A 134,497-nucleotide genomic window follows, 5' to 3' on the forward strand; every position below is an offset into this window, starting at 1 on the left:
ACATCGGAAGCCGGCCGCCATCTTACGTAGGGTACAACTTCACCCCCCCCCGTCCCATTCGCTTTCAATGGAGTGGTGTTGGTGGTGGGTGGCGGCACGAGGTTGTCAATGGGCGTTGTGGCATCGCCGACGCCATCACCGTGCGGGTTGCAAACGAAACCACCCCCCTCCCCATCCCCATCATGCCCCGACCGCCGCCAACTCCTTAACCAACATGGACCCGCTGCTCGGGTGTGGGGAGTGCGGCCGGCCACGTTTTGCCAATGGAGTCGCTGCCCCCCCCCCGGACCCCCCCGCCCCCCCCCCCGGACACCCCCGCCCCCCCCGGACCCCCCAGCCCCCGTTAAACATGCGGTGACGTCACGGCCGTAGGTCTCACGGTCAAGTTCGTGATATTTGAAATACGAATAATTGCGATTTGGAACGCGCCGTGCAATGCTTGCGGCAGATTGAATATCAAGTTCAAGTTCATTTATTAGGTAGAGCCCTGTGAGCCATTCGGCTCTTGAATCGGGTGCAACCGCAAAAAAACAAAACCATGAACAAGAAAACATCTTAAAGTGACTATGTGACTGAGTGCAAACAGAAAATCCAAGAAAAGACAGCAAAATATTGCAGATAAAACACCGTGCACCAACGCTGTGTGCAAAAATCCCAGTGGGATGCAAGTCAAACAACAACAACCACAAGACAACTTAGATTAAGGCCATCAGTCTAACTCTGTACTACAACAAACAAACATGGCCAAACCAAAAAACTTTCAAAATCACCAAAATAAAGCAATGAAAGCAATGAAATAGTGATCATAGGAACTGTGACGGAATTTTCACAATCAACAACATAAACAACATGTACTACCAAAACCCTGCAGCCATAGCTGGCTGCATGAGCCACTCCACAACAGCAGGAGCATCAGTCGGAGTATCATATCATAGCATATACGTTTGACACTGGCAATGTTATTTTATGCAATGCACTGAACTGAAACGTTAACGTACAAAGCATTACTTGCTGTACTTTGAGGACCCCCTATTTGCAAGTATTGGCTACTGAATTCCAAAATTGCGATTTGGAACGCACGTGCAATGCTTACGGCAGATTGCATCTTGGCAAACACGTTTGACAACTGCAATGTTATTTTATGCAATGCACTGAACAACTTAAAAGTGAACATACAAGGATTTACTTGCTGTACTTTGCGAACCCATGATTTGCAAGTATTGGCCACTGAACTCCATAATTGTTCAAGCCCATGCCCAAATGGACCATCTGCAAGCCTCTCTTTGTCAATCCACTGCTGGAGGTTGTGGGAGTTATGTGACCATACTTCAAGATGTTCAGAAAGAAGTACAAGGTTTGTTTTTCTACACAGCCCTTTGCTTTCCACTATGTAGCCCGGCAATAGCCTTTCACACCTATTACATTATGAATATGAATAATACTGGGCTTGTTTTCACAGGAAACCCTCACAGATTCTCAAGAAATAAAATCAAGGTCGTACCACTTTTTTGCAGTAGGGGCCAATGTTGCTACGTGTAATCCCAATTCCGTCACAGTTTTTATGATCACTGTTTCATTGCTTTCATGGCTTTATTTTGGTGATTTCGAAAAGTGTATTGGTTTAGCCATGTTTGTTTGTTGTAGTACAGAGTTAGACTGATGGCCTTAATCTAAGTTGTCTTGTGGTTGTTGTTGGTTGTTTGACTTGCATCCAACGGGGATTTTTGCACACAGCGTTGGTGTACAGTGTTTTTTCTGCAATATTTTGCTGTCTTTTCTTGGATTTTCTGTTTGCACTCAGTCACATATTCACTTTAAGATGTTTTTGTTCATGTTTTTGTTTTTTGTTTCTTGCGGTTGCACCCGATTCAAGAGCCGAATGGCTCACAGGGCTATACCTAATAAATGAACTTGAACTTGAATTGAGTAATTTGCAGGTAGTGGTTCAGCATTAAAAGGTTGGCTAATACGAGTTACATTAATAGTATGGATAGGGGGGTTTCGGCTATTGGAGGAAATCAGAGAACCCAGAGAAGTCCATGCAGAACAGGGGAAGTACATTCAAAGTCCACATCGTAAAGGTGCCACGGTCGGAAATGAAACCAACTTCTGGCTGTGAGGCACAAATGTTCCCACTTTTCATCATAATCATGTGTGTCGATATGTGTTTACAATGTACCATGTTATACATGTATTCTTGGTTCTTTCGGTAAAGTCACGTAGAAGGGAAATAATAAAATAAAATTTCTTGCTGTGGATTTCACACCTGATGACGATTGCTTGTGTTGCAGTCGAAACGTCGTGAGAATTTTTATTATTTTATATTTATATTATTTTATTATTTCCCTTATACGTGACTTTACCGAAAGAACCAAGAATATGAATCCCTGCAGTCACGAAAGCTTTAAATCAAAATGTTATACACGCTTTAATAATTTGTGTTTAATATTGTTGTGTTCTGCCGATGACAAAATGACCTGGAATGTGCCCAACATTGACGAGTGCTTTGATGGGCAACCATCATGCATAATACAAACAGGCACGATAAGGCATTACACCAAAAACCAGGGACCATCACTTCCAGGCGTCGTTTCTCTGTGGCAGCCCTCCCCCGTCTGGAACGCGATCTTATTCCACAATGGCAGCATCCAATCTACACCTCCTACTTTGAGACACTTTAAAAACCCCCCTCCTCCTCCCCCCCCCGCTTCTCTCGCCCCGGCTTTCCAACGATAACGAGCTTGGCGCCGTGCCTTAAGAGTCACGGCCATTTATGTCTTGACATATTGGACCGTACGTGTAACATTGCATTATTATTATTGGGGGCAGCAAAGGGGCAGTGCAGTAAATCCAGTTTCGTACCTGGCCCACCTTAACCAAACCACACGGGCCAGCGTTAAATAGGGACAAATCAACTCCACGACCCATACGGTATGGGGAAGCCCTCTTCCAAGCAGTGGATTGAAAAATTGGCTGTGCATGTGTAACGACATAACACATTCCTGCGGAGGGAGCTGGTAGGAACGTTGGGTTGCTCGGTCAATGGCCAGGGTCAACGGCGGCGTGGTGTATTCCGCAAATATGCCCGACTGTGAGGGCGGGCACAAGCCGGCGTGAGTAGGTTAAACGTTGAGTTTTAAAAGGGCACCCACGGGGTGACCAGCCTCTCCCCACCCACCCCCACCCCTCCTACCACCCACCCAGCCCCCCTCCCCACCCAGCCTCTCCCCCTCCCCACCTAGCCCCTCCCCACCCTCCCCACCCAGCCCTACCCCACCCTCCCCACCCAGCCCCTCCCTGCACGACGGACGGACGGACGCAATAATCCCCTGTGGGCTGGTGTAACCAGGAGGTTCCTACCAGTAAATGGGCCGTCCTATGGCGACAGTGGGTGTACTATACACAAGGGCTCACTAGAGGGCAGGTTCCGGATGTCACAGAGGTCGGGTCAGGACATGACAGTCTGAGTGAACCCGCGAGAGCACGTGACCGGACCAGGGGGCACGGGTGTCCTCAGAAGGGGGTGAGCGGGCCACGTGTTGTGTACCCAGATTCTTCGCGAAGGATCGAGAAGGGGGCGTGACCAGGGGCGGAGCCTGGTGACGTCACATGAGATATAAGGGGGTTCACCCAGACTGGCATGTCACAATATAAACAATATAAGCTGAGCCCCGAGAGGGAGCGTGGAAGTTCAACCCGGGAAGAAGTCGTCTTCTCCGATCTTCGCTCTGGCAGATCTGGTTCAGCCATATAGGGAATCCGTTCACGTGGTTAGGAACGGTGGCCACCGCCTTACGTAGTTAACCTGTAATGTACATAATCGCTCGGAATGTAAATACAGATAGTCCCCGAGTTACGATGGTCCGACTTGCGATATTTCGATCTTACGATGGCGATACGGCAAAATTGTAAAATATTTTAAATTTCGCGCAGTTCAATTAGGTAGGCTAAGACTTGACCTTGTTTTTTTACTTTACATTTTACTGTGCAATACAGTATTGTAATTCATAAATACATACAATATAGTTTATACAGTACGGTACTATAAATTGCTCTGTTTTGCTAAATTATCACCATTCTTTAAGACTCCTGAGTAGGCTAGTCCATCTTCGACTTACGATGGGGTCGTCGTAACGCATCTCCATCGTAAACAGAGGACTACCTGTAGTAGTTAACCTTGAAACGTTGAATAGTGTTGGTTGTGTTAGAGAATAAAACGTGTTGTCCCTCAGTCTTGGTGTGTGCCTGATTAGAACACACTGCACATGTACTCGTGTTCTCTCACTCGCTTTAGTTATGAAACGCACCCTTGCAAGATACCTGTCATCTCGATGGGTTCTCACCTCGTGAATTAAAGTCTGTTAGTATTATTATCCACTGCTGGATGAAAGGCCCCCCAATGCCATCGCCACCCCCCTTGATCCTGCGATGTCACATCCCCTTTCACTGCTGCACATCAACCGGTCTCATCCGGGCATCTGTGCCACCAACCCTCTGGGTAAGCAAGCATCATAATAAACTCGGTGCAGCTGTTAATGTATACGATCAAGACCTTAATATTCTCCTCTGATGCCTCTTCTCTACAAAGTGCCTTCAATAACACCTTGCCTTAAAATATACCTGTTGTGGTGGTCCCATGACTTACGGTGCTAAAATTACCGCACTGACAAATGCCACCTATGGTGTCCTGATGATAAGTGAGCTGCTGAAGTTAGTCACAAGGGACCACAGCTGCTCAACGTACAACGGCAGTGACAGGGTGTAAGGCTACATTGGGACGCCAGTGATGTCTAATTGGTCTTATCACTTCCTATTCAAGGCAGGTGCAACTATTATATAGGTGTTACAATTTTCTCGGCCATTAAATGGGTTGAAATGATCAATGCATTAGCAGTAATCTTCTGTCTGTAATTAGTGGGTCACGATAACTCTCGTAGAGATTATCCAACGTAATTATATATTTTTTGCATAAAGTTATGTTGCTATTAATGTTATAACCTTTTAGAATAACAGCCAAATTGTTCTAAGGGTCACCCAAAACTCGGTAATAAAATACCAGTGCTAAAAGTATTAACCTTGTTGGCCATTATGTGACATTGCAAAGTTATAGCATTACGTGTGAAGTCATCTCAATGCAATTATTGCAAATTAAATACTGAGCGAATTTTGGAAATCATTCCAGAAACCATGCATATGTACGATTTTTCTTCCTTGTTTTGCTATTGTGGTTCATGTAGCATCCATTCGAGGCTGCAGGGGTGATATGGACGCATCACGTACAACATATACGAATAACACAACATACGATTTTCATGCAATTTGATGCATGAATAATTAGCCTAAGATTGGCTATGAATAGATGCATCGTTACCAAAGGAAACTAAAGCTATACCAGCTCTAAATACTAAATCACATATGTAGTAGATGCCATCTCCACCACCAAACTATATCAATGTCTCACCAGCATAAAACAGCAATGAGGACAAATATATTGCGATTTAGTTGACACATAATAGATATTAAATATGAGACTATTGGCAAAATCATCTGACACACTATTACACTCGTAAACATTTTAATGGCACCAACGTTGTATGAGAAAACTAAGCATGCACAGTACATTATGATGAGTGAAAGTGGTCTTAAAACCTAAGACAATCAATATAAAATGCTGACTGGATGATGGCACAAAGAGAACCAAGATTTATTTGTCTCTGTTGAGACAATGCTAATAGGGAGCTCCTGTTAAGATTGCCATGGACTTCAAGGTGGTGTTGTGTGATGACCAAACTCACCCAACCACATTTGCCTTCCTCGTGCTGATGGCGAGCACATCACACTCGGGATTAATGTATCTCTGAATATGTTCTGGGTCGTTGCACAGATTAAAGTCGGCTTGTGACTAGAAGCCACAGCCAAAGTGAGAGGAGCTTTTGGATGCGGTGCGCTGGATGCAGAAATATTTTCTGGGTCACCTACCCCGACTGACCCAACTGAAGTTAAGCCCTGATTCAACTCCCCATGGATATAATATGTATACACATACATACACATAGGGACACCAACATTCATTAACACACTTTTTAATAACTCCTTTTACAACCACCACGCGATGTAAATTATGATATTCAGTCTCATCTTTATCACGTTATTATTTCGAACAAAAGCATTTCTGTATGGCCGGCCCTTAACACAGAATGGGCACATGAAAGCCGTTGTTTTTATTGCCTCTCCACATTGGAGAGCTATATAGCACAACGTGATAATACAAACAGGACCGTAGCAGTGTTCTTACCTCCTACACAGCACATATTATGATAGTGTACATGTGTTCTATTACAGCACTACAAACCAAATACACAGTGTGCTCACTCATACTCTCAGGTTTCCACTTACAATTCCTGTTCATCTCCCAACAATGCATTACTAAATCTACCATCAAAAACACGACATCAGATTCAAATGTAAATGAGGGCAAGGCATGTCATTCGATAAAGCTACTTTTACAAGATACTTTCTTAAAGTGGAGATAATTATTGTGCATTTGTAAAAGTTGCATGAGGTTTTTGAAATTTCATTTTTATGACAAATGATGTGGACTTGTAATACCATGAGAATCAAGGAGCCGTGCACCTTCAAGTACCTCACACCAGCGCCACAGACCAGGACATATCATCGTCACGTGCCTGACTCGTTGCAGAACACGAGCCGATGAAGAGTCATATTCTTAGGTTTTTTCGGTAAAGTCACGTAGGTAAAAAATTAAAATTAATAAAAGTAAAATAAAAAATAAAATAAAAATCACGTTTCAGAGGCAACACAAGCTTCCGTCTTCAGGTGGAACCGTCACAGCACGATAGCTGTATCAAGTGAGAGCTGAAGAGTCGTGGCTTATGATCGCATCACCCAGAATGCACCCGATCTCGTCAGACCTCGGGAGCTAAGCAGGTGTTGAACCTGGATGGTGCATGGATGGGTAGTCCACCATGCATGCCACGTTGCTATAGGTTGTTTCGGGCTACGTGCCGGGCAGCAGATGACGGTGCAGCAAATTCAAATGCCTGTGCTGGACTGAGCTCCCACATTTGTGCTGCCTACTACTTTCACCAAGCCTTAATGACCAGCACAATTAAGTATGGTCGATTAACTACTACAAACCACGCGGCATGGGAAAGCTCCTGTCCAACAGTGGATTTACAATGTCTGTACGTTGACATTAAGAGTTCTGAAACTCCTATAACCAGTAATCATTATTGAAATATATGTCAGAACCCGAGAATAGACCACAGAATGACTTAAATAAGCTTCTCTCACCCATCACAAAATAATATTCCTTCATGCTCTGTAAAGGGTGGTTTGTCACATGCCAACCGATATTCATTAATCGTCGCCAATGGTTGTAGTAGTCAGTCTATTGAAGAGTATATCCACATACTGACAAAGTAAAATAAGTTCGAGCCATTCTCAATCAACCAATGGTTGAAGGTCTCCCCCCCTCACAATGTTGGTCATAGGTGTTTTGTTTACTGTACTTCACCACGCTTGTCAGAACAGGCTGGTGAAGGATGGGGAGGGTATAACCGGTTCTGATATCACTTGATACAGTTGGTCATGGCCGGAAATCGAAATGGGTCACAGAGTTCAAAGTCGAGTACGTTAATCACTGCAAATGTGTCAAAGCATGATTGACACTAGTTACATCTTCCTATGGCACAAATGAAACATACAATATGCTAGTCCGTGAAAATGTATAAATTAATCACGCACATTTAGAACCTGGTTCTCAAAAATAGGTTGGCAAACGCAGAGCTGCGGCGAATGCTGGTACGAAACCACTGTCCTTAAAAACACAAACTTGTAAATCAAGTATGCCTTGTGGAGGAGGAATTTGTGCGTTCACATCGGCCAAGTTCCCCAGTTTTACATGGACGCACCCTACAGGAAGTGGCACTGTGAAGGCCCACGGCTAACACGAGTTTTGTGGATCTTTTTTTTTTCTAAGGGTAAATCTGCTCCAGCGTTCAACAATTACCATTTACAATTACCACTCACAGTACCATATTTTGCATGTTCGTCAAGCTATACCTTGCAGTGGCTGTTTGTACGTAATAATGGCTTGCAAACTTCCCAAATCATACGTGAACTAACCCAACAGGAATACAATAACAACAATACTTTATTCACCCAGACATGCCCGATTTGAGTTTCAAGACTGATCTTGAAGGTTTGGCCAACATCTTAGTTCAAGGGTCTTTTTTGTACATATGAGAATCAACCTGAATGTCTAAAAAACACACACATGTGTTCTCTGTTACATACAATATTTAGTGGGCACGTTACGATTTGCCTCTCTCACGAGTGAATGAACTGTCACAATTTAAGAATAAATGATTTGTTATCACTGTGGTAATAATCAGACTCTCGTGCTTGCAGGGGTAACGTGAAGTGACCACATACGAAATAGAAAATACTGTGATTGATTTATCGTGCACACGATTCTATCACTAGTTTAATCATGTTTCCATCGATGAATCGATGCGTGAGATGTAGAAACTGGTGTTCAGCGTTAATGACATGTAGGCACAAGAACGTAAAGCACGTACTCAGAGAGTATAGTACTTATAAAATGTAAAAAGAACACACCCATTGCGACTTGCTATTAATCATAACCGTATGTTTTGAGTAAGTTTTACCTTCAAGATGATGCAGCACATAAATGGGTATGATGCTTGAGTCCATGAAAAACTCAACTGTCATTGGTGTGCATTGTAACAATGTGCTTTGAAAGAACCCGACTTTTTTTACATATTTAGAACATTATACGAAGCCACTTGAGCTATGAACTTTTAAATTGAGGTCGAACAATTGTTTGGAATTGCTTATTGTGTCTAGTTCATTGTCCTTCCACCGCACATTCGATTCGCATGGTTGACTACGTACGGTGGGAGAAAATTTCAACATACATACATACCTCGTTAATCTATTGCTATTTACAAGACCCACTTCACAACAGTCATTAATAAAACTCTGTGGCTGAACAAAACATCTAAGGATATCTTTTCTTACCTGTTAATTCTATATAGAACAAATGCATATCCAGAATATTGTCTTAAAATTCCATTCAAATGCATATATTTTAACACGTAGGTTTTCCCCAACCAATAGGATTCGTGCACGATCTTATTTTTTGGGGGGTTTGGCCAATTATACAGAATATAAGCACGAAGTAAACATAAATTGTTTAAAACATACTCCAAATGATATTCCTATATTTTCATTTTTTCCTGTTTTGATATATTTTTTATCCTGAATTCGACCTGTAAAATCAATCATTTGCCTTAATTTTTTGATGACTATATTAATATAACCCGTATGTATGGCCCCGAGTATTATTGGTGCGTACAGTACGCATCCACAGTAATGCATCCACTGAAATAATTACGTTTGCTATTTTAAAAATGGCCAGACGATATCAAGTATCCACAAACACGATGTATGCTCACTCAATTCAATGTTTGAGCTAATACAGTAGTATACTGCAGACCAGCAATATGTAATCACTTACCATTCATTTCTACTCACAAAATTATTCTGGTGACGAATACGTATTTGCTATTGATGTGACAGGTTTAAAGGAAGATGCAACAAAACAAACTGCTATAATCTCATAGCTACACACCAAATCTGTGTAGATCATCAGCCAATCTCACATGACTGAAGCTATGTGAATGAGAATGCATGTTAAGTAACCTGCAGTAATATCTAATGATATCCAATGATATCACTGAAATGTACTACCAAAACCTTTACTATGGATGGCACTGCAGTGAATAGAACTCATAAAAAATTACATCTTGTACATTAATTTTTAAAGTACAATTCACCTTCTTAACTGCTAATGAATGTGCATTAAATAGTTAACGTCTGGATTTAAAATACTGTTGTATTCTAAATGAATTCATGTAACCAAGGTCTTGCATGTACTTGCATGAATCATGTGTCTCAACAGGTCTACGTTTCACCTCCCTGCTAAATAAAGGCAACTACAATTCACGAATCTTCTAACCTCACATTGGACAGCACGACACACCTAGCTTAAGTATGTTCATGTATAATGCCTACATTTGGCTGCAAGACTTCTTATTCAACTTACCCATCAGCTGAAATAGATCATTGGCGCATTTAAACGCTTGCACACGTGACTCATTTGTTTGGCTGCATCGGGTGGGTGGTGGTGGGGGGGGTCTGAACGATACAAATAAAGTCAAATCATTGTGGCTCCACCCACATATCAATTCCAAATCATTGTATTGTATCTACACGATAATAGATATTTATTGTATTGGCGGCGTTTTCCTTTAAACCATCTCGACATGGTTAAACCTAAAAGTTTTGCTGCAGACGGGTTAAGCCGTCCCATGAAAAAACAATACGATGCAGTTTAAAAATCCCTCACAGCAGCGGCAGTGAGACCCTTCATGTGTAATTCAAGGTGTTGGATGTATCAACGCAGTCCTCTATATTTAAAACAAAAAATGCGGTGACAGATAGATCACACTGCCGGATAGAACGACGCCTGTCCGAAACTGTTAAAATGCACCGCGCTTTGGCAGTTTCCCCCATTGTTCGTAATGGAAACAGCTGCCCCGTTTTCACACAACAAAAAAAATGCATGCAAATAAACTATCACCAAGATGCGAGTCTGGTAAAAGATACAGTGTTTCAAAATAATTTCTGATCAAAAGAATGATACTTATAATTCCAATGCACAGAACACGAAAAAAATAGCAGAATAAATGTTTTAAAATGCAAGTTCATTACCGGTAATTACACAACCGCTTCAGAACAAAACAAACCTCCAGCATTCGTAAACTTTGCTATGAGCAATCGCCATCATATCATCACGATACCATTGTGACGATGCTCACTTGGAGTCACGATTGCACGCGTGATGTATTCAAAACAATCACCGCGTTTCAAGTAGTGTGCTTCAAGTGAGAAAACTTACAATAAGGTGAATTGAAAAATACCGTACAGCATTATACGTAACATCGCGACAGGTAATGCAAATACACCCAAACTTTGCCCATCGCAGGGGTTACGTTCTGGAAAATCGCCGCAATCAGCAAATCCACAATCCGCAAACTCAAAGGCATGTGGGAAAAATATGGTTTGGTTCAGACTTTGTAATGACACCCACCACCCCTCCTTTTGTTCTGTTACTCTACATTAATCCCAACGTGAAACATGAAGCATTCTTTATGTAAAATATTATTCATATTTTCTATAGTGTTCAATATAACTTGTACAGTAAATGAATAGAATAACAATTACCATAAACGTATACGTAAAAACCTGATCACACTGCCTCACTGGATCCTGGGAACACGTGAACTGCAACCCGCAATCGGTTGCATGGGAGAACAAGATGGCATTGTATTCAGTTAAGAGTACTTGTTTACAATGTATCCAGGAAACTCGTGGCCAACCGTGAATGGCCAAGCCACAGGGACGCAATTGGCGAACTATACCTCAATAAATTAGGGGCGAATGGTCAAATCCATGATGACAAAACCCGGGATGGGCAAAAAAATTGCCAGATGCATTGTGTTTATATGATCAATCTTGGATTTAACACCTCCCTAATCCTGAGTGTTATTCAAGACAGTACAATAAAATGTGCATAACATCAATGCATTGATATATTCACATCTCTTTGTAAAAGGTTTGTGTACCAATGGGATGACTTCACGTTGAAGCAAACAAGCAATGGAACGTTCGACAAGGGCTGGGCTACTTGCATTTGAAGGCAGCGCCTACTGTGGCATGGTGGCATTTGGTGACGTGTATCTTCTCTACGTTTTAGACAAAAGAAACATGGCGGTTGGGCAGGACACGTCGATAGAACAGACGAAGACCGGTGGGCGAAAATAACTACGGAGCACCAGCCAAAGGAAGGAACGCACCCATGAGGACATCCACCGTGGAGATGGAGCGACGCGTCAGGCACGTGTGAAGGTGCCGAGTGGATTGTTGTATCGCGGGACCGTGAGGGGAAGACGACGACTTGGGGAGGCCTTCATCCAGCAGTGGACTGATCACGGTTTATGAGGACAATGATCAGCTCGACACTTGACCCCTGCCCACAACGTTGTGTCTCCGCTGGTGCCTCGTGGGCAGAGGAGGCCAAGTGTGTAGCCGTGAGGGACTCCTGGTCGCAGCAGGTTGGCAGCTGCTGTCAAGAGCTAGGATTGGGATAAGCTAGGGGGGCGGCAAACCAAAACAACAACAAGAGGCTTTTTTTGTTTCGAATTCGGTAAAAAAACAATATTTCAAGAGCCACAACGCACGCGAATACGAGATGGTGGTCCTTAATAAATAACGTCACGCAAACAGTCCTTAAAGAACCGCATGCGGCTCCGGAGCCGGAGGTTGCCAAGCCCTGCCCATGGTAAACTGAACTCGCGTGGTGAAATGGACTTCAATGGTCAGGGGGTCGGCAACCAAAATAACACGAGACATTTTTTTCGAATTCAAGAGCCGCACTGTAGTCGTTAAAGAGCTGCATTTATACTCTTTGGTTCTTTCGGTAAAGTCACGTAGAAGGGAAACAATAAAATAATAAAAATATAAAACAATAACATTCTCACGACGTTTCGACTGCAACACAAGCAATCATCATCAGGTGTGAAAAACACAGCAAGAAAATTTGATGATTGCTTGTGTTGCAGTCGAAACGTCGTGGGAATTATATTGTTTTATATTTCTATAATTTTATTGTTTCCCTTCTACGTGACTTTACCGAAAGAACCAAGAATATAAACCACACTCTGTTGAACTCTAGAACGCTCTTCCTTCTGATATTAGGAAACCACTGGAGCTTTGCTACTTTTAAATCTAAATTGAAAATGTATTTATTTAGAACTCCTATTTGTGTTAAATTTGTTGTCCTTCACCGATACCTCCGATAAAGACGGTTGGCTACGAATGGTGCAAAAGAAATTCAACATAAATACATACACACTGCTGCTGTCCATCAGCAGTCCTGCTGCTGCTGCTGCTCCTGCTCCTGTGTTGTCCTTCTGACGCGACTGGAGGCGAGGAGCTCTCTGACCTCACGAATGACCAGGGGCAGCAGGCAGACGATGGTGAGCAGCGTCTGTGTGGATGGTGCAAGGGCAGAAACATTGAGAAAACACAAAAAGCAAAACGCTGCCATCAAAACTTAACGCCGCTTTTTCCTCCGTCTCCAACTGTATCCCGACTGAGCTATCGGCCAAATGTTACGAGACACAGTGTCCATTCGTGTTAGGAAACGGTCCATAGAATCGAATCAAATCATTTGTACGGTTGGTTTTCACGCCATTCCCATTGCACAAAGCCATCACGAAGGCTCTGTGTTTCACAGACAAGTGTAGTATGGAGAGGTTCACAGTAATTGGCGATGCTGCGATGTGGGTTTTCCCAATTAGGTAATTTTCAAACGTGTAACCGCACATGGCCTACTTTTGTCTAATGACATCACAGAATCTTTTATGGTCACTGAGGCAAACAGCAACGTATTTTTTGGTAAACGAACCCACAATATTAACCAGAGTCATCACTAGGCTCAAAGTGCAAACCTCTGCTGCAAGCGGCAAAAGTCATCAAAAGAAGAGGACATGACAGAGTTGAGGTCATGTCAGGTGACCCCTGATCCACAGTTTCCCACTGTTCTGCCACATGACAGTAATGTTTGTCGTATGACAGTCAAACCACGATGATGGAGCGATGAAATCAGCTGATGTACAGGTGTTAGATGAATGGTTACATCGCATGTCCGTAAAAGATGGCAACGGTTTGGGGTGTCCTTCATCCAGCAGTGGAATCGTCATAGCCGGTTATGATATTGAATCCAAGGACTTACTTTTTACAATACACGAAATTACTTTGTTTAATTCTGTTTTGTTTCAATAAATCATATTTATAACTGTTTTCAAATTATTTAACACATTTCTTTTTTAGAACAAGATATGAGGTAAAAAACCATTTATATTTGTGATTCAAGCCATATATAATGCATATATATTCAATATGCATAGGTAGTCTCATTTATAACTGCTATGGGCCACTGAGACACAGTGTATCTTTATAAGGGTGTAAGCTAACAAGGCAACAGTGGATTTTTGATGGACTGCTAACATCTGGCTCGATGAGTTTTAGGCATCTCTACTGAATCATAAAAAACCCGATGTGAGTTTAGCTTGCATGCTAATTGCAATTCAAATGAATTATATTAGTATGTTATTGTGCTGTTTAAATTATTACTGAAATATATATCCAAGGAAAATTACTGTGATTGCCATATGTTCATCTAATGGTATGCGTGTGAAGTACCGGTGAAGACGCTGGACACCCAGGTTGAGGCACACGTATATTTATTTTCAGCTTATCGGTACAGGACAACACTAGAGGGGGTAGCGGCCCCCTCACCCGGATAACTGGGGATACCCCCTAGCTAATCTCACCTATCCCCAAGTCCTCCTCTAACGAGCTAGGGGAGGCTAACTGGCCCGACACTGGTGAGTCGGGCTACGGTCTCCGGAGTCCCAGGGTCTAACCCTGGTTCACGGAACCACGCCTCTGGCTCGCTCCTCTGCAGCCCTGACAAGGGCGGCGTCGAGGGGAGTCCAGGGCTCTAGCTAGAGGATCTTCACTCTTCCTCCTTCGTTCCCAGACTGAGCCCCGAGCTCTCTTTGTCCTCCCCCTTTATACCCCCCAACAGGATCACAACCCCCCAGGCTGCCTGATGCGGACGTCGCTGCGGGCACCCCCCCCGTGTACTCCCGTAACTCCGCCCACTGTGTTTGTTACCCATTGGATCGTATGCACTTACAGCCCTCCCGTAACAGCCCTACATCACCCCCCCCATTACAGCTCGCAGCCGTCCCGGCTGCAACAATTCCAAATAAAGGAACAATTACCCCTCGACCCCGTGTGTGCCTCATTTTTTTTCAACAAAATGCAAATAGAAGAACAACAACAAGAACAACAACCATACCCCCGAAGGGAATGTCCGACGCACCCCCCCCCCGCATAAATACGAAATCCGTAAGCACGTATGTACAACTAGCCAGGAACTCCCCCATCACACACAGCACACCCACGACACACAACGCACCCACAACACACACACCGCGCCCACACAACACAACACACTCAGTGTGCAAGGAGCACACCACCGACGCAGCATACAGTAACCATGACACGTGAAGGAAAATAAATTTTTTTCTTTTTCTTCCTGCTGTATATTATAAGAGTCTGCGCATTTTAGCGCGCGTCCTTGCCGCAGGCCCGTCACACGGGGCAACCCCGGACGGCGGACCATCCGGTGGCGGCTGTCCCATGCGAGGTGAGGTCGCGATTGAAGTCGCGCGACTGTCGGCATCACCTGTGGGGGTTCCAGGGCGTGAGCCCGTCATTCCCGGTGCACCTGTGGGTGGGACAGCCGGCAACACATCAGGCGAGAGCAGCGACGGACCCTCCGAGTCGGTCGACCCCCCACATGCTTGGCCTCGCGTGCGTGGCGTGGGCCCCCGCACCGCAACAAACGGCTTCAGCCTAGAGGGGTGTACAAACCACCGGCGCCTCCCCCATTGGATTCGAACGCACTGAGGCCTCAAAACCTCAATAACCTCGACGGGGCCCCGCCACGGGCGTACGAGTTTAGAGGAGGTCGCGAGTGGTACCTGGGGACAGTGCAGCCATGCCCTGTCCCCCGGCTTCCACTGCAGCACGTGCGCGCGAGCCAGTCTGAGGCGCTCGTTCGCCTTCTGACGCCTGTCAGAATTTAGCCTCGCCGCATCCCGCGCCTCAGTCAGTTTGTCAAGGTTAAATTTAACGTGATCGTCCAATTTAGATTTGCCCAGCGGCACGGGGATCTGCAACTGTGCCCGAACAGGTGGGTCGGGTTCGCGGCCATACATAAGAAAGAAAGGTGAAAACCCCGTCGCAGCATGGGGAGCCAATCTGTATGCCGCTAGAACCCCTTGAATTTGTAAGTCCCAATCAGCCTGTGAGTCCGAAACTTGCTGCGACAACATAGACGTGATGGTGCGATGCAGACGCTCGACCATCCCGTCCGTTTGCGGGTGATAGGGGGAGGTTCGAATTTTTTTCGTTCCCAGGAGATCACAGACTTGTTTTAGGAGTTTCCCCGAAAAATTTCTACCCTGGTCGGTCAACAACCGCTCCGGGGCACCTTTGTCCATGACATAACCTTGGACAAAGGCGTCGACGATGGCTGCTGCCGACTGATTCGCCAGGGGCCAGGCCATAGGCCAGCGCGTAAAATATTCGACCCCAGTAAGCAAATATTTATTTCCCCTGGAGGTGGCGGGGAATGGCCCCAGAATATCCAGTGCGACCAGTTCATTTATTCTGGAGACCTGGATGGATTGTAAGGGCGGGTTCGACTCCCGTGCCGGTGGTTTGCGCTGCGCACACTGAGGGCATGCCGCCAACAGATCAGCGACATCCCTTGTCATACCCGGCCAAAAAAAATTCAGCTGAAGCAAGGCGAGTGTTTTCTGGGTACCTAGGTGGAGGAGGCGCTCATGAGCAGCCCACACCACCTTACCTCGTAGGCCAGAAGGGACCACCAGCCGGTGACGCTGGGATTTCCCGTCCCAATGCATAAGCAAGCCCGCATGGGTTTCCCATGCGTCGGCATGACCCGTCACACGCCCCCTCTCCCCGGCGCGACGACGCAACGCGAGGAGGGAGGCATCCTCCAACTGGAGGCGCCCCCATTCATCAACGGGCAATCCAAGCAGGGAATCTCTCCCCTGTTCGGCGATATCAATGGGGACTACCGTTTCATCGTCGGCGGCCGCCGCCAGGACCGGAACCATCACGTCCCCCACTGGCTTGCAACGCCCCGACCCCAGGAGACATGCGCATTCGGAGGCGGTTGGCATCCGTGACAGAGCGTCAGCGTTGGTGTGGCGAACGCCCTTACGATAAGTGGTTTCAAAACTGAAATCCTGGAGGACCTCCAGCCATCGGGACAATTGTCCCGATGGCTGTTGAACCTTCAGGGCGTACTGCAGTGCCGCATGATCTGTGCGGACGGTGAAATGCCGACCGTACAGATATGGGCGATACTGTTGGATGAAATAGACAATTGCCAACAGTTCCCTACGGGTGACACAATATCTTTGCTCCGTTGGAGACAACACCCGACTGCCGTACGCGACCACCCGTTCCACGCCGTCAACCACCTGGGAAAGCAGTTTTAGGTTTAGAATCATCGTCCAGAGGAAGCTGCCAGAATCCCGAAAGTAAATCTAGTGTGGAGAAGAATCGCGCTCCCGCCAAAGCGTCCAGCGATTCGTCCATCCGTGGGAGCGGGTATGCGTCGGCAACCGAAATTTTATTAAGGCGCCGAAAATCCACGCAAAACCGCAACGAGCCGTCCTGCTTTTTAACCAGGACGATCGGCGCTCCCCACGGGCTGGTGGAGGGAGAAATGATGTCGGCGGCTAACATGTCATCAACAGCCGATTTGACATGGTCCTTTTCGGCGGGACTTAACCGAAACGGATTTTGGCGAATTGGCGCGCTGTCACCCGTGTCAATATGGTGACGCAGCAGGTGAGTGCAACCCAAATCATATTTATCACGACTGAAAACGTCGGAAAATTCCCTCAGTAGCGTTCTAAGCTGTTGGCGCTCTGAATTTGTCAGGTCCGTCGATCCCGCACAAAGCGCGTCGATCCACCCTTCATCGCTGTCCGAATGTGGGAGCATCCGGGAAGCAGTGCCAACGTGGTTCGCGACAGGTTCCTCGCAGGGCACTGGCGTCGCGTGAGCGAGCACCGTCCCTTGAGGAACCACCACCGTCTGCGATCCCACATTTAGGACCGCGATGAAAGGGTCCCCGTCCCCTCTTACGACGGTCTGGGCCGGAATCAAATGAGGCCCATTAACCCCGGCCCTAGACGGTCCCAGCAAAACACCCTGATCCCCTATGCCCTTAGCGAAGGGCTTACGAAGTTTGAGAGGCACTAGCATTTGAGCTCCCGGCGGCACACGAACAGTTTCAACGACGAACGCCGGTACCGTCGCGAACGCCGACCGAGCCGCCGCAGGGGATGGCAGGAACGCCATGCGCCGCCCCGATGGAAGCTCAATGCATCCTTGGTCGATCAAAATACGAATGGGCATTTTACCTAAGAAATCCGTCCCCAGCAGGCACGGAACCGCCAGCGAGGAGGAAACGAAAATCGGCCCCGACAATTTGATGTCCCCAATAGAAATTTGCGCTCGAATCTGTCCCATGATGCCGAGAGAGCCCCCGTTAGCGGCATAGAATGGGACGTTAACCGGCAGTAAAGGCCGGCTTTGTACGGGCAGAATATTGTAAATTAATTCCGAAATGATTGTCGCCGATGCCCCCGTATCGACCAAGATGCGTACTTCTACCCCGTCAATGTGTCCGACTACGGCCGACGACCCTGACGACGCGGCTACCACGCGATGGGCCAACACGGACCACTGTTTGGGCTCGATTTGAGTCCCCGCAGTGATCCGCGTTGGCCCCACGCAACGCGACATCGGCCCCCCGTTTGTTGTGGTGCGAGAGCGTGCAACGGGTAGGTGCTTTGGCCAAACATGTGTGGTGCCGCGACTCGCCGGGTCATGTTGCTGGAGCTTGGGAGGAGGAGGCCCGGCGTCCCGTCGAGCCGTCGTCCCGCGCTGTCGAGGAGAGCGGCACCCCGAGGCGACGTGGCCCCGGACGCCGCAGTTGAAACACCGCGGGAGCCCCGGTGGAGACGACGGGCGGTTGAAACGGCTTGACCCGTCCCGGGCCGACCGTACTTCTTGCGCCTGTTGCCGTCGATGGTCGACGGCGAAGAGCTCCTCCGTCGGAAGGGTGGCTGCAGCCACCGCACGCCCTGCCGATGCCCTGCTGGCTTTCCGCCGCAGGGACAGAAGGTTGGCGTGAAGGAGGCGCGCCGCCTGAAGAGAGGTCATCTCGGCGTCCTCCTGTGCGACGACAGCGATGTCCAGGTCGTCTGCCAGGAGGAGTATTTTCTCCGTGACCATCGCGTCCACGCCATCGTCGTCCATACGGGGAAAAGCCGTCTTAGCCAGCGCTAGGAGGCTCGTCCTGTATGCCAGGGGCGACTCCTTCTCACCCCGCTTGCGCTCGTAGAACCGCTCTCTGCATTCCGCTGAAGGTCCATAGACCCCGGCCAGCAGCTGTAGTGCTTTCGGCAGAGTAGACCGCTTCTCTTTCGGCGCCGATGTGAGGGCGGCGAGCGCGTCTGCGTCGAGGAGCGCCGGCAGCGCGCAGAGGGCTTCATCGTCGGACCACCTTGCCATTTCTTGGTGGGCGATGAAGCGTCGCTGGAAGCCGCCCCAGTCGCCCTCTGCACCAACAAATTCTTTCAGCGGAGGCAGCCGTTGTTGTAGCGCAGCGTTCGCCTTGGACGTCTGTAGGCTGCTATCCCCGGGACTCGGCTGTGCGTCGGCGCGAATGGCAGATGGAATCGCCTGTCGCGGATGTGATGACGCTCCCTCCGCTGGAGATGACGCAGCTGTCCCAGCGAGAGCGGTGTCGGACCCAAGGTTGAGCCCGGCCACGCCCTCCGCAGCTGCCGTGACGATGGCGGGAAATTCAAAGTTTGAGTTTTCAGAAATGGCGGGAAGGCGCTCAGGTTGACGACTCCCCTCGCCCCGTGGTGGACCACCAGCCCCCAGCCGCGTGATGTTTTCCAGCGTGGCGGCAGCGGCGTACAGTAGCTCCGCCAGTCTCTCGTGAGCCAGCCGTAGCGCGTCTGGCTGCGGCCCCTCTTCATGCCGATGCCCCGGTAGGAAGGCGTCGGCCCCCGGCTGCGCCATGTCTTGGTGAGCCGCCTCGGGCTCAACGACTTCAGCAGTGTCCTCCTCCGGTACTCTGGCTCGAGCTGTCTGACGTGTTTCCATGTCCGTAGTACTTCTGACACCAGATGAAGTACCGGTGAAGACGCTGGACACCCAGGTTGAGGCACACGTATATTTATTTTCAGCTTATCGGTACAGGACAACACTAGAGGGGGTAGCGGCCCCCTCACCCGGATAACTGGGGATACCCCCTAGCTAATCTCACCTATCCCCAAGTCCTCCTCTAACGAGCTAGGGGAGGCTAACTGGCCCGACACTGGTGAGTCGGGCTACGGTCTCCGGAGTCCCAGGGTCTAACCCTGGTTCACGGAACCACGCCTCTGGCTCGCTCCTCTGCAGCCCTGACAAGGGCGGCGTCGAGGGGAGTCCAGGGCTCTAGCTAGAGGATCTTCACTCTTCCTCCTTCGTTCCCAGACTGAGCCCCGAGCTCTCTTTGTCCTCCCCCTTTATACCCCCCAACAGGATCACAACCCCCCAGGCTGCCTGATGCGGACGTCGCTGCGGGCACCCCCCCCGTGTACTCCCGTAACTCCGCCCACTGTGTTTGTTACCCATTGGATCGTATGCACTTACAGCCCTCCCGTAACAGCCCTACACGTGTAATAATTGTTTAATTTGTATGAATGCAAACTTCACGTGGTTCTTTATTTTAGTCTAATGTTCATAATGAAGGAGACGGTACAAATGAGATGGAAATAGACAGAACAACGAAACAATACAGAGTGTAGAGACTATTCAAACAAAACAGGACCAGATAGCGGAGACGACAGAGACTGTACATATTCTTGGTGCTTTCGGTAAAGTCACGTAGAAGAGAAATAATAAAATAAATAAATTTAACATTTAATTCTCACGACGTTTCGGCCACAACGCGAGCAGTCATTAGGATGCTGTCTTTCCGACAGCTCTGTTCTTCACCTGAGGATGGCTGCTTGCGTTGTGGCCGAAACGTCGTGAAAATTGTATGATGTTTTATTTTATTTACTTTATTCTTTCCCTTCTACGTGACTTTACCGAAAGAACCAAGAATATGAATCCCTGCAGTCCCGAAAGCTTTAAGTCGAAAAAAGACTGTACAGACGATACAAATCAGCGGTGTAGCTATCGAGTGCGCGGGCAGTGTCATTCCACAATCGACAGCAAGACCACGGGGCTGGAGGTGCCCAAGCGCTGGGCTACGAAGAAGGGGGCGAGTGGGAATTGGACAGGGGGACACAGCTTAGCCCATGCAAACCTCGCTACGCCACTGGAACAAAATAAATCAGTACAATAAGACAAACACTGAAGTGATCTTTTAATTGAATCGTGACTATGACGTGACACTTCATGAAATCACAGAGGTGGCGGCGAATCGAGGCATTCAAAATTATCCAGCATACAGCGCAGTGCTGAGACACGGCAAACTCCCTTGCTACCACTGCTCTGTAATTGCTAACACCTCACTGGCATGCAGACAGGCGTGTTACTCGTTTTGCACAAAATGAGCCTCTACAGGATTCGCCAAGCCGACTTGGGTTCAAGAGGTATTAGGAGCTATGAAGGGAGTTTCATAGGGCGCCACGGTGGCGAGATGTGAACTACCTCCACTGGTATACAGGAGGATGTGGGTTCGATCCCGACCCTGATGCCTGTATACTTGAAGTTTGCATGTTCTCCCCGTAGTGGTGTGGATTTTTATCCGAGCCCTCCGGCTTTCCCCTTCATATTTAGAAACATGCGATTGGAATATTTGGCTGCTATACATTTCAACATAGTAGGCCACTTCATTGGGCTATCATTTGTGGCCAGGTCGCTTCTGAAAATTAGCTATATAGCTCAATGGGCCTGACCAGATAAAATAAAAAATAGTTTAGATAGAAGACAGTGTTTACTGCAGCAGGAGCAGGTGGGTAGGGTAAGGACGTGTGCGATCAGAGAGACATTTTGGGTGTTGCTCTGCATGTTGTTTCAAAACTTACCATCAAAATGAAGAGATAAAACACCCATCCCCAGCCAAGTTTGTTTTTTATGACGGCCACCAAAAACTGAAATAGATAGAAGTAAAGAATAAAATAATAAATATGGTACAAAATGATCGTATGCAATGCAACACTCACTTTGATTAGCCGAGCATTTTGAACTACACACATTCGCCTATGAATGTAACAGAATTCATAGCAATGGGAGATTGGTTAACACACCACACTATTTAGCCAATGACCCCGAGATTGATTCCTGGCCGACGACTAACATCAGTGACAAGTGAAAACTGGGCGTCCCCTTCACCAACCCGCACTGAAGTATCGTCCTCACAGAGGATGATAAGATATACTGTACATATATATAACGACTTTCAGTTTATGTAAATTAATTTCAGTGATTCACTTGACAGTGGCATTTGGTGCTACGGGGGAGTATTCTAGCAGTAATGCACCTGGACTGACGTGGACACCAATGCATACGATTGGACAATCCTCTTCTTGGTTCTTTCGGTAAAGTCACGTAGAATGGAAATAATAAAATAATAAAAATAAAACATTATAAAATAATTCTCACGACGTTTCGGCCACAACGCAAGTATCCGTCCTCAGGTGAAGAACAGGTCTGTCGAGGAGACAGAGTCTGAATGACAAGCCCCAGGCTTGGAGCGACAATTTAAGCTGGGATGGAGGGGCGAAGAGCACCTTGACAAAATAATTTGCATATCAAGAGGAATTTAGCATATTTATGGGAAATGCAGATATGCGATTAGTACTACTTGTGAAATGCGTAGGAGGTGGGCGGGGGGTTTCAAAGTCATATTATGCCCGTGCATTGTGCAGGATTAGCAGCATCAAAGGGAGGGGGTAGGGGTAGCATTAATAAAGGGAAGCAATGTTAATAGTATAGCTTCGCCGTTGCTTGCGCTTGCCTCGCCTCCCGTTAGCTCTCCCCGCCCCCCGTCGCTCCGTGCGTGCTGAGGCTGCGGTGTCTGGCTCGGCTTGGCTTGGTGTGCAGACGTGGATGAGCGCTCGGGGGGGGCTCCCCGCCCGTGCAGATATGCGATTAGTACTACTTAGTACTACTTGTGAAATGCGTAGGAGGTTTGTGAATCCACTGCTGGATGAGGGGCTTCCCACACCGTGCAGGTCGTGGTGGCTATTTGACCCAAACCTCACCACGCTGGTCAGTGTGGTTCAATGAAATTGGGCAGGGAGCAGCATACACAGATTGCACTGCACTGCCCTCTGCTGCCCACAACATAACCCTGCAGTAGCCTATTGCAGTAGTCACCCACGCAAACACTATTTCGGCTTAAATCTGCTTAGCTTCCACAATCTGAACAGATCGGCCACTTTCCTGGTGATATGGTCATATGCAAGGGGAACCAATATGAATAGGTGAAAATGTTGTCCTTCCCCCGCATCTCTGATTAGCACAGCTGGCTGCGCACGGTGCGAAAGAAGTTCAACATACACCAACATCTTCTTGGTTCTTTCGGTAAAGTCACGTAGAAGGGAAATAATAAAATAATAAAAATTAAACATAATAATACACACACATATATATACTGGGTTGATTGGGCGACGTCTGGACTTGAAAAGGAGAGAAGGCGGTGTTCTATACCTGCCCCGCGGAGGCTCCCAGGCTGCCCGTTCCATCAACAATCCCCGTCACAGTGGCCAGAGCCTCCTGGTTTCCCTGAACGGGCCCCTGTCGGCCCAGGTCTGCCGAAACGGCCGAGCTGATCAGATTTGCTGGCCCTCCCACGAAAAATCCTGCGTGAGTCAACAGACACAACTGAACAATCAATACGGTTGCGACCTCTCATTTTGAACAATCACCAAACAAAAATAACTTGATTCCATGTATACGTAATCATAATAATAAAGATAACAATGGCATGCAAGTATGCCAGAGAACTGCATTACGTATCAAGATGCGCTTAATGGAGGGTCCTGCATTTAAATGTTTGGCCAATTCAATTGCTGGCTGTTTTGTGTGCAGAAGGGTTAGTGGAAAAACACGGCGTGTATTCAGGCTGAACATTCAAATTCAGAGCGCAACTAAGCTGCTCATTGCTCCAATTTTTTTTTTAAATACCTCTTAATGGCAGGTCTGGAGTGTTTCTTTTGTTTATAAATGTGTCCATACCATAAGAATGGGGAATTTTTACCTCGAACTTAGGGATGGTCAAAGATAAACTGACTGCTTGTTTGAGCAGTAGGTATTGTGATTTAAATAAAGACAAACATAGTATTTCTTTGCAGGAGAAACTAACATTAACAATTGGCAGCATTGAAGGTTAAACATAATGGATTTGGAAAAGATGTTTGCACGTAAAATGTCTGACCTGTAACGCCCATTAATAAGCCATTCACCGATTTATTGTTCGGAGAATCTGGGGAAAAAAAATAGCATAAACAATGTCATCGGCTCAAATTGTGGACAGGCGTGTACACTTGAAAACCCAAGTTTAATCACGTACAGCTGTCAGGATTAGCCTGGGTCAAGCGCTCACATTTGTATCCGACCAGCGAGCCCGTGGCGAGGACGAGCATGAGGGTGATGATGGGAGCTCGCTTGCCCAAACGGTCAGAAACCAATCCCCCCGCCGCTCCACCTGCAGCACAGGAGGCAACAACGTGGGTTATTAAAGCACAATCAACTCTTGCTTATCCGTGGGCGGATTGTATGGGTCACTGATTAACCAAACTCATCTGCACCCGTTACGTGCAGGCTGGTCACAAGCGAGTTCTCACTTGATGACTCTGCTCACGTGACTGTAAACATGTCGGCATGGAAATCGATTACTTTAAGAAGTAATAAAAACAAGATGACACAATCCATATCTTTTAGGTTTACTGTGTGCTATTGCACCGAGTGTACACATTCCTGCGGAGGGAGCTGGTAGGAACGTTGGGTTGCTCGGTCAATGGCCAGGATCAACGGCGGTGTGGTGTATTCCGCAAATATGCCCGACTGTGAGGGCGGGCACAAGCCGGCGTGAGTAGGTTAAACGTTGAGTTTTATAAGGGCACCACGGGGTGACCAGCCCCTCCCAACCCAGCGCCACCCCTCCCACCCCCCACCCAGCCCCACCCTCCCCACCCAGCCCCTCCCCACCCTCCCCACCCAGCCCCTCCCCACCCTCCCCACCCAGCCCCTCCCTCCCCTCTCCACCCAGCCCCACCCCTCCCATTTTTGGATGCACGACGGACGGACACAGTAATTTATTGCATATATATGCAGTGACTATTCATGTCAACGTAATTCTTTTTTCACGGAATATACAGTCAAACCTCTATCTTATGTTCTTCAGAGGACAGGAGAAATTTAAGTTAATGCTGAGAAAGAGTCAGACCAACAACGAAGGCTATTTCCTGCCATAAAAATCGGGTACTTGATGCTGTTTCAGACAGGCTGCATCTCTCACTCAATGCAACTCCAGATCCACATACACAAATACAGCAAGTATACAACAGATGACAAACAAATTCTGACTTAATTAAACATAACAGGTGATGGAATAAACTACATCTATCCCCCCCCCCTTAGTTACTCGTTAACAATACAGTTTGGCTGTACATTTTGTCGTCACCAATTTACGACGACGGGGTTTCACGGAACGCAATGTGACGTCGTAAAAGTGGGGACCGCCTGTACTAGATTTTAAAGTGTTAAGAACGGAATAAAGTAAATTCAGCCTTTTTCAAAAAACGGCTGCCCATAAGGGAGCAGCCAAAGAGCCACATGCCAAAGAGCGGCATGCGGCTCTTTGCCTGCAAGACCACAACAAGGATAAAGATGGTGAATAAAAGACCATGCTGATGATCAGCAGAGTTTAAGCTTAGAAAACAGGGGCGGGAAACTTTTTTTCTGCCAAGGGCCATTTGGATATTTATAACATCATTTGCGGGCCATACAAAATTATCAACTTAAAAATTAGCCTGCTATATTTGGTCAAACATTTAATTAACTCACCCCTAATGTGATGGCTGCAACTGCTTCTCTTTGGTGAGGCGTGTGATATTAGCTGGTATTGATGATGTTGCTACTCGCAACTGCTTTTCCAGGTTTGCTCCTAGATTTATTGAATTTCGAGTCCCGCCTGCGGTTTCCTTGGCAGGGCCACACCAAATGATTTTGCGGGCCTTATACGACCCGCGGGCCGGACGTTCCCCACCACTGTTATAAAGCCTTAGCAACCATTCATTCATGTTCTCTCTCATTCTCTCTCTCAATACAAACCGACGGGTGTTCTTTTGACCGACCGGCATGCAGCATGTGGCGAATGCTCTGCGACGCTCACCGATTATTCCTCCCACGTCGTACCAGATGGACATCCGGTCTGCGTCCGCCTCGCTCCAGCCGAAATGTCCCGACAAGTAGAAGGGAAGCCAGAAGAAGAAGGAGTAGTTCACCAGCTTGAGGCAGGCATATGCCAGAGAGTACTGCGTACAAAAACAAACATCCCCCGTATAACCTTAACAGACTGTTGGGGCAAGCGCTGTTAGCGATCACCGATGAAGGCCGGCACGACACATGAAGGGGTGGAGTGGCCAGCCCCATCCCAGCCGCCTTTGTCTCCCTCGTGGCAATATTTACACATCGCACCAGGTACTCATTTGAGGCCGAGTCGATCTAGGGAAGGCTTAGGACCGGTTCAGATAATCGCCGCTGGTGCTGGCCGTGAGCGTGAAAGGAACTCAGGTCGCCGAGCGTGTAGTGCCACGTGCGAACCACTGCACCACCGCACATGGAGGCACATGCACAAAAATGTGGAAAAGACCACTCAGCCTTTGTGGATTATGCCAAAAACCACCAGCGGTTCCTGAAGAAGCGAATTGTGGTCTTTTTGTCTTAAGTCACGATCAAAATGAATTTGAGAAAATGGGCTCTGGTGTAATGGTAAGCATATGGGACTCGCAATCCAGAGGTCGCAGGTCGGATCTCCCGGCGCGGCAGTTAAAACAATGGACCACTTTCTTAAATCCACCCCCGCGCCTCCGTTTACCCAGCGTCATAAATAGGTACACCGCAGTTAGTTGAATGGCAGGTCGCATACAGTGGGGTAAAGTACAGGGACTCGCACTTCCTTCAGAAAATCTGGCCAGCGAGGAAGAGCAGCACAACACCCTGTAGAGGGGCACGATAAAAATGCCTTAATTTGAGGCTCTTCCGCCAGCAGTGACGTGAGCAAGCGATTTCCCGGCTGAACCTTCACCTTCTACAATAATGAACACCTACGGGAAATCTCTTAACAAAAATGTTCGCTGCGGTTGGCAGTGACTCACTCACCAACGCCACACCAGGCAGACACACAGCCTGGAAGAAGCCCAATGCCGGAGCTGGGCTCACGGGGTCACCAAGCAGCGTAGTCTGCTCAACGGCCTCGGCACAGTTCACCGATTCGCCGGCTCCATCCTCGGCACAATCCGGTGCAGGTAATCCTGTGTGGTAGAGGCATGTGCACAGGTCATCTGGATCTTACTGGGAGGGAAACTAGACACTTGCTCTGGTGCTGGAGAGGAGTGTCGTAGAAGTGTGGTTGGCATGGACCCTGGTGCAAGAAATAAAATTCCCCTGTGTTCTTTCATTGTCCCCTCACACGGAGCTTAATTTCATCTGGACCTGTCCAGGTGAGCGATGACCCGTAAATATATTTACACATCCGGCACACCACATCGAGTATACATATCACTCTGGCTCTGATTACGAGACACACTCCACCCGCAGTCCACTCATGTCCTAAAAATTATTTGGTGATAAAATTAAGCTCTGCCCTCTCACGGTCACGTCTCCACATGCCAATCTCACATTCCACATGTGCGCACGTCCCTAACAAGGTAGACCGAGGAGTCTTGGTGTCACATGACCGGTTCACAAAACATACACCCACCAATCAAGTCACGTCTATGCCCCTCACCTCCACCAACCCTCACACCGATTGGTGTGATGAAGCATGGTGAAACAGCCTCCACGACTGAGGCAGAGTGAAGAGGCCTTCATCCTGCAGTGGATGGCAATCGGGGTGATAATGCTCGGTTCACTTTACGCATGCGCAAACACGTGGGGAGTCTGGGTCGCTACTTACCGACCTCCAGCGGAGAGCTGACCAGCCCAAAGAAGACGACAATTCCAGAGGCAAACAGGCAACACGCAGTGACCAGGAATGCATACTGCACGCAGGAACAAGCGGGAGACTCGCTCAGTATACAAACTCTGTGTGTGAACGCTCGGCGCGTGTAACAGTTTACTCGCACAGAGATATTTAACGAATTGTCAAAATGTTTCTAATTCGACTGTATTTTCTCCAGTTTGCATTCTCGTTCATTCTGTTCAGTTAGCTTCATGTCCCTAAATGTGATGTACATGTAAAAGTAGTCCGTTTGTCAATCCGCTATTGCATTAGGGCCTCCCCGTGCCCAGCACAGGTCCACACAGGTTCGTGAAGGTGGTAAGCGTAGACCTGACAGCTTGAAGTGCAGTACAAGAGCAGATTTTGCTGCAATGGCATCTGCTGTATCACCACAGCAGTCTACAACACCTGCTTTGGGTGTGTGTATATCGGTTGTCCATCCAAGCACTATCAAGGCTCAACCCTGCCTAGCTTCTGAGATCTGATGAGATCAAAGGCGAATACAATATATGCAGATAATTTTCTTTGTAAAATACATTCTTCAGTGCATGATTTGATTCATTTTGGTTGCAAGATTAACACAATAATTCCTAATAACGCATTCATATACAGGTAGTCCCTGACTTACGATGGTCCGACTTACGATATTTCGATCTTACGATGGCGATAGCGATGACAAAACTGTAAAATATTTTACATTTCGAGCGGCAGGCAAACGCAGCAGCGTACGAGGTACGATACTATACCTTGGGACGCTGCCGGGATGTACTGTACGCATATAGTTTATACAGTACGGTACTGTAAATTGCTCTGTTTTGCTAAATTATCACCATTCTTTAAGACTCCTGGGTAGGCTAGGCCATTTTCGACTTACGATATTTTCGACTTACGATGGGGTCGTCGTAACGCATCTCCATCGTAAGTCGGGCACTACCTGTATTTATTTTCAAAGTAACCACAGTGCTACACACAGAGTCAATCAATGTGCACGCTGAATTAATCCGCTTGTGTCATCACGTGCGCCCGACATGTTTCCCGTGCACACATTTCTTTCTGCAATCGAATTCTCTCACAACAGGGAGGCTTCCCTTAATGGAATGGCAGGCCAGCATGATTTGTATCCCCATCGCACCCACTCACCTCATAGCCAAACCGGAGCACGCCAGAGACGAGCAGAGCTCCTAGGATGTTCCCCACAGAAGCACAGGCGCTCCACAGCCCAAACACTAGCCCACGACTGTTGGAGAACACACCACATGTACACACTGAATGTAAAGCAATATCTCGATTTAAAGCTTTCGTGACTGCAGGGATTCATCTTCTTGGTTCTTTCGGTAAAGTCACGTAGAAGAGAAATAATAAAATAATAAAAATAAAACATAATAAAATCATTCTCACGGCGTTTCGGCCACAACGCAAGCAGCCGTCCTCAGGTGAAGAACAGGTCTGTCAGAAAGACAGCGTCTGACGCTGTCTTAATAATAAAATAGTTTTTATTTATTTTATTTTATTATTTCTCTTCTACGTGACTTTACCGAAAGAACCAAGAAGATAAAGCAATATCGTTATTAATATTACTGGAATCTGTTGATATTTGAAAGTTGCAGGCTCAGTGCACCAGGCTGCGGCGTCATGCTCGTTAGAATTGAGAACCTGGTTTAATCGCACGCGGCTGAAGCCTAGATTCAGCCCCAGGAAACACAGAAATCCAGGGTCGACACTCACACACCTGATATTAGCCCCCTCTTGTATGTATGTGTATGTATGTTAAACTTCTTTCGCACCATACGTAGCCAACCATGCTAATCGGAGGTGCGGGGGAAGGACAACAAAATAAACACAAAAAGGAGTTCTAAAGAAATTAGTTTTCAATCTAGATTTAAAAGTTGCTTCCTAATATTGGAAGAAAGAGTGGTCCAAACGGCAGTAGAAGCACATCCTGAACGAACTGGCCACTTATCTTCACCTGTCTTTGCCAAACCAGTTGCCCATGATGGCCACAACACAAGGCCATCCCGTGGACTGCAGCAAGCCATTGATGGCCCACATCACAGCATAGAACGGCATGCTGTAGAAACCCAGCCACTCAGTCACAGAGCCGAACACCAGGACCTGCATCACACACAGCGAGGAGACAGCAGAGCAAAGCCTCCCTACACTGGCTGAAGTACCGAATAGTCCGATTGTAGTTTGATCAATGACAAACATTCACACAAGAACCAAGTAGCGCTTATATTTTGGATACAGTCAACTCTCTGTCATCTGTGGGATGTACATTATTATAATATATATTTAGTGTCCTATCCAAGGTGACTTGAAAGAGGTCCGGCAAAGGTCAACCTAAATTGTAATGTAGTACAGCACAGGTAATGATTATCTCTGCAGACTACTAGAGTTGTGAAGGTTTTCTTACCACAATAGCAGAAGAGCACATGCCTAGAGTCAGCACCAGGCGCAGGTTAAACCTGTCCCCAAGGTAGCCACTGATGTACAATCCCTGTGTACGACACAAAGTGTATTATTACTATGGGTGTAACGATTTATCATTTGATTAATATACACTTTTTTTTTACACTTTTGGTAAAAGTCATAAGTAATTCCACACCCCCATATAGCCAACAGACTGTTTTGCCAAGTCCTGTTAGTAAGCAAGTGTTAAATTTTGATTTAAAGCTTTCGTGACTGCAGTGATTCATATTCTTGGTTCTTTCAGTAAAGTCACGTAGAAGGGAAATAATAAAATAATAAAAATATAAAACAATAAAATTCTCACGACGTTTCGACTGCAACACAAGCAATCGTCATCAGGTATGATTGCTTGTGTATTGTATTATTTCCCTTCTACGTGACTGTACCGAAAGAACCAAGAATATAAGCAAGTGTTGTTAGTGCTTTTCGTGTTTTGTTGCTATTTGCGTTTAGTTTGTTGTCCTTCCCCTGCACCTCCGATTAGCACGGTTGGCTACGTATGGTGCGAAGGAAGTTCAACATACATACATACATATGGAGACCAGTATGGTGTACAAGGGGGGTGTGGTGTGGTTAGCACCATACCCAGCTTTATTTGTATCCCCTGGGGAGGCCCAGAGACCACTCGCCATGGATGTTAGCCAGGTCGCCAGGCTCGCAGCGCAGTGCAGTAGCCACTGCACCAACGCTCCGTGCTCAGGATGGAGACACCAATACACACTGCTCTACCATTCGGGGAGGCTGGAGTGCAATTTCCTCAAAATTGATATGTACCACAGCGTACGAGAAGAGGAAGATGGTGTCCAGCGCTCCCAGGAAGAGCGATGCATTGTTTTCGTCGGGAAAGAGCTGATGAGCTGACCACACCTGTTGGAAGAAATCAATGTTAATAACCGTATAATTGTATTACAAGGAAGAGCAAATGATCTAGCCAAGTGATGCCGTTACAGTATGCGCGACTAACATTGTATACGCGTAAAGCCCTGCCAGAGATTGACAATGAGCAGAACTTAATGGAAAGTTACATTGGTTGTGCTATAGAGAAACTGGTCTCCGCTTTAGGCATTTGGAATAGCCTTGGTGATATAACGTTATATCCTAAACTTAACTCTTTTCATGATTTGTAGTTTGCAATAAAACCAGAATGCCAGTGTAGCGGCTCTGATTGGTTTTGATGACTTCTATTTTTATTAGGCCATGGTTTGAGAGGGCTTAGAAGACTGCGGTAGTTTCGACCGAATCAAATCTTACATTAGTCTACAAAAAACGAGAATAATGGCAATTTATGTCAACGTGTTTATTCTAGGATCTGATTGGTGACATGTCTGCGGTCAATGGTAAAAAAACATTTCTCCAATTCAACTTGCCCATGTGGTTAGTTGGCGTATAAAATATCCATTATTTTGGTTTCCTGTTAACTTCGTGAACAGTTTCATACATAGTAGAGTTGTTTTTTTTTGGGGGGGGGGCTAATGGGTCTGTAATTATTAAAATATATTTTCCTCCCTTTTTGAATGGAAGAACGATTAAAATATAATTTGATGATTGACAAAATATATTTATATGTAAATATTCAGAAAACTATGACTTTTGGAAAACCAACTTGACAACATAAAGCAACATACTACCGGTGTAAAAATGTTTTATCAGTGAATATTACCTGCTATGCCACGTGGATCACAAACGTGGACATTGACAAAGAAAATTTCACAAAAATGGAAAAGGGCACAAAGAAGCATAGAGAGAGAATAGGCAATAAATGAAAATCAGAGACATTGCTTTGTCTATTCAGGAAAGTAGATAAGGCTGGGCAGGACACATCGCTGGTAAGGATGACAACCGATGGACAAGACTTTGTGACGTGAAAATTAGTTTCTTGCAGGAGTGAGATGGATTGTGGCATTCCATGACCGTGACCAATTACACCAGCGTGGGGAGGCCTTCATCTAGCAGTGGACAGACATGGCCGATGATGATCATAGGAATGTGGACTTCCACCACTGGTACAGGGCTATAATGTGGCACTGAGTGAAGACTGTCTGTGTAATCTCACCTCTGGTGGGTATAGGGTCCCCGTTGATTCGTTGGTGGGTGTACCCGTCCACTGGACCGACAGGCTGACTTTAACATTGCTAAATGTTTTTCGCGTCACGTGGAAAAATGCATAGCTGAAAGACAAGGGGAGACAATATATGACATGCACAAAGACAGGCAGACATTATAGCAATTTTTTTTTTAAACACACTTGGTTGGCCCCTTACCAAGTAGTATTCTTTTCAAGGGAGATATTACATAGCCCAGCTCAGGCAAGCTGCTATCAAGCTTGGAGTGATCGGGGAGTCTGTTTGTATGGCACCCAAGCTTTATAATTCCCTACCATTTGGCGTTAGGAATTCACAGTCATTGGAGAATTAGAAATCCCAGAGGAAGACCCATCTATTTAAAAAAAAACTCCTCTCTCCAGTTCTCTATCATGTCACAAGATGGTATTCCTTTCCCTGGTGACTTATCACTTATTTTCCTCATTTAAATGCACGGTGGTCTGAGATACATTGTTCAAGTGCACCTTATGATCAGTGGCGGCTCCTGCAAAATCTCTCAGGGGGGGCAAATGTCTGGATGATTGATAAGGATAAGGTCCACCCATGCAATGGATAAATTAACAGCTTAAGCATGTAAAGGCAACTTCACTTCTTTAATATTAATGAAAAATAAAGTGACTCTTACAATACATCTTGCGTGTTTCTATCTCACTATTATTACAATCCACTCAGTTTCTTTTATTAAAGATTCCACTAGGTGGCGACAAATAATATTGTTGACTGAAACGTGCTTACGTATGATGACGTAAGCACGTTAGTGCGAGCCCTCCCGGAAGCCATAGAGAATGCATTGCAGCGCCCGCCGTTCGAAAAAAAACATCTTTGAATGTAAGTCTATGAGACCACTCGGGGCGATTCCCAGCCAGAGTGAAATCGCCCAAAAAGAGGCGGTACTCCACAGAACGTGACATGACGCTGATTGGACTATATCCAGAGGCACAGTAACGGCTGAGATTGGTGGTGCGTCGCCCAATCGCCCTAATGAAGAAACCGCCCCTGCTTATGATACTAAAATATTATTCTTAAAGACAAAAATTTCACAAAACTTTCACAATTAAAACCACTGACTACTTGTGTATAAGTGTCATTTCAGAAAGTAAACTTCCATGAATTCAGTACTTCTATATTAAAAATGACATGATCTTTTAATCCATGTATGTTTTAACATGTGTCACTTTCAAGCATGCAAAAATAGATGTCCTTATCAAGCCAATTCATTTTCTCCTATTGCTGACAAATGTTGTCGATAATGGTGATGAGGCCAAGGTTGCTGAAGACACTAAACACGATGATGCCGATTCTTCTGCTGCTCATTGTTGATGATGATGCCGATTCTACTTTAAATGCTGGTGCAAATAATAATTAAATTGCTGCTAAGGTTAGCATTGATTATGATGAAATTATGGTAGGCAGTGTGTACAGTTTGAATAGGTTTGAATGTGTCCCCTCCTATGTATGGGGTTTTCACCTGCTGCTCCAGTGTTCCCACTCATAAAATACTAAATTGACCAAACATCACAATACATCCTGTCCTGAAAAACAACCTTGACATTAATAATGACTTCCTGATTAAAGGTCACTTTCATTAAGCATGAATTGATTAACCTTTTCATTACATATTATTCTTAAGTTCACAATATATGCATTGAATTATGCACTCAACAGCTGATGATTTATGATCAATGCAAATTCTATTACATTGTTATTTTAATGTATACAGCACGTAATTTTCAACAGTGTTTGATCCTGTATTCAAATCAGTTGGGGTTAGTATAATAACGATCTGTATTCCATAACTGTGGAGGAGACATTGGCACTTATGTTGATGGGCTCTTCTACATTCATACGGTATATCAAGCCTCTCTTGAGTATAATGACCCCACAGATTACTATTATCAGATGGCTGATGTTGGATTCAAGCCAATGAACTCTGGACTCTGAGAGGGTGAGAAAGCCACCAAACCACCCGGTTGATACAATCAAAAGTTAGGAAATCTATTGCATATGCATGGATTATGTAACACTTTAATATAGGCATTTCTTCCAAAGTAATTTATTTGCAGTATGGAAGCTGACGAGCAGCCGTCTGGCAAGCCACAATGCACTTGCATATCTACAAATACTAGTCCTTATTTGACCTGGTATGTGTGTGCAAGTTTTGGGCAACCCTTTGATCAATTTGCCCTTTTCCAATAGGGCAAGTCCCGAATGGTAACATGACTCTAGACTACAGTTTGGTTCGTATTTAATCGCCCACCCCCCTTGTTAAGGATGCACAGACACGCATAATGTATAAACGCTTTCAACCTTGGTTAAAAAGTAATAAAATTAGATTTTGGAACACAATCGACATACCAGTAAACATTGATTCAGCTGCAAAAGTGGACATTGACCAAAAGTGTACACTACACGTGATATGGACGTGCATTTTATATCGCAAGAGCACCAAGATAAGAAACACAAATGAAACACACTGCAAGAAGACTGCTGGCAATATCCACAACATTAATAACACATGGGACACATAAAATAACAGAATCTTAACATTTGGAGAACGTTTCTAAGAACACAGTTGGATCACATGACCTAGAAGAAGTACAAGGCTGAATATAAGTTTGATGGAGCAACAGAACTGCATTCTGTTAACAAATATGTGCGACGATCATAGCAGTTACACAACTTCAACTTGTCATCACCACTGGTTACAAGAGACGTAACATTTAAAAGAGAGCAATTAACAATGGGAAATATCACGTAATATTGGGCGTAGGTGGCCCGCAATACTGCTTTAAACCAACCAATGAATGTAATTGCACAGCAACAAGTACGGACTGCACAGTCTGGGCTGAATGCACCATCGACCACAGCGATACCTAAAGAAGGTGAGTAGGAAGACACAAAAGTGGTGATGGGTCCAGCCCCGTCTGGGGGCCTCAGGTGTCATTATTGCTCTTTGTGTCAAGGGAACTTCGAGTCAGCTTCCCTGCAGACAAACACAATCAATCATGCATGCACACACACACACACAAACAACAAAACTGATCAATCAGCATGAGCAAGGAGCCCGCTACTATGCTACCAAGTGTCCAAGCGTTCAGCCAGTAGTAAAACATTGGGAAAGCTCTCATGTCAAGAGCCGCATTACTCACAGAGATATACCTAATAAATGAAACTTGAAATACATAGGCTTTTCTGACCAATATTATCCATAAGGTTGTTTGGGTCAGATCGCATAAATATAAATGTGTCGAAAATCCACCACCACCCGACACAGCCAATTAATAAGGATTGTCACGTAAACGAAACACGTCAATTAGTTACTGGCTCAGCATGTCGTTGTGTTGTAGAGTAAACCCACACTATTTACAACTCGAGTACATATTGCCGGAAATTACACCTAGCCTCATCAGGCGACAGCCAGCATTGTGGAGAAATCCTCCTTTTTCGGTCTTAAATAGTGTCGGTTATCCAAGAAAACCTCATCGAGTCTCAAGCCTTTTTTCAGGAGGATCCTACACTGAGATGTTAGGCAAATTGCATTAATGTTTGGCACGTAAACTTGGGTGGACAACCCAAGCACATTAAGGGTTAAACCCCAGAGATCCAGAAATAAGGGTTCAAATAATACATTTTCTGTGCTGTCATCTCCCGAGGACCCTGCAGCCCAGTGGGTTTTGGCATTTTACAAATCCGAGATGCACCAACCCTCGTCTCCAATGTGCTGTTTCAGTTTTTCAGTTTCATTTATTTGGTATAGCCCTGTGAGCCATTCGACTCTTGAATCGGGTGCAACTGCAACAAACAAAAATCAAAAACATGAACAAGAAAACATCTTAAAGTGACTATGCGCAAATAGAAAAATCCAGGAAAAAACTGAAAAGTCTTCCAGAAAAAAATCACCGTCCACCAACGCTGTGCTAAAATCCCAGTGGGATGCAAGTCAAACAACAACAACAACCACAAGACAACTTAGATTAAAGCCATCATTCTAACTCCGTACTACAACAAACATGGCCAAACCAAAAAACTTTCGAAATCACCAAAATAAAGCCATAAACAATAAACGACATAAACAACATGTACCACCAAACCCTGTAGCCATAGCTGGCTGCATGAAAGAAGGCACACACAAACACAAAACCTGATTCGGTGGCAAGATAAGGGATGTCATCTAGCCAACACAATTCAACTTCGCCTACTCATTCGACCCGATTCTACCAGCTGCTGTCATGCAAACACACGTCCTCCAAGATATGCTGTTTACCGTGATATCACACCACCAAGTCATTTCCCCTTTTTACTCCATCAACATGTCCAGCATGTGGCTTGGCTTCCGGGAATTGACGAAATCGCAGGGTCCTTCTGCGTTGATTTGGTCAGAGTTAGGAGTGATAGTCAAGTACTGTGATTGAAAGGGGTTAATATTTTCCATTCCTCAATGTGATAATTTCCTGTACAGAAGCCCTGAGCCAGTGATGGATAAAACCATTTTTTTCCTGGATTTTTCTGTTGCGCGTAGTCAATTTAAGATGTTCTTTGTTCATGTTTTTGTTTGTTGCGGTTGCACCCGAGTCAAGAGCCGCATGGCTCACAGGGTTATACCGAATAAGTAACATTATAAAAAAAACTTTTTTCAAAGCTCAGGTTTCTGTAAAACGTGAACGAAATTAAATTTCTAAAATAAATAAAAAGAAAAAAAGAAAATATTATTATTAACATGCCATAACCACATCGTGGTAATTCGGTATGTAAGTATCAAAATTAATATTTTAAAAAACGTTTTAAAAATATTTTTCTTTTCTTTTTTTATGATAGAATATGGTATTGTCATCAGTAAGTCATAAGCATACCAAGTTTGCAGTCGATACCACATTGGGAAGTGGGTTAAAATTGAGTTACAAGACAACAACAGAGTGAGTTAATAGAAAGCGTGTAATGAATTAAACTTAAAAACTAACAAATTCTGCCCACTTCACAGAGTGATACTCAGTCTATCGACCTCAAAAGCATGATGGTAACAGCAGTAATGAAGCTTTATCATTCCGTTATTGTACGTTTCATTTATTTGTGGTTTTGCAGCACTGCCAATGTAGTATAATACAAATATATTTAGTTTGTCATGGGGGTTATTTTGACCATACTTCACCTCGCTGGTTATTGTGGGTCAATCAAGGGCTGCGAAATGACTCCGATATTTCGCGACATCAGTGATATAAACGATATACAGAAATAATCACGTATATTTTACGAATCAGAGGCATTGTCAACAGTAGTAAACCATATGATATCGTCTTAATTGGATTCTATAACACTGTACCGTAAACACGGCTATATATTTGCTGCCTTAAGCCACGAAATTATCCCACACACACAGCTGGCGAAACCGTAACGCAACTTTCAATTAGAAACTCGTCGTCAAATCGATAGGCACGTACCTTCGTCAATGTTTATCTCCTTGCCAAGACGCCTCACGCGATCATTCATCGCCGTTCATCTCCCTTCTTCCCCCTTCGTAGGAAACGCATCAAAGTGCCGCATTTTTCATTTTTATTTTCACCACAAAACGCGAGAATTGACGACGAACGCTGATTTTTGTTTCGTTTAACAACAAAACCCTCACCGCCGAGCAGGTTTTCTAAAAGGCTGTTTAATAATTAACCTGTAAACACACAAACACACTCTCTCGTCTTCACGAGGGAGAAGCGGAGGCTTCTATAATCGCGATCGTGTGTGGCGGCGGGGGGGGGAGAGTAATGAAGCCAACGACGCCATCTTGCGTAGGGGGAGGTAACGGCGGCCATTGGCCATCGCATGTAGGAGGCACCTACCCAAGATGGCGGCCAACATATTGTTATTACTGTAATTCTAGATTTTAAGCTTTCGTGACTGCAAGGATTCATACTCTTAGGTTTTTTTGGTAAAGTCACGTAGGTAAAAATAAATAATAAAAGTGACGGTCCCACCTGATGACGGAGACTTGTGTTGCCTCCGAAACGTCGTGATTTATTATTTTAGTTCAATTATTATTTCTATTATTTTATTTTTAGCTGCGTGGCTTTACCGAAAAAAACTAAGAGTATATTGTTATTAATTTTGGTTCATTCGGTAAAGTCACGTAGAAGGGAAATAATAAAATAATAAAAATATAAAACTATAAAAATTCTCACGACGTTTCGACTGCAACACAAGCAATCATCATCAGGTGTGAAATCCACAACAAGAAAATTTGAAAAAAACGTCGTGAGAATTTTATTGTTTTATATTTTTATTATTTCCCTTCTACGTTACTTTACCGAATGAACCAAGAGTATCAATCTCTGCAGTCACGAAAGCTTTAAATCAAAATTCAACATATTGTTGTTTATTTATTTAAAGTTAGCCGCAACAACAAATTCCAAACTCACAGTTGTCAAGCCCCGTTAATAGTTAGTTTAACACGTGGGCTTTCGCGACCAATATCAGCCATGATACAGGTTTGTTTTGGGTTAGATCACCTAAATATATACATGTGTCAATTCGTAAGGGTTGTCACGGAAGTTGCTACCTTATTCATAGCTGTCGACCCATACGGGTTGTTTACCCCGTATTATTGTACACGGAAATTGAGTTTTCAGGTCCAACTCAGGGGATCTGGATCCAACCCACGAAACCTCCCTGCGCACCATGCGACGATAGTTTAGCATTAAAAAAGATGGGGGAGCCCTTGTACGTTGACCAGCACTCTGGGTGGTAGTAACTTGGCACTGCAGCCAGTGCCGTGTAGTTAAAATTGCAATTGCCAGGTGGTGGTGGGTACCGCCCGGGGCATGTTTGCTGATCGTGGTGGGGTGGTACGTCAAGAGCACGACGCTCGCCAATGGTGGGCCACGAATTCGTGGCCACCTCCCATCCACCCACCCACACACACGTGCGGTGCCTTTGTCAACACAGCAAGCGGAGTTCGCCAATGGGTGGGCCACAAATTCGTGGCCACCTCCCACACACACCCACACGGACGGTGTTTTTGTCATCAAGAGCAACAGGCGGCACTGGCCAATGGGTGGGCCACGAATTCGTGGCCCACCTCCCACCCACACCCACATGGGCGGTGTCTTTGTCATCAAGAGCAACAGGCGGCACTGGCCAATGGGTGGGCCACGAATTCGTGGCCACCTCCCACTACACCACCCACACGGACCGGTATTTTTGTCATCAAGAGCAAGGGGCGGCCCTCCGCCAATGGGTGGGCCACAAATTCGTGGCTACCTCCCACCCACATCCACATGGGCGGTGCCTTTGTCATCAAGAGCAAGGGGCGGCGCTCCGCCAATGGTAAGCCACGAATTCGTGGCCACCTCCCACCCACACACATGGACGGTGCCTTTGTCATCAAGAGCAACAGGCGGCGCTCCGCCAATGGGTGGGCCACGAATTCGTGGCCACCTCCCACACACACCCACATGGGCGGTACCTTTGTCATCAATAGCAACAGGCGGCACTGGCCAATGGGTGGGCCACGAATTCGTGACCACCTCCCAGCCACACACACCCACCACACACCCCACTCACCCAAACCACTAACCCACACGGCCACACGGACGGTGTTTTTGTCATCAACGTCCGATGCTGACGTTTGGGTGAAGTGACCTCACGTTTGCCACTTGGAAGACCCTCCCCCCCCAGTCTTCATCTCTGCCATACGAAGGAGGCCCTCTTTCCTGGGTATGGTAACGGTGGTTTGTCCGTGTGTGTGTTACCATGTTACTCGCTAACAGAGCTTGTCCCGACAGTCTGTCAAGGCTATGCTTGGGGGATCTTTGGCTTTGTTACCATGCTTGTTATCCTATGAGAGGAGCGGTAATGTAGCGGTAAGTGCGCCGCGCAAAAAACTCCGCGACCCGAGTTCGATCGGTCAACGCCGGTGACGATTCATTATCTTGAACAAGGTCCTGGGGCCTCAAAACGATACGGTAATGATTGTATATCACTGTGTCATTGCTTTCATGGCTTTATTTTGGTGATTTCGAAAAGTTTTTTGGTTTGGCCATGTTTGTTGTAGTACGGAGTAAGGCTGATGGCCTTAATCTAAGTTGTCTTGTGGTTGTTGTTGTTTGACTTGCATCCCACTGGGATTTTTGCACACAGCGTTGGTGTACAGTGCTTTTTCTGCAATATTTTGCTGTCTTTTCTTGGATTTTCTGTTTACACAGTCACATAGTCACTTTAAGATGTTTTCTTGTTCATGTTTTTTTTGTTGCGGTTGCACCCGATTCAAGAGCCGAATGGCTCAGGGCTATACATAATGAATGAACTTGAACTTGATGTGTGTTAGTAGTACAAGTGTGTTGAGAGTTGCCATAGTTTATTATTCGAAGGCTGTCGGTACAGTATGTAATCACAGCACTGAATATCACAGCACTAGTTTCAGTTTTTAGTTCGTTATCACTTTATCATTACTGTACTGCCAGAGGAGGGAATGTTCCAGAAAGCACTTCCACCGCGGAGACGGAGCGACCAAATCATCTCGAGTGCAGGCGCTCAGGTGGATTGTCAGATCGTAGGATCGTGAGATGAGGGCGACGGCTTTGGGGGAGGCCTTCATCCAGCAGTGGAGAGAGGTCAGGGCCGATAATGACTGTTAGTGGCACTGCAGGCCATTTGAATGTCGTGCGTACACAACTCCGTTTGTTTGACCATACTTCAACTTGCTGGTCAGTGCGGGTTGATAAAGATATGGAGCTTTTACGTGGAGCCATCGAAGGCCAGCACAACAATGTATTTTACTGCCCTGCCCTCTGCTGGCAACGTTGTCCCACAGTAGACTACAGCACCGGTTTCATGTTCGGTGTTCTACCCATCCACAAGTATTATCCAGGCTCAAACTTGCCGAGATTCCGAGATCTTCCAGATTTTGTAGGTGGCTCATTTGTTGGGTGGCTTTTATTGCTTCTTTAGTCAATCGTGTCCTGGGTACAAGAAGCTGATATATTTTTGAATTACATCGGTGTTTTTTTCATTGTGTTTTCCATATTTGATGTTTGGATCTTCTGTCATCGGCAGTAATAAACTGGTCATTACACCTAAGATTTCCAAAAACACATTTCCTCCAAAAGTGTCGCATGCTTGCGTCGGATTAGCGAACACCGTAATTTCTAGACAAAAAATATCCACGATATAAAACATATCAATCAGAATCGACCTACTGCGTGATATTGCTTCTCTTGGGGAAGATTACCGGACTATTTAATGACCCGAGTCAAAATAACGGTACCAATCGAATCCCCGAACCTCCCAAAGCATAGACACATACTGTATTTAAACACATAAAATGAGAGGAAAAGAGTGAACACTGGAATGAACAATTTCCTCCTCCATATACATAACATGTGCCATATAAATGACGTGCTCGGGCAGGGACACACCCTATACGCCTGCCAAAGGAGCAGTCTTGAACACCGCGATGAGGGGGAGAGAAACATTGTGTTCTTTTAATGTGGGGGAAGTACAGTAATTTACTTTGAGAAATGTGATAATTGTACAAACAATTTTAAACTGGATTTCTCTTCATGGCATGTCTTTGGCTCAACACAGTGAAGATGAAACGTTGATCCAATGTTGCACGGTTACGAGGAGGCTCCCTTCTATCTCAACTTTGCGCTTTATTTTTAAATGCCGGGCTTCAGCAATTATTTGAAAAAAAAAACCGAGTGACCTGGGAACCCAATGACCCGTCTGCCGTCTCTCGCAGGGAGTTGCTTTCACTGTTGCGGCGCCGCCACCATGCGAGATTGGACGTCCATCCCACGAAAGAATTGGCGCGGTGGTGGTGGCGCTTGGCCACGCCTGCTGGGCGAACCGTCGCCCGCGCCTGCCCCCGGCGGCCCCATCGCCCGGGTCGCCACGCGGCCGGGCAGCGTGACGTTGAGGCGCGCCGAGGCGTGCCAGTGCTTCCGGCTCATCCACGTGCATGCCGGAGGGAGGTCCTCCTACCTCAAGGACACCGTCGCCTCCGTGTCCGCCATGGTACACAGCGTCGGCTCGGGCCTCCAGCGGCAGATTCTCAGCTCGCGTCGGGAATCGCGGCGCGCTGCGGAAACGGAAGAAGAAGAAGAGGAGGAGGTGAGGACGGCATTGACAATGGTGGGCCGATCGTCAGCCTCCCGCGAGAATGCGACCACGTCAGTGGAGGCGGCCGCGGTGGTGGAGGTTGGCCGTGTCTACCATGCGAGCGTCACTTCGTCTGGCGGAGACGTGGGCCAGGCCAGGCCCGGCGCGACACCGACGAATCCTCTCCCAACGAGCGAGATGCCCAGCGGGAAACTGGACCCGGTTGAGCCTGCGGCCCCAACCAGTGGGCCTGAGGGCCGCCGAGTTGCGGCGGATGACGTAACTGTGAGCACGGGATCCGGTCTCTTCCACATTAGCTATTTCACCACAAATTTTGGCGAGACTTACCAGTACCTGGCGAGGCACGTCAACGATTACTTCTGGGGAGACGGGCGGGTGCCAGCGGCGTCCCCACCGGCAGTGCCGGTGCCAGCGACAGGGGGCTCGGTTTCCCAGCAGGTGGTGAGGTCCCACTTCAGAACCGGGGAGTTCAGCCGATACAGGTTTGTGTGTGTGCGAGTGTAATGCAGTGCTTGCCCTATAAGGCTATACAGGGCATATTTGTCTTTTTTTGTGTGTGTGTGATTTCATTGGGTGGAGCAGTAGTCTAGAGGTCAGCACACTGCACTACGAACTCTGCGATTCTGGGCCTCCTCTAGGGTGATGCAGCCTCAAATGATTACCTGGTGTGATGTGTAAACATTAGCACTTGTGCCGTTCCGGCCTGAATATGTGCTCGCTGATGAGCACTTCAACAATCTGCGGCGTGACTATCGATGGATCTTTGTGAATTAACGTCTATGACCAAATCACTACGAATGCGGCCAGTGTCATATCGGATAAGCTATGGGGGAGTTGAGATTGGTCCTCGCAAACAACACTCACAAACGCATTTTTTGAGAGATAAAAAGGCGACTTATTTGGATTAATGAGAAGTTCCGTAAAATGTCTTGTGCAGCTGTTATTGGACAACATGGGGTCATGCTGCTGTGAAATTACTGAATGGATTCTGGGGAACCTAAAAGAGACTGCGCCCAAGAGGATGGCCATCATGGAGATGGAGCGATGACATAAGTGCAGCAGGGAGATGGATTGTTGTATTGCAGGACCATGATGGATGGCGAGTGTGGGGAGGCCTTCATCCTGCAGTTATTATAAAGTGGTTGACTATGAAAATGTTTGTTTTTACACGCTTTCATTTAACTCACTCTGTCTGTTGTTGTCGTTGTTGTATCCTCAAATCTTGTAACTCAATTTTAACCCACTTCCCAATGTGGTATTGACTGCAAACTTGTTATACTTATGTCATACTGATGACAATACGATCATAAAAAAGAAAAAACATATTTTTAAACATTCTTTTTTGTATGTTATGTTTCGGCTTGGGTCTAATTGTCCACGGTCAACTGATGTTAGCTGTAATTGGCCACGGTCCCTTACGTTATGGCAAGCTTCGGGGCCACTTTTTGGAGTCGTGGCGTTCTCCCATTACTAGTACATTTTACAAAAGCGTGTTTAAAAAAAAGTTGTTTTAAATATTACTTTTCATAATTACATACCGCATTACAACGATGTGGTTATTGCATGTTACTAAAGAATATTTTATTGTTTTCTTTTTATTTTTTTTAGAAATTTAATTTCGTTCACATTTTACAGAAACCTGAGCTCAGAAAAGGGTTCCGGCACCGCAACGGCACAGGTCGCCGCAGCAACTCCGACCTCTGACCCCAGCGTGAGTTAAAATCCAGAGCAGGCCGTCCTGCCACCTTCATCAGCATCCAGAGCACCCGAGGGGGCCAGGAAAGGCCTCACAAACCTCCTCACCTACCCCTTACAGTCTGTGGTCACCTCAGCCAGTGACCTTGCTCGCAAGGTGAAGCTTGCATAGGGCACTGGTTCATCTCATGTACTTTTTGTGGCTGAGTGTCAGTTTTGGGATCCATTTCTGGTCTGTCAAGAGTTGACTGATCCCTTCGTTTCTCTACTATTGAGGAAAATGTTCATTTCCAATCAATTCATCCTGCATATAACCGATCTCATCAGATCAAAGAAGCTAAGCAAGTGAGAAACCTGCAAGATTGCTTGAACGGGCATGTTGAAATGTGGTAAAACGACCCACACGGAATGGGGAGCCTCTCGTCCATTTGTGAATTGAGAAAGGTGGCTCCACATGTGGTGATTATGCATTGGGCATGTGACTGTAACATACAATAATGTGTACAAAGATGGCCCATAAATAATAATGTCAGTGTATAATACACCGCACAGTATTCACTCATCCTCAAAGAAAGAGAACAACTCGGAGGCTCGAGGAACCACAGACAAGCGGGAAGGCAGCACCAACAATTTGCTCTGCGATCCTCTTTCTATTAAAGGTGTAATCGGCCAATAAATGAATGTTCACAAATAGGAGGAAACTGGAGCACTAACAGAAAACCCACACATGTGAGGGCAACACACTCTATCCCATAAAGATGGAAAAGGTGGAATCCATTTTTAATGCAGGATAACCGCCACTTGCTCGCTTGCATTATCACGGTGCCGTCGTCACACCCGAGCAAAGAAATTTCGTAGCACTTAATATTTCAGAACGCTTTTGTCGGCTGATGTCACAGAGAGCGGAGGGGAGTGTGGATGTTCGCTCAGAGGTGGCGGGGAGAGGATTGCAGCTTCAGGCTGGCACGTCGCTCACAGCTGTCTCGGCTGCCCCTTCTGCACTGGAGTCCGCCAAGCCGGCTCCTGGGACGATCGCCCCGCGGGTCACGGAGGAGAAGGGCCGCAGAATCAGCCTCCAGCGTGAGAAGGTGGGCACTGGAAACGATTTTTTTCTTCACACATCTGGCATTTCCATAGCTCTCACAATTACTGAATTAAATGTAGTTTAAGTGACGGCATGTGCATTATCGTTACAGAATGTAAAGTTGCAGTTGTTAGAGTGAACTGAAGTTAAACTTTTAAGTTATCTTCCTTCGTCCCGGATGTACAGACAAGCACACAATGCGCTAAAATTGTGAAACGATTACAAAGCAATGCAAAGCTAATGCGATAATTCTCATATTGTGACATTTTAAATCGTAACGTATCATGAAATACGATATTGCCGCAATCCCCGAATGTAAACTATTAATGTTGAAGTGTGTGTCATCTGTTTATTGTGTTTTTTGTTAACGATAAAAACAGCATATTCTGGCTGATAATACAATCAAAGTGAGATCATGGGAAAGCAACTGGCCTCTGTGCATGAAGAGGAGAGTTTTCAATCGGTGCACATTGATTGCTGAAAGCCAAACAAATAACAGCAGAAGGACAGGGTTAATAATCACGACGCTTGGTGCCGTGAAACTTTGCTGTCACGTTTAGATTTAAAGCTTTCGTGACTGCAGGGATTCATCTTCTTGGTTCTTCTTGGTTCTTTCGGTAAAGTCACGTGGAAGGGATTCATCTTCTTGGTTCTTTCGGTAAAGTCACGTAGAAGGGAAATAATAAAATAATAAAAATAAAACATAATAAAATAATTCTCACGACGTTTCGGCCACAACGCAAGCAGCCGTCCTCAGGTGAAGAACAGGTCTGTCGGGAAGACAGCGTCTGAATGAAACACCACCAGGCTTGGAGCGTATATTTAAGCTGGGTTGCCATCACGTCCGACCTTGCGCACAATCCCGGGTATTGAAAGCCTCCATGCACGCACGCGAACCGTTTTATCGGCGGCGTTGTCTTCCACGGCAGATCGTGGCGCGGGTGAGCGTGGACAACAGGACGCGCACCCTGGTGCGCGCCTTGCGACGGCCTCTCTCCTGCGGCACACACCTCTCCGCCGTGGGGGACCTGTGTGATCACTTGCTGCAGTTTGGAGACACGGCAAGTGTCGCCGTCAAGGTGAGGGCGGTGGCGGTGGTGGTGGTTGTGGTGGCTTGGGTGGCTTCGTTTGGCTCCTAAAATGAAATAGAAAAAGTCATCCTCATCACCAAATTTCGCATGGATCTTCAGAATCCTCCTGCGAGTAAATGTTATTAAAAAAAACTAGCTTTACTACCCGGCTTCGCCCGAGACTTGTCTTGATTAATACACGGCCTACGCGGAGGGTGGGGGGATGCGTGACGTCAGCAGGCACACTGCGTCACGCTGCCGCTCACTTGTGCAATATATTATATCCATTATTTCCCCCCCCCCCTCCAATATAAAAACATCTATTTTTATACTTTTTGCATTGTATACAGTCTGGAAGCTACCCACATGCCAAATTTCAAGTTTGTTGCATGTTGGGAAGTATGTTAAACATTTCGAACAGACACACATATTCACAAAATTCCCTTTTATATATATATAGATATCAGGTTCATGTGGTATCTGCGCCATTCTAATGGTGCAAAGATATACGCAAATGCGTGTCGACTGCCAATAGAGGACAAAGTTTCTGTGTTGTTTTAACCAATTCGTATACATTTTTCTCATTTGGAAAATTTGAACCATGACACTGGCACACAATGGGCCACAAAGTTCACTTAAAAGCGGGCGGCTCGTGTAAATTGGTTGATTTGCCTACAGTATTGCGATCCTCTGCAGCAAGCGGCAAAAAAGACGACATCTCCAACCCCCAGTACTCTAATCCCTTCATTTTCTCCTAATCCAATCACAGGATCTATTTGAAGATACCACTCATCTTATTATTCTCCCCTCCGTGCAATCTCTCTACCTCTTCCTTGTCATCTCATTTTCATCATCTCACTCTACTGTAAAGAGTCGCATTTAGACTCAAATTAAAATCGCATCGTAAAGTTCAATAACTAAGATAAAGGCGCAGCCCTGCAATTACTTGTCAACGCCACTGCTATCAGAAATGCCTCTCATGGAGAGAGCTCTGGCGAGCCCCTCATGAAGGGTATTTTGTCGACTCTTCCACGCTGGCTGGAAGAGGTGGGATTCCCCACAATGTGTGATACAATTGGTGGAATACTACCCCCGAAAATGAAAGCGTGTCGTTCACGGTGCACGTGCTGCTGCGTGGCAGGAGGGAGCCGTGCAGTCCCTGCTGCGCCTGCTGCAGCCTGCGGAGCCCCCGCTGCAGGCATGTGTGCGCGAGGCGCTGGCGCTGCTAGGCTACACGGAGCCCGTGCGCGGTCAAGGCATCCGCATCCTCTCCATCGACGGCGGCGGCACCAGGTAACGCTCGGCACCAGGTAACGGAACGCTCCCCGAGGGTTGCCGTTACAAAAATAATTTTGCTCACATTAGGCGCCTTTCACAATGTCTGAAGGCGGCCTGCGTGAAAGCGATGAAGGTAATCAATAAGGTGATTGGCAGATTAAGAGCCAGAGAGGATCAAAGCCGATTAGAAGAAAGCTTTTTTTTAAAGATAGGTTTCTATCAACACTGTCCAAGAGCCTGATTTCTAACAGTAGGGAGTTCCAAAACCGTAGGGGGTGGGGGGGGCTAGTAGGGAGTTCCACAAATAGCGGGCCACCACAGTCAATGCCCGATCACCCCAAGAACGCAACCAGGATTGAGGAGTGCATGAAAGGGCACAATTGACAGATCTTAAAGACCTTTAAGGGGCAAGCTCCTGTATATAAAGTGGAGGTGGAGTTAGACATTGTAAGGCTGTGATAACATTTTCATCGTTAGAATTATTTTTTAGGGGAACTTCTCATGCAACGATTCTTCAGATTCATCATCAACCACGGTCAATTCCCTGCTGGATGAAGCTCCCCTAAGCCATAGCCACCTTTCATACAAGTCTATAGCCACTGGAGCGATGCACTTTTACATCTGGATTGAAAACTACTTTCTTTAGAACTAATGTTTGTGTTTAGTGTGTTCTTCCCCCGCACTTCCAAATAGCACGGTTAGCTATGTACGGTGCGAAAGAAGTTCAACATACATGCACACTGTCGTGTAGCAATCCACTGAGCATCTGCGTACGAGCTGATTTTATTGTTCCATCTCCTCGGTGGATGTACTATGTGCGCGCTTTATTCCTTGGCTGCCACTTAACTAACAATACGGTACAAAGTAAAACTTTTCTATCACTTTCTCTTTACTTCATTCACGACCTTCATTTGCGTTCGGCGCTCTGTAAAGGAGCGTCAACACCGGAGTTTGACAAAATCTGGACTGACGTGTTCAATTAAATCTGTGCATAATGAGAAGAGCCCACAATAACAGAGCAAATAGTGCTAACCAGAGAACCGTGCATTTCAAAGAATGCACAGAAACGTGTAAAAACTCTCAGCTTTTATGCATTATGCAGAAACCAGCAGCAGTTCTTTAAAGTGCATTTTGGGTCTCCATCTGCCTGTCAGTCGGTCCTATTGAAATGTATTTTGATGGTGACCTAAGACTAAAGCACCACAATCCACTTCTTCAGTGACTGCTGATGTCTTTTTGCATGATGTGATAAAGGCTTAGTGAAACGAGCGTGTTCGTAAGGTAAACAAGCAGTGCTCGAATCTTTAAACAAAGGCCACACACGAGCGTCTAAATCTGAAAGTGTGCAGTTGCAACCTGATCGTTCGGGTGCCCTTGTAATGTAAAACATGCTTTCCGTGAGTGGTGACGTGAATCGACCTGTCGGTGATACTCGTTCGTGCACGTTCCCCATCTAATTATGCTCACGGGTATTTTCGACAAAGATGGTTTCACGTCATTGTAACTTACCCGGTCGGGACAGGGACATGTTTTAAATGTTCTTCCTCCATGAGAATGGGGCTTTCCAGAAACGGCGTGTGCGCAGAACTGTAAACGACCTGTTTTGCCGCGATAAAACCTTTGCGCTCGGAACAACTTTGACCCGACCTCGCTGCTGTGTGTTGACGTTGCCCGCGCAGGGGCCTGGTCGCCTTGGAAACCCTGCAGGCACTCACCAGGTTGACTGGGAAACGAGTCCACGAAATGTTTGACTACGTCTGCGGGGTCAGCACAGGTCGGTAGACGCCCCCCTCGCAAGCGGGTGTACATTCGTGCATACAGTTAAGTCTCAATGATTATTATCCACGGGTGGATTATTAACGTGGGTTGCGGATTTACCGTGCCTGCGTAAATATAAATATGTTTTCGTCCAGTGTGAAGCACATTTTATTATCATGGTTATTAGACCGCGCAGTATTACCTCTGCAACAAGCAGCCAACGTGCTACCGCTAGACCATGTCACCGCCCATACCCTGCCCTGGCTTTGTTTTCAAGTCGACCCGGCCGTAGGTGGCACGCTGTGTGCAGGCTACATGTGCCATAAATACTTGTTTTCCTAGAATGCAGTGCTGCTGCCGCTGCTGTTGAAAATAGCTCGTTCATCGTGACCACCGGTTATATCAGTGGCAGCGTTCACACGCGGTGCAGGGGTGTTGTGGCATGCGTGATACTCACTAAAGGTGACCTGCAAGAGGATAAACAAGGCAGGCAAAACAAAGTGGTATATAAAAAGTGGCTATGTAACAAATAAACATGATATAAACTTACCAGAGAGTTACATAACACCTTAAGCTGTGTGCTATAGTAGTTCAGTGTTGTTCAGTAGTGACCAAGACAATACAGATGCTCGATAAATGTATTACGTACTGACGAATTCCATATATATTTTTACTAAACAAGTATAACAATACGTGAATGTGTGTGTGTGTGTGTATGTGTGTGTCAATCAGACAAAATCCCCCATATAGCCTTTAACAGGCTGTTAGGGCAAGTGCTGACACAGCACATGCAGGGGTGGGTGGTCAACACCATGCCCGGCCGTATTTGTCTCCCCAGTGGCGATATTAACACATCGTGGTTCTGGTTTGAGGCTGAGTCGACCTAGGAGAGGCCCAGGACCGGTTCAGATAATCGTCACTGGTATTGGCAGTGAGCGTAAATCGAGCTCTTGTCACCGGGTTCAATATACGGAGAATAGTAGTTCAGTGGCTCGTGTGCTGTGCTAAATTTCTAGATTCGTGGGTTCAATTCCAGGTCGGCTATATATTATGCCAGTACCTAAAGTGGTGTGTCAACATCAGCACTGGGTACACAGAGGCCCCTAGACATGGTGCTCACTGTACCGCCTGCTCTTGTCCAGTTTTGGTCTCAGTAGTGGTGTAAATAGGTGCTACAATGCATTTTCATCATCTACATTGAGATTACAAATATGAAAGGTGCTTTATATATCTCTTTGAAAATATATATTATATCACTTTGTTACAAAGACTACGTCGTAGGTGGAAACGACCTCTGTCTGTCCGTGGAGTCCCACCAACATCGTGTGTCCCGGCAGGCGGCGTGCTGGCGGTGATGCTGGGCGTGTTCCGGATCCCTCTGCCCGAGTGCTACGAGCTGTACCGCCGTCTCGGCACGGACATCTTCACGCGGAACGTGCTGCTCGGCACCGTCAAGATGGGCTGGAGCCACGCCTTCTACGACAGCCACGACTGGGAGAAGATATTGAGGTGGAGCTGCGCGGGGGGGGCGACACTTGTCACACAAGTCTGACGCCGTTATTGTCATAGCACTTACTGTTGTTGTTATTCCAGCTCGGAGGAAATTAGAAATAGCTATTTGGCTGTCCGACCACGGCAGATGTTTCTATTGGTGGCATCCTGAGTGAGAACAGTGTGGAGCAGAGGTCATTGAAAGGGATCTCAGAGGTGGCTCTGTGATATCCGCTTCAATGGGCCGTTCTCTAATATGCAGGGTTGCACACTACTGCCCTGGGAGAAATCCGCATGGATTCTTCATCTTATGACGTAACAGATGTCATTAACCGGGAAAACACAGAAAAAATATATAAGCGGTATAACTAGGGTACTGTAACACTGCCTTTTATCTTTACTTATGTTGTTATTGTTTGAATAATCAAGGTTTAAACTCATTACACACAGCCTGGGTCCACAACTGTTTGCTTTGTTGGGTTGCATCCCCCCATGGCGGTGCACAATTGCTGGGTCATAAGCCGAGACATTAATCCCACTCAACGATCCTGCAGGGAGAAGATGGGTGACAGCCTGATGATCGAGGTGGCCCGGGATCCCATGTGCCCCAAGGTGTGTGCACATCCGTTCTGCCCGTGAGTCGTACCCACACGAGGCTTTACAACTCACGTGTCTGCCCGCCCGCCGCACGGACTAATAAGCCGCTTGTGTCGAGCATGGACGCTGCGACCGTTGTACAACTGGGCAAGCTGACTGTGGGTCTGTGGGTCTGTGGGTCAGCACGGGCGGTGGAGCGAGGGGGAGGGGTTGGCGGTATAAGGGATGGGGTGGGGAGGGGGTGGTATTGAGTTGACGTCACCCACCATGCGCTTTCCAATCACGTTACTTATGCATGTACAACCCGTTTGTCAATCAACAGCTGGATGATGGCCTCGTGGGGATTATTTTGCCATACATGACCATACTGTATTGTTTGGGTCTTTCGGTAAAGCCACGTAGATAGAACGAGTAATAAAAATAATAACATTATTAAAATACTGCAGTCATGAAAACTTCAAATCAAGATTATTAAAAATAATTAGTCTCATTATTTGTTCTATCTACGTGGTTTTACCGAAAGACCCAAAGTCAAGATATGACCATACTGGTCGGTGCGGGTTGGTGAAACCACTACACACAGCGTACAAACGAAATAAACTAAAAGTGTAAGACAACACCCATGGATTCTGGCACGTGCGATTCGATGAGATGTACCGTGATGAGTCGATGCATCTTTGCACCGCTATCATTCTTGCGCGCACGTGTGCACACGCATGCGGCCAGGTGTCGGTGGTGAGCACGCTGGTGAACCGCGGCACACCGCTAAAGGCGTTCGTATTTCGGAGCTACAACCTGGCCCCGGGCTCCCGCTCGCACTACATGGGCAGCTGCCGCCACCGCCTGTGGGAGGCGCTGAGAGCGTCGTCCGCGGCACCGGGGTACTTCCAGGAGTTTCAGCTCGGGGAGGACCTGCACCAGGTAGCCGACGTTTAATGAAAGACGTGACAAACAGGAGACGCCAATTAGTCTTCTTATGGTTATGTTTACACAATCTAACTTAAAAAAAATATTTTACGGATAATATTGGTCTTAAAAGCTTAATCCTTCCTATTTAAAGCTTTCGTGACTGCAGGGATTCATCTTCTTGGTTCTTTCGGTAAAGTCATGTACAATGGAAATAATAAAATAATAATAATAAAAATAAAACATAATAAAATCATTCTCACGACGTTTCGGCCACAACGCAAGCAGCCGTCCTCAGGTGAAGAACAGGTCTGTCGGGAAGACAGCGTCTGAACGTTGTGGCCGAAACGTCATGAGAATTATTTTTTTATGTTTTATTTTTATTATTTTATTATTTCCATTCTACGTGACTTTACCGAAAGAACCAAGAAGATTCATCCTTCCTCTTTGTTAAACTGTATTAGTTATTTTGTCTGTCCTCGCTGCTCGCTTAGGACGGGGGGATCCTACTTAACAACCCGTCGGCGCTGGCGATGCACGAGGCTCAGCTGCTGTGGCCCGGCTCCCACCTGCAGTGCCTCGTGTCGCTGGGCACGGGACGCCACGAGCCGGCGGGCCGCGTGCCTCCGCTCACGCTCACGCACACCAGCCTGCGCACCAAGCTCATGCACATCATCAGCAGCGCCACCGACACGGAAGGTGGGCCCGTGCGCTTTTTTGGATGTTCCTGCCTGGTATATATGCCGTTTCAACGGGGATTCCTTAATCCACCTATGCAGATCTTCTTGGTTCTTTCGGTAAAGTCACGTAGAATGGAAATAATAAAATAATAAAAATAAAACATAATAAAATAATTCTCACGAAAGCTTTAAATCGACACCTATGCAGAGTTTAGAGCATTATTTGTGCATGCTATTATCAGCAGCACCATCTGGAATGCTCTTCCTTCCAATGTTAGGAAACGAATGGAGCTATGCACGTTTAAATCTAAATTGAAAACTAATTATTTAGAACTGCGTTTTGCGTTTAGTTTGATGTCCTCTCACACCTCCGATTACCGTGGTGGGCTACGTACGGTGCAAAAGAAATTCAACATACAGTACACCCTTGTTAATTTCATACATATGATGTTCTGGCCTTGCCGAATTGTCCAATACTCCCAATTATGTATCCCCCAGTGCCTCCTGCCCCCCAAAAAATGTTTTTGTTACAAATTAGTATTCCAAACTCTTCACACACCATAGGCATTGACACACCTGCATGAATTATATCCAAAACTTTGGATTTGTCTCGCAGACCAAGGGATTTACGCTTGAGTCCCTTTCTATTACTTCTTCATGTAGGTGTAGATGACATTTCTGAAAGGGTTGGCTTGCACAGAGTGCATTAACAAGGTAAAGTCCAAAGCAACAGGTCGTTGTTTTGGCCGTGGTGCACGGCGTCGCTCCACGCGCATGCCGAAATTGGACCATTCGGTACGGCAATCCGGCTCATGGCAAATTACTAATATACTGTATCTATTCCAAAAGCACAGCCGTACCGAATTATCCCAAATTACGAATGATCAAATACCGAAATAACGAGGTTTTACAGTACACACATACATGGGAAGCAGGTGTATAGTCTACTTGATAATTGTTTTTTTACCCTTCTATCTGGCAACAAAACTGACACCTTTTTTTTACAAGGAGTCATGTTTACATAGACCACAATACCTGCAGTCATAATGCAAAAAAAAAACATAACTCTGATAATGTGCACTGTCCTTGAAGTTGATTGGTCCACACCCGAGACGGCTTTCCTTAGAGCCTAGTCTCACATGGGTTGGACCAGATGACGCAAATGAGGTTCCAATGGTATAGTCTGCTTGTTTATTTTGTTACTCACTGCAACTGACCCTGTTGTTACTGTTGCCCTCTCAAGAGGTGCACACCATACTGGACGGGCTGCTTCCCGCCGGCACCTACTTTCGCTTCAACCCCTTCATCTCAGAGGACGTTCAGCTGGATGAGAGCCGGGCGGAACGCCTGGAGCTACTGCGCACGGACGCCCAGCATTACCTGCAGCGCAACGGCCCCAAGCTGCAACGCGCCACCCGCCAACTGGAGCGATCGCGATCATCGACGCAGCGCATGGTTGACGCCGCCAGGCTGCAGATGAAAATGTCAGGCGTGGATTGGCCCTCCCTCAGTCCGTAGCAAGCGAGGTGTCACCCTCGCTGAGTTGGTTCAGCCAGTGAGCTTATTACCAGGTCACCGTGCATGAGAGACCTTGATCCTGTTGGATCTCAGAAGCTAAGCTGGGTCGATTAGTTAGTTAGTCTTTGCATTGTAGACCTGGGCTTTAAAGTGGCCAAGAGACATCAGTACGGCAATGGATTATTGGTTATTGAATCTATCTGTGCGTAGCTTCGAGTGTTTACCCCCCACTCTGCACACGTGGGTTTTCTGCGAGTAACTCCTCTTCACCCACACGTCACCCATTCGTCAAGCAAATTGGCAAAATATCCCAACATAGGGCGCTCCTAAAAAAGAGTCAACTCAGTGAGGATTACTTGATGAAGGGCATTACAGTATTATTATTCGTTGATTTATGCTGGTGATTGGTGCTCAACCTGGTTAAAACAATAGTAATTTAAATGTATAAAGCGCCCTTTAACAATCGTTCTCAGGGCACGCCCAGGACACTTTTATATCCCTTACCGAGGCAGTTGATGAGAGGGGAGGATGCTCCCATCTGTGTCTTCACAACTCAGGAGAGTGAGCCGGTGCACAATCATGAAGAGATCTCATATATTCGTATTTAATAAGATAAAATGCACAAAGTGTTATTTTATATTTAATGCACCTAGAATTGTTTGGGTGCAATTGGCTTGGTTACCTAAATCAGTCTCGAGTGAATATATTCCATTTATTTACAGTTGAAATTCACACGGTTTAAAGGAAATATTCACTGAGGTGTTTTTATTCAACGACCACTGGACTTAAGTGTGTTTTGCATAAGGCTTTACAACATGGCATAGACAATTTCAGCATGAATGCCTACATCACTCTTTAAATATTTGAAAACAACAGTATACATTCCTGTTGATCCATCAAATCTGTGCATGCCACTTTGCATAGCCATGTGCGAACACAGTATTATTGTTTAAGATTTAGTTTTGGAGAGAACACAATTGAATATACTTAAATATTTTTAATGGTGTTTAATCTATTGGGGACCTTTTGAGGTTAGTTATCACCGATTGTCTCATTTACTCAGACAGGTAATACCTCTTATACTGGTAGGAACCTCCTGGTTACACCAGCCCACAGGGGATTATTGTGTCCGTCCGTCCGTCATGCAGGGAAGGATTGGGGAGGGAGGGGCTAAGTGGGGAGGGGAGGGGAGGGTGGGGAGGGTGGGGAGGGGCTGGGTGGGGCTGGGTGGGGAGGGGCTGGGTGGGGAGAGTGGAATTGGGCCGGGTGGGGAGGGTGGGGCTGGGTGGGGTGTGGGGGGTGGGAGGGGTGGGGCTGGGTGGGGGGGGGCTGGTCACACCGTGGTGCCCTTATAAAACTCAATGTTTAACCTACTCACGCCGGCTTGTGCCCACCCTCACAGTCGGCCATATTTGCGGAATACACCACGCCGCCGTTGACCCTGGCCATTGACCGGGCAACCCAACGTTCCTACCAGCTGCCTTTGCAGGAATGTGTTATGGGTATTTTACAGTTTCTTTGATGCTAGACAATATTCATCAATGGCAGGGAGCACCCAACTTTAAAGTGAGTATCCAGGCATTGTTTGCAAATATTACTGCCGTTTAAACCTTGATAGCCAAAACTTAACTCTATAACATCAAGAGTAAGTCAGCTAATGTTGGGGATTAAGAGAGTTTGGAGATTATGGTTGGCTTAGGTCCAGCCTGTGTTTATATGCAACTTTTTCCATAGGATATGATGAATAGTATATGAAAAGATTACAGTGCTTTTTTAATGTTTTTTGCTATGCGCTTGTATAACTACTCCATTCACTGCTTATGCAGATGAGCGAATGCTGTTTTTTCATGCCTCTTTTATTCACTCTACTCTCACAAGGTATTTGCCACTGCTGATTGTTGGGAGTCTCGGTATAGAGCTCAAATTTTTGGTAGGTTTCATCGATTATATTGTATGACTGGCCACGTAAATAGCATTTGCTGGTGCTGGCAGGCCACGTTGCACCAGATGTCACGTATACAATCGTTATGATGTCACTTGGCATCATGATGACATCGTCGTTAGTACCTGCCGGTAAGTGTGGCCCATCTTCGGCACTACACACGTACCCACTGCCACATACCTTTTTGTCTCCAAGACCGTCATCTCTTATTTCGCCTACTTTCATCCTACTTGTATCTTTGTCTCAGTGGGCCATACCTCTGCAGGCCACTCCCAAGAGCCTTTGTGGCCAAGCCCTCGCGGAATGAAGGAGCCAATCGAGCTATTGTATGCGGTGCTACCATAACAGTGATATATCGCTAAAGAGAGTGAACTTGACTGGACCAAAGGGACATGGTGGTGCAGGGCTCACCCCGGGACCCCCAAATCGCTGGGTCTGTTGGGGGCCCACATTTGGTCTGAAGGTCACCTGCTGTAGACCATTTATGCAGCAAATTAAAATGTACATAACAAATGCACACGTCCATCCGCACAGTAGAAAAGTGTAGTATTGCCATAATGACGTTATCATTTGCAGTGGTCTTTAATCGCTTTATTAAGTAGCTGTATTTCACAGTTCATTTGTATAAATGTAGAAGCGAGTTGTGTGGCACTTATGTAACCGTTGGGCTTCTTTATATGTGTAATGGTGTGACTTGAGTTTCACCTTGACTTAATGAGATATTGCGCCAAAGGTGTGTGTATGATGGTGATGGAATTCAAATAAAGATTAATATGAAAATGTGAATGCTCTTTGCACATGTAACATTGATACATGTAAATATTTCCTTTCATAGGTACATGTTTACACACACAATATAAATTAGTACACAGTAGCCACAACGACACGTTTTAACGATTATATCTAACAGAGAGGCAGGGGCAAGTGGCATTTCAGAATATGGTTCGAACAAGATTGACAAATGAGTAGTAAGTTAAATAGACTGCTGATGAGACGCGAAATGTCGAAAGCGGTCGAGCGTTTGCTTGTGTTGAGCCAATGCTGCTGAAATAATGCACTCACAGGAGGGCGTGTGACTGATGAGATGTGTAGAAAAATATATTTGTACGTGGTTTTTGGGGCCGTCCATAAATGACGTAACGCACCTGGCCCCACCCCTCCCACCCCACCCAGCCCCACCCTCCCTGCACGACGGACACAATAATCCCCTGTGGGCTGGTGTAACCAGGAGGTTCCTACCAGTAATGTTGCACAGTATCATTAGCCCACGAGATCCCCCTGTCCATCACTAGAGGGCCCTGCTGGGTAGCTCTAATGTGTGAACGCACCTGTAAGTACCGTGACTTGTCCAGTTTCGTAACACGACCGTGCATTTGCTGCGGTCAAGAGGAATTAAAACAAAAAGTTATTTTAAACATTCACCAACCCTCCGTGTGATTTGGACCAGATGCGTGCCGAGGAATTCTGCGCGCCAAAATCCAACGTCGTGCAGCGTGTTTACATTAATATTTAAACATTAATCTTTAAACGCACGCTTCCTTCGTTTACGTTACATAGACTGCTGTGAAGCTTGCGTTTCGTGGATATATATTTTTTAATATCTTATAAGGGTTGCTGTTTTGTTTAATTTTACATTACAGGACCGTAGTTTGTTCGCGGCCTGCATGGCAATGAAGCACCAGCCTTGCCTAGATGTCTCTGCCGGGAACGAGCGCCTCTTCCTGGGCCACTGAGGTTAGTGATTCCGGTGTAACCTGCGGTCACTGAAGTCACTTTACACAATCACAGCAGTGCTTCTACGACTAATATTGTTATTAATGCGTTAAATGCACATCCGTGATGGGCCGCTTCGTTGCCATTTCATTTTTTTGTGCAACGCGACCGTCAATTTTGTTTAATTGATCGGTCTCAGCTGTGCTATCCACTGCTAGATGAAAGCCCTCTCTGGGTTTGCGATGCCACCACAAATCCACCTCGCGGATGGGCGTCCTACGGATTTCATCGCTCCATCTCCGCGTTGGCCGTGGGGGCCCACAGCTGTCAACCCGTACGCTTTGCTCCGTGTTCCTGTACAGGGAAATTGAGCCGTTTCAATACAGGCAAAAAATTAGCTTTCTTGTCTATTCGTCTGTGTTTCTCCCCATGTGATGGGACTTTTGTAGGATGAATGTTGAGATTTATAAGGACACAGGGTGACCAATTCGTGTCCTGTTGGGCACCAGCTGTGCTAGTGTGGCAGCAAGTCCAACACAGCCCTGTCTGCCAGTAGTGGGCGATGTTGCCATACTCATTCTCCTAGGACTCACATGAAATTTCCACTTTTTGACGCTTTGGCAACCAACTCGTTTTATTATTACACGCTTTTATTTAACTCACTCTGTTGTTGTTGTCGTATCCTCAAGTCTTGCAACTCAATTTTAACCCACTTCCCAATGTGGTATCGACTGCAAACTTCGTATACTTATGTCATACTGATGACAATACTCTATTCTATCATTCAAATATATTTTTCAACAATCTTTTACACGCTTTCTATTAACTCACTCTGTTGTTGTTGTCGTATCGTCAAATCTTGTAACTCAATTTTAACCCACTTCCCAATGTGGTATCGACTGCAAACTTGGTATACTTATGTCATACTGATGACAATACTATATTCTATCGTAAAAATAAAAACAATTAAACATTCTTTTTTGTATGTTAAGTTTCGGCTTGGGCCTAATTGTCCACGGGCAACTGACGTTGGCTGTAAATGACCACGGCACCTTACGTTATGGCAAGCCTCGGGGCCACTTCCTGGAGTCGTGTGGAGTTCTTACATTACTAGTACGGTACATGTCATGAAAGCGTGTTTAAAAAAATATATTTTTAAATATTACTTATTTCGAGCAACGTCACAGGATCTTTAATGTCCCTCAGGAAAAATACTGCTCGTATGCAAAACAGCCACCAGTATTAACCAGGGTGGCCCCACCACTTCAACCGCAAGGCTCTGCAACAAGCAGGAAACGCTCTGCTGGTCGGCCATGCTACTACCCCAAGTAGATTCTGTAATACACAAGAGTGAATAACGCAAAGAACGGTCCTTATGGATACTTGCGCAAACCCACTTGTTGTACTGCTGTGTCCTAGCCACCAAAAGGTTAAAAGTTTCAAAAATAGGCGTGAATCATGAACCACTGTCTCCAAAGCACTGGATTGCAGGCGTCTGCAACTCGCCTGCTCTGGACGCATGCTCACCAATAATCCTCTAGTACCATAATTCCTTCTGCGCTGACGGTGTATGCAACGTAAGCCACTTTGGTGATTGTAATTAGTGCGCGTGATTGCTTTCGTTCCAGTCCATCGTACACAATGCAAGCGAAAGAAGCTGCTGCGGGGAGTGCAACAGCCACTGCCCAAGGTGGCAAACCAGATGAAAGGTGATGGGATGGGAAGCCACCAAATTCTACTTGCGTGCATGGTGAACCGTGCATAAGCGTAACACCACCGTGCCCATGGTGGTGTCTTATTTTGATTGCCACACGTGGCTGCGTGCTCGGCATGTAACGATGCATCGATTCATCCGTTAACGTTGATTTTAATGAGCTTTCTGTGTGGTTCAGGGGTTGGAATGCTGAGCTGGCATTTCAAAGAGCATGGGATCGAGGCCAGACAGTTGCCTGAGATTTAGCTGGGTTCACGTGAAGTGAAGTAGGTTAATGGTCTAAGTCCAGTGACCAAATAGCTGGGCAAAAAAGCCAATGTATTAAATGTGGTTCTACGCTTAATGTGGCAGATAGCACGATCAGGATAAAATTACAAAAAAAACATTTTAAAGTTTTTTTATTTTTTGTTCTTGCACGAACAATGCATGAGATGATGTGTTTTCTAATTAATTGTTTGCCGTTTATGTAAAATTTGTGCTTAAGAAAATTACGTGGTTTGATATAATATTTATTTATACATAAGTTAACGGAATGGACAAACCCTGTACAAACGAAATAGAAAAAAAGCCCAAGAAACAATACAAATGAGACACAAGGTTGAGACAAAAAAAATAGATTATTTAATGAAAATTGGGGTCATCAAGTGTTAAATGAATATTGTGTATTGTACGTGGAAGTCAAGTCAATGGTCAAAATGTGTCTGAATACTCAGGCAAGTGTTGGGCGGTGCTCATCTCCTTGAGAGGTCCTGAGCCTTTGGTGGATATTATTTTGTTCCTATAATCGGAACCATGCTCTTCAATGGCCAACCTCTTTAGATTTCTATAAAAGTGGTGCTCATTAATCGGTGGCAGCTGGTGGGACTGGGCCCTTCGAGTGAAAAATGTAAATGGGAAAAATTACTGTGTGCAAGAAGGCCCTCCTTCCCTCGTCACATCCTACCCTCTTCTTCTCTCCTACCCACTGCATATTCACCTCTCTCCTGTCCTTGCTCTCCCTCCCCCAAAGGGCTTCCATACACCACCGATATATTTACTCAGTAGCCACCACTGCTTACAATAGATGTACGAGGAATGATGGGCCGATTTATCCCACAACTCAGATTTTAACTCACAATCTCCTAATTGTAACACTAAGCAGTCATCTGTGTTCGTGAAAGTAGATTTATACCATACATACCCACACGGCACCAGCAGGCTCATGCCAAATACCATACATGTGTATCAGGTGCCTCAGTGTACTCTCTTGCGTGCATGCTTGTGGTCAGGCTTCATGAGACACGGCTGTACATGGACGTGGCAGACAGCCTTATGCCGATCGTTTACACATCCGACTACAACATCACCTTCATGGGGCTGGAGAAGATGCATCCGTTTGATGCAGGAAAGTGGGGCAAGGTCGTGCAGTATTTGAAAGGTGAGCGGCAGCCATCTAACAGCAGATTGATCAAACAAATTAGATTCCTTACAGTTGGGTGCAACTCCGATGAGCACGGTTAGCTACGTACAGTGCGAAAGAAGTTCAACATACATAAATGTAGCCGTACATTAAAGTGACTGCGTCTCCCTCATCCACACAGTCGTTTTTTCTCTGTGCATTTTTCGTTGATTTTTAAAGCTGTATTTGGTTGTTTTTTCTCCCTTTCTCCGCTCTCAATATCCATCCAATATGATAATTGATTTTTTTACCCTTTTATCTGGCAAACAAAACTGACACCTTTTTTTACAAGGAGTCATGTTTGCATTGACCACAATACCTGCGGTCAGAATGCAAACAAAAAACACAACTCTGATAATGTGTGTGCACTGTCCTTGAAATTGATTGGTCCACACCCGAGACAGCTTTTCTTAGAGCCTAGTCTCACATGGTGTTGGACCAGATGACGCCAAAAGGCGCACAACTCAAAGACAATGCACCATCAGAGTACGAGAGCTCGGGGTAAGCATTTACACCATTGGAACCTCCTTTGCCAGTAGCAAAATATGATGATTGATTTTTTACCCTTTTATCTGGCAACAAAACTGACACCTTTTTTACAACCCTCCAATAATCGTCCGTTCCCGCGGTGTGCGCAGAGGCAAACATGGTCACGGATGATGTGCTGGTGAAACCGCGGGAGGCGGAGGAGAAGGATCTACTCGTGGCTCACACCCAGCGCTACCTCAACAGCCTCAAGGTCGGCAAGCCACCCGCGCTGGATTGGCGCGCAGGACGCTCGCGAAACATTCGAACCTTTAAAAGCCCACCCCCATGGTGTGTGCAATGCTTGGACCCCCCCCCCCTCCACGCTCTGTTCGATATTTGAGCCCCCCCCTGTCTGGCTTGGCAGTGGTCCATCACGGTAGCCAGGATAACGGAGGTCCCTTGCGTCGCGGCGCTGCCCAACGTGCTGGTGCGGCGCAACGTACTGAGGCCCTTCCTGCTGCAGACGGGCGGCACTGTCCTGGTAAGGGCGCCACGGTGGCTAGGAGATGTTAACTACCTCGCCGGGTGTACAGGAGGTCGTGGGTTAGATCCAGACCCTGACGCCTGCTGCTGTATATTTTGAGTTTGCGTGTCTCTCTCTCTCATCATCATCATCACGGTGGCTAGGAGATGTTAACTACCTCGCCTGGTGTACAGGAGGTCGTGGGTTAGATCCCGACCCTGACGCCTGCTGCAGTATATTTAGAGTTTGCGTGTCTCTCTCTCTCATCATCATCATCACGGTGGCTAGGATACGTTAACTACCTCGCATGGTGTACAGGAGGTCGTGGGTTAGATCACGACCCTGACGCCCTGTTGTACATTTAGAGTTTGCGTGTTCTCCCCGTGGTCGCGTGTTTTTTTTTGCTTCTCCAGGATTTTCCCTCCACATTTAGAAACATGCGTTTCGAGTATTCGGCTGCTATACATTTCCACATGATAACCCACTTCGTTGAGCTATCATTTGTGGCCAGGTCATCTCTGAAAAACAGCTATGTAGCTCACTGGACCTTACCTGGTAAAATAAGAATCGTTAAAATTGTAAGGCTCATAAGCTCACAGCCCATGTTTCTCTGTAAAAAGCCCTTTGCCCGTGCCACTGGAATCATGGGAAGAGCTATCTCCATGTTTCGATTTACTCCTCCACACTTGGAGGAATTGTCATGATTCTGAGACGTAAATTGATTCACAAATCGATTATGTTTTTACCTGTGTGGTGTATGTAGAGTTTTTTGTGGTATGAATCTGTCGATGAGGTCACTTAATCGGATCTCAGAGGTAGCTCTGTCACATCTGCTTCGCTTGCATTAAGAGTTGACATGTCTACCATGCTGACCGTTTCCACCACCATACTGCAGGTTCAAACACTTCACTTTCTGCTTCTACCCTTGAGTTGGGAATTCCCTCCCATCGTATTTCCCCCCCAAGCAATTATGACATTTCTTAATGAGTAAGGTGTGAAATTTTCTTTGATGGTGCTGTTTTTGCCCGAATGAAAGGGTAAGTCCTTCCACTGTGAAAACAATAAAAAAATGTGTTGCTTAAGTGTTAAACTCAGAATTAATAATGTGATGTTTGGTTGGTCAATATTGTAAGCAGTGCAATATAAGTAAATTTCCTCTTTTATAAAGCTTACAAACTGATGAGTTTTGTTGTGTTGGACAATCGTGTTAGGCAGGAAAGCTGGCGATGGAGAGAGGCTGGGCTTTCAACATCGGTGAGTAATAAAGCACAATTAGTGTCGTGTATAATGCACTCACATCTCAAGTTAGCTGTTTAGATATGGTGGGCATATTCATTTTTATAGAGAGGCAGTCAGTCATAGGCGAAGGAAACCAGGGAAGTCTGGATTCTAGACTCTTAATCAGGGGCAGGGAACAGTATGTATGTTGAACTTCTTTTGTACCGTGCGTAGCCAACCATGCTAATAGAAGGTGCTGGAGAACAACAACAAACTAAAAACATTAATCACGAATTACTGGGTTGTGGATAAAGTTATGGACCATGGTGGCAGCAGAAGAGAATGAGTGACCTCCCACTGATTGTAGATTCGGGGCTTCAGTAGAAAGCATCGGTTTCTGCTGTTGAAAGCACGCAGAGTGGAGGAGAGTGAAGTAACGGGAGAGATGCACGGAGGATTTTGATGACAGTGTGATCTTGAAAATGATCTGGGATTGGATTGGGAGCCATTGGAGGGATTGGAGTACATATTGAGGTAATGTGGCTTTTGTCACCAAGTGTGGATAATAAGGCATCGTTCAAGCCCATAATTTTATTACACCTAGAATGCGTGTGGGCGAATTCCATATGCAATATAGTGGGTGACACTGACAATATTTCGGTGCATTCCAGGTGGCGGTTTTCACCACTGCTCCGGGGATAATGGTGGAGGCTTTTGTGCCTACGCCGACATTACCTTGTGCATTAAGGTCAGTTCACTGCCTTGGTTTCTACGCACAAGCAGAGTACACAATGCTAAGTAAACACTGCAATCGTTATATTGGATCTCTTGCAATCTTCTTTTGTACTTTCAGTGCAGCTGAATTATATTCCAATGTTTCAGTTGGCTATATGATACAAAACCAATACATTTACATCCAGAACCCTTGCAGCAAGCGGTGCATCTCTTCGTGTTGGAGGATGGCATCGCTGAATAGCTTCTGAAGTTGGCATTCTTATCTACGCTGTGCTCACATTTTTTATGTGGCCTCCAAAGAATTTTCATCACATGGAATCCAAAAGTTTTATTTTATTCTCTCAGATCCCGGCCAAATCACGAGTGGCTGTACTCTTGGGTTCTTTCGGTAAAGTCACGTAGATGAAAAATAAAAATAATAAAATGAAAATAACTAAATTAAATCACGACGTTTCGGAGGCAACACAAGCTTCCGTCATCAGGTGGAAGAGCCACAGCAAAATCACTGTAGTGAGTAGAGAGAGCTATTTGTGACAAGCGATTATATAGGGTAAGAGGGGGGGAGGAGCCAGGGAGGAGGGATGCACAAATAGCTCTCTCTACTCACTACAGTGATTTTGCTGTGGCTGTTCCACCTGATGACGGAACCTTGTGTTGCCTCCGAAACGTCGTGATTTAATTGAGTTATTTTCATTTTAGATATTTTTATTTATTTTTCATCTACGTGACTTTACCGAAAGACCCAAAGAGTATGGATCCTTGCAGTCACGAAAGCTTCAAATCTAGAATTCACGAGTGGCTGCTCTGATTTAAATTCAGGTTCCAAGCGATACTAGTGCAGTGCTCTGACTTGGATTTATACAACTGCACCACTGGGCCATATTACCAACATGTCTGCAATTGCAGTCTTTACCCTAAACTAATAAGACACCTGCCAGGCTTTCAGCAGTGGAAATGCCCACACACCAATTATGCTCTTCCTATTTTGGTTTGATGTTGCAGTTCCTCTTTGACCGTGTGGACGGCGTTGCCAGAGCCATGATTGTTGATCTGGATGCCCATCAGGTATGACGACGCCGTGACAGACATGATTGTCATCTGTTCTGTGGACTAGGAGCAAGGTTTTTCTCAGCAGACCCCATTGTGCAGTAAAAACTTTTAGGTAATCGTTATTACCTAGTACTTCAATTTGTATGTATGTATGTTGAACTTCTTTTGTACCGTGCGAAGCCAACCATGCAAATTGGAGGTGCGGGGGAACGGCAACAAACTAAACACAAATCAAATCGAAAGAAATTGGTTTTCAGTCTAGATTTAAAAGTGCATAGCTCCAGTGGCTTCCTAATATCGGACGGAAGAGCGTTCCACACGGCCCCAGAAGCGCATCTGAAAGCGCGTGATGTGGTGACTGTCTTTTTTTCGATGGCCAGCCAAAAGCCGCTGCGAGGATGACCGGAGTTCGCGTGATGGTTTATGCTCCTTGACGAGATCAGCATGATACTGTGTTTCATTTGTGGCAAGCACTTCTTGTGTAATGAAGGCGACCTTATAATGTATTAATTTGGCAACCGAAAGCCAATGCAGCTCAGCGAGCACTGGACAGACATGGTCGGATCTTGCAGTACCCATCACGATATGCCAAACGCAAATTCGTGGAAATGGCCAAACGCCCCGATGCAGGACCCTCCTGGGAAGACCCTTTAGACGTGGTGTGGCTTAACTGGGTAAATAGAGGAGATTACAGCGTGAGTTGCCTTCTGTCAGGAATATGAGAATACAGAGCTTTATTCGTCCGACACACATTGGCACGTTTTGTTCACGTCACAAACCTTATTGGTTGGCCATGTCGGGCGGCGCAGGGCAACGGACACGAGCGGGACTTCATGGGCGACAGCCGTGTGTACATCATGGACGTGTACAACCAGCACATCTACCCGCACGACTCCGCCGCCAAACGTGAGAAGGCTCTTGACTGTTACTCGTGCCCCTTGGCCCCAGTAAAGCTGAGAGTGTTGCATCCGACGGTTCGACTCCGTCGGAAATGTCACCGTTGAGCCCGCGACCTGTCTCCTAGCGATCGAGAGCTCGGTTCGAGTGGCAGACGGCTGTCACTCTGGACACGTTGCCACGTCGTGATGCGCAAACTCCAGCAAATTGCGCACTTCGGTTGGCGGTCGACGTTTCTAAGTGAAGACTGCGATCCTCAAAGGAATGGCGCCGTCCACCGTGATCGCCTCCCCCCCTCCTCCCCCCCTCGTGATCCGTCTGTGGATCAAACAAATCACTCGAGACACCAGGTGTTTGGCAGCAAGAGCAGTTGATGCGAATTGGTGTAGTGGTCCTTCGCCGACTATGCGTGATGAATGTTGTGTTGGTGTGGAGGAGGTGGCCGGGTGATTGTGATTCGTGACTGATCCGGGGTTCAAATGCAATGTAGTCCCCCATGAATGAACCGGGTTTTCAACCTGATCACCAGTGATTTATGCAACAACAACAACTAAAACAACAGCATCATATTCAATTACTTTTTACGTGTAATTTTGTTCAATTACAAAATAGTGTTGACTGGCAGTTATTAAAAACTAGCTTTACTACCCGGCGTGACGTCAGCAGGCACACTGCGTGACGCTGCCGCATGTGGGTGACGTCACAGATGTGACGTCACCGCTCACTTGCCGTGCAAAATATATCCATTATTGCGCCTTACCCCCCCCCCCCCCCCCAAAATACAAAAGTCTATTTTTATACTTTTTTTTAGACTGGATTAGAGAGACCTTTTGATATCTCAGGAGCAGGCCTGTGATGCCTCTTCACTGCAAGATGTTCTCAAACATGTTCTAGGAGAGATCTGAATGGGCACTTTGTCCCACGACACTGATAGCACAATTGGAGTGTAGTTTGAGAAGAAGCAAACGAGGTTCACTGTGGATGTTGTGCCAAGGTAGATGCGAGGCAATAGCTTATGGAGTCTATCTTGTCTTTTGAGCACGTTGTTTACAGAGGGGATTCTGAAAGGCTTTTCTCTCTAAACTACATTTAGAAATCACTGCGAGGATATCGGTTTTATTTTTTCAAAATTAAAAAACAAGAATTTCTTTGAACAAATTTTTTTTTGGCTTTCTTCTTCACAGAGTGCTGATTCTAATGGAGCGTTTATGCTTAAGTGAAACATAATGAGATTAGGTGTCTTATCAAGCTTAGCTTAAACAAAAGACGAACATTAATTACATTTGTGTTTGAACATGAAGACAAGCATATTTACAGCATTTCCTGTTCTCAATATGTTTATCATGCTTTCATTAGTCACAAATAAAGATTCATTAATAAGTAACCATACTTTTTTACTTTGCAACGCGCCGCGCAGTATTTGCTCACTCTCAGAGCGAGGGAACGATTCGAAGGCGCGAGGAGAAATCGCAGAGAAGCGGGAAAGCAGCCGAGCAATGAGGCGGTGCCAAAAATTGCCCAAGCTCTGTGGCCCTCTACATATATATGAAGGTGTTATCGGCCAACTAACGAGTAATTACATGTGTGAGGAAACCAGAGCACCCGGAGTAAATCCACAAGTGCGAGGAGGGAACGCTCGATTCCATACAGATGGAACAGGTGGAGTCCACATTTTTGCTGTGCTGCCTTCTCCTGGCGAGTGCTGTGTTGCCCGCGGGAAGGGAGTTGTACTACGAGGCGTGTGCCAACACCGCCCGGCTAAATGAACATCGTCTATTTGTTGAAACTTGTGTGGGTCGATTGCATCCGTGCAGTCCGTACAATGTAGACCAGCGTGGCATTTTCATTTCTCGCGATGCGCCACTTTTTCAGCAGTTAGTCCTCCGTGATAAAACAAGGGATCCATCTCTCCGATTAATCCGAGCGGCCTGGAAACTGTAATCCATGCTCTCTGTGCTGCGGCTCAAAAGAAGATTAAAGTGGCGACAAATCTGTTGCCTGACACAAGGCGGCACATTAACGCAAAACCTCGCACAGACCCAGAGCGGTTGCAGCCTCCGCCCACTGCATGCTGCGTCACCAATTTGGGCTCAAAACTGCCGACTTACTTCGTGAGAAACAGCTTGGTGCCGGTTTAGTTAGTTACGTTGTGCCGCACACGGTGCAGGGACAAAGAGGCCTTTTGCCCCCCCTCCCCTCTGATGCACAACGCGCGAGGCCATCAGCCCATCGGCCCATCGGCCCATCGGCCCATTGCAGCCTTTCACTGCGGAGGCTCAAAGAGGATTATCGGCGCGGCTTGGCAGGTCCCCCGGATTGCGTTGTCCGTCGGTTACAATGCAACGCGGGGATGACTGGGCACTGACCGCCACCTACGCCATCGTACTGCTGCTGTTGACGCTCTTCGTCGCATTCGTTTGCCTCTTCGTCCTGGTGTTCACGCTGAATCTTGTCAGCCTGGGCATGCGAGGGGGAGGCTCAGGTTGAGGTGTCTGGGTTTGCTCAAGCCAGACAACCTTGCCTTGACCACATCTGATTTAGAGAAGCGGTGAGAGGTCAGCTGATGACAGCAACTGTCCAGGTGTGGATTTTTCTTCATGCGTTTCGCTTTGGCACCGTAATTTCACGCAGTGTTTCTTACGTCTTGCAGGCAATGTTTGTTTAACTGCATATGTTTGCTTGTATGTATGTATGTTGAACTTCTTTCACACCAAACGTGTCCAACCGTGATAATCGTCGCGCCTTCTGTTCGGCACATTGTCCACGCTGTTCGCTTCATGTGCTCGGAGCTTCGTTAATTCCCGAAGAAGTCAATGTTTAGGCTGTGGATTTAATGTCTTCATTCTCCTTGCCTTGTCGACAAAAGCAGTCAACTCTTAGTTGTGAAATGTTGGCGTGAGGTGCTCACAATATTTTCACCCTCATTGTTATCGGGTCAGATAATCGGTGAGCTCACTTAATGTTTTACATAAGTAGCCAATTACCCTGTTTGGTCTTCCTCGATGCACTACAGTTTCTAATAATGTCACAAAATCATCCTAGTCTGTGTCTTCAGACTAGTTATTTTCATTTCGTCCTAGTCAGGGCACGCTTTGACCTTTTGTGAAAGTGGTAGTGAATGTTCACTAAAATAAATAATCTTGATTTGAAGCTTTCGTGACTGCAGGAATCCATACTCTTTGGTTCTTTCGGTAAAGTCACGTAGGTAGAAATTTTGTTTTTATTTCTACCAACGTGACTTTACCGAAAGAACCAAAGAGTATAAAATAAATAACTTGCCTCATATTTCCATCACCGATTTCGTCAAACAAACTTGACCCAGCTCAAGTTTGGACGCGCCGAAAAGAGCCCGAGACGATAGACGTGCCAATTCGGCAGAGGAATAAAATTAACAATCTCCGCCAAACGCCCACCGGCACTTTGCGTTGCGCGCAGGCGGCATCCGCTGTTGCGTGGAGCTCGACTGCGGCACGCAGGACGCCGAGTACCTGCAGAAGGTGCGCACGGCGCTGGAGCGCTCGCTCCGAGAGTTCACGCCCGACGTCATCGTCTACAACGCCGGCACCGACGTGCTGGAGGGGGACCGCCTGGGCGCTCTGTCCATCACTCCACAGGTACTGGCGTGCCCACGGTCGGCACCGCCCTCCCCGGCACGGTCGTCCCCTACCTATAGCGGGGAGCTGATTGGCAACGTGCATTTGCTCATGTCGTGGTTGGTTGGGTGAGCTGGAAGACAGCTTCGCGAGTAGTCTGATGAATATATAAAACGCAATCGGTGAACTTTGGAAACGTGCAGTGGTGTTACTATGTGAAACGTGTTTTAAAATTTTAACTCCCATGCAGACTCGTAGACTTAAAGACCCTTGGACTTGGATAGACCTTCTTTCGTTTGGCGAGTTGATCATTGTGTGTTTATGTTGAGGTTCGTGAGCCAGGGGATGGCTTCAGCAGCAGTCTTGTGAATATCTGTGAGCAGACCAGAGGTCGCAATCGGGTACCCGATACCCGTACCCTACCCGATACCCGGCTACCTGTACCCAGCCGGGTACGGGTACCCGTTTGCGACCCTGGTGCGGCCGGGTAAGGGTACGGGTAAGGAATAAAAACCCGTTTGCGACCTCTGGAGCAGACACAGCCATCTCTTCAACCAGATATTGGTCGCCAATATCAAGCCGTGAACACCACACAGTAACGTCACTGCGCACTTTTATCGTTCGCTGGCAGCATTTCAGAAATTCATCTGCCCACTAGCTCACTCGACAAGCTCGACATGAAAGTCAAAACGTCGCTGATGAACTCCTCTGCCAGTCGAAAGAAGACCCAAAGGTGGAGCAGTTCCTTTACGGGCCGAAATTATCTCTTTGACTGGTCCGTCTGGCTTGTGTTCTTAGGGAATCATCGAGCGCGACCAGCTGGTGTTCACGGCCGCACGCAGCCGCGGCATCCCCATTGTCATGGTGACGTCGGGCGGCTACATGAGGCAGACGGCAAGGATTATCGCCGACTCAATCCTCAACCTCCGGCAGAACAAGCTCCTCGGCTAGGGTCCGGACTTCGAGACTTCAAGGCCCTGCTCGGACACCGGCTGCCAACCTGAGTTTGCATGACGTTAATTTTTTGAAAATACAAAAAGGTGTATATTGTCGATGATGAGTTTGTAAAAAGTAAAAAATATGTATATGGCTAAATGTTTGTATGTTTTGCCAATTGATATGTCCATTGGTAGAGATTATTGAATAATTTTGGGTCTAACACTTGAGGCTGAGCGGTATTATAATTGTAACGGGTTTGTCAGCTGGCGGCCCAGAGGCCATGTGACACACAAAGGCTCTCGGGAGTATTCCGCTGAACTCTGGCCTGCTGAGAGATATGGTTCACAGAGACGTAAAGAGATGCGGATTAAAGAGATGAAAATAAAGAAGGGAGACATGAGATATCTGGAGACGAGAGGTCCAGACAGTAGTCGTCACATTGACATCATGTGGCCTGCCAGCATGCCAAGTTTTGAAGAATCCTGATTTCTCACGGAGGTAGAAATGGGACACTTTAAAAATGGGTAAGGATACTGGGGGGACGCAGAGTGCTGTGCCTGTTCTTGTTTAAAGAATCAGAAAATACTGGAGGAATCCGATGAGCTATGAAGCTCTTTTTCACAGATGTCCAGTACTCCGTTGAGATGAAAAGGATTTAAACGCTGAAGCCGGCATTCACATTTTGCGAAGTCCACTTTCGCGGAATCCTCTAATGTCTCTCATCATGTTTGTGTTGGGAACATTGCAATGTGTGGTGACTACATTTTTGTTATCGCTGTGATTGAGGCAAGTCACGATTCACCGCCCCACACCCCATCCAAGTGATGCGATAAATCGTCGCAATTCAGGATCACAATTAGGTTAAAGAAAATATTTGTCTATTTTTTTTTTACCATGTTGATGGTGTTCTAATTCTGTCTTGTGCAGTTTTGTTTGATCGTTAGCGTATATGTGACATGATTTCATGAATTGTTAATGGGCTGATGCACTAAAAAATTATATTACGTGGAGAGACAGAAAGGAGTTCTGCTTATATTTGCTTTTAACCATGATGTTCTATGGAAACGCATTGAGTTTGCGTACTGTATTTCTTGTTTTGCGTTAAACAGGCTCCAATGGTTTACATGGAGTGCTCTCGTCAATAACATCTGGTATTCCAGCAGCGTTTTTTAACAAGACTGCTGTTGAGATCCAGAATGTGAAAACCAGTCTATAGGTTTCTTGCATAAGCAAATGCTGCTTTAAAATGTTCTTCAAAGCCAGTTTGCTGATGGACTAAAGAATATTCTACGATGCGAGGCACAGAATGGGGGTTCTGCTTAGCATTTTGCTTTCATATGTCATAAATAATCCACTCCGACCAGTGCCGGATGAAGCTAGTGCGGGGCCTGTAGCATATGTTGTAAAGGGGCCCTAAAAAAAAGATACACGTAAATATTAAAACACAAATGTTTAACTTGCGTAGTAAAGTAATTGCATCTTTTCATGTATTATACAGCCAGATTATACGACAAATCGCTGACCTTAAACACCCAGTCGTTCATACAAGTTGAAGGCGGTATAGTACTATGGTAATAGAGCAAGTGCAGAATCATTGAACCGGAATTGATAGCTTGAAAGCATTTAGCGTTGGGGCCCTTAAAAGTGCGAGGCCCGTAGCTACTACATGTGTAGTAGCTACTACATATGTAGCTACTTTTGTTACTAGAATAATCCGGCACTGACTCGGACACGTTTTGATGCAGGTATTGTAATTCTGCGAATCGATTCTAATAGATGAAGCAATGAAGCGTTACTTGCCTCCTGATATGCCCATCACCTGACACGCCTCCACTCGACGCACGATCTCCTTGGACGCTGACAACCCCGGTGGCATTGGCACGATACGAGCCAATGCTAGCGAACTAGAGGGGGGTGATTGTGCCCCGATGCTGACTTGATTGAGGGCGATATTGGCACGTAAAATAAAGATAGATTGATTGAAACACTTGACAAGAGAAGGCTGCAAAGTGGGACTGAAGCTGAATGATAGGGGAAAAAACGGAAACATCGGGTTGGCGAAACAAAAGTAAATAATCGTTGGAAGGGTACCACTGTAGGTGACAACAACTAAGCTTATTAAAAGGAAATTGACCAAATTTGTGACATAAAGAGGGGGAGCATGATCACGATTGGGGCGACTTTGGACAATGTCATTTGAGAATGTGAAGGAACATACCAGTGTGCCTGAAGAATACATCTTTAGTTAAACTTCCTTCGCGCCGTACGTAGCATGCCGTGCTCGTCGGATGTGCGGGGAAAGGACAACAAACTAAACACAAGAAGGCAGTTCGAAAGAAATGAGTTTGTCAATCTAGATGTAATAGTGCATAGCTCCAGTGGCTTCCTACAATCGGAAGGAGGAACGTTCCAGACGGCCGCGGAAGCGCATCTGAAAGCGCGCGATTATTGTCATGTTTTCCATAACATGGATTGTAAACTTGGCACTGACGCGCAATTAATGAACAAAAGCGCGCCAAGTCAGCAACGAATCGTTTAGGGTTGCACGCTGGGAACTACTGTGCACAGAAACTGGGACACGTGGGTCAGAGAACAAACGCAAATTGAGACGCTAAGCGTGGACCGAAGTGGCCTTGGGCCAGGACGAAGCGAGAAGGGATGATGGCAAATGGACGAGAAATGGTGATGGAATGGAAATTCAAACGAGGAAGCGCATCGGAGGACGACCACAGCACAGATGGAGCGACATGAGCCCCCCCCCCGCCGCACAAGAAGGGCCGTGGCAACGGCGTGGGATTATCTTCATCCAGCAGTGAATCGAACATGGCTGATTGGTGACTAATTTGCTTTGACGATTTAGAAAATCCTTCCAGGGAACCTTACAAATAGTTCGGCATTTCGTTTCGAATTATACGCATGCTGTCATGTTCTCTCACCTTTGCAGTAGACAGGCAGATTGTCTTCAAATAAAGGTAAACTTAAATATATTGGCTTTTGGTGTGATGTCTTTCAATATTTAGAAATGCACAAGGACTGCTGAGTGCTAGTTTTGGGTACTATATTGCTTACAACCTAGGAAGGCATCCTGAATATGCCGAATTTTTGCAGATCTCGGAAGCTAAGCAGGGATTTTGAGCCGAGTGAATGGTCCGATCGGAGACTGCTTGGGGAATACAAGGTGTTATAGGCTTTGGCTGAGAAGTGGCCAAGAATGGCAGTACGGAACACAGAAAGACATTGAATCTCACCACATTTGTATTTGGCGTTATCCCCTTGATTATAATCTCATTCGCTGTGATTCGCAGTTCACGTTCACCACCAACCCTTTCTGTCACGACCTCTGCAAAAGATGGCGCAATTGTTCCCATACACATTCAACACGCGTTTGCAAACCTCGTGTCGTTCGGCGACCTCTCGTAGGAATACAAAAAATAAATCGACGAAAGCACAACGCTTGATTTTATTTCAGAATCCATCATCGTCCACTGCTTGCATCCAGATTTCCGGCTTACCCCGAATTCCGGCTTATTTTAATTTTTGGCCTCCAAGAAATTCTAACGAACCCGAAATTACAGCGGATTCTAAATTCCGGCTTACTCTGATTTCCAGCTTACTCTGAAAATCCGGTTTACCCCCAAATTCTGGCTTACTCCTAATTCCGGCTGACTCTGAAATCCGACTTACACCCCCCCAAACTCGAGCTTACTCTGAGAATCTGGCTTACACCCCGAATTCCGGATTACTCCACAATCCGGCTTACGTAGAGTTCCGGCTTACCCCAAATGCCAGCTTACTCTGAAAAATCCGGATTACCCTCCCCCCCCCAAATGCCAGCTTACTCATAATTTTGGCCACCTCCAAATTCCGGCTGACCCGAAATGATAGCTTACTCTGAGAATCCGGCTTACCCCCGAATTCCGGCTTATTTTGAAAATCCGGCTAAGGTGCCGTCCATAAATGACGTCACGCACCTGGGGGGGGGGGTCAGACATTTGTGACGAGGGGGAGGGGTGAGAAATGTGACGTCACATCAAAATGCGCAACTTTAAATAAATACAGACTACGTTCTACTGAATTAAATATAATTTTTAAGAAATGTTTTCTCCTACAACATCAGAGTGCAGCGCCACATTAAATACGCACTACAATGACAATAGTTTAAAGCGATTTGAAGCATGTTTCATTTTTTTTGGGGTGGGGGGGCATAGCTTCGTGAAGTCATATTTGAGGGGGGGGGTCTGACTTTTTGTGACGCCGTGTGACGAGGGGGGGGTCAAAAATCGTCCAAAATCGTGACGTCATTTATGGACGGCCCCTTTACCCCGAATTCCAGCTTACTCTGAAAATCCGGCTTACCCACGAATTCCGGCTTACTCCAAATTTCGGCCACCACCAATTTCTGGCTTACTCCAAATATCGGCAAACCACCAAATTCCGGCTCACCAGAAATTCCAGCTTACTCTGAATTCCAAGTTGGCCCGAATTTCGGCTTTCTCTGAGATGAATCCAGCTTACCCACCACCACGGGACCGGCTGGGGGGGGATGGGGGGCGTGGGGGCGTGATCGCGAGATCTCGTCTCGCCGATAACAAGTCTCGCGAGATTTCGCGTTGGCGGGAATGCGCGGCCAAAACATGGCCGTCGCCGCCGCCTCCGCTGTCTCGCGGCCACCGCGCGTCGCTTTTGTTTCAGGCTGAGGGGGTTTTCTAACGCACGATCATCGACGCGGATTAAGTTGTGGGGGGCGGGGAGGGGGGCAGCCATGGGGTTCCTGAAGCTGATCGAGCTGGAGAACTTCAAGTCGTACAAGGGCAAGCAGATCATCGGGCCCTTCAAGCGCTTCGCCGCGATCATTGGGCCCAATGGCTCGGGTAAGACTACGGCCCTGTCACACACACACACGCAAAGATAAAGATCCCCCGTGTAGCCTTCAACACGTGTTGGGGCAAGTGCTGTCAGAGGACTGCACGGCACGAGAGGGAGTAGTGTGGCTAGCGACGCGCCCCTTCCGTCTTTGTCTCCCCCCACCCCCCCGGCTCCTATCGCACCAGGTACCTCACGGAAGGCTGAGTCGACCTAGGGCAATGCCCAGGACCGATTCAGAGATTCGTAACTGATGTTGGCCGTAAGCGCGAATTGAACTTGGGTCACCGGGTTTCGTGGCGTGCTTAGTGCGCTAACCGCTGCGCCACCGCTCCCCCCCATTGTCAGCGTAATGCAACAACAGCGACGACCTAAACGGCACCGCACAAACTAAACACTGAATTAGCAGTGAACTAGCAGTGATATAAACACGAACATTCGCCGCGAATGTCGTGTGCGTGCTAAAAACCGCGTTCTCGCTGTGCAAAGTGGCGGGGTTGCGTGCTCGATTGGGTCGAAAACAAAGTGAAGGCGCAGCCCTGCAATTTCCCGTTGACGCCTCTGCTGGCGGAAGAGCCTCGTACGAGAGGAAGCTCTCAGAGCAGTGGTTGTCAACCAGTGGGTACGCGGGCCCCTGATGGGAGAGTCTGGGACGGGGGGGGGGTACATGAGTTGATTTATAAATGTGTGAAATGGTATTAGAGTCATTGGTGAATATTCACGAATTGAATATGGAAATATGAATTAACTACGTATGGTAACCGAGACCCATGTTGGGTGTCAGGCAAGGTTGGTACTCTGTTGAATTTTGTTTCAACAAGTGGTTACAGAAGCCCAAACAAGGTTGAGTATCACTGCTCTCGAGAGCCTTGAGATTTTTTTAATGTTTGTAGTCACTTTAAGATGTTTCTTGTTCATGTTTTTGTTTGTTGCGGTTGCACCCGATTCAAGAGCCGAATGGCTCACAGGGCTATACCTAATAAATGAAAATTGAAAAAAAACTGTACTTGGGCCTACTCTTCCACGCCAGACTTCTTGGAAGAACTCGATATAAATGATTACAGCTGTGTTTTATGTTATACATTTCGGTGAGGTCTTCAACGGCATATAATCATGCACGTTCACTTGTTGAGTCATGTGTTGTTTATCTTAATCGCGCCATGTATTGCACCACAATATTAAAGAAATGTATAAATCACCCCCCCTTCCCTGTATTTTAAAGTAAAAGTTGACGCTTCGTCTTATAATCCGGTAGGAATGAGACCATATGCATACCTTACTGACAACTGGCCCATGTTTGGGGTGATTTTTGCTTTCTGGATACAAAGTAATGCCGTATCAAATTAAATATAATTCGCTGTTAAATTGATGTATCGGTGATTTCCACTTATCTACATAATGAAGGAACGTCTCAACTGTTTAACTATTCGATAGTGATTTTTTAGAATAACAACTCTTCCTGGCAATAGGAATGTGGAGTGTTTGGGCCGTTAAATGCTATTTGAGTACCAGGTGCTATAGTCTCGATAGTCCAGATCCCTCGCCAGTCCAGTGCACAATGAGTTCCAATCTCCTCTAGTTGTGTGGCCCTTTTGGTACAGGAGCAAGACCGCCAGTTTTGAGAGCATAAGTTGACATCCCAGCCAGGGCCCACGCACTCTCCTAAGCTAGTGGATGCAGGGCTGCACCGTTACCTTCTTTTACCCATTCTCCGAAAAACATTTTTGTTATAGTATAGTTTAACTATGAATTAACGACACTTGTGTTTGATCTTTGTCCATATTTTGTTAAATTCAAATGGGGCAACCCTAACATACATACACACTAGGTTGGGCACCTATTCACTCTCACATGCCCTGCTGTAGAGGTGTTCCCAACATGTCAAAGCAAAACATTGAAAATTGTTCTTCAATAAGATACGTTTAGTAAAAAACCAAATAGTTATTTTTGTGCACTCATTGATAATTGCGCTTGGATCATCGGCTCACTACACTTGGGAACCCAGTTTAATCACAGGTGGCTGAAACACATTCAAACCGTGCATCTTAGCGGTGCTGAACTCACTACTCTGACAGTATTAGCGCCTTAAGCCACCCCAATCGCACCTTGTGCCATGGCAGTGCGTGACATGGCCAAATAGCAGCATTGTTTACCGCTTTATGCAGATGTTTGCAGTTTCAGCTTCTTATATATGTTTTGGTCCTATTTGGGGGAGTCCTGGCCCGCATTTAATTTATGGTTTAACTATGTGGAACTTGTCATCGTTTTAATGTGTTTTTTAAGTAAGCAGTTTTAATTACTGACATGTAATGCGGTCGTGTGAGCACTGACTCGCTTGCCCTCGACAAGTGGGGAGCAGCTAATAATGAAAACGGTGTGCGCTTAACACGTGCAAATTAGCAAGGTTGAAACTGTAACCCTGATAATCTGCCCACAGATAATGGAGAGTTGACCGTAATGTCTCGGCTTGCAGGTAAATCAAACTTGATGGACGCCATCAGCTTCGTCCTGGGTGAGAAGACTAGCAACCTCCGTGTGAAGACCTTGAAGGATCTGATTCATGGCGCTCCCGTGGGCAAACCGGCCGCCAACAAGGCGTACGTGAGCATGGTGTACGCAGAGGACAACGGAGAGGAGAAAATATTCACCCGCTACATCATCGGTTCGTCGCTACACTTCACCGTCACTTGGTTACAGAAGATCCTTGGGTTTGATCTTCCACGAAGCTCATGATTCACCCTTAATCGCATCCATTGCAACAAACCACGGCAGATGCGGATACCTGATGCATAAATGGAAAATTTAAATTCTCCAGTGTGCGACTGGTCATCCAGAATATACAGTACAACATATAACGACGCATTGCCTGATTCACAAATACCAAGGAGACATTACAGCAATGCACTCTGCTGCATCTGGTGTGGTTTTCTGGCTTGACCACCTGTATTTGAAATTGTAGAGTTATTGCTTTGCATCTACATCAGCCATACGAAAGAAGAACATTCACGCCTATGCAGAGCGGCATGTAACGTGTTGTTGGTGGAGCGGGCGCTTTGGCCCTGTGTTTTAACGTGTTTTAATTCAGGTTTTATGCAGTAATACCATTTGCTCTGTTCATCTGTAATGGAGCGTCACGATAACTCTCGTAAAAAAATTACGAATATGAATTAAATATCCGTACAAACTTATGTTGCTGTTAAGAGACTCGCCATATATTGCTCATCGTGTTCATTCACTCAGTAACTTTGTGTCACCATGTGAAAGCACACCACTAGACTGATAATTGGACAGAGATGTGAGAATTCTAAATATCATTGTAATCACAAGTTAATAAAAAAGTGATTTCTTGACAGCAAAAGGAACAATTGGAGACGATTTGATTGGCCCTCCCGTCATTCCTTTCATGTCATGTGACATCGCCGTACAACATGAGCTTTGTTTTAGACCACCAAATCAAAAGAGGTAAAATTATTTCCAAATGATATTAGACAGGACAATGATACAACTGGGAGGACTGATCCAGTGGTCACAATCTCACCTGTTGCTGGCTGCAAATGACTATAGCTACTGTACATATAATTACTGTTTTCTGTCTCATGAGTTTCTTGTAATTTACATGCCATCTTAGAATTGGTTTGTTTTTCTACCATGTTGTCGTATGCATTTAAAAATTGTGCACAATGTCCCAGTGTAGTAGCAACTTTTTGACATCTTGATACATTGTTGTAATATGCAGTTACAACATTTGAGGTCTGTCCGATAACGACTGGGTATATAATCTAAACAAAGTTTGTGATCTGCCGAATAACCACTGTGTATGTACCTGCTACATTCTCTGTACTCATCTCTACCGTTGGGGGACAGGATCTTCCTCCGAGTATCGGATCAATTCCAAGGTGGTGCAACTGCAGGAGTACAGTTCTGAGCTGGAGAAGTTGGGCATCCTCATCAAAGCACGCAACTTCCTCGTCTTCCAGGTGAGGGTGCGCCATGTGTTCTGCTCTTAAGTGGAGGGAGGCCCCTCTGAATCCTTAGGGCTGGTGAGTGTTGGTCAAGTTCAAATGTACACTCAACTCCGTTTATAATGATACCCTCCGGAATTAAAGTATCCTTTATCAGCTCGTGTGCAGGCGCTAGGTGGATTATCACAGTGCAGGATCGTGAGAGGTGGTGGCTGCTTGGGGAGGTCTTCCTCCAGCAGTGGAATTGACCATGTCTGATGATGTATATGAAGTACCGTTACATGAGAAGTTCCCCCAAAATCATTAAATGACCTTTACAACCCTGTTACAAAGTGGTTAGCGCGCCTCGCTATGAATCCGGTGACCTGAGTGTGATTCCCGCCCGTGACTGCCGTCAGTGGCGAGCGATAGCTGAAACGGTCCGAGGCTTCCCGCCTCCTAAACCACTGCTATGCTCCCTCGCATATTCTCCGCACCTTCACCAATGGCAGTTGATTTTTTTGCTGAAGGGTGAATGTTTTTGCTTCCTTTGGGAGGAAACAAAATACCCGCACAGATGGATTGTTATGGCTCTTTGTCATCACCATCACAAGGCGTGTACGGAAAACACTGCTGGAAAATGTTTAATTGGCGATTGTGGCAGGATACCCCACAATCCAACACCATTATCATCGGTACACGTCAGGATAAAAGCAGTCGAGTAATGTTAAGGCATGGTGGTCAGTGCCTGGTCTTTAACTCGTGCAAATTTTATATTGACAAATGTCAATATAACTCATGCAAATTTTATATTGACAAATGTATATTTTGGACACGATGCTTATATCACGCACCTCTGACTAGCACGGTTTGCAACGTACAGCGCAAAATAAGTTGAGCATACACGCACGTTTCATATCGGATTTTCTCCATTTACATTCCGATGAGCAAATTGCGATGTCGGGTGTTGACTTCTGGGACCTTTTTTTTGCGCGCGTTCTTACCCGCAGGGCGCGGTGGAGTCGATTGCGATGAAGAACCCCAAGGAGCGCACGCAGCTCTTCGAGGAGATCAGTCGCTCGGGGGAGCTAGCGGCGGAGTACGAGCGGCGCAAGCGGGAGATGATGAAGGCTGAGGAGGACACGCAGTTCAACTACCACCGCAAGAAGAACATCGCCGCCGAGCGCAAGGAGGCCAAGCAGGAGAAGGACGAGGTGCGACGGTCGCAGCCGTGCCGGCCCCGCGTTAACCACTTGGCTCTTCTCCTTGCCAGTGCTGTATGAGATTAATATAATCAGCCAGAGTGCACCTGATCTCAGAAGCTAAAAAAAAACTATTTACTATTTTTTATTTTACCAGGTAAGGCCATTGAGCTGTATAGCTCTTTTCCAGAAGCGACATGGCTATCACAAATGACGGCTCAACGAGGTGGCTTATCACGTGGACATTTATAGCGGCCGAATACTCGAAATGCATGTTTCTAAATGTAGAGGGAAAAACCGGAGGACCCGGAGAAAAATCCGCGCGACCACGGGGAGCACATGCAAACCCCAAATATACAGCAGGCGTCGGGGTCCAGATCGAACCCACAACCTCCTGCAGACCAGGCGAGGGATATAATGTCTCGCCACCGCGAGGCCCCTCTCCAGGTTTGAGCCTAGAGAGTGCGTAGATGGGTGACCACCATGCATGTCAGTTTGTTGCGGGCTTACGTGGTGGCCATCAAAAGTGCAGCGCGGGGATCAGCGGTCTCGATTGGGGCCGCCATTACTAAAATGGTTGAGAATTGCTGCTGCAGGCCCAGCCTGTTGCTTAGAATACATCTTGCTTTGATTAGCTGGAGAGAACTCCCGTCATTCCATTCTCTTTCCCGTCAAGTTGGTGGTAACTGGTGACGGTTTCCGGCAGCGATTGCCGTAAAATTGTCCCTGTGGATCAAGGCATCTACATGTACCTCCGATTAGCACGGTTGGCTACACGCGGTGCGAAAGAAGTTCAACAATAATGCATACTTATAGGCTCATCTTGGTCTTCTCTCTAGCTCGTGCATCCCTGACAAAAGGGCCCTGCATATGCATCATGAGCTCAAGGATTGATTTAAATGAAATCACCGCACAAAGGTGTAGGCATGTGTTGGATGGCTCGATGTGTGCAATGTAAGCGTTGTGCTTTCCTGCGCAGGCGGAGCGGTACCAGCGGCTGAAGGACGAGCTGGCACGCGCGCACGTGCAGCTGCAGCTCTTCAAGTTGTACTACACGGAGCAGGAGATCGAGCGGCTCAACAAGGACCTGACCGTGCGCAACCGCGACATCGACAAGGAGACGCGGCGCATCGACCGTGTCGAGGAGGAGATGAAGGGGCGCAAGAAGGAGGTCGGCAAGCTGACGCGCGAGCAGCAGCAGGTCGAGAAGGAAATCAAGTGCGTCCTTCGAGCATCCATCTATTCTCCCCTTACCCCTCCCCGCACATCCTCACTCGTCAGTGCCTACGATGGTCGCGAATGTAGAATGTTGAGAGGTTTTTGCGGAGCTGTACAGACTCTGTGGAGACCGTGACTGGTTATATGGACAAGATTTATTATAGTTGGTCAAACTTTTATTGCAAAAAATTACAACATTACTTGCGCATTAATTTGAACCGTTGACTGGTTTATAAAACACTGTTAGTTTTTAATGCTGTCTGGATAAGGTTGAAAACATTGATGGCACTAGCTCTGCCTGTCCACCCATCTGTCTGGCATCGCTCACGATTACAATAGCTGTTTTGGAACCTTTCCCCCGGCACAGGGAGAAGGACTCTGATCTGAACCAGAAGCGCCCGCAGTACATCAAGGCGAAGGAGAACACGGCGCACAAGCTAAAGAAGCTGGAAGCGGCGCGCAAGTCGGTGCAGAACGCGCAGAAGCAGTACATGAAGCACAAGGCGGACATCGACGAGCTGGAACTGGAGCTGGGCGGCGTGGAGAAGGCTCGGCAGGAGTTTGAGGAGCGCATCGAGGAGGAGAGCCAGAGCCAGGGCCGAGACCTCCAACTCGAGGAGTCGCAGGTTCGTCCGCAGCCCCATGGATGGCTTGTGGGGAGGGGGGGGCGGTGGTGGTAAGGAAGGCAGGAAGGTGGTGGAAGAGAGAATGATGAGTTTCCGTTCGTTTCATGTAGATATTACGGAATTTGTTTACACTCGCCCAGTGTTCTTGGTTCTTTCGGTAAAGTCACGTAGAAGGGAAGTAATAAAATAATAAAAATAAAACATAATAAAATAATTCTCACGACGTTTCGGCCACAATGCAAGCAGCCGTCCTCAGGTGAAGAACATGTCTGTCGATAAGACAGAGTCTAAATGACACGTCTTAGGCTTGGAGTGTCTATTTAAGCTGTGAGGGAGGAGGAAGAGAGCCTTGACAAAAGAATTTGCAAATTATTTTGCCAAGCCTAAGATGTGTCATTTAGACTCTGTCTTATCGACAGACATGTTCTTCACCTGAGGACGGCTGCTTGCGTTGTGACCGAAACGTCGTGAGAATTATTTTATTATGTTTTATTTTATTATTTTATTACTTCCCTTCTACGTGACTTTACCGAAAGAACCAAGAAGATGAATCCCTGCAGTCACGAAAGCTTTAAATCGAAATTTAACTCGCCCAGTGGTCGGAATGAATGACACAAAATAATCGAGATGGTACAAATGAGATATTTTAAAGGCGATGCTGTAAATATACTATTTACAAGACGTTACAGGCACTACACATGAGACAGTGCAAACAAGAGAGAACATACGAGACTAAAGGGTCAAATTGTGAACCAAATTTGTGACAACTCATCAGTTTTCATAGGGAAATGGGGGGGGGACTAGTGAATTGTTACATATCTAATGTAGCCACACTGATCCTAATGTCCAGGAGTTGAGAGCTATTTGAGTGTTGGGTTGCATCTCTTTTGAGTGAAGAACAAGAAGGTTATGAGTGGCCTTTCCTAAATACGCACTGTGGCTGGACATATGACACGCTTCAAGGCCTAATGGTGCAAGTCATTTGCGTGGCACAGGTGAAGGTGTACAACAGCTTGAAGGAGGAGGCCAGCAAGAGGGCGGCCGTGCTCGCGCAGGAGTTGGAGAAGTTTAACCGGGACCAGAAGGCCGATCAGGACCGCCTGGATCTGGAGGAGAGGAAGAAGGTGGAGACCGAGGTACGTGGGAGTGGGTTGGAGGGGAGGTTTATCTTCACGCCTTCCCGTGGGCCAGAGCAGACGTCGGTGGGAAAACTTCATATTCTTTAACTTCAGCGCTATCGATTTCTTATTATTTGTATTATTATTTTATGGGTCTATTATGATCAATACAAGCGAACTGTGCAAATGCCCTTTTTCTAAAAAAAGTTGTATTGGCCTTGTATAGAAATTGGTGCCATCACAGTTAGGACATCGCCAGTGGTACTGAAAAGTGAGAAATGAATGGCAACAACTCGCAGGATGTAAAATGGCATACGGGGTAGGGTTCTCACGAAAAGAAAACAATTACTAGATGCATAATACTGTTTATATTCTTCATGATGTATGAAGTTAGCTTTTCAAACCTGCCTGGTTGCAAGGTAGCCAGGAGATGGCAGTACAGCAAATAGGTTCGTAGAACTCATCTTTTGAGGACATTTCAGTGTTATCGCCTCATCTGCATGAGTTTTCTCCGTTTGTTCTCATTTTCATTGACACGCAAACAATCTTTGTATGTGAATTGGACAAACATAATGTATCCATACTAGAGATTTGTTTTGGGTTAGATCTCGTAAATACAAATGTGTCGTTAAACCCGCCGTTGTGTTGGAGAGTAAACCCACAACTTTCACAATTCAAATTGTAGTATTGACACTCGTAAATGACGTAGAAATGTATATAACCGTGTGAGAGAGAGCAATTGTTTTGGCTGGGGAGGGTTTTTTTACGGGCAACATTGAAGCCTTACATTGCTTGCTTTGCAATACTCGGATGCGTGCAGGCGAAGATTAAGCAGAAGCTGCGCGAAATTGAGGAAAACCACAAGCGAGTGGAGAAGCTGGAGGAGTACATCGTGACCAGCCGGTAAACTCAAGCCGAGCCAAGGGGCTGTGGCACTTGGCTAATATGTCCTTTCTCTGTTCAAAACAATATTTGGTGGCAGGGGCGCACAACCCCAAATAACAAAAAATACCACTGTGGACTTCAAAGAAAAAGTGTTTAATAGGTGACGTTTCAAGCAATCGCCCTTCTTCACAGCACTTGTTTTTTTCGTGGCTTGTGGGAGAACTGAGTTGTCAGAGCGTTAAGCGGACAGATACCATTTCAGGTTCAAATCCAAGTTGAATTAATTTGTAATTAAGCAGTGTTTTCTGACGAATATGTTGGGAGTTTTCTCAAAAGTAGGTTGTGACATCGTACATCTGTTAACTGACACAAGGTGATGCACTGCTGTCTGTGAGAGTTGTTCGTGGACATGTGTAAATCTCATGCGATGAAGCTGATGGTGCATTTGGAATAAAATATTGCACAAAGCAAAAATAAAATAATATTATTTTAAAAATTTCAATACAGCAGTTGAAAATTAAATGTAGACAATAATAATTGACTAAAGAAGGCTGCAAACTTGGGCTCAAGATAAATATGAGCCAAACAAAATTACAAGTTGGCCAATTAAAATGGGAATGTCTGATGGCAGGCCGCATGAAATGAAGTCGTCCCTGATTTAGCCCCAGCCATGCCTGCGGCATTGACTTTACGCTAGGGGCGCGGTATTTTGACGAGCATCACGGTCGCCCCAGGTCTTCGCTGGAGGAGCAGAAGAAGCTGGAGTCGCAGCTGACGGAGGAGGTGGAGACAGCCAAGCGTCGAATCGAAGAGATCAACAGTGAACTCAACCAGGTGATGGGGCAGCTCGGAGATGCGCGCATCGACCGGCAGGAGAACAGTCGGCAGCAGAGGCGAGTGGAGATCATGGAGAGCCTCAAGCGCCTGTACTCCAGCTCCGTGGTGAGCCTGCCGCACCATGCACTGCTGTCCCTAGGATATAAGCGACTGCAAAATGTATGTGGAATAAAAATGTTGCGTGGGTTAAAGTGCTTCTACCCCAACCACCCTCCTCTCCCCCCCACATCAAAGACAAAGATGCACAAAGTCAGACAACCTGAGAAAGGCTGCTCATGTTTTATCTGCAGGATATGAACTCTTCGTTGTTAACGCCGCCCAGCAAAGGTTGAACGCGCTTGTGCGTTGCCTCTGTCCTCAGTGGGGTGTCACGTTAACTCTTGTGAAGAGGATCCAATATAAATTAAACTTCACTGTAAATTTGTGTTTCCGGTCAGGGACTTGCCCGAAATAAAATAGGTTTTTCAGAAATATTGCGCTAAAATGTTGAGCTTTGTCGACCGAGGCAATGACATCATAGGTTTATGCGCCCCATCTCCCCTCCCGATGTCGTCATTAGATGTTACGTCATTTCGTGACAGCACAAGACCCGAGCCATTGTACGGCTTGGAACTTACCATTATTATAATTCATTAAATATGTCAGAAGGACAAACGCATGTTGGAACGCGTGATAGAATCCATGCACATGCATGATCTGTTGGATTTTCGTCTTTAACGCTCACCGTGTGTACCTGTTTGCTGCAGTATGGACGGCTCATCGACCTGTGCCAGCCGACACAGAAGAAATACCAGATCGCCGTAACCAAGGTGCTGGGCAAGAACATGGATGCCATCATCGTGGATTCGGAGAAGACCGGCCGAGACTGCATCCAGTACGTGAAGGAGCAGCGCGGGGAGCCTGAGACCTTCCTTCCCCTCGACTACCTGGAGGCAAGTGCCCTGTCGCTCGCACTCATCTCACACACGTGCGCACACACACACCGCGTGGACACATCACACAAACGCAATGCGTCATGTATCACACACGCACACACTGTGACGTCGCACACACACACACTGCGTGGACACATCGCACAAACGCAATGCGTCATGTATCACACACGCACACACTGTGACGTCGCACACACACTGCGTGGACACATCGCACAAACGCAATGCGTCATGTATCACACACGCACACACTGTGACGTCGCACACACTGCGTGACACATCACACGCAATCCGTAACGTATCGCACACCGTGACGCCGCACACGCCGTGACGTGTTACGTATGTACACACACCACACCAGATGGACACATCACGCACTAAATGCTTCCCATATCGCACACCGTGACGCCGTATGCGCTGTGACAAGACACGCACGCCAACGGCATGTCCACACTTGATTATCAATGGGTGGATTGTGAATTTACCGTGATTGCAAAAAACCCTATTTCTTTCCTTGTGCTCGTCGGGGATCCGTGACTTGTGCCCACCTGACCGACAACGTTGACAATTCGATTACTTTAAAAATCAAACAAAATAAATGTTTACTTGTTTACACCCAGTCAATGTAAGGTAATTAATAAATATTAGTTTTATAGCTTAATTTACGTGTGCTTTGTATTGTCCATGTTTTTGTTCTTTCCGGACCTTCCCTCCCCTCCCATTATGCTGGTTAATCGTGCGTTGACTGTGTTCTCAAAAATTGGCTCGCCGCCTATATATACAACAACCTGGTGAATGTGGTGGCAGGGGTTCACAATAACTTATTTGTCTTTGTGTGATTTTTGTTTGGTGCCGTTTTTGTTTATAATTTTTTTTATTTACCTTGATAGTCGGGTTTTCATTTGCTTGGTAGTGGCTGTATATGAGATTTTATCCTTATATATAAATAATGTATAGCGTTATGGGATGCTGGCATAATTGACGCTTTTTAAAATTTAAGCAGTATTACTCTTCTCAAAAACCTCCCCCCCCCCCCTCCACCCCCCATTATTAGTCTGAACGTGGTGACATTTTCCTGAACCCCCTTCCTCCTTTTTGCGTCCGGCAGGTGAAGCCGACGGACGAGAAGCTGCGCGAGTTGCGCGGGGCGAAGCTGGTGATCGACGTGATTCGCTACGAGCCGCCGCAGATCAAGAAGGCGCTGCAGTACGCCTGCGGAAACTCGCTCGTGTGCGAAAACGTGGAGGACGCCCGTCGCATCGCGTTCGGCGGACCGCAGCGCCACAAGGTAGATTACTTAACCCCTTTCCCATTCCGATGACGTATGTGTACGTCAGCAGTTTTTCTTCGGTAAAAGGCCACGCGGGAGGGCGGGTGGCACGGTTTGGCGCCGGCTGTCATAGAGTTGCGGTCGTGTCGCTACGGTTCTCTGCGGTGAGTACAATGTCTTGAAAAACAGCGGCGCTACAGCTCCCTAAATAAAATTTATGCTGAGACACTTGCGAGTTCCGATATTCAGCGGTGAACAGGACACCCACCCTGCAACTTGCAGATGTCTTGGAATGGGAAAGGGTTAATTGGTAAAACCAACGGCAGCATTGCCCCTAACTGGCAGACTAACGCGCACTTGCATTCCGGTGCTGTGTTCACCTTGTGCTGCACTGGGACAGCTCCCACCAAGGGGGTCCGCTCGGCTTAAACATTGCCTCATTAATGTGAGTTGTTGTTGAATGTGTTGGTGGCCAGTGCCACCCAGGGGGTCGAAGGTCGTCGATCATAAACATGCGCACACTGAAAGTGGATCAGACTGAAAACTCTGACGCGTGGAGAGATGCTCTTCTGGGAATTGCATAGAGACAGAAAAAAAGAAAACGTCGGTTAGAGACATTATTCCGAATGTTAGGAAAGAGTTAAGGGAGTTTGGGCAGGATATACCGCTCAGAGGGGTGATGGATGGACCACATAGATTGGAGAACAAATGGAAATTACAGACATTGCAGTGACTGGGGATCCGTGGACTTGGCCGATATTACCAGGTTATTTTCTCTACATTCTTGCCAAATGGGCCCCTTAAGTCGGTTTAGTCACGGTCGCATGAGTGCATGGAGGGAGTGCATCTCGTGTTTTACCAACGAAGTTTGCGTGTTCATTTGGGGCTTTACATGAGGCGCTCGGTAACAACTGCAGATTGCCTCGTTAACAACCCTTAGTAATGTTTTCCTGGATATATAAATTATATCGCGACCATTAAAAATGCGTTGGCAGGTATAGGTTCTCTATTGCAACTCATCAATGCCATTAGAGGCCCTTGAACGTAACTGTTTTCTAAATCGTACAGAGCATAATGTGTTCCCCATCTTTACTCCTTTTAGGAAAACGACATTAATATTTATTGTCAAAGAAACAGCTTTATTGGCATTTCATTGCATCACAAATCTTGCTCAATCCCTACTTCCCATCGTACGCCGGTCTAGTAATATACATTTACACCATTTTGTCAATTCCACTGCTGGATGAGGACATCCCCTCGCCACGTAGGTCACGCGATTTATTTGACCATAACCTCGCCATTCTGGTCAGTGCTGTTTTGTGAAGGCAGGGTATATTTTTATGTATGTGTGGGAGCATAGAAGTGCAGTACAACAGTGCATTTTTTTCACTGCTTTCTGCTGCACATTAAATCGCCCCACCCGAACTCATACAGACCAGTTGTCCATTTTAGTCATCCATGCGAGCGCTGTCCAGGCTCAAAGCTGCTTAGCTCAGAGATTTGACACATTCCCGGTGACTTGGCTGCAGGTGCGTCCCAGTTTGGTTTTCCCAAACCGAAGCAGCATGTTACATGATTCTGTCTGCTGCCCTGTGCTGCGCATGACGGCGTGGGTGCGTGCAGGCCGTAGCGCTGGACGGCACGCTCTTCCAGAAGTCGGGCGTGATCTCTGGCGGCGCCAGCGACCTCAAGGCCAAGGCGCGCCGCTGGGATGAGAAGGCCGTGGACAAGCTCAAGGAGAAGAAGGAGCGTCTCGCCGAGGAGCTCAAGGCAAATGCAGCCAGGCCTTGAATAAACAAACTCAACTAGGGGATGTCGCCGGGATAGTTTTGGGGGCTAATACCGTGTCTTAGCGCTGTGTCGGCACAGCTGAGATCCTGGTTTTAAAACCAAGTTTCAGTATAATTAGAGAACTTGGTTCTCAAGCATCGCTAATTGATGGCCCGGCCACCAATGACGTCATGGAAAACTATCGTGTTGAATATTGTTTTATCACTTTGTTCCGATTATTCACACCGAGATGTTATTCTTTTTGTCAGGTTGAGATGCAGGGAAAAGTTTTGCATCGCATACAAAAGAAGTGTGCGTAGTGTGGATAAACAGACTTATTGAAGTTACTTCTGTGGCGTGAAATAATTTTCAAACGGGGGTGTGCTGCTCGCTGCAAAGTTCTGAATGTCTTTGGCGGGTGGGGGGCAGGGGAACCCTTCTCACGGGCATTCATTTCCCTCGACCACCGCGTCAAACTGTTAAACCCTGCCGCTTGCCTTTTTTAGGAACAAGTGAAGAGTAAGCGGAAAGAAGCGGAGTTGCGCCAGGTGCAGTCACAGTCGCACGGGCTGCAAACGAGGCTCAAGTACACGCAGAGTGACTTGGAACAGACTCGCAACAAGCATCTGGCCAACAACATGCAGGTAAAGGGGGGTCAAGCCCATGTGCTCGCTAGTCCGGCGCTTGGGCTGATTGTCTCTGAGAGCGTTCGGTATGTCGTGCCCTGGCTTTGGCTCATGTGGGAAATAGCTTTTGATCCCGCCCGACATTAGGTGTCTCACCGTAAAGTAAGAGCTTCTTTGTTTTTGCTTTGGTTGCATCTTTGTTTAAAAACACGAGTGGGTGAACCGTTGCCTCACTGTGAGCCGAATACAACTTTTGAATAGATACCTTTAACAGGCTGCACATTCGACACGAAACTTTGATCACGTTTTGACGATATGCCTTGATTATGTGCTCGGAACTACTGAAAAGACTACAGATGACTGAGCTTGCTAAAATGTAAAACAGTGTTTCCAGGTGGATATTATTAACCTCTAGGACCCAATTAGTGTGGCTAGAATGCTTGCAATGAAAAATAATATGCTTGGCCAGCTATTTTGAAGTGGAAGGCCTTATGTGGCTGAGGGCTGTATGAAATTGTCACTTGTTGCATGCAGCCCGTGGGCCTTGGGTTCTCCACACCTGCTTTTAAAGGTGGCGAAACCCAAATGACGCCAATGCCAGGCGAGTTATGCTGTTGAGCAGCAGCGGTTGCGTAACGCACGCGCTCTGCCTCCCTTGCTCGTCACGTACGCTCGGCAGGAGAAGTCCAAGCTGGAGAGCGAGCTGGCCAACTTTCAGCCTCGCATGAATGAGATCAAGCGCAGCATCACGGCCCGCGACCAGGAGACCAAACTCATCATCGAGAAGATGAACCAGGTGCGACAGTCGGTGCCGCAGGCTTAAAAATAAATTGTGTAGAACTGGGAAATTCGGTAGTTAAGTAATCGACTTCTCTACCGAATGTTGGGATGATTACTCGACTAATCAGATTATGAAAATACTATGCGACTGGTCATCCAGAACAGACCATATACGACATATCACAATGCAATTCCCAATCCACAAATACGAAGGAGACATCACAGCGATACACTCCGCGTCTCCTGACGTGGTTTTCTGGCTTGTTGACCACCTGAATGTGGAATTTTAGTTGTTGCTCTGCATCTACATCAACCATACGAAAGAATAAGAATGCAAACATTTGGGAAAGAAAAGCCCCACCATTGTGTGGCAGAATGATGGCGTGGCCTCTATATTTAACACGGCCCGAGTAATATGTATGTTGAACTTCTTTCGCACCATACGTAGCCTAACGTGCTAATCGGAGGTGCGGGGGAAGGACATCATAGACCACAAAAGGTTGTCTTAATTATTTGACAATTAAATCAACTTAATTGACTCTGTCCCCAGCTCTGAAATTTCGAGTTGTCCCACCGACAGCTGTTGCTGCCGATATTGTCCGCCGCTCGGCGTGTGGAGTGGCAGCATCGTGCGCGACGGGACACTGATGATTGTGCGCTCCGTGCGGCAGGTGGAAGACGAGATATTCGAGGAGTTCTGCCGGGAGATTGGGGTGCGCAATATCCGCGAGTTTGAGGAGGAGAAGGTCAAGAGGCAGCAGGAGATCGCCAAGAAAAGGTCTGAGAGCACGGCGCAATTGTCTGCCTGAACGCCTTAGCTTGACAAAGTTGTCCTACAGTGTTAAACTTAATACAGGCTGTCCGAAAATAAATATATCAAAAGTTAACGTCGAATGGTTTTATTGTTACTGACATAAATGTAATATGAATAGATGTAAAATTATTTTATGAGTAGTAGGTTTTTACCCTTTTAAACTGGTACAAAACTGACACCTTTAAAAGGGTAAAAACCTACTACTATATTTTGCCACTGGTAAAAGAGATCTCATAGAGTAAATTATTTTATGACTTATCATTTTTTTTATTATTAATTGGTTTATGGTATTGATTAGATATTCTCGAATTATTAATAAACTTATACATGTCGTCCACCATTCACTATGATCAATCTAATTCACCATTCAAACTGTGAGAAAACCTTTCCATAAAGCCGTAGGGATGGATGACACAGCATGAACAATACAATGTTTAAAGTTCTTCAAGGTCCCTTGGCTTGCTAGTGTAGACTTTACTTTAAAAAACACCCCAGAGGCAAAAATCTCACGGTGTTCATTTGGGTGAACGGGTGGATTTGTCATTGTGTCAGAAAATGGGGTTTCTTCTGAAACAGAAAGTACCAATCAATATGCACAACAAACTAAAACTTATAAGTCTAATGCATATATTTATATCAAATCTATGTCAGTGTCTCGAATAACAATAAAACTGTTAAACATTATTTTTGGTATATTCATTTTCGGACGCCCTGTATTATTTTTCTTTAGAACTACTTTTTGTGTCTTAGTTTGTTGTTCTTCCCTCGCACACCTCCGATGAGCACGGTTGGCTACGTACGGTGCGAAAGAAGCTCCACATACAGACATGAGAGAAGGGGCTTGGAAACAACACGTGTGTGGTTTATGCATAGCTCCTTTTTGTGAATCCACTCCTGGGTAACGGCCTCCACGTGCTGTGTGGCTTGTGGAGTCATGTGAGCGTACTTCTCCACGCTGGTCAGCGCGGGTTGGAGAAGGCAGCCCAACCAGCTAAGTCTGGCAACCTTTTCCTTCTCGAGAAGATTGCTGACTCACGAGTTTGTGTAAAACGGTTCACGCAGCCCCTTGTTTGTTTCATAGAATTGTTCTGCATTGCACAGTACGGTAAGTCCTTGCTCAACGCGTTTTCGCTACAACGCTGTTTTCTTCCACTTGGGAACACTTTTCGCACGACACGCAACGCGCATGTTCATACCTTGGCTGAAGTGTCTGAGGCTCTACAACTCAAGTTTGAAACTTAAATAATGAGAAATATGCTTTTAAATTGATCGTATGATACGCTCTGGTAACATGACAGTGACATTTTATTACAAGTGTGGGACCAACGCTGCCATAGCGACAGCATCGGAGCATTCCAGGCTGTGCCTTGCAAATTTTTTTCTCATTAACAAACCTTTAACTTATATTGGACAGAACAGAAACGTACAGGTTAGATATTGAGTGGCTTTATATTATTCCAGGGCTCTTCAGCGATGTTTTCTAGCAAACCTCTTAAGAAAATGAGCATCTGAAGCTCTTTAATTTTTTTCTATTTTGAATTTCGCTTTCTTCTCACAAATTGTGTCATTCTGGATCTTTTGACGCCTCAGTGAATCGTATCTCCTGGTGGGCTTAGAAGGCCACTCGGTTGGCAACTCCCAAGAGCCTTCGAAGGCCACATCCGGCTTTTGGAGAACTCTGCCTCATCATTTGCATCTTTGGGGGTTGGTGTTTGTTAAGTTTTTCACAATTGTAATGAAATGTAAATCGCCGCAGGTCAGAGTTTGAGAACCAGAAGACACGCCTGGGCATCCAGCTGGAGTACGAGCGCACACAGCTCAAGGAGGACCAGGACAAGGTGACCATGTGGGAGGACGCGGTCAAGAAGGACGAGACAGAGGTGGAGAAACTCAAGAAGGTAAGCGCCGTCACGCGGGGCAGCTTTGTGTCTGGGCACGGTGCCGCACGGTAAACGTTGGGCGGATAATGATGTATTGATTCTTCAACGGAAAGCATTGGTTATACTTGTGATGCATGCATCGAATCATAGGTATGAGATATGATTTATTACTTGAAAGCAACGGATCGGGAGCCTGTGACTTTCATGTTGCATTTCCGATTAGCTCGCACCTCCAATTAGCACGGTTGGCTAAATACGGTGCGAAAGTTGTTAAACAAATATATATATGAGGCCTACCGCTTTTAAATGGCCCGCAAACAACCATCACCTCATTAATCGGGTACTAGAGTGACATTTTTGATCTGGTAACAACTATAATTGAAGTGTGGTCAGTAACTTCTGTCAACTGCAAGAGAGACTTGCATACGATTGAGTTGGCATATGGCCTGCTCGGAAGTAACCGACGGGTGGTGTCGCTCTGCAGGAGGAGCAGCGGCACATGAAGATCATCGACGAGACCATGGCGCAGCTGCAGGACCTGAAGAACCAGCTGCTCTCGAAGAAGTCTGAGGTGGCCGACAAGACGCACGAGATGGAGGAGATCCGCAAGAAGCTCGGCGGCTTCAGCAAGTCAGTGGCTTTTTTTGAAACGCAGTGATCCCTCGTTTACCGCGGTAGATGCTTTCGCGAAATTCCCCTTGAAAGTGAGAAATTATTGTTGCTTAAATCGCATTTGCGCTGTAAACTCAGTCTGCAGGCATCGTATCGCGCAGCTCGAGAAGATAGTTCATCGTCGACTGGTCACAAACCGTGTGATAGCGACGCGCGTTGCGTGTCGTGCAACAAGTGTTCGCTAGTGGAAGAAAACAGCGTTGTAGCGACAACGCGTTAAGAAAAGACTTGCCGTACTGTGCAATGCAGAACAATTCTGTGAAACAAACAAGGGGCTGCGTGAACCGTTTTACACAAACTCGTGGGTCAGCAATATTCTCGAGAAGGAAAAGGATGCTAGACTTAGCTGGTTTGGTCATGTGTTGAGAAGAGACAGGAGCATCCAATTAGAAGGGCCATCCAATGGAGATACCACCAGTGCAGGGTAGTTGGAGTGGAGGGAGACCGAGGATGAGATGGGAGGATGCGGTTGAGTGAGATATGAGGAGTGGATGTGACGAGAGAAGAGGCACAAGGAGAAATAATATCCGTGCTTGGAAGAAAGACGTACACATTTTTTTTCACCTTCATAATTTCCTTTTGTAATCTGCCAGTATTCCTGGGCATGGTCCTACAGAGTAGAATTTCATTTGAAGACGGGTCATTTCCTGAAACGTTAACTGATAAAATGGCCCTTAAGTAAATCATTTTCAAAGTAGCTACTCTGAACAATCTCCGTTGCTTGAAACAACCGCCTATGTTATATTATTCTCTTAGAAGACCATGTTGATTAATTTAATGCATTTTTTTGTACTTTACAATTGACATGCAGCCAAATTGTCAAGACATGCCTACATTCAAAACTAACGATTTAAACTAAACAAATTTTATTATGACTAGGTAAGGCCCACTGAGCTATATAGCTCTTTTTCAGAAGCGTCCTGGCCACAAATTATAGCTCAATGTGGTGGCTTATTATCACGTGGACAATTATAGCAGCCAAATACTGTTGAGCACATGTTGATTCTAACTTTGAAGGGAAAATCCAGAGGACCCGGAGAAAAAGCCACACAAAATATACAGGCGTCGGAATCGGGATCGAAACCCACGACCTCCTGCATACCAGGTGAGGTAGTTAACATCTCGCCACTGTGATGATCGGTGGTGTAGCGTAGCTGGCATGAGCCCTGGTGCAAGGAATGAAATAAGCACCTTACTAATATACCTCCTCTTTGTAGGCTGGCACCATATGAAGTGACACCGCCACTGTTGTTCTCCCCTCTTGACGTCGCTGCTCAGGGAGATGACGCATCTGCAGAAGGAGGTGACGGCGATCGAGACGAAGATTGAGCAGAAGAGGAGCGACCGCCACAACCTGCTGCAGGCGTGCAAGATGCAGGACGTGCGACTGCCCATGCGGCACGGCACCATGGACGACATTTCGCAGGAGGAGGTGAGAGGGGGTCGGAGGAGGTGATGATGTTGGTGCCAGCACCAGTCTCGATTTAGTCAGCATTTTGTTATGATAGTCATTGTTGGTCAAGTCCACGACAACTTGTCGAAATTTTCGAAGCCTTAGTCTGTGGACTTCCTTTTAGTCTTTCTATTAGTCTAATCTTTTAAAGCAGTCAAAGATGTAGTTGTTGTGAGGGGCATGCAATCCACCCCCCCTCCCACCCCAATATCTGGTCAACCATCCAGTGAACTCCATAACTCTCATTATATAAATATATGTATGTTAAACTTCTTTCGCACCGTGCGTAGCCAACCGTGCTAATCAGAGGTGCTGGGCAGGATGACAAACTAAATACAAAAAAGCCACTTGGAATGTTTTTTTTCTTTTCAGTGTCATAACCGTACTGGTAAATGCTCTTGTGTCAGGGAGTTCAGGGCTCGTCGCAGACCGACACCGAAACGAGCGGCAGCTCCCAACGCAGTTCGAACATGTACGCGCGCGAAGCTCTCATCCAGATCAACTACAACGAACTCAACGACGACCTCAAGGCACGTGCACCGACCCGCCCCCCGCGGCTCGTCTCCCGCCACACTCTATCGTCACATTTCCGAGGTGCGATCCTCCCGAGCGACGGGGCTGTAACATCAATCGTGTGTGCGTGCGTTGGCGTGCATTTGACGCCGCAGGATCTCTCGTCGGATGAGGAGATAAAGGGCGAACTGAACGGGCTGGAGCACAAGGTGACGGAGCACCAGAATATCATGCAGCGCATCTCGGCGCCCAACATGAGAGCCATGGAGAAACTGGAGAGCGTGCGGGACAAGTTCCAAGAGACCGCCGATGGTGAGGAGTGCGCGCAAGTGCCATCGTGGCGCGGACCTCCGAATCCCCACGACCCCCGGCACTGAGGTTTAACCGCGGTTGCACGATCGTGTAGGGAGACGGTTTTTTTCGCGGCCGCTCCCCCAGCGTTCATTCTGACGACGGTGGCGTTTCCAATCGGCAGAGTTCGAGGCGGCGAGGAAACGAGCAAAGAAGTCGAAGCAGGCATTTGAGCAGATCAAGAAGGAGCGCTTTGACCGATTCAACGCCTGCTTTGAGGCCGTGTCGACCAACATCGACGAAATCTACAAGGCTCTGTCCCGCAACGCCAGTGCGCAGGTCAGCATTCTGGCGTGTCAACCATTTCACTCTTCTGGGGCATGGTTGTATTAAATACGTTTTTTCGTCCAGTTGGTACCGTTTCGTTTGTTGATGAACTCTTCTCGCAGTTGGATGGATTATCACGATTCGGGGCAATGGATAAATTCAAGAATGTATTCTTATTTTGTCCATTTGGTACCACTTAGATTGTGTTCTCATTCTGTCGTCTTCGCTTCGTTAACCCAGTCCGATACTTGTATCACAATCTGGACAAACAAATGAACATGAAACGAGACAAAAAGCTTGTCGATTCTGAAATCGAACGGCGAATCACGAAGGGGAGTCAAAGGCCTAGTGGTGAGTGTTCGGATGCGGACGGAATAAACTCTGAGGCACCCTCTGTTTGTGCACCAGGCGTTCCTGGGGCCAGAGAACCCGGAAGAGCCGTACCTCGATGGAATCAACTACAACTGCGTGGCGCCCGGGAAACGCTTCCGGCCCATGGACAACTTGTCAGGCGGGGAGAAGACTGTTGCTGCACTGGCACTGCTGTTTGCCACACACAGGTTTGAGCACCCCCATCTCTGCTGCTTCACATTCACAAAGAAAGTAGTGGTGGTGGTGGTAATGATGATTATGATAAAACTAAACTATTTTATTTTATCAGGTAAGGCCCACTGAGCTATATAGCTTTTCTGCAGAAGCGACCTGGCCACAAATGATAGCTCAACGAAGTGGCTTATCACGTGGAAATTTATAGCAGCCACATACTCTAAACGCATGTTGATTCTAAATGTGGGGGGAAAAATAGGACCCGGAGAAAAATTAATGCGACCACGGGGAGAACATGCAAACTCCAAATATACAGCAGGCATCGGGGTCGGGATCGAACCCACGACCTCCTGTATACCAGGCGAGGTAGTTAACATCTCGCCACCGTGATGATCGGTGGTGTAGCGTAGCTGGCATGAGCCCTGGTGCAAGGAATGAAATAAGCACCTTACTAATATACCTCCTCTTTGTAGGCTGGCACTTGAGTTTCTCTGGCCTGTGGGCCCCAGTGTAGTTGAACCACCTGCATAATTGATAGCTAAGCCATTCATGATGATGATGAAAATGAGCACTCAGACCAAAAACCAGTTCTCAATATCGTAGATGGCCACCCAGGCTGTGTGACGCATGCTGTCCGGCACAGGTTTCGGGTTTCTTTCATGAGAAAAAAAGGACTTTAAAAGTTATGGAAATATGGGCCATCAAAAGCAATCCTGTGACACCACTAAATCATCATTGCCATATGTCTGATTACGTCAATGCGGTGATGTCACTGGAGCGCTCTTAAAAGTATATTTTTTTATCGAATTAACGAAGCCCTAAATGCTGACAGTCCAGGTCACGCAACCTGAGTTTGTTTGAGAGATGAGAGCTGTTTGGATTGTTTTTGCGTCATTTTACTTCGAAATTACTGTTTGCTACCATAGCATTTGACTGCGCCGTTCTGATAGCTGGCCAGACACAAGTGGTACCCTCAACCTCCTCGTATACAGTGCTGTCCTCTTGCTTTTCCGTCGCGCCCCATTGCTAAAGCCACGGCCTTTATATCTCGTTGTTGCGTCTGTGCGTTGCAGCTACAAGCCGGCTCCGTTCTTCGTCTTGGATGAGATTGACGCGGCCCTGGATAACACCAACATCAGCAAGGTGGGGAGGGGGGCGGGGGCCTTGTGGCCAGACGGCGGTGCTGCACACCACACTCGCGCACGTCTGTAAACAAAACTGTAAATTGCGCACGAAGCCGAGGCGCTCGACCTCGAGAAACGCAGACGCGAAAAATGCGCCGCCGGGTTTTTTTTTTGCCAAGTTTGGTTGTTTTCGTTTGGAATCGGAAACGGGTGGGCACGGTAAGGCGGCTGCGGCAGCCTCGGCGTTGGGTTTGAGCCACACGCGCACAGTTTGCCGGCGGGTGTTTTGCGAACGCCTCAAAGCTCCCCCTCCCTCCTCTCACCCACTTACCCCGCCCCTCCCCTACCCCCCCCTTCTCCCCAGGTTGCCAATTACATAAAGGAACAGTCGGTGGAGAACTTCCAAGCGATCGTGATCTCACTGAAAGAAGAGTTCTACACTCGGGCGGATGCGCTTGTGGGCGTCTACCCAGAGGTGACGTCTCTAAACTCGGCATCGTACGGCCCGACTGAGCCCCCTTTGTCTGGCTTCTTGAGTGGAAAAAATCGCAAGGCTGATGCTACGCAGATATCGGTCGCGCATTCTGTTGTGAATGGTAACGCAGCCGTTCGATGTCGCACTCTTATGAACTTTAAAAGCAATAATGCACTCAAAATATGATTGCTTGATAGCAAATGGTGCAGTTGTCACCATTGGTTTAATCAATTTACTATAACTATCAACAGTATTACTTTGCCAGCACTGCACTGATGATGTTATTGTGTCCAAAATATGTCACCATCTTTAAATGTGCAAAGCTCCAGAAAAAGTTGGTGCGGCATGTACTGCTAGAATTTCCGAATGGAAATGAATTTTCATCTGGACGAAAAGCAATCCTAAACAGTGTTGTCCAAGATTGTGAGCCCTTGTTGCTGTAGTTCATGAAACCATCGCTGTGTGGCTGGTACAGTCATGGGGGGTGTAATTGTCTCGTTCTCGGAGTGGACCGTGTATTCACAATCAAGGTTTTTTTGGTTGGATCGCGTAAGTATACATGTGTCGTTAACTCGCCACCACCACCTGACGCAGCCAACCAGCAAGGTTTGTCACATGAATAATATTGGTCGTGAAAGCCTACGCCTCAAACTGAATCGTGTATGTGTGTGTGTGTAAACCTCTCACCACCTGTGTTTGCTCCCCCCCCCACCAACGTTCCTGTTGTTTGTCAAAACAGCAAGGGGATTGCGTGATCAGCAAGGTGCTGACCTTTGACCTGACTCAGTACCCGGAGCCCGGCGGAGACGCAGATGCGGACGCCATGGTGCAGGCATGATGACGGAAGAAACACGAAAATTATGATGATGACACACAAGACGACTCCACTTAAAGTTTGAAGAAGAGGAGGCCCATTAGATATTGAATTACAAATTTCTGCCAAGATCTCATCCGCCAATCATGTGCTGAAGAACTGTCAAATAAAATATGTTTAAGCATTACAGTGCAAACATCAGTCTGCAAGTTACGTAAATAATTAGCTAAATATGTGACTTGAGATGATTGTTTTTAATTGGCCTGCTAATCGTGACAGTGTTGGAGAGTATGAGGGGCGTTTGTTCGATCTTGTTTATAACTCGCAATTGGGCTTGTTTGCCTGCAGGGCAAAACAGGAAGTTACAATTCCTTTGCACCTCATCGTCGTCAAGAGGCTTTTGTGGCCTTCCCTTGGCCTGAATGGTCACAGCACAGAAAACCGCAACTTACGTCACAACCATTATGCTCATTAAATGCGGTGACGTCATTGCTGCTTTGACAGCTTGCAGTGTTTTACCGTTGTTTTTTTAAACTTGCGCTGTGAATAGAGAAACGTTGAACTTGTTAACATTCTGGCCGGGATTTTACTTTTACTGGAGATCGGGCGAGTGGGCTGGAGACGGAGAGTCCTTTTGTACAGAGATCGTGAAGTTGACAGCGACGTTTTTTTTACGACGGCGTTGGCCCTGGACTGTAAATACAGTTGACTGGAAGCAGATTAATTTGGGTGGCACGGGGACTTAGAGAATCGTTTCTGCTAATGCCAGTTTAACAAAAGATAAACTCGCGTTTGAATTATTATTTTTTCCTGAACATCGCAATGAAAACGTATTCTCAGCAGTGGTTGCAGTGAGACTGGTGTATGCCGAAGCATGTTCCAGCGTCGTGTGAATATTAAAACTGCTTCTGGTGAGGAGCAGTTCCTACTTGTCCACTGCTGTGACCACCTTGCAGGTGGTTTATCGTCTGCAGACAGGGCTCATTTAGCGTGGGCAGAGTCAACCATGACCAGGATTCTAACTCAATCGCTTGTCCCGGTTAGGTTTATGGTGCCAGCCATAACACAGCTGTCCGGTATGATTGTCAAATTAACGAGTAGTTTTCATGTTGTTAATTTCGGATACGTAGCTTAAAAAAGTTTTTTTTTGTGGGAGTGTTTGTATTTTTTTATTTAGTGGGTTTGTGCGTGACTGTTCGAGAAATCATGGTTGTTATGGTGTTCGTGACTGCCCATCCCCATAACTGCCCTCGCTGCATTAACATTTCCGGTTTCTTGGCAATTTGTGGTGATTTAACATTTCACAGTCTGGATCCGGAGTGGTGTAAGTGCACAGGTTGATGAAGGAAGATGCACCACCGTCATTAACAAACACTGCTTTTCGTGACGAGATGAGAATTACGCAAGACGTATTTTTTAACAACAAGCCCGTCTTAAAAAGCAAAATACAATGTCTCCATAATCAAATGAACTTCGAGCTAACGCTTTTCCCTTTTGACAGCCCTGAGCTTGGAGTGGAAATTCCATATTCCGATGGCAGTGGTCAGATAGGACAGTTAATGTTCTGAAGAGAGCATTTGTCAAAAGCGTATCTAATCGCGCATCGACTTGGAAGGCAGTGTTTGTGATGTGGACGATGATGGGTTTCATCCCGTGCTTAAGTTGGCTTGCAAGGTGCATTGGCACGAGACGTCGCTACGTGTGAAGAAAATGAGTGTCGATATTAAGTTGACGGAAATGCCTGGCTATGCTTCGTGGGGTTGAGGCATCTGCTGCTCGTGTTGCCGTAATTGCGCGCCTATCGTGCCGGTGCGTAACTTCAAAGTGGCCTTGTATGCCACCGTCCCATTCACAGTAGTTGATTGTCGACGCGAGAGCGGAGAGCCCTTGAATTGTACAATAAAGCCGTGACTAACGACTGCTGCGTGGGCGGGCGGGTGACCGGATCCTCAAGTTATCGATCATGCATAGGCTTGTAACAAATCCCCCCGTCTTACAAAAAATAAAATTTTTAATAAGATTTTTGCTGGTCACAAGAACGAAGACCCGTAACAGAACGCCCAATGCCACAACAACCGTACGCGTATATATCTGCCAGGTCTATCTACCAGACTCGTTCGCTTTGGTATGGGGGGGGGGGGGCGAACAGTCAACCCACAGTGAATCCCCCTGTATTTCCACGTAATTAATGGTCATTTGGGGCCACGATTCTTTCGAGGGCTATTTAATTCGTACGGTTTGGATTTGCACTCCTGCCCATGCGTCTACAATTTACAATCTCGCGCTCTTTTAGCTTAAAAAAAAGTAAACATTTGCGAATGCATTTTTTAGTATCAATCATAGACAATCTTATCAAACCATTCTTTCATCGCACGAATCATGAACAATTGAATTTCTAAATCGTCGATCATCATGTGCCTGTATTTAACAACGTGTAAGTTTTTGTTCGAGTGGGGTTGGCTGACACTAGGTGCACTCGCAAAAAGAGGCTTCTATCGTGCTGCCATTTTCCCTGTAAACTCTGGTCCCCTAACCACAATGCTGACATAACGTAGCCCATATTTTAAATCTATGTTGAAAACATTTCTTTAGAACTGCTTTTTGCCGCACCTCCGATTAGCACGGTTGGCTACGTAGGGTGCAAAGGAAGTTCAACACACGTACATTTACACGAAGAGCTTGCCTGTGAATTGCAGCTTTGTTGTGCACTGTGAATGTGATGTTGGATTTTATTAAGTTTCCCACTATTACTCAATGTATCTGTCATCAGGTTCGATGCATAGGTCAAACTAGCAGGTGTTCATATCCAAGTGCAACACGAGTCCTAAAGCCGAGTACTCGCTTACCCTTCTGTTAAGTTTTGTATCATGGCCTTGTTATTATAGTTTTGAAAAAGGTTAGAAGTATGATGTGAATCGTGTAAACATTTTTGTAGTGATTTGAATATGAGCTTACCCGAGTGTATTAATAAAACATGAATCGCTTTCTGGCATTGGCCGTGTACTGTTCACTTTTTCAAGTGATTGGGCACCCACAGTTGTGAAACTTGATCTGCCACTGCCATTCTGAGTGGCATAATTGCACTCTTTGTAATGTCAATAAGTAGACACCTTATTAATGTGTCGTTAGACCCGCCACCACCCGACAGCCAATCGATAAGGTTTGTCACGTAAACAAAAGTGGCATTTCGTTAGGATCGCAACATTTACAATTCGAGTACGACGTTTCGCCAGTAATTGCAACGAGCATCATTAGGCGAGAGACACGTTTGTCTGGTGGTGGCGGGTTTAACGGCATTTGTACGCGATCCAACCCAAAAAACTTCATGGATGATATTTGTTCGCGAAAGCCTCCTGCGTGTTAAAGTGAACGCCTGCTACGGTTAGTTGGGACTATGGTCAGGGTTGGTGATATTGTTTGGGGGTTCGGGTGCTTGTTAGGATTATGGCTGGCCACAATAACCCTACCACCCTTCCCCAGAGTTGGCATGGGTCCCTGTTGCAAGCCATGAAATCTGTGTGTCTGTCTGTGCTACTCACCCCCACGGCTATACATCCCGTTGCCTGGATCCCACCAGCCTCTGGGGATCCGGTGCAGTTTCACCGCACTGCTCACTCAGTCGCTACAGGGCTCAAGTGGGATACAATTCAGATGAGAGTGCTGTGGGTCAGGCCGAGGTGAGTTTGGGTCAATGTCACGGCCAGGGGTGGGTTTACAGGGAGAGTGGAATACATTGAAGGCTTCGCGCGTGTTTACGGGTACAGCTAAAGTCAGGATGAGTCTTCCTGTTGTGGGTCATGGCTCGGGCCAGTGTGAACCCGAGTTTACCAATTTCTCCACGGTCTCGCCCCAGCGTATCTCGCTTTTCTCACTTCATTCTACGCTCCCTTTCGCCCTCTCCGTTCACACTCACAGCTGTCTCTCTGTTCATTCCCCTCGTGTTTCCCTTTGTCGCTTCTAGCCCCATTGTACTGGAACTGCCACTGCACTTCAAACAATCTGCCTCGCTCTCCATCTTTCGTTGTTGCCGTAAAACTCACTTATTGTCTTGCTTACCCCAACTCCCCGTCTCCTCCCGCCTTCCTTCCCCATCGCGAACTCCATCCCTCTTCCCAAGGGGCCGTCCATAAATGACGTCACGCACCTAGGGGAGGGGGGATCAGACATTTGTGACGAGGGGGAGGGTTAAGAAATGTGACGTCACATCAAAATGCGCAACTTTAAATAAACATGGACAACACGTTCTACTTAATTAAATTGACTTTCTAATAAATGTTTTCTCCTACAACATCAGAGTGCAGCGCCACATTAAATACGCACTACAATGACAATAGTTTAAAGCGATTTGAAGCATTCTTTATTTGGGGGGGGGGCAGAGCTTTGTGACGTCATTTGAGGGGGGGGTCTGACTTTTTGTGACGCTGTGTGACGAGTGGAGGGGGGGGATCAAAAATCGTCCAAAATCGCGTGACGTCATTTATGGACGACCCCCAACTTCCCTACCCATCAGTCACACTAATCGTTATTGCTCAGTGGGCCTTACCTGGTAAAATAAGTTGAGTTCATAGCTTAGAGAGGCGCTCAAGGTTCAAGGCCAGGCTGCGCTGGGGATTTGGCAATACGAGGGGGTGGGGGGGGGCGCAGACGGGTGCACATTTCGCGTGGAGGGTTTTTTTTTGTTCTAATCGTCTCGTCTGGGTTCCTTCTTACAAAGGGGTGGGGTGTGACGTTGTCTCAGAGCAAAGGAATGCTCTCCCATCCTCGATGGAGACTGCTCCTGGCTCGCTGATCCTTCTAAGGAAGGAGGCATGGAGCCAGTGAGAGAGAGATGGAGGAGGCATATCTGGAGATGCAGGCTAATAGGGAGTCTTGCAACGGCTCGAGAGAGAGAGAGGGGCAAATATGGGTTTAAATAATGTGCTTTGGCAGTGGTGCACATGAACAAATTCAACAAATCGCGGTTCATTGCGGATTTATAACAGAAAATAAAATCGGCCAACGTTTCAGGCGATGACCCTTTATTTATGCATGGCAGAGAGACGAATTTGCAGTCGGGGATCACACTTTACACCACGCAGCTATTTTCTTCTGCGTGTCAAATGTGTACGTCACATCTATGGCAGTTGAAAATATTTCCAATAAACGGACTCATTTGAACAGAGACTTTGAGTATGAAGCGAATCCAGGCACAGTAAGTCGACTCAACGTGAATGAATTTGAGACGACTCGACGGGAGACTCCGGGAAAGGGAGGGAGACGGGGTTGGGAGCGGGGCCCTATTATCCAGGAGGCAAAGTGGGCACCGTGCCACAGCAGGCACAGTGCCTCGGGCCTATGAAAGCTAAAAGGCCTACGAGAAAAATGTGACCACGTTTTTGTTGTTCGTACGTTGTTACCAAGATATATTTTTGAATACATATTTGTATAGCAAGGATAGGCACAGTGTTTATACAAATAGGCAGAGTGATGTCAATCGGGGGTTTTTAAAAAATATATATATAAGGTGAGAGAAATTAACACCGGAGATGAACTTTTCATCGCAAAATTACCAAATAAACATATTCCAAGTGGTGTTTCTTGCGCAATCTCATTCTCAACAGAGAGCAGCAGTGCAAGGGTAGTAACAACACAGGGTCAGCAGCAGTACCAGTTGTAGAACGTTACCACCGAAGGCCCTAACGAAACAGAAGTGCTTTTAGAGCCTACAAAGACGCTTGATCCGGCCCTGGGTCACTTCATAAAACGTGAGACCCGTCTTAAATAGCTGAGCGCAGAATGGCAATGACCTGACCACCACCGCCACCCTCCCTCCCAACCTCCCCCTCCTCCCACCGCCTGCTTTGGTGAGCCCGTTGTGCTTGCTGATATCGCCTCGGAAACGTCAGGGATGTTGCAATGTTATGCTATGAAGATGTGGAATGAATAAAAGATTGTGTGGAACAATATAAAATGATGTAGCACCAAACAAAGAGTCCTGATGGAGATCAATAACTGTTCAGATGTGTAGGAACATCACGGAGAGAAGGAAAGATAATTTACTTTGCTCAGCCAAGTGGGAAACGTTCATCCTAAGTGGATCCTAAGTCGATCCTAACGCCACCAAGTGGATCCTAAGCGGATCCTAAGTGGGTCCTAACGCCACCAAGTGGATCCTAAGTGGATGCCACAGAGTCATGTCAATCGTTTTTTTTTCCAGCCTCATAATGTGAGAGAAATGAACACCGCAGATGAACTTTCCGAGATTTATTATCATCGCAAAATTAGCAATAACATCTTCAAATGGTGTTACCCTCCCCCACCCCCGCACAATCTCATTTTCAACGGAGAGTAGTGCACGCGAAGACGAAACGTCGCTGTGGTGGTACGCGTGAGACAAGCGAGTGGCAGCGGCGGTAGTAGTCGTAGTCACATGGGGCAGCAGCAGCAGCAGTAGCAACTGTAGAAGGTTGTCACTGAGTGGCCTACGGAACAGATATGACTCGGGCCTGCAAGAACCTCAACGCGGCCCTGGGTGGGAGGCTGGGGGAGCAGGAAGGGAGGCTGGGGGAAGCTCTGGGAAGAGGGATTCGAGTTTGGGAGGTTTAAGCGAGAAGGGAGGAATGGGGGAGATAAAAAGGCACTCACGTGTGTGTGTGTTGAACTTCTTTCGCACCGTACGTAACCAACCGTGCTAACCAGAGGTGGAGGGGAGGTGGGGGACACACAACAACCTTAATACAAAAAGCAGTTCCAAAGAGACGAGTTTTCGAGCCACATCTAAAACGTGGGCTACTTTAGCATCGCGACTGTGGTCAGGATGAAAGTGTACGTGGTGGTGGTGGAAATGGCACCACCGCGGAACCAGCCAGGCAACTAGCCAGCCAGCCAGGCAGCCATCCAGGCAGCCAGGCAGCCAGCCAGGCAACTAGCCAGGCAGCCAGCCAGGCAGCCAGCCAGGCAGCCAGCCCCACTCGCACAAACGGAGGCGTCCCCGCGTTGCTGATCGCAGGCGACGAGCGGCGGGGCACGGACACGTTTCGAGTCCGCGCCCGACGCGACGTGGCGCGGCACGAAGTCGCGGCGGGGCTCCCTCCCGCACCGCCTCGGTCGAGACGTTTCTGGGCTGAGGGTTGGCCCGGCTTCGGGGAAGGGAGGTTGGGACCGGGATGTGAACGATTGGGTTGGCGGGCTCCTGGTAGAGAAAGTTACTTTTTGACTTTTAAACAACTTTTATTGCTGCCAGCAGCAACAGCACTGGAGGCGATTCCGATATTAAATACACAGTCACTAGCAAACAAATGAAAATAAACGCTATAAATCCACGCGCTGTGGCGCTAAATGCACCGCGCACAACACGAAAGAAAAGTCACGTGGTGTTGGTGGTCATCGCGCACGCCACGGTGACGAGCGAGCGCTTCAGAAGGTGAACACCACGAGGGTGCCGTCCACGCTGGTACAGAGAGGGGCTTGTCCGGCTCCTCAGCGTTCGAAGAAGACGTGCACATCACCGGCATGTGTGTGGTACATGGCGTGCTCCAGCCGGAGCCGCGTCTTCAGCAGAACCCTGAACACTGGAAGCACAGAGCAGCCGTCAGTGTCACCTTCCAGCATCTTTTTTCTAGAAACAGAGAGAAAGAGAGAGAGTCGGGCTCAGTGCCGGCCCGAGCCTCTTGGGGGCCCTAAGCAGAATTTGATTTGGGGGCCCCCCTCCCACCACGCAGACTCATCTGTGCTAGAAGATTATTGACACAAATGTCACACTATAATGTTATAGCGAATATTATAAACGAATACAGTGAGGTTATGTATTAATAAAAAATAAAAACAACACTTAAAATACTTCACTCTTTTATTAAAACTTCTGAATACAAACGGTCACAAAAAACATATTAAATAAATTATTTGCAAATGTGCATTAAATGTGCAATCTTTTAAATAAAACCAAAATAGACAAACATTAATCTAATCAAAAATAGAATGTTACAAAAAAAAAGATACTTAAATAATGAAAGCAAACATAAGAACAGCAAGGGTTCAACAATGTCAACTGTACAACAATGACCTCAAAATCGTTCCTTCCTAGCTTTTCTGGAGGCAAAGTCACTAATGACATCATTGTATGGTATTGCTTGGCCAACTTTGTTATTAATACTAATGACTGCAAGTCCACTTAGTCTTTCCTGGGCCATTGATGATCTCAAATATGTTTTTATCAATTTGAGCTTGGAAAAGCTCCTCTCTGCTGAGGCAACTGACACAGGCAGAGTGCAGGCTATCCTGAGAGCTACCCAAAGATTTGGGTAAAGCTCACACATCTCATTTTGTGAGAGGTATGTGAGAAGCTCAAAGGCAGTCATCATAGTTTGGGGAAGTTCAGGAAGACTCTCTATCTATCAACGTGAAATACACACCTACTACCTAGATAAATGTATATTAATAACATTTCACTGTTGTGGCGGGGATTTAGCTCTGGTGCGTTATATTACCACTTTTATGGCTTATAAAAATATCATGAGTCATGACTAGCTAGCTGCTTCCTCAAGTGACGTGAGCACAATTTGTGCTGCTGCTGCACAAAACATACTGTAAATAATAATGCAAACATACCTTTATCTCGCTCTTTTTTCTCCTCCTCGGTCCTTTTCTTTTTTCTTTTTTCGGCACCAGAGGGATACGTCCTTTTTTGTGACATGGCTTAGGCGTATTTATTATCGTGACGTACAATTGCGCGCACCTGCCCGCGCCCGCGCCCACGCGAATTGTCAATGAGCCGTGACATCCGTGAGCCGTGACAAAGCAGCAGTTGTCGACAGAATTTTCTTGTCTTGAATCATTTATTCATTCATTCATTAATTCATTTATATCACTTGTTTAAGTTATTTAATTGTAAAAAAAAAACGATTCGGGGGCCCCCTGGTGGCCAGGGGGCCCCAAGCAGCCGCTTAGTTCGCTTATGCCTCGGGCCGGCCCTGGTCGGGCTCAAAATCAGGCAGAGACCTCCCGGTGCCCGGAGCCTGATGCAGACTGCTCGGGGCTAATACGGCCGCTGCTCTTTGCGTTGTATCGTTGTGCGTCAATCCACCCGCTGGGCGAGAGGCCGTCCCCACGCGCGGAGCGGATGGTGGGAGGTTGTTTGACCATACTTCACCACGCTAGTCGGTGCGCTTCGAAGAGTGGCAGCATGGACGTGGGAGCATAGGCGAGGAGGACGCGATTTCTTCTTCTGTTCTGCCCTCGCACCCTGCAGCCTATAGCACCTGGGCATTGCACGGTGATTGCTCCACCGAGAGCGTGATCCAGGCTCACAGCCTGCTTAGCTTCTCCGAGGTCTGTTGAGATCGGGCGATGTGAGCGAGCGCCTATGAACAGGCGCGCAAACGACACACGACCGCTTCCGTTGAAATGTGTTCCCGCCGTTTAAGGCTGAGTCGACCTAGGGGAGGCCCGACACCGCTTCAGATTTGCGTCACCGATGTTGGCTGTGAGCGGGAATTTGAGCTCGTCGTGTCTGCGGGTCGGTGGAGGCAGTGACACTAAGCACTGCGCCACCGCTCCACACAAAGACAAAGATCCCCCGTATAGCCTGTAACAGACTGTTGAGGCAAGTGCTGTTAGTGAGCACCTGTGAAGGCCGGCACGGTCCACGAGGGGGTGGGTGGCCAACACCACGCCCGGCCGCCTTTGTCTCCCCAGTGGCGATGTTTACACACCGCACCGGGTACTCATTTGAGGCTGAGTCGGCCTAGGGGATGCCCAGGACCTTTTTCAATTAATCGTCACCGGTGTTTGGCCATGAGTGGGAATTGAACTCGGGGTTTGCCGGGTTAGTAGCTCAGCGTGCTAATCGTTGCACTACCGCTCCCCACACACACACGCACCACTAAGAAGATACTTTATTCAAAAACAAGTGCGGTCTGGTTAAATTCCCGAAGGTAAAATCCCGAGTGTTTTTTACTCCGCGATGAAACGTGTTTTTGACTTCGCTCGCCGCTGTGTGTGTGTGCCGTGCACAATATCATGATCACAATCGACACACTCCGCATTGTGTGTGGTGGTCTGTGTGTGGTGTGTGTGGTGGTCTGTGTGTGGTGTGTGTGTGTCTGTCATTACTTTGTGGTGGTGGTGGTGGGGTTTTTTTCGTTCGAAAAATACCAGCCGTCCTTTCCAAAACGGCGGAGGAATTGTTAAGAATAATAAACGGCGCCGCGTTTACTACGATCCAGCTCCGTGCGCCCTCGCCCTCCTCTCTCTTCCATCTCCTCTCACTCCTCCCTCTCTGCTCTCACCCTCTCTGCCAGGTCATTATTCTCTCCGCCTTCCTTGCTCCTCCACCACCACCTCCATCATCATCATCATCACCTCTTATTCCTCCTCCAATCTTTCCCCAGCCTCCCTGGCCTCTTCTAACGTCTTCTCCTCCCTATTCTCCTCTCTCTTCCAATTCCTTCCTCATCTCCCCTCTCTTCGCTCGCTTGCCCGTCTCCCTCTCTTCCTCCCCCATCTCCACCCTTCTTCTTCCCTCCTCCACGTGCTCTCTCCTCCTCCTCTCTCTTTCCCCTCCCTCTTCTCTCTCGAATCATCCTCACTCCCGATCCTCCCCGCCCCCACTCTCCTCTTTGCTCTCCTCCTGAGCCGCTGCTCATCTCCTCCCAGCTCCCTCGCTGCCTGCACGAAGCAGTGACATCGTCTGGGCGCGCTGCCTCCCACTCGGGAAGACACGGGGACAGGGAGACGCGGGGACAGGGAGACAGGGGGACAGGGAGACACGGGACCGGGAGACACAGGGACAGAGAGACAGGGTGACAGGGAGACACGGGGACAGAGAGACACTGAGACGCGAGGGACAGGGAGACACGGGGACAGGGAGACACGGGGACAGGGAGACACGGGGACAGGGAGACACGGGGACAGGGAGACACGGGGACAAGGAGACACGGGGACAGGGAGACACGGGGACAAGGAGACACGGGGACAGGGAGACACGGGGACAGGGAGACAGGGAGACACGGGGACAGGGAGACACGGGGACAAGGAGACGGAGACTCGCCTGCCTCGCGATGGGACCTCGCACCGCGTGGATGTTCGTCTTGTACGGCTCCTGCTCGCTTCTTACCTTCACCGCAGGTGCCGCCGCTTCCCAGTCGACAACTGCCCACGGAGTGTGCGCGACCCACGGGCTCTCTGTCCCACGGCGAGACACGTCGCGATTGATGTAGATCCGTTTAGCCGCGTGGGATTCCGTGCCGGAGTGGTAACGAATTGGCGCGCCATAGTCCAGAATAACCGTAGCAGGTGTTTACTTTAACACGTAGTGGTGGGTCGCTTTCGCGACCGAATATCATCCGCGAGGTTTTTTGTGAGTTAGATCGCGTAAATATAAATGTGTCGGGAAACCCGCCATACAGATCTGGCTCTCGCCTGATGATTGTAGTTGTAATTACTGGCGAAACGTCGTACTCGACTTGTAAATGTGGTGCTCGTAACGAATTGCCACGTTTTGTTGACGTGACAAACCTGACTGATTGGCCGCGTTGGGTGGTGGCGGGTTTCACGACGCATTTATATTCACGCGATTACGGTAAACCCAAAACACCTTCATAAAACACATAGATCCGGCTCGGAGACCGGAAAATATTTCTGAACTCGGCACACCACGTCCAGTATACAAGCCGTGTGTGCAGTTTGAGATGATGTATGGAGCGCTGATTCAACCTTATAGTGAGATCGTGTGCGTGTACATTGTGGGGAGCGGTGGTGTAGCGGTTAGCGCGCTGCGCTACGAACCAGTTCGACTCCCACTCACTGCCAACACCGGTGACGATTATCTGAACCGGTCCTGAGCCTCCACCAGGTCAACTCAGCCTCAAATGAGTATCAGTGCTATGTGTAAAAAAACATCGCCACTAGGGAGACAAAGGCGGCCGGGTGTGGTGTTGGCCACCCACCCCCTCGTGTGCCGTGCCGGCGTTCATAGGTGCTCGCTAACAGCACTTGCCCCGACAGTCTGTTACAGGCTACACGGGGGATCTATAAAGGGTTTTACTCTTTCTGGCAATAAAACAGTTAAGCTGTTGAACACCAAATTTGATACCATTTTCAAGAAATAAAGTCAGCATTAACCACACGTACTTGTGGTGAACATCCAAACAAAACACGCTCCGATAATATAAACATCGCCTTTGAAACTGATTGGCCTACACCAGAGACAGCTGTCTCTGTGGCCTTGTCTAACCAGTGTCAGACCAGAGCACTTCAAAAGGCGAACAGAACACAGACAGGTGAAGACAGAGAGCTGTCTGAAAGACAGCGCTCCAATGAACACTGCTAAGCTTGGCAGCGTATTTTAAGCTGGGTCTTTCAGACAGCGCTTCTTTCAGACCGCTCTGTCTTCACCTGAGGACGGCTGCTTGCGTTGTGGCCGAAACGTCGTGAGAATGTAATTATGTTTTTTTATTTCCCTTCTACGTGACTTTACCGAAAGAACCAAGAAGATGAATCCCTGCAGTCACGAAAGCTTTAAATCGAAATATAACAGACAATGCACGCATCAGAGCATTCATAGTCTGAGGATGAGCAAGCTATAGTTGTTGAGTGTTAAAACAAAAAGCCGTTGGGCGGATAGTTGATTCGGAGGGCATGCGACTGACGGGCCGGACGCTTTGCTCGACCGGGGTCTGCAGGGCAGGATCTGAGCTCGTGTTGCGCCTCGGGGAGAATGCGCGCGGCTGGCCAGGGGCAATGCTCGCAGGACGCGAGAAGAACCGCGGGTGCTGAGGACGACCCGTGCAGGTAAATCTCCACCCCCCCCCCCGTCCCCCCCAGGTGCCTTCATCGAGCCGTGATTTGTCCCGGCAGAGATTCGCCGAGTCTCGATCCCCCGCGGTCGGGGGGGGTTGGTGACGTTGGCCGCTTTTCCGCGGAGATTTTGGCGGTTCGAATCTGGCGGCGGCCGCCCTGGTTAATGCCGCGGCTGCCCGCTTCCCTGTGCACGTCAACGGTGCCGTGACGTCGTTCATTCGCAGGGGCGGGTCAAAAAAATCTGCGTGCCGGTATGACGGCCAAAATTTGCGTGCCGGCATTGCGGTAAAAGATTTGCCACGTTTTAAATGTTACAACGCAAAATGGGTCGATTGGGAAGCTTTCCTGGATAAACAAGCAAAATAAATAACACAGATGTAATCTCATGAGCAAAGTAATGGTTGCCAAGGTGCCCGAAGACACTTTTTGTAACTTCTATTTTTACCAGGTAAGGCCCACTGAGCTATGTAGCTCTTTTTCAGATGCGACCTGCCCATCACAAATGATAGCTCAACAAAGTGGCTTATCATCACGTGGAAATGTATAGCAGCCAAATACTCTAAACGCACGTCGATTATAAAATTGAAGGGAGAAAACCGGAGGACCTCGAGACAATTTCACGCGACCATGGGAAGAGAGACACGCAAACCCCAAATACACAGGCATCAGGGTCGGGATCGAACCCACGCCCTCCTGTATACCAGGCGAGGCAGTTAACATCGCGCCTCCACGGCACTTATATTTGACCCCAGGGTTTGGGAGAAGTGGCAAGTGTCAGACAACCGTGGCAATCCAACATCATAACTGATGTAAAATATTTTATTTCACAGCAATCAATAATCAAAAACAACGATCGAACTCAGGCCGCCGGGCTTCGTAGCGGAGTGCTTCTAGCAACTGCGCCACTCGCTCCCGATGTGTCGAACAAAATTTGGAAGCCTTCATTGGCACAGCTTTGATGGACGCGCCTGCTGCAGTTGCCGTGGTTTGTAGGCAGCGTCGTGCAGCACGTGCAAGACGTCTTGCGTTGCGCACGAAGCCGTCTCGTCTTCACCGCCAGCTTTGAACTTGAACGGTCTTACGACCAAAACAAAGAATACCTGAATACAAACCCAGACGCACGCATCACGCAGACATCCGCCATTCAGACGCTGTCTCCCCGACAGACCTGGTATTCACCGGAGGACGGCTGCTTGCGTTGTGGCCGAAACGTCGTGAGAATTATTTTATTGTTTTATTTTTATTATTTTATTACTTCCCTTCTACGTGACTTTACCGAAAGAACCAAGAAAAAAAAACAAATCCGCCCGATACTTACTCCTGAGCTCCTTACAAGCCCGCGCGGGAACGGGTGTGGGAGAGCGTTCCGATCAGCGAGCGCCCCATCTCCATTCCAGTCCCTAAATGCACCCCACATTTTAGCTGGAATCGTCCAAAACATCCCCCCGGCTTTTTGGCACAGACCCACATCGCTCGGCACGCCGGAGGCTGCCTTATATGGGTGAGGGTTTTGCAAAAAAAATTGTTTGGGGACTTGGGGGGGGGGATTTTCCTAATTCTTCGAGCAGTCGAGGTGATTGATGACCGAGCAGTCGCTGATTCTCTCCTGTCACTCGCTCACTCATCAGCGGCCAGTCGCCTCGTTATCAACTCTGCCATCGCTACCACTGCCACGAACTTCACTCGTTGATTCCTGCGGTACATTTTCCACGCGATAAGCCCGCTTCGTTGGGCTGTCATTTGCGATGGTCAGGTCGCTTCTGAAAAAGAGCTACACATCTTCTTAATTCTTTCGGTAAAGTCACGTAGAAGGGAAGTAATAAAATAATAAAAATAAAACATGATTATGTTTTATTCTACGTGATTTTACCGAAAGAACCAAGAAGATTAATCCCTGCAGTCACGAAAGCTTTAAATGGAAATTTAAGAGCTACACAACTCAGTGGGCCTTGCCTGGTCAAATCATTTTTTAAAAAGTTTAATTGAATTTCATCTCTGTCTTGTTTTGGGCCGCTTAGCGTCACGACGTTGCTGTGCTGCCTGGCCTCTGTGCGGAGAGCGGCGTGCGAGCTCGGGATGGAGCTGGCGACACGCGGCGGCGAGACGTGCAACGCCAGCGAAGGCTGCCAGGTGGGAGCCCACGTCCTGGCGGAGAGACTACAGAGACACGGCGAGACAGGGAGACAGAGACACAGAGAGGCAGAGACACAGCGAGACAGGGAGACAGCAAGAGAGAGAGAGGCAGAGACGCAGCGAGACACAGCGAGACAGAGACACGGCGAGACAGAGACACGGCGAGACAGGGAGACAGAGACACAGAGAGGCAGAGACACAACGAGACAGGGAGACAGCGAGAAAGAGAAAGGCAGAGACGCAGCGAGACGCAGCGAGACAGAGACACAGCGAGACAGAGACACGGCGACAGAGAGACACAGTGAGACAGATACGCAATGAGATAGGGATGGAGTTAGATAGGGATGGAAAGATGAATGCATCTCCCATGTCCTTGTCGAACCTCAGCAGCGGCTCGTCCTCTCCCAGTGTGGTGGTGGTGCCATTGGCCCCCGTGGCTGACCCGCCTCTGATTAGCCGACCGGATAAACTTTATCCGCCTTTGGCAATGAAACGTGTCACAATTTGGCATCCGTTCATCGACTTTATTTACCGGGGGAAGAGGCAGTTTCGTCTGAGCAAATGGCCCAGCAGCCGTGTTAATTGGTGCCACGAAAACCATCGTCAATTGTCGTGAATGGAATATTGGAAATACACAATAAAGGCTTAATGTGTTCCAAGACGATCGGAAGTTGACCTTTTTGACCCTAAAAACATCGTTTATAATATTTAGAAACGCAACTTTTTCTATAAATTAACGTCGTAAGAACATTTTTAAGCATTCCTATGAATAGAAACATGGATAAATAACGAATAGAGCATTACAAGTTTAATAGAGCATAACATTAAAAAAATATTACCTTAGGTGTAAGGGGTTGATGTAAAAGTTGCAGTGGGAGGTAATTTATTCTTGGAAGGAGAGTCTACTTCCAAAAGGGCTTCGCTGATTGGCTGAGGTCTGCCGAGTCCACTTAGGAGAGGTCCGATTGGCCGAAATTGGCGGCCACGTGATACCGTAAACATATCGTTAATCGAAAATGTATCGTTAATCGAAACAATGGGACCCTATGGGTAGGGGGATCATTAATCGAAACATCGTTAAACGATGGCATCGTAAACCGAGGGACCAGAGGTCGCAAACGGGTTTTGATTCCTTACCCGTACCCGGCTGCACCAGGGTCGCAAATGGGTACCCGTACCCGTTCCCTACCCGTACCCTACCCGAAATGAGTGACAAACAGTTACTCACCAGTGACTCACGGCCTACCCGTACCCGTACCCGGCCGCACCAGGGTCGCAAACGGCTACCCGTACCCGTACGGGTACGGGTAGCCGGATATTGGGTAGGGTACGGGTATCGGGTACCCGGTTGCGACCTCTGCGAGGGACCACTGTATCGGCATTTGCGTTTCTTCTTTCACACTCTTACTTCTCCTTCCCCGTTTACCCGCCCCCCGCCCCGGAATCCCGCCAGTCCTGCTGCAGCTGCTGCCGCCTGGGCAAGCAGGCCCAAAGCCTGGGCCTGGCTTGCGCGGCCCTGCCCGGCCTGGGCTCGCTGTGCGGGCAGGCGTTCGAGGCGTGCTGCCGTGGTGGGGACCGCCTGCTCCCCGTGCGGTTCGACGAACCGACCGTGGAGGGTGGGAGCCGCGTCGCCGTGCCAACCAGGGCCCCATCGCCGGGGCTCACCGCGCTGCGGACTGCCGCCCCCCTGCAAGGTCCAGCAGAGACGCGTGAAAGGCGGTGGTTACGCGAGGAGGTGCATTCGTTGCTGGCGGTTGCCACTGGCGACGCTTTTTTACTGCGAGCAACTATCCAGTAAAAACTTAAATGTGTTGAACTTCTTTCGCACCGTACGTAGCCAACCATGCTATTCGGAGGTGCTGAGCCTCAAATTAAAGCAAAAATAAATCTAGAAATTAGTGAGTGTTTTTACTTTTGAGGACAATAAAAAAACTATTTAGTTTTTCATTGATTGGTTTTGTCATCATCAAGCATGTCATAGTTGAACGCATCTTGACGCTCACAAAAGTGGCATCACCAAAACGGCCACGTGACACGCTACTTTTTGGCGGGAAAAGCCAAGTGACGCCATTCGCTGATCCGTGTGGTTTCGTGATCTCCCCGGATTTGTGTCCCTCTGGCGAAAGGGAACGGACGCAGAGTGGAGCAGGAAAGCCGCTCGGGGGATGTCGTGCGGCTGCCCTTGGATCCATGCAAAGGTTTGTGATGGGGCAGCAGCTAAAACCAAACAAGCCAACCAACACACAACCAGTTAGTGCTGAACTCATAACTAATTGGGCTACGTTCAGTTTACGTGACAAACCTTGTACTCCACCACGCCAAGACAGTGCAGGAGCACAGACGTTGGAGTAGCGGTGGATCCAAGGGGTGGGGGTGGCGGGGGGGGGGGCAATGGGAGGTGCCGCAGCCCAAAATTGGGAAAAATTTTAGACCCACCTCGGATTGGGGGCACATAGAAAGCGCAGCTTTGTACAACAATGGACTTTGCTGTGCTACACGGAACTCTCCACCGCATCGCCACGTTTTGTAGTCACACCGCTGTTTACATCGGAGGATGCATTCCTGAAAAGCGCGACGACGAATATCGAAACGACGTAACAAAGCGAAGCGATTTACAGGGTTAGTAGAAGTATAGTGACGCAGACCGGAGACAGTAATAACTGGAGGCACTTCTTTTATTTAACAAGCACCATCGGGATAACACCCACACACCCTACGTGGGTACACACTATTGTCGACGGCACTACTTAGTTAGGACACTTGGTAGGCTGTCTGACTAGCAGCGCCCCGGGATGGTGAAGACGGAGACGATGATGAGGTGATGACGACGAGATGGTGAAGACGATGATCTTGAGCGGCACGACAGGGATCCCACTTCCAGCAACAGCCCCGAGCTCCCGCCCAGGGCCCCCTCTTATACTCCCAGCGTGGCCTCGCTCTTCCCTGGCCACGCCCCCCTTCTGGAACCTACTAGCGGGTTCCCAGGGCTTCCCGATGGGCTCCTTTTGTGACCTTTCCGATAGATGTCCCCCTCTCGTGTCTATCGTGGTCTGCTGACGCGAGTACTGCCGTACAACGCAGTTACCCTTTTCCGCCAGCAGCCAGCGCTATACCACTACAGTAGTAGTGGGTTGGTATTGACGAAGGCCGAGAGGCGATGGATAACGGGAAATGACGGACGATGCTGTCAGCGACGTGAGCGCGTGAAGGGGGGGGGGGAGGTGCTTGGTTGAGGCGACGCAAATCGGGCGGCGGCGTTAGTAAGAGAGCGACGGCGTGTTTGCGAAACGACGAGACGGAGGGACGGCGGAGGTGGGCGGGGGGGGGGGGGCTAATCGCGGTATTGCTGCTGCAACACCGGGGCGCTTTCGGTGTCTCTGCCGTGTGGTCGTCGCAGGGTCCGCCCGCTGCGACCACAAGTGCGAGGACGTGCGCGGGGCGGCCGTCTGCTCGTGCCTCCCGGGGTTCCAGCTGCAGGCCGACGCCAGGGCCTGCGCGGGTCGGTGACGTCCTCTGTTGATATTCAAATTCCTTTGTCAAGGCGCCCTTCCCCCCCTAACCCAGCTTAAATATACCCTGCCAAGCTTGGTGGTGTTCATTCAGACGCTGTCTTTCCGACAGACCTGTTCTTCACCTGAGGACGGCTGCTTGCGTTGTGGCCGAAACGTCGTGAGAATTGTATTTAATTTTTATTATTTTATTATTTCCTTCTATGTGACTTTACCGAAAGAGCCAAGAAGACGAAGCGATTGTAAAATATAAACAATATAATTATTCCGTCTCCCACCGCCTTGTGCTCCTCCGCAGATGTGAACGAGTGTGCGGCGGTGCCAGCGCCGTGCCCGCAGGACCACCGCTGCGTGAACACGCTGGGCTCCTTCGCCTGCCAGCAGGACAGCGCCACTTGCGGGCGGGGATTCCGCGCCAGCCCCGACGGCTCCCAGTGCCTCGGTAGCGACCGCCGCACCACCACCACCGACAGACAGCGCCGCTCCTCACACACGCGCAGAGCACCGCTCACACACACACACAGAGTGATGCTCACACACACAGAACACCGCTCACACACACACACACAGAACACCGCTCACACACACACTCGCAGAGGACCGCTCCTCCCACAAACGCAGAGCTCCGGCGCCGCTAGCGCCCTTGCCCACGGTGGCCTCTTCCCGTCTCTCTCGCTCCCTCATTCCCGGGCTGGCTGTCCGTTCCCCGGGCTGGCTGTCCATTCCCTGGGCTGGCTGTCCATTCCCTGGGCTGGCTGTCCGTTCCCCGGGCTGGCTGTCCCCTCTCCGCGCCACCTCCGCTTCTCGCTCAGCGACGGCTCCTCCTCTTGCTCTCCACTGATTTTCAGCGGCAGTAGCGGCGCTCTCCGGCCCTTGCCAAAGTGTTGTGGTGGATCCAAGGGAGGGGGGAGCAGGGATGGGGGGGGGGTGCAATGGGGGCGATTATCCCCCCCCCCCTTACACCAACGTTTTCTTATGAGACCCTGAAAAGTGGGATATTGTTAAAATGTAATAAGATGTTTTATTTTATTTCGCGTCAATCATGCTAATAGCATCCCACAACGCCATACATTAATTATATAGAAGGAACCAAATCCCAAATGCAGCCACGACCAAGCAGATGAAAACCTCCTACTACTACCAAGCAAAGTTAAAAACAAGAATCACAAACAACAACAAACGAGTTGTCACCAACAAAGACATTGACCAGGGAAGATCGCGTGAACGGTTTTGTTTTTCTCGTTTGTGATGAATGTCGGGCCACGTTTAAAACACGTGACATTTCTGGGTCGTCCTTCCCCTCTCTTTAGAGTATTAGGCTGCTCAGTTGAACACGTGGTAGGCTTTTGCGACCAATATTATCCACAATAGAGGTTTTTGGGTTCGATCGCGTAACTGTTAATGCGTCGTTAAACCCGCCACCAAATCCACAACATTTACAATTGTGAATGTTGTGGGTTTGCTCTCCAACACACGGGTGTGCTGTACCAGTAACGAATTGGCAAGTTTTGTTGACGTGACTAACCTTACTAATTGGCTGTGTCGGGTGGTGGCGGGTTTATTCACGCGATCTCACCCATAAAAACTCTGTTATGGATATTCGGCTGCTGCTCTAAATTTCCATGCGACGATCAGCCACTTCGTTGAGCTATCATCTGTGATAGCCAAGTCGCTTCTGACAAAGAGCTATGTAGCTCAGTGGGCCTTACCTGGTAAAATAAAATAAACAGTATTTAGTTTTTAGTTTAGTTTCTTGGTATGTGTCCCAATCTGCTTCTGTCGGAGAGGGACTCCCTGAATGTGACGCGTAGATACGACTCAAAAGACGAACATTGATTCTCTCACAGAATACAACAACCGCAACAATCCGACGTCACTTACGCTAGCGTGTAGACAAGTAACCATTTCACATAAATTATCCGAAATTCGGAAAAAAATATCTGAAATCGTCCAAAACATTTTTTGGACATTTTTTTCTTTTTTTAAAAACAGGTTGTCGGATATAGGGTTGTCTTCTTCTTATGCTTGGTATTGCCGTATTGCTGATCTCGTCAAGGAACATAAACCATCACGCGAACTCCGGTCATCCTCGCAGCAGCAGCTGCCCATTGAGCAAAAGATGGTCAGCGCATTGTGCGCTTTCAGATGTGCTTCCGCTCTTTCCGATATTAGAAAGCCGCTGGAGCTATGCACTTTTAAATCATTTAGAGTGAAATCGAATTCATTTCGAACTGCTTTTTGCGTTTAGTTTGTTGTCCTTTGCCCCGGCACCTCCGATTAGCACGGTTGGCTACGTACGGTGCGAAAGAAGTTCATGCATCCGTATGCACCTCCGGAGAGGTGGCGGCCCCCCATTTAATTCACGGCACGAGGGCCAGCGCCAAACGTGCCACGGCAGCGCATCGCCCACATGGCAGCCGGCGTCGTAGGCCCTCGACACGCAGATCCACGCAGGTGACACTGCCGTGGGACGTGCTCCCACCCGGAACCGAGGTTGCCGAAACCTCGCGCCCGCCTCCCCGCTGCCGCGGCACCGTCGCCGAAGATTTGGCGCAACCGTGCCGGCCACCGCTCCGCGTCGTTCCCACCAATTCGGCGCCCCCCGGCAGTAAAGTTTGAGCGATATTCTCATTACACTCGGCCGTCGCAGGCGTATCCCCTCAACTCCGGTAGCTTCATCTTCTTGGTTCTTTCGGTAAAGTCACGTAGAAGGGAAATAATAAAGTAATAAAAATAAAACATAATAAAATAATTCTCACGACGTTTCTGCCACAACGCAAGCAGCCGTCCTCAGGTGAAGAACAGGTCTGTCGGGAAGACAGCGTCTGAATGAAACACCCCAGGCTTGGAGCGTATATTTAAGCTGGGTTTGAGGGGGAAGAGCGCCTTGACAAAATAATTTTCATATCAAGAGGAATTTAGCATATTTATGGGAAATGCAGATATGGGATTAGTACTACTTGTGAAATACGTAGGAGGTGGGCGGGGGGTTTCAAAGTCATATTATGCCCGTGCATTATGCAGGATTAGCAGCATCAAAGGGAGGGGATAGGGGTAGCATTAATAAAGGGAAGCAATGCTAATAGTATAGCTTCGCCGTTGCTTGCGCTTGGCTCGCCTCCCGTTAGCTCCCCCCGCCCCCCGTCGCTCCGTGCGCTGAGGCTGCGGTGTCTGGCTCGGCTTGGCTTGGTGTGCAGACGTGGATGAGTGCTCGGGGGGGGCTCCCCGCCCGTGCGGCCTCTCGCGCCTCTGCATTAACACGGCCGGCGGCTTCCGCTGCGACTGTTTGCCGGGGTTCGCCTACGAAGGCATCGGCGGGCTGTGCGTCGGTGAGGCTCCCCCCCCCCCCCCCTCAATGCACCGCCGATTCCCAGCCCCCCTCCCCCGCTCCCTCTCATCCACCGTCGCTTTCTTATTCTCTTTTTCTTCTTGCCAATGGAACCGTGCTGAGATGCACAGCCACAGTTACCGGTGAGCTGTCAGCCCCTGTGCCTCCATCGGCACCACCCACTTTTACATAGACACACCCACTCAGTCACTACCCCCCCCACCCACACGGCGGTTGACCTCTGACTCTGACATTGACCCCCCCCCGCCGCCTAACCGTTCATAGGCCCCACCCACTACTCTGCCAACCCCGCCCAATACTCGGGTAGCCCCACCCACTACCCTGTTAGCCTCCGCCCACAACTAGGGCAGCCCCGCCCACTACCCAGGTAGCCCCGCCCATTACACAGGTAGCTCCGCCCACTACCCAGGTAGCCACGCTCACTACCCAGGTAGCCCCGCCCACTATCCAGGTAGCCCCGCCCGCTATCCAGATAGCCCCGCCCACGACCCAGGTAGCCCCGCCCACTACCCAGGTAGCTCCGCCCACTACCCAGGTAGCTCCGCCCACTACCCAGGTAGCCCCGCCCACTACCCAGGTAGCCCCGCCCACTGCTCGAGTAGCCCCGCCTGCTACTCAGCTATCCCTGCCCACCAATCAGCAGCTGCGGGATAAACCTCGTGTCAAGCCTGCAACTCCACGGACGCCTGCCATTGAACACTGTGCCGCCTTACAAACAACATTTGTACCCGCCGCTGCAAGCATCTGAGCCGCACTAATCGGGTGCTTAGAGGGGAAATGTTTTCGACCTGGCAACAACAACAGTGTCACTTTGCGTGTCCTCTCGCGGTGACAGATGTCACGAAGGCACGCACGTGCGCGTTGATTAGTGGCTTCGAACCAAGAGTATTTAAGGGTAATTTTCGGCCCTTAGTAAGGAGAAGGTCCCCGACTCTAGATTGAATGGGGGTGAAATCCAGTGACTTGCATTGAGCTCAGTTACCAGAAGAACCCTGGCTGCTTTGCACATCATCAGTTCTTCCAATTATCTCATTGAATTGCAACAACACCTCAGTATTTTATGCTCCGCAGAGATCCGTCAAAAAAAATATAAAGACACACACCCGCTGCAATGACGCCGCTTTTTAAAGAGCACAATTTTCATTGAGTTGCCGACAACAGCTCCGATTGGCGCGTTGGGCCACGTGCAGCGCGAGTGAAGTTCAACGTACACAACAGCTGCCTTGAAGTGCCCTTCCACGATGACGGTCGTTGTGTCCGCCTGTCTGTAAAGATGTGAATGAGTGCAGGCAGTACCCTGGACGCCTCTGCGCGCACACCTGTGAGAACACCCCAGGATCCTACTACTGCACCTGCAGCCTGGGTTTCCGATTGGCTGCCGATGGGAGGAGTTGTGAAGGTGGACACAACGCAGCCTTCCCTTCCTTTCCTACCGGCATGGCACCACGGTGGCTAGGAAATGTTGACTACCTCGCCTGGTATACAGGTGGTCGTGGGCTCGAGTCCGACCCTGACGCCTGCTGCTGTATATTTGGAGTTTGCGCATCTCTCCCTCTCTCATCATCATTACGGTGGCTAGGAGATGTTGACTACCTCGCCTGGTATACAGGAGCCGGTCGTTAGTTCGATCCCGACCCTGACGCCTACTGTATATTTGGAGTTTGCGTCTCTCTCACCGTGGTCACGTGGATTTTTCTCCGGGTCCCTCCGGTTCTACCCTCCGAATTTAGAATCAACGTGCTGTTTAAGAGTCTTTGGCTGCTGTGCTTTTCCACGTGACAAGCCACTTCGTTGAGCTGTCATTTGTCATAGGCAGGTCGCTTGGGGAAAACAGCTGTACAGCTCAGTGGGCATTACCTGGTGAAATAAAAATATGTATCATAGTAGTCGTAGTAGTTCTCCATGCACGTGGGCTATGTGTCGCTTCTCCCTTCTCTCTCTCTCCACTTGTCCCCATCTCGGGCATCATGTCCACGACCACTCCACGGTCTTTTTTCGACGCACGCGCTCTCAGTCTCTGCCCCATGTGCATCACCGTCAAAAGTGGGTTTTCCTTTCGTCACGTTTTTGAAATGTTGGCGTGTGCTTTTAAACGTTCTAATTATTATGTCCTACTGCTACTACGCGACCTCGCCATCTGAGTCAAGCGTCTTTGGTCCTCTCTGAGATGGGCGCCACCACTCTCGGAAACTGGAGGTGCCTGTAGAAAACCCAACAGGCGAAAGAGACGGGATAACTTTGAAAGGTTCAAACATATGTATTCACGAACCCGCTGGCTGCGCTGCCACCTCTTGGCCACTTTGCAGCTCAGCGGGTTCGAGTGTTTCACAAATCTGAAATGATCCACGGGATCCCTGCCACAGGAGCGTGCCACCGCCCGCCTGCCCGATGCTACGTTTACCATTTTTTTTCCACTGGCACATCCGAGCCGAGCCAGCGCGGGGGAGCCCTCACGGCTAGGTTTTGTGTTTCCACGGCCTGTTTGCCGAGCCCTACGAGCCGCCGCTGTCCAGAGTGACGGCGGCTGATGACAATCGCCACGTGGCGCCCGTCACCTTCCCCGTCCCGCGTGGCGCACGTTCGCAACGAAACTGAGTCGGGCTTTAATTTTCTTTTTCTTCCTCTTCCAACTATTTTCACGTCGCCCGGTTGGTCGATCAACCGAACCGATGATATAACCGGAAAACCGAAAGAGCAATCGATCGCGTAAATGATCGGATTGGCACGGCGCTAGCTACCAACGGATGCCTGCAAGTGCGCGCAACCCGTGCAACCCGTGCCGACTGAACGGCGATCCTACGTCGGACGACAAAATCGACCGAATTTTTTAAAATGTCGTGCCGTGTGTCGTCCGCGGCGTGTGTCCGTGGCGTGGCAGACGTGAATGAGTGCGAGGGCAACCCATGCTCGCAGGAGTGTGCCAACGTGTACGGCTCGTACCAGTGCTACTGCCGCCGCGGATTCCGTCCCAGCGAGAGCAACCCCAGGGCATGTGAAGGTAACGCGACTACCCCCACCGCCACCCCTCCCACGGATTGCACTACCTGGGAGACAGGGCCGTAGACTCTACGACTGTCGCCTGCTGTATATTTGGGAGTTTGCGGTGTCTCTCTCCCCATGGTCGCGTGGATTTGTCTCCGGGTCCATCCGGTTTTCCCCCTCCGCATTAACAAATCAACATCAACCGTTGAGAGTCTTTTGCTGCTATACATTTCCACGTGGTGATAAGCCCCTTTCGCTGAGCTATCGCTGCTTGTGATGTGGGGGTTTTTTCATATAGTTTGTGAGATATGGCCAAGAAGGTAAAGGTGCAGCCCTGCAATTGTCTGCTCTCCCCATTGCTGGTGGGTTGTCTCCGGGGTTGGGCGCTGGAGAGGGCGCAGAACGGGGACGGGGGGAGGGGGTGAAGGGTGGGGGGAAGGGTGGGGGCGGGGTGTAGAGGGTGGGGGGGAGGGTTCGCTCCCCCCCATCGCCCCTCCACCTCCATTGAGTCCACCACTGACCACCAACCACGTGGTAGCGACGTCCAAACTGGGCCAGGCGTTGTCCGGTGACTTGGGGACACGGAGCCCCGTGGCTCCCGGTGGTGGAAGCGCGGTTCCTCTCCGCTTGTCCCCCCCCCTCCCCGTAACCTCTCCCCCCGCCCCCCTCCCGCCCCGCGCAGACATTGACGAGTGCACGCTGTTCTCCGGCGGGAACTTGTGCACCCACCGCTGCCTCAACTCAATCGGCAGCTTCCAATGCACCTGCCCCGAGCCGGGCTACACCGTGGCCAACGGAGGCCGCGGCTGCCAAGGTGAGGACACGGGGGGGGGGGGGGAGCGGTGTCCAGGGCAAAGGGGCCGTCCATAAATGACGTCACGCACCTAGGGGGGGGGGGGGTGGTCAGACATTTGTGACGATGTGTGACACGAGGGGGGGGGGGGGTTTGAGAAATGTGACGTCACAAGTAAATATAGACAACACGTTCTACTTAATTAGACTTTTAATAAATGTTTTTTCCTACAACATCAGAGTGCAGCGCCACATTAAATACGCACTACAATGACAATCGTTTAAAGTTATTTGAAGCATGTTTTTTTTATTTTGGGCAGGGGGGGCAGAGCTTTGTGACGTCATATTTGAGGGAGGGGGGGTCTGACTTTTGTGACGCCGTGTGACGGGGGGGGGGTCAAAAATCGTCCTAAATCGCGTGACGTCATTTATGGACGGCCCAATAGGAGACGAGACCTGGGACTTGCTCCGCGATGAGCATTTCTTGTTTCGTGTTTAGTTTGTTGTCCTTCCGCCACCACTCCCGATTAGCGCGGATGGCTACGTACGGTGCAAAAGAAGTTCAACGCACGTACAGACAGATGGGAGTAACCCGATAACAACGATGACCTGAAGTTATTGCTGCACAATGGGCGGCCTCTGCTTCGAAGGAAAACCTCGCGGAACAGATGACGATGATGCCCGTCACAGGGTGGCCGTACCTGATGGGCATCCGGATCAGCAATCATGGCAACTAACGTCGGTTATGGGGGTGGCGCGCGTGGGCACGTGCGTTGTGTGTCCTCCTCAACACGGCCAGCGACGCGCCCCACCGACGCTCGTTGACCCTGACCAACGTGCCCCCCCCCCTTGACCCTCACCCTCTTTTGCCACCCCCCCCCCCCGCCGTGACCCTCCGTGGGCGAGCAGACATCGACGAGTGTGCCACGCGCAGGCACGACTGCTCGGCCACAGAGACGTGCTTCAACGTGCAGGGCGGATTCCGCTGCCTGTCCTTCCGGTGCCCCCCCAACTACCGGCACATGGGCGAGAGGTGGGCCCCCCCCCGTCCCCGTGACGTGGCAACTCAACTCAACTGAGCTGTGTAGTTCTTTTTCAGAAGCGATCTGTCCACAAATGATGGCTCAACGAAGTGGTTTATCACCATCCCTGTGAAAATGTATAGCAGCAGCCAAACACTCTAAACGCGCGACGTTGATTCTAAACGTGGACGGAAAAACTGGAGGACCCGGAGAAAAATCCACGAGAGAGAGACACGCAAACTCCAAATATACAGCAGCAGGCATCAGGGTCGGAATCGAACCCACGACTTCCTGTATACCAGGCAAGGTAGTTAGCATCTCCTAGCCACCGTGATGATGGTGAGAGAGGGAGAGACACACAAACTCCAAATACATAGCAGGCGTCAGGGTCGAGATCGAACCCACCACCTCCTGTGTACCAGGCAAGGTAGTTAACATCTCCTAGCCACCATGATGATGATAGTGAGAGACACGCAAACTCGAAATATACAGCAGGTGTCAGGGTCGAGATCGAACCCACCACCTCCTGTGTACCAGGCGAGGTAGTTAACATCTCCTAGCCACTGTGATGTTGGGGGGGGGGGTGAGGGGTCGACCGTCGGCACGAATGACCGTCTCGCCGTGCAGGGCGGACCCCCGCAAGACCGAGTCTCTCCGCTGCCTGAAGCTGGACTGCGCCGTGACGGACGGCGCCTGCTGGACCGACCCCGTGAGCGCCATTTCCTTCACCTTCATCTCGCTGCCGGCCTACCCCGACCTGCAGGCACCAGAAGGCACGCTCTCCGCGCTCGCTCTCCCCCCCCTCTCTCCCCCTCCATCTCTCTCGCATGACAAACGAAAACGATTTCCCTCTACTTGACCGCGCACGCTCGCAGTCGATGTCTCGAGACCAGAGGTCGCAACCGGGTACCCGATACCCGTTCCCTACCCGATACCCGGCTACCCGTACCCGACCGGGTACGGGTACGGGTAGCCGTTTGCGACCCTGGTGCGGCCGGGTACGGGTAAGGAATCAAAACCCGTTTGCGACCTCTGCTCGAGACGCAAAAAATGACATCGCCTTTAGTGTGAAACCCTACATGGCGATAACATGTGAGTCAGGGAGGGTGAAGGAAACACGGGAGAGATGAGAGAGAGAGAGAGCCAACAACGCAGGACAGCTCGGGGCTCGGCAACTTGGGCCCAGCACCAACAACAGCGGAGAGCCCCAATGGCAGCCGGGGCAGGACCAATGAGTCCCAGGGCATCCGTGGGGGCGACTGCGACCCGTTCAGCGAGTCCCAGCGAGTCCCAGGGTCCGCGTGCCGGTCTGAGGGCCTTTGGCCGCGAGACCTCTCGTCCTCCTCACGCTCTCCGGGAAGACTCGCCAAGACGGGGGTCCGACGGCTCTGCCCGACGGGCGCTCGACGACACCGTGCCACCCTCTAACACCCGCCCCCCCCCCCCCCATCTTGCCCCCCCCCACCCCACCGTGCCTGCGCCAGGTGTGATTTACCTGCGGGTGGCGTCCCCCGCCATCCCCACGGCGACGGGGCTGGACGTGTCGTTCCGCATCACGGAGGGGAACGAGCTGGGGTTGTTCGACGTCATCAAGACGGAGGAGAACGGCGTCTCTACGGGTGAGCGGCCGCTGTGCCCCCCCCCCCCCCCCCACTTTGCGAGCTTTCGCCGACCCCCCCCACCGCAACGAGCCCACGATTGCGCAGTGCGGAGAGGCGCGCGCAGGTCCGCGATAACGAGACGCGATAACGAGATGCGTAACGCAGGCCGAACAAAGACCCGAGGCGCCTGGGGAGCATCTCGAAGTATCCAGCAGCATCCCAGTGCCTTGTGCGATGCTACGCCGAGGCAGACGCACAAATCGCGCTCGTTCCTATTCGCGCGGGACATAGGTCCGTTCACTCAGTCGTCATCCAGCGTTATAAAAAAAAAATGTCTTCCCAAATACATGCACCGCGTTATCATCCAATTTGCGTCATGAGAACGGACCGTAACCCCTCCATTTCGTTGCTCGGCTCCCGGACGCAGGCAAGGTGCGGCTCCTGCGCTCCGTGACGGGGCCCGTGTCCACCGTGCTGCGCCTGGAGATGGACTACCAGCGGGGCAGGGCGCTGTCGCACCGCAACGTAGTCTACGCGCATGTCTACCTCTCCCCCTACTGGTTCTGAGGTCCTGGGGTGCGGCGATCGCCATCCCCCCCCGCCCCACCGCCTCACCTCCCCCTCGACGATGGTGATGATGATCCGTAATACAGAAAAACCTTGGATTGCGAGCGACTTGGTCTGCGAGTGTTTTGCAAGACGAGCAAATTTTTTAAAATAAATATTACTTTGATAAACGAACGAGGTCTTGCAATACGAGTAGTGCGTGTATACGCTTTGTCTGCCGAGCGTCACGTGATCACAACTGATGTACGAGCGCTTTCATATACGAGTCCTTTGGATTACAAACACGTTTCCGGAACGAATTACGCTCGCAATCCAAGGTTTTACTGTAGAGGTTTTTTTCTGGTTAGATCATTGTAAATATAAGTGTGTCGTGAAACCTGCCACCACCGGGCACAGGCAATTGGTAAGGTTTGTCACGTTAACAGAACGTGCCAATTGGTTACTAGTTCGGCACACCGGTGTGTTGGAGAGTAAACCCACATTTACAATTCGAGTACCACGGCGTTTCGTGATAACGTCGAACAGAGGGACAGCGATGATGATGATGATATTAACCCTTTCCCCTTCCAAGACATCTGCAAGTTTGTCGGGTGGGCGTCCCGTTTACCGCTGAATCTTAGAGCACGCAAGCGGCTCAGCGTTGATTCTATTTAGAGAGGCGTAGCGCCGTTGTTTTTTTAAAGACATTGTACTCACCGCAGAGAAGTGTAGCGACACAACCGCAACTCTATGATAGTTGGCGTCAAACTGTGCCACACGGCCCTCCCGCGTGGCCTTGTCGGAGCCTCGGTACCGATAAAGTTATTTGATTTTTTCTTCCGGTTTCGTTTTGATGATGCACATGTACGTCATCGGAACGGAACCAGAAAAGCTGATGACATAAAACTACAATGATTTTAAATTGGACGTTTAAATGTACATTCGTTTGTTGTGTATGTACGTATGTTGAACTTCTCTCGTACCGCACGTAGCCAACTGTGCTAATCAGAGGTGCTGCAGGGGGGGAACAACAAACACGAGGAGTCGGCTTCAATGAGACTGGGGATGACACCGATGGTTGGAGTCGGGACATTGGCGGTGGCCTAGTGTGGAAAATATTTGAGGGTGCAAAACATTCATTAGTCAGAGGACGATACGCCTCCGTTGCGCGGAACTGCTCCGCGTACGATAGGCAAGTTTCCTTACCCTGCTCTGTCGAGCCCACGGTATAAACGGGTTCGCCCGCGGTCAGTCGCCCGGCAGGCCACGCGCGGTGCGGTGAAGCGTGGCTTCTCACGCCTACTCCAAGACATCGCTGCCAACCAAGAAGAGTAGGCCAGTAACACCCCCGTAGAATCCAGATGTTGCTGCCCTCTGGTTGCGAGAGGCCCTTCCGTGGGCGGGTGACGTAAGCGTGCAGTTTCAGGGCTGCGCCTCTATCCTTTAACTTTTCCCCTTCCACCCCTACGCGCCCCTCCTGCCACCGACCATACCTGTGCGCCAGCCCGGGACGGGGTGTGAACTGTTACCGCTGAGGCTTGGCCGTAACAATTTCCGCTGCTCAGTTTTCGGCGATGACAGCAGAGGCTGCCGGTCGTGTTGACGTGCGGCGAAAAAATATACATAACCGGGGAAGGAAGGAGAAACGCCACGCTCGGAGGCCCCCCCCCACCCCCTACTTGTGAATATCTCGGGCGCCAAGTGACGACGGCGTTGTTGTGACAGCTCGCTGTGGGCGAGACGACGGCGGATTTCAAAATAACAACGGCCCGGCGCGTAAAAACTTCGCCGAATTTCCAAAATACGCCGCGCGTCAAAGGGTGCAGAGCGTGTACATCGCGAGCACATTTTCTGTGATCACGGTTGCCTAGCGCGGGCCCAAAGGCCCACCAATGCCAACTGCCCAGCAACGGATGGACGGTACAATTAAACTAAACCATTTTTTATTTGACCAGTTGAAGGCCACTGAGCTGTTAGCTCTCGTTTTAGAGGCGACCTGGCCACGCATGATAGTTCACCGTAGTGACTGATATCATCTCATGTGGGAATGTACAGTCATAGCCGAATAGTAACATAATAATTCAAACGCGTGTTGTTTCAAACGTGGCGGGGGGAAAAACCGATGGTACTAGGAGATAAATCCACGCGATCACCACGGGGAGAGAGAGAACAAGCAGGCTCCAAATATACAACAGGCATCGTCAGGGTCCAGGATCGAACCCACGACCTGCATGCGAGGAGAGGCGAGATCACATCTCATTGTATGTCGAATTTCTTTCGCACCGTACGTAGCCACACGTGCTAATCGGAGGTGCGAGAAAATGTGCCTCCCTCACATATTTGTGCCTCCACAGAAAAAACTTTCAAATTGTGTACTCATCCCATCAGCGGACACGGCCTTCTGGAAAGTGCATCATCATAAATTCAGCAGCACCTGTTCCACACACGGAAAGTTCTGGACTAGTTTCGACCCGGCGAACAACACGTTCCTTGAATTGAACAAGAACTTGGGAAAAGAAGGCAGTCAAGGAGGAGTGCTGTGCCCTGTGGTGTGGTGGTGGATGGGGTGAAACGGTCCGGTAGACCGAGTTCTCAACACAGCTGGAGGAATCATTTGAGGGAAGTCCATGGGAACGGTAACCATGGTAGTAGCTATAGAAGAGTGACAAAGGAGCCGAACCATATTCTAAAACTATATATCCATGTAATTCTAACACAGTATAATTTACACTGCAATTAACAATACATATATAAAGTGCATGATAAGTTATGAACCGTTGCAGCTGCTTGTGTGGACAGGGTTGTCCACAACACCGAGTGTTCTCACGCGACGCGTCGGGTGGACTTTGCAGTATGGCCTCGGACTTGCCAGTCCCGGGCCCTTGTGGCATGGGGCCGTCTTCGCTGGGGGTTCTCCCTGGGGGGGGGGGGGGGGGCACACGCACACAACTCCACGAGGGACGTACATACGTGCGTTGAACTTAGTTCTCACCGTACGTAGCCAGCCGTGCTAATTGGGAGGTGCGGGAGGGAATGGACAACAAATGAGAGTCGAGGAGATCTCAACAGTGCGACCGCCGTGTTCGCGTCTGGCAGAAGGAAGGAAGCGATGGTGATGTGCAGAGACATCGACGGTTATGGCCACAGCGACCTCTCTAACTTGAACGCGAATGCCTCCCCAGCTTTCCTCCCCAGAGCGGAGGTAGTGCTGTTCATTTCGGGGGGAGGGAGCCATGGGTCCTTGTTTTCCACCAGGGACAATGTTTTTTTTTTGTCCGAGAAGCTGTAATTTTGGGTAGCGGTGCGTGTCTCAGTCAATCCATTATAACATCCTGGTCTGTCCCCGTGACCTCCTGCCATGGAGCCTTCGACGCTGCACGTGGCCTCAACGTGCACCTAGCCTGGCACAAACGCCGCGGCGACGTCTGCGCCACTCGGTGGCGAACCGCGGCTGTCGTTGCACGGTCAGAATGGGCCCTGGTGTAAGGGGTGAAACGTGGCCCCCTCGGTGCAATTAACCACTGCCCCCCCTCCGCCCCAGCGTCTGGACCGCCGCAGCCCGCAAGCGCCCTTACGCAGTTGCACCGCCTGCACACTCGAAAAGCTGCGCCGCAGATTTTGGGCAACGGCTGTTGTGCACCGACAGTGCCAACGCTGTGCTCCCGTTGGGCTCCTTGGCCAGTACCGCTTTGCAGAATGTTTCTCCACTTTATAGACAAACTCAAGACAATCGTGAATGTAGTGTTGTTTATAGAGAGAACTTAAAAGGTCGCGCGCGCATTGTGCAACAGCTAGGCACCGTCGTTTGTAAGCATTGTTTTGATTATCTGGCTTTAGTCGAAAGCGGGAAGTGTTGCTTTAAATGTGTTTGTTATTAAGCTTGTTTTTCCCAGGAAAGTGATTCTCAAATCTTTTTTCAAGAGGATTCAGGTTTTCACAGACGGGGGCGATGTTGCTGTTGTAATCCCAATTGAGTGGTTTGTCGGGAATGTTTTTTTTGTTGCATTGGGATGTTTTACCAATACCAGTGACTACTTAACTCTTTTAATATTACCAGGTAAGGCCCACTGAGCTATGCAGCTCTTTTTTTCAGAAGCGACCTTGCTACAAATGATGGCTCAACGAAATAGGGAATTGTACAGCAGCCAAAAACTCTAAACGCATATTGTTTCTAAATGTGGAGAGGAAAACCGGAAGACCCAGAGAGAAAGTCACGCGACCACGGGGAGGACATGCAAACTCCAAATATACAGCAGGCGTCAGGGTTAGGATTGAACCCACGACCTCCTGTGTACCAGGCGAGGTAGTTAACATCTCGCCACCGCGGTGCCTCTTACATTGAGTCTTATTAGCTATGGGAGGAAGATAAACACCGGAGGAAATCGATACAGAACGGAGGGAGAACATACAAACTCTACACAGAGAGGCGCCCGAGTCGGGAATCAAACCCAGGTCCTTCTTGCTGTGAGTCAAGGCCGGAGCCATGGAGTCAACATTGGGGGGGACCAAATCTTCCAGGGGTCTGGGGGTCCCTCCCCAGAAAAAAATAAATCTAAATTTGAAAACGAATTTCCTGCCATTTCCTCCCTAAAATATAAAAAACAATCACTAACACACAGGATGGACTTTTTAGTTATTCTTTACAATAATGTTTAATAGTGTATTGTATTACATTGCTCTGTTTTTTCTTTTTTACCTTTTCTTGTTTTATTGTATGTAATGGCAGAGATTAGGGGTTAATAAAGTACAACCATAACCACAATCAATATATTGGGGGGGGACATTTTGAGCATATTTGAATATTGGGGGGGGGGGGATGTGTCCCCCCAAATATATTATAAGTGTTACCACGTCGCCACCGTGCCGCCCAATGTGAGCAGGACCTCTCTTGGAAATAGATCTTGAGACTCTTTCCTGGATGAAACAATGGGACTGCTATGAGACGTAATGTACAATGTTTTAGAAATGCATCTTTAAAAAAAAAACAATATATTTTTGTTGTAGGAAAAATAAGCACTGCTTAAGCGTATAACGTATCTTATTTACAAAGAACGCACATATATGGAAAAATATTAGTTTATATGTATGGACAATTTTAGAAGGAAAAGTGGCATATACATATTAATTACAGCACTACTATTGCACAGCTTTTTGTTGTATTAGCACAGTACTATTTTAAATGAAATACAAGGTTGTGCCTTAGCCAATGCTGCTATTACAATACAGTATACACGTTATAAAGCTTTAAAAAAATGCTGCTAAATCATTGAATAGAGAATAATATTATCGTTGCTATATTGTCTAGTATTTCACGTCGCCGTTGTCATTGGTAAAACATCACAATAATAACGCATGTAGAACATCGCAATGTTACCATTGTACATGTAACGTGGTGTAAAATTGAATCCCTTCACAAATAAAATTAATCTTTCACTATTCTGCAACGCTTCGTCAGCGCCAGCTAACCATACATTGCATTTACAGAATAAGTATTTACAGTATACTGGATGAATCGAATGAGCTATAGAGCTATTTTTTCACAGATGTCCAGGAGGGTGCCGGTCAGAACGTTACAACAAACAATACAAAACACGATAGGAGTGCAAAGTATAGGAGAGGTGAACAAATAACTTTAAACAAAAATGCAAATTAAACTAAACATTATTTTAAAAATTCTTACCAGATAAAGCCTATACAGCTATTAGCTTATTTTTTCAGAAGTGACTTGGCTACAAATTATAGCCCAACGAAGTGGCGGCTAATCATGTGGGCCATTGCCTGAAACGTCTTTTAT

General features: G+C 47.8%; 5 protein-coding genes across 12 annotated transcripts; 4 read left to right on the plus strand and 1 right to left on the minus strand.

The window, feature by feature from the left end:
• Positions 1-6,067: 6,067 nt before the first annotated feature.
• LOC144945618 (sugar phosphate exchanger 3-like) lies at positions 6,068-38,323 on the minus strand. Of its 2 annotated transcripts, none has more exons than XM_078874148.1 (16): positions 38,037-38,323; positions 35,475-35,584; positions 32,553-32,667; positions 31,274-31,366; positions 30,444-30,527; positions 29,997-30,142; positions 29,171-29,267; positions 27,986-28,070; positions 27,190-27,341; positions 26,201-26,342; positions 24,410-24,511; positions 24,242-24,289; positions 23,515-23,666; positions 21,888-21,953; positions 13,021-13,159; positions 6,068-12,245 (listed from the first exon to the last, which is right to left on the minus strand). In XM_078874148.1, the coding sequence occupies exons 2-15, from the start codon at positions 35,543-35,545 to the stop codon at positions 13,037-13,039; spliced, it is 1,476 nt and encodes a 491-aa protein (XP_078730274.1). In that variant the 5' UTR covers positions 35,546-35,584; positions 38,037-38,323; the 3' UTR covers positions 6,068-12,245; positions 13,021-13,036. The 2 variants fall into 2 exon arrangements, with proteins under 2 accessions (XP_078730274.1, XP_078730273.1); XM_078874147.1 differs by having other exon boundaries at positions 6,068-12,261.
• A 1,846-nt stretch (positions 38,324-40,169) lies between these two features.
• LOC144945619 (calcium-independent phospholipase A2-gamma-like) lies at positions 40,170-55,933 on the plus strand. 3 transcript variants are annotated; one of them, XM_078874149.1, is made up of 12 exons: positions 40,170-40,302; positions 42,329-43,190; positions 44,317-44,419; positions 45,303-45,491; positions 46,417-46,566; positions 47,699-47,850; positions 49,515-49,609; positions 50,931-51,102; positions 51,639-51,696; positions 52,408-52,602; positions 53,082-53,286; positions 54,511-55,933. In XM_078874149.1, exons 2-12 carry the CDS (start codon positions 42,361-42,363, stop codon positions 54,783-54,785), a joined length of 2,424 nt encoding a protein of 807 aa, XP_078730275.1. In that variant the 5' UTR covers positions 40,170-40,302; positions 42,329-42,360; the 3' UTR covers positions 54,786-55,933. The 3 variants fall into 3 exon arrangements, with proteins under 3 accessions (XP_078730275.1, XP_078730277.1, XP_078730276.1); XM_078874151.1 differs by having other exon boundaries at positions 44,344-44,419; XM_078874150.1 differs by lacking the exon at positions 40,170-40,302 and adding an exon at positions 40,417-40,550.
• Positions 55,934-56,109: 176 nt separating this feature from the next.
• Positions 56,110-73,996, plus strand: HDAC11 (histone deacetylase 11). Of its 3 annotated transcripts, none has more exons than XM_078874154.1 (12): positions 56,110-56,715; positions 58,368-58,461; positions 60,069-60,149; positions 61,423-61,571; positions 62,231-62,331; positions 62,485-62,601; positions 63,795-63,837; positions 64,473-64,549; positions 65,539-65,601; positions 66,396-66,492; positions 69,919-70,097; positions 70,875-73,996. In XM_078874154.1, exons 3-12 carry the CDS (start codon positions 60,082-60,084, stop codon positions 71,025-71,027), a joined length of 1,047 nt encoding a protein of 348 aa, XP_078730280.1. In that variant the 5' UTR covers positions 56,110-56,715; positions 58,368-58,461; positions 60,069-60,081; the 3' UTR covers positions 71,028-73,996. The 3 variants fall into 3 exon arrangements, with proteins under 3 accessions (XP_078730280.1, XP_078730279.1, XP_078730278.1); XM_078874153.1 differs by lacking the exon at positions 56,110-56,715 and adding an exon at positions 58,016-58,057; XM_078874152.1 differs by lacking the exon at positions 56,110-56,715 and having other exon boundaries at positions 58,095-58,461.
• Positions 73,997-75,625: 1,629 nt separating this feature from the next.
• Positions 75,626-102,984, plus strand: LOC144945622 (structural maintenance of chromosomes protein 1A-like). Its single transcript, XM_078874155.1, has 25 exons — positions 75,626-75,886; positions 78,352-78,540; positions 79,743-79,855; positions 80,830-81,033; positions 82,001-82,239; positions 82,607-82,865; positions 83,861-84,001; positions 84,804-84,886; positions 85,603-85,810; positions 86,452-86,637; positions 87,746-87,925; positions 89,531-89,677; positions 90,184-90,321; positions 90,983-91,099; positions 91,755-91,861; positions 93,654-93,795; positions 94,262-94,407; positions 95,728-95,881; positions 96,310-96,432; positions 96,571-96,727; positions 96,891-97,045; positions 97,442-97,593; positions 98,653-98,722; positions 99,068-99,178; positions 99,918-102,984. The coding sequence occupies exons 1-25, from the start codon at positions 75,778-75,780 to the stop codon at positions 100,014-100,016; spliced, it is 3,729 nt and encodes a 1,242-aa protein (XP_078730281.1). The 5' UTR covers positions 75,626-75,777; the 3' UTR covers positions 100,017-102,984.
• A 7,563-nt stretch (positions 102,985-110,547) lies between these two features.
• Positions 110,548-131,598, plus strand: LOC144945623 (fibulin-1-like). Of its 3 annotated transcripts, XM_078874156.1 has the most exons (15): positions 110,548-111,095; positions 112,652-112,760; positions 114,788-114,899; positions 116,356-116,596; positions 117,029-117,100; positions 118,300-118,401; positions 118,710-118,853; positions 121,609-121,740; positions 123,034-123,159; positions 124,639-124,758; positions 125,425-125,556; positions 126,444-126,567; positions 127,184-127,329; positions 128,041-128,175; positions 128,585-131,598. In XM_078874156.1, the coding sequence occupies exons 1-15, from the start codon at positions 111,029-111,031 to the stop codon at positions 128,722-128,724; spliced, it is 1,902 nt and encodes a 633-aa protein (XP_078730282.1). In that variant the 5' UTR covers positions 110,548-111,028; the 3' UTR covers positions 128,725-131,598. The 3 variants fall into 3 exon arrangements, with proteins under 3 accessions (XP_078730282.1, XP_078730283.1, XP_078730284.1); XM_078874157.1 differs by lacking the exon at positions 121,609-121,740; XM_078874158.1 differs by lacking the exons at positions 121,609-121,740; positions 123,034-123,159.
• The last annotated feature ends 2,899 nt before the right edge of the window (positions 131,599-134,497 follow it).

The sequence above is a fragment of the Lampetra fluviatilis genome, chromosome 38 (genome assembly GCF_964198595.1).
Source record: "Lampetra fluviatilis chromosome 38, kcLamFluv1.1, whole genome shotgun sequence".
In the NCBI taxonomy this organism is placed as follows: Eukaryota; Metazoa; Chordata; class Hyperoartia; order Petromyzontiformes; family Petromyzontidae; genus Lampetra; species Lampetra fluviatilis.

What these genes read in the sequence shown, in the direction of transcription:
- LOC144945619 (XM_078874149.1), top strand. Translation starts at nt 42,361, where the DNA reads ATGCGAGATTGGACGTCCATCCCACGAAAGAATTGGCGCGGTGGTGGT. An exon ending in ATCGACGGCGGCGGCACCAG is followed by an intron (nt 47,851 to 49,514) that starts GTAACGCTCGGC and finishes TTGCCCGCGCAG; the next exon opens with GGGCCTGGTCGCCTTGGAAA. An exon ending in GGGATCCCATGTGCCCCAAG is followed by an intron (nt 51,697 to 52,407) that starts GTGTGTGCACAT and finishes GCATGCGGCCAG; the next exon opens with GTGTCGGTGGTGAGCACGCT.
- LOC144945623 (XM_078874156.1), top strand. Translation starts at nt 111,029, where the DNA reads ATGGGACCTCGCACCGCGTGGATGTTCGTCTTGTACGGCTCCTGCTCG. An exon ending in GCCCTTGGATCCATGCAAAG is followed by an intron (nt 117,101 to 118,299) that starts GTTTGTGATGGG and finishes TGGTCGTCGCAG; the next exon opens with GGTCCGCCCGCTGCGACCAC. An exon ending in CGATGGGAGGAGTTGTGAAG is followed by an intron (nt 123,160 to 124,638) that starts GTGGACACAACG and finishes GTGGCGTGGCAG; the next exon opens with ACGTGAATGAGTGCGAGGGC.
- LOC144945618 (XM_078874148.1), bottom strand. Translation starts at nt 35,545, where the DNA reads ATGACACCTGAGGCCCCCAGACGGGGCTGGACCCATCACCACTTTTGT. An exon ending in GGACCCTATACCCACCAGAG is followed by an intron (nt 31,367 to 32,552) that starts GTGAGATTACAC and finishes TTCTTCCAACAG; the next exon opens with GTGTGGTCAGCTCATCAGCT. An exon ending in CAGCTCTCCGCTGGAGGTCG is followed by an intron (nt 27,342 to 27,985) that starts GTAAGTAGCGAC and finishes TCTACCACACAG; the next exon opens with GATTACCTGCACCGGATTGT.
- LOC144945622 (XM_078874155.1), top strand. Translation starts at nt 75,778, where the DNA reads ATGGGGTTCCTGAAGCTGATCGAGCTGGAGAACTTCAAGTCGTACAAG. An exon ending in GGAAGAAGGTGGAGACCGAG is followed by an intron (nt 84,002 to 84,803) that starts GTACGTGGGAGT and finishes GGATGCGTGCAG; the next exon opens with GCGAAGATTAAGCAGAAGCT. An exon ending in TTCCCCTCGACTACCTGGAG is followed by an intron (nt 86,638 to 87,745) that starts GCAAGTGCCCTG and finishes TGCGTCCGGCAG; the next exon opens with GTGAAGCCGACGGACGAGAA.
- HDAC11 (XM_078874154.1), top strand. Translation starts at nt 60,082, where the DNA reads ATGCAAGCGAAAGAAGCTGCTGCGGGGAGTGCAACAGCCACTGCCCAA. An exon ending in AGGCTGGGCTTTCAACATCG is followed by an intron (nt 63,838 to 64,472) that starts GTGAGTAATAAA and finishes GGTGCATTCCAG; the next exon opens with GTGGCGGTTTTCACCACTGC. An exon ending in ACATTACCTTGTGCATTAAG is followed by an intron (nt 64,550 to 65,538) that starts GTCAGTTCACTG and finishes TTGATGTTGCAG; the next exon opens with TTCCTCTTTGACCGTGTGGA.